Source organism: Xyrauchen texanus, chromosome 45 (genome assembly GCF_025860055.1).
Source record: "Xyrauchen texanus isolate HMW12.3.18 chromosome 45, RBS_HiC_50CHRs, whole genome shotgun sequence".
In the NCBI taxonomy this organism is placed as follows: Eukaryota; Metazoa; Chordata; class Actinopteri; order Cypriniformes; family Catostomidae; genus Xyrauchen; species Xyrauchen texanus.
The window spans coordinates 5,652,654-5,796,832 of record NC_068320.1 but is presented as its reverse complement, the minus strand read 5'-3'; the positions used below and the strand labels follow the sequence as shown (position 1 = coordinate 5,796,832).

General features: G+C 38.2%; 2 protein-coding genes and 1 long non-coding RNA gene across 5 annotated transcripts in view; 2 read left to right on the top strand and 1 right to left on the bottom strand.

Moving 5' to 3' along the window:
- LOC127637622 (scm-like with four MBT domains protein 2) overlaps positions 1-42,257 on the top strand; it is a 69,274-nt gene extending 27,017 nt beyond the window's left edge. For both annotated transcript variants that reach the window (XM_052118775.1, XM_052118774.1), the window contains 17 exons: positions 18,838-18,926; positions 19,609-19,852; positions 22,700-22,797; positions 22,925-23,026; positions 23,186-23,333; positions 24,794-24,876; positions 25,534-25,660; positions 25,797-25,910; positions 29,307-29,349; positions 29,922-29,986; positions 30,096-30,235; positions 30,492-30,601; positions 30,950-31,125; positions 31,312-31,475; positions 35,594-35,854; positions 38,610-38,741; positions 41,081-42,257. In XM_052118775.1, the coding sequence (XP_051974735.1) occupies positions 18,838-18,926; positions 19,609-19,852; positions 22,700-22,797; positions 22,925-23,026; positions 23,186-23,333; positions 24,794-24,876; positions 25,534-25,660; positions 25,797-25,910; positions 29,307-29,349; positions 29,922-29,986; positions 30,096-30,235; positions 30,492-30,601; positions 30,950-31,125; positions 31,312-31,475; positions 35,594-35,854; positions 38,610-38,741; positions 41,081-41,221 (2,237 nt within the window). In that variant the 3' untranslated portion in view covers positions 41,222-42,257. The remainder of the gene's footprint in view (positions 1-18,837; positions 18,927-19,608; positions 19,853-22,699; positions 22,798-22,924; positions 23,027-23,185; positions 23,334-24,793; positions 24,877-25,533; positions 25,661-25,796; positions 25,911-29,306; positions 29,350-29,921; positions 29,987-30,095; positions 30,236-30,491; positions 30,602-30,949; positions 31,126-31,311; positions 31,476-35,593; positions 35,855-38,609; positions 38,742-41,080) is intronic.
- A 43,373-nt stretch (positions 42,258-85,630) lies between these two features.
- LOC127637629 (protein kinase C theta type-like) lies at positions 85,631-123,632 on the top strand. 2 transcript variants are annotated; one of them, XM_052118787.1, is made up of 20 exons: positions 85,631-85,654; positions 85,837-85,984; positions 93,321-93,346; positions 94,360-94,827; positions 99,909-100,108; positions 100,265-100,325; positions 101,579-101,759; positions 103,566-103,597; positions 103,697-103,782; positions 104,487-104,616; positions 111,402-111,511; positions 111,879-112,014; positions 113,726-113,886; positions 114,479-114,652; positions 116,392-116,483; positions 116,605-116,667; positions 116,768-116,906; positions 119,245-119,433; positions 119,586-119,714; positions 119,820-123,632. In XM_052118787.1, exons 4-20 carry the CDS (start codon positions 94,710-94,712, stop codon positions 119,976-119,978), a joined length of 2,160 nt encoding a protein of 719 aa, XP_051974747.1. In that variant the 5' UTR covers positions 85,631-85,654; positions 85,837-85,984; positions 93,321-93,346; positions 94,360-94,709; the 3' UTR covers positions 119,979-123,632. The 2 variants fall into 2 exon arrangements, with proteins under 2 accessions (XP_051974747.1, XP_051974748.1); XM_052118788.1 differs by lacking the exons at positions 85,631-85,654; positions 93,321-93,346 and having other exon boundaries at positions 85,946-85,984.
- Positions 123,633-124,416: 784 nt separating this feature from the next.
- LOC127637197 (uncharacterized) lies at positions 124,417-125,962 on the bottom strand. Its single transcript, XR_007969684.1, has 6 exons — positions 125,860-125,962; positions 125,532-125,590; positions 125,383-125,445; positions 125,249-125,311; positions 125,003-125,156; positions 124,417-124,895 (listed from the first exon to the last, which is right to left on the bottom strand). It is a non-coding gene; the product is annotated as an uncharacterized LOC127637197 (long non-coding RNA).
- Positions 125,963-144,179: the final 18,217 nt, after the last annotated feature.

Sequence of the window (144,179 nt, the reverse complement as noted above, 5' to 3'; positions counted from 1 at the left end):
GAATATTATCTGCCCAGAACTTTTTAAGGTAAAATGATTGATACTAAATTATTATACCTTTTGAAAGTTCTTCTCAAATGGAATGAATATAATAATATAATATCCATATTAATAATATCCATGTTCTATATGAATTCATTCATTTGTTTCATACATTAATTCATGCAGGTTAAAGTCTAAAAAAGTTGCTAGACACACACCCATACAAACCTACACGAACAAGCCAAAAGGTTAATCGCATAAATATGTGTTGCATTTTATTTTCATGAGCTAATGTGATGAAACAGTCCCGTTCCTCTGAAGAGTGTCAAACACACGGCCTGAGCAGAGTGCTTAGACGCTGGGGGGTTGTTGGCATGACAACAGCCACACACTCCCGTTCTAGCGCTACTTAAGTGATTAGCGTACACACTCGTGCTACAGAGATTACACGCTGGGACACAGCGGCATTCTGCCATCAGCATTCATTCACACACAATCAAACGCTGCATTTTTATTATTGCTACTATTTAGGCTGAATTACATTAGTGTGGGTCACATACTGACCACGTTTGCTTATTTTACCTTGAATTTAAGCTCTACAGTGGTGCTTTACATTGTTTTATAATAATATCATGTATACTAAGAAAATATGATCTTATTGATTCATTATTGTGGTTAGACAGTTCGTGAATTTATGATGTGGTCAGTCTGATTTGATTGTCAAATCGGGTGCAAGGTCACTTTTTCCAAAGTCAAAATGTACTGGCTGCTTGTGTCTGTTTGAATGTACTGTAGCTGAAAGTGTCATTTTAGTTTTTCTTATTTTATTATATAGATTACATTATATAATTAAGAAATAGTTGATTAAGGGTTTTTTCACACTTGGGTCCTCTTAAAAAGAACCAAAAGGACCCATTTCTCTTTGCATTCACATTGTTTGTGACCTCTAAATGGGGCTCAGGTCTCTTTTTGGTACACTTGACACGTTACAGGGTCTCAGTCCATTTAGCATTCATACTGTTGTTTTTGTGGAACCCAGACCTCTTTTTAAAAGACAAAATTGATGATGATTATTATTATTATGGCTTTATGAAATTGAAGAGTGTAATTATCTCTACATATTAATTTATGAGATTATTAAACATGTTTAAAACCCTTCAAATGAATAATTATCTTTAGTACAGGTGTCTTCAATATTGTATTGGTCTTCTGTATCAAAAAGAACTGTATTACATAGTGTAAATATAACATCTTTTTTAAAATATAAATTAAGAGGGAAAGCAGTGCATTAAACTGAATGCTTTGTATTTTTATAGTAATAATACTGTATTTAAATAATGGATTATGGTATATTAGTTTTAAAGTAGATTGATAAAGGAGATTGATAAAAGTAGATAAAGGAGATTGATAAAATATTACTATTAATAGTAAGGTAATAGTATGGTAATCTCTTACCTGTCATGCGCCATTCCAATGTGGTAAAAGATTTTTGTGTTTGTTTATTGAGGTGTTTAAATAGTTTTTTATCAGCAACTTACATTGCCATCTCCAAAGAAACAGAATAAGCAGCTTGTTGCGTTTCTTCTCTGCACATCATTATCTGTCAATGTTAAACATATGATGCAAAAGGGAAAATCAAGTGAGCGTGGAGTGCTTTGTGTTCACAATGCATGTTAGAGCGAAGCGGGCTGCAAGCAAACCGTACTTAGACCACCTCCTGAAATGGTCTTGGTTTGGGTCGCTTTAAAAAGATCGTTTGGATTGTTGCAAAAAATCCGGCAAACCATGCTCAGACCCCTGAAATGGAAGTGTGAAAACACCCTAAAACCTAAATATAAGTAGTCTAAATCCAGTGTTTAAATATAATATTGCTTATTAAGTTCCTCAATTTCCAATTTGGGTCTTACATATTACTGTATACTTAAAGAACCTTTTCTCAGTAATCTTTGTTATATATTTATCCTACTCTGTAAAATACTTCATCTGGTTTCCTAAATATTGCGCTGCAATTTAATGACTGAATCAACCTGACTACATTAGGGTAGGTTTTAAGGATCAGATCAGGTAGAAATTGCTCCTTAAAGGTGTAAAAATACTTGTATTACAACTAAATATGTAGAGGCAACTATTTAGTAAGTCATTTTTGAATAGAGATCCATGGAAAGTGTAAAAACCTTGTCTAAGTTGTGCTATCAAAAATGTTTTTTTTGGATACTCGGATCAGCCTGACATTACAACACTGGCTCAAACATTAGAGCAAGTTTGGGGCAGGATTATCTGTTGTCCGACCAACAGTGTTGGGTAGATTACTTCTGAAATGTAATCCATTACTTATTACATGTCTGTAATCAGTAACATAATCTTTTAGGTTACACTTTTAGGTAATCTGAATACTTTTGGATTACTTATTGCATATTTTTAAATCATTAATGTTTAATGTATTAAGAACCAATTAACACTCTTTTCATTAAACAATAGTAAATATAAAATCAAACAGAAAATTGCAATGTGTAAATTACTGAGTAAAACAAAAGTGCTGAAATGGTCAGTAACAAAACAGCACCCAATATAGAAAACAATGAGAACATGCTTGGATTTTTAATTTAGGAGCATAATATGAAAATGTACACACTAGTTATTGTTGTTGGCTGATTGGTTATGTAATCAAGAATGTAATCATGTACTCCATCAAAAATAACTGTTATCTGAATACGCACATTTTAAAATGTAATGCAATCCAGTAACAAGCGCTTGAGTTTTGTAATCTGATTACATAATCAAGACTAAATGTACTCCATTACTACCCTGTACTGCTGACCACTGACAGATAGAGGGAGAGTTTATGGGAACCTGTTTGAAAACAGCATTTTTGCAATTCCGTTTGGTGACGACTTAAACCTTTTAACTACTAAATCATCTTTTTGTTTTATACTGTAGTTATCCTACTAAAAAGACAAACAAAAAAGTATTTCAGATTAAATGCCACTACTTTTCAATGGAAAATAAAGCCCATTTCTACTAAAAACTTACTTAGAATATTCTTGGTTCAATACAAGTTAAGTTGACATGACAGCATTTGTGGCATAATGTTCATAACCACAGAAATTAATTTTCACTCGTCCCTCGTTTTCTTCAAAAACAACAAAAATTGAGGTTGCAGTGAGGCACTTAATAAGGAAGCGAATGGGGTCATTTTTTAGAGGGTTTAAAGACAGAAATGTAATTTTTATTACATTAAATCTTCTGTCCCCATTGACTTTCATTGTAAGTACCTAACTGTAATATAGAGTTTAGCTTTTTTTTTTGAAGAAGAAGAAGAAAATGAGGGATGAGTCAAAACAAATTTTTGTGGTAATCAACATTATGCCACAAATGCTGTCGATTGAGCTTAACTTGTATTGAGCCCGGAATATTCCTTTAAGAAATTGTCACTTATGATATTCCTTTTGAGAGTTTAGAATCAGTCTGAAAACACAAACCGAAGTACAGACCTTATTCATGGCAGCGCCATCTTAGATTTTTTATTGGAATGACAACGAGGCTGAGAGGGACTTACACACTTCCAGTCTTTTCAATGGATTGTACAGCAGTTTAAAGTGTTTTTATGTTGTTCCACAGACAATTGAAAAACATCTTTTCAAAAACATTCAGTAGACAAAAAACATGAGTTGTGGAAAATCAGATTATATAGAGGAGCTTTTAACCGCTTTATACCCAGGGGTAGACTTAGGCTTGGGTGGCATGGGCAGCCACCCGGGGTGGCATCCTGCTGGGGGCAGCATTGTGCGCCCACACAAAGTCCACCAGCCATCTCATTTCCAACCACCCAATGGTTGGAAATGAGATGGCTGGTGTACTTTATGTGTGGAGGGGAGGGGGGAAGGGGGGTTTTCTGAATAGGGGTTTTGATCAGAGCGCCATACAGGCAAGAACCACCACTGTTTATACCATTCGTGCCATTGAAGAGATGTAAGTCTGTATCTCAAAGCCTCATTGTCATTCCCATTAAAAATCAAAGATGGCACTACCATTTCAAAATGGGATGGCCGTTTCCAAACTATCCAATGAAAGTAGGGAATCTCAATATAGTAGACAAATCATGTAAAGCGGTTGAGAAAACCCCATCCCGGATTGAAAAAACAAATGATTGGGGAAAACCCATTTTTGTTCTGCGGATACATAAGTCTTCACAAACCACGAAAATACCTTTAGCTAACTAGATTAAACAATTACTTTCTTGTTGTTAAAATAGTATCTTGAATTTACTAGTTGTTGGCAAGCAAACAGCAATTCACATTATCCTGATTTTTTTCTACTGTTCCAGAGGTTCTTGCAACACTGCTCTTCCCTTAAAATGCCATTTTGTTCCCCTTCCTCTCTTGAATAATTGCTTTGATTACATTAGAAAGAGAAGCCCTTTAAAATCTGGCCCCACTGTTTACACAAATTTTTGGAGGATTTGCAAGTCTGCTTTTGCATAATGAATATTTGCATAGAGACTCCCCAGTGCAGGAGGAAACACAGAGCGGCTGATGTGTCTCTTTGTGTATGTCTAAATTTGACGTTTATTTGATCAGAACAAGTTTGTGCAGGCAAAAGCAACAGCACAATGTATTTGTAGTTAACTAACTTCTCTCAAAAATGTCTCAAACTGTGCTCAGGTTTGCCAAGATACTGAAGTCTGCAATCAAATATACAGGTTTCAATATTGACTATGAATATTAACTTTCAAACTATATGATCCCCATTAATTGTATACCTTTATACTCTTTCTGTATGTCAACAATTGACACCTTTGTGTTTATTATATATTAGTTGAATTATCTGAGACAAAGTTGATACTGATATGAAACATAACTGAGAACTCCACTGACTCCTGAGCTATAGTTAAGAAAAAGTGCTCTAAGCAATACAATTGTATTATGGGTTGTTACAAAACTTTCATAACTTGGTATTACTGAACACTGTTGTTACTCTAGCTTCTTACTAGAGTGAGTTCCCTTATTAGTTTATTATCATGTACAGTAATAACGGTAGTTACTATGGTATTTTGGCAGAAGCTGTCAGAAATACCAATTTAAATTGTTGTAAGTGTTGTTATGGAGACTGCAATTGTTATTAATTTGACTCTTTTAGACAAACTTGAATTCCTTTCATTCAATTGTAAAAAAAACTAATTGAAAACAATAATAAAAGAGAAAGTAAAAGAGAAAGAGATGTAAGAGAGACAGAAAGTAAGAGATGTGACATGTTTAAATGGAGATTGTAAAGGGATTGGGGAAAGGAGGAGGCGAGAACCGGCTTGACGATATAAATAATATTGTAATGTAGAACAAAACCAAAAGGCACAAACACACACACACACACATGACGGACAGCAGCCCGTAAATCCCTCTCGGAGGCTTAATTAGCCTGATAAGGGGCCAGGTGTGTAGAATCACTACCTGGCCCCGTCTTGTCACAGAGATGCATCGAGAACTATCAGGGGACTGAACTTTTTATTGAAAAAAAGCATGATGATAAATTGAAACTGGATCTGTAAAAATAGTTGGTTTATTCCTGTCTGTAAAACATCAAGCTAAAAGACAAAGAACTCAATGAAAGAGCAGAAGAAAATGATACACTACAAAATAGTATTTTTATCTTATTAATGACTTAAATACCCTTAACTAAGTAAAAAACAAAAAACACTGATTAAAATTGTATTTTGTCTTGATCCATGGGCAGATTATTGCACTTGTTTTAAGCATAACCCCCCTAAATTTAACCATAAATAAGTAGTGTGGGGGTGAAATACACATCACAGTCATGGTACATCACATACAGTAAATGTGATATTTTTTTAAGAATTAATTTTTGTCTACAAAACTGAAACCAGAAAAGGAAATGATTCCAGGCATTTAAGCTTTAATATTGTGAGAAACATTTCAGTCAGCTGTGTCCAAAATGTGTGTGTATATTGATTTAGAAGAATGTTAGCCTTAGATAACTTTATAATCAATTAAGATTTATAAAAAATTATTATACACTGAAAACAATTACTAGTAAGATGTACTTAATTTGTATTTCACTGTTTTTCTAAGTAAATCTTAATGGTGTAAAACTAAGTAAAATCTACTTAACTTGAAGACATAACAATAATTAAAGTGAGTGAGTATATTCAGTAATACAAATATGAATATACATGGTGCCTAAATAACATAGTAAAACTTTATGAAACATTTTATTAGAACATGTCATGTTTGGAATTTTCCTTACAAACACGTTTAATCATGTACTAAATGACATACAGAAACCTCCCACAATGCATGCTATGAAGTGTATGTGACAACATCACGCTGCATTACTGGCAACAGAAACAAGATAACACTGTGTGCACAAAAACACCATGATGACAGTCAACAGATACTTTTATTGATCAGAAACTGGTCATTTTGAGTAGAAAATGAAATTAAGACTGCTCAAAACATGAAGTTACCAAATATAACAACATAATGTAAATAAACTTGCAAAGAGTTAAACCATTCAAGCTCATTTACTATTCAAGCCCAGTGCATGCTGGGAACACCAGCTTTGAACAAGTACAATTTACTTTACCAGCGCAACTTACTCATGAACAAATAAATATGACAAATACAATGAACAAATAAATATGACAAGGTTTTCTACTTTAGGATTAATACACAATGACACATTGTAAATATAACAAACAATCATGAATAATATTTACTTATAAGCTAGAGCTTTCTATTTTGTGTGTTCGAATGTAGAATTTACTTAATACTGTATTGTCATTCTTAAGTTCATGCTTAAACTAACTTATTCCATGTAGAAAATAACTTAATCTTATTGCTAACTTTACTTCACCACAAATAATTTGTTTCAGTGTATTCTGTTTACGGTTTTGGTTTTGTCGGACGTTTGGTCAAGGTACAATATATTTCTCGCTCTTGGGTATTGATATTTCAAAGGCATCATTACAGTAATTTGCTGAAAACTTACTATTTTGCTTTGTGTTAACATTAATGAAAATACAATCATCTGCTCTATCCCCAGTCTCTCTTTCTCTCTCTCTCTCTCTCTCTCTCTCTCTCTCTCTCTCTCTCTCTCTCTCTCTGTCTTTGTTTACTTGAATGTTCCGTCAGGGAGAGATCACGCCCTCGTGAGTGGTGTCATGTGTTATTGAGTAAACAGTCGTGACGTAACAGAGCAGAGACAGTATTTGGCTCTATGTGTTAAGTCAACAACTACAATTTAAAGGGATAGTTCACCCAAAAATAAAATACTTTCATTTCCTAACCTTCAAGTTTTTCCAAATGTATATGACTTTCTAACATGGGACAATAATGAGATGACTTTAAGAAAGTCTGCTGATGCTAATTTTGTGCTAACTATGCACAACCCGCCATGATTACTGTGTTTGGTTGCTCTGCTGTAACACATTTTGTAACTAACTAACTAAAAGTTTTCATGTACAATTACACTGAATGTATAGGAATATGCCTTCCCAAAGGAAAATTAAATTGGTCAGAGGTTGCTCTTTCAGAGCTCGTGACATCTCAAGAGATCTCAGATATGTTTCAGTATCATCTTTATTTCAGATACAGCATTTCTCTTAAAAATCAGTAGAACTGCTCAGATATTTTGGTCTTTTAAGAATTTGATTCTTGAGTTCACATTGAAATATTTTGTTTGAGACATTGTCATATGAGATATATGTGAGATTAATGGGGTGTTAAAGAGATATTTAATAGATATAATTTGTCATTTGGGAACACTTTACATTAATGTTCCCTTTGTTTAGGGTTTATTAAGGGATTCATTAAGGACAAATAATACATTTACAAATGCATAATACACTATTGATATGTGGTCATTATAATAAGGGTGATTTTCATGCAACACTTGCCAAATACTGAACCATTTTACCTTGCATGTTATAAATGCTTAATAACACTTATTCAACATTAGTAACCTATGAAAAGGTACCTTAATTTAAAGTGGACACCTGTGAAGCATGATTAAGGATTTGCCAAGAATTAAAGTTCAGCATGGTTTAATGCTCATTAGGTTTTAATATACAGTGGCTAGAAAAAGTATGTGAACCTTTTGAAATTAGCTGATTTTCTGCATTAATTGGTCAGAAATTGTGATCTCATCTTCATCAAAGTCAGAAATATAGACAAACACAATGTGCTGAAGTTAGCAACACACAAAAAATATATAATCTTTCATGTCTTTATCGAACTCATACTATTAAACATTTAGTGTGATGTGGAAAAATAAGTGAATCCTTGGATTTAATAACTGGTCGATTCTCCTTTGGCAGCAATGACCTAAACCAAGCATTTCTGGTAACTGCGGATTAGACCTGCACAATGTTCAGAAGGAATTTTGGATCATTCTTCCTTACAGATCTGCTTCAGCTCAGCCATCTTAGGATGTCTGGTGTGAACAACTCTCTTGAGGTCATTCTACAGCATCTGTATTGGGTTAAGGTCTGGGCAATTCAACATTAGTTTCATGAGTCCACAAAACATTTTCCCTGTAGCATTGTGGAGTGTCAAGGTGGTCTTTGGTCTATATTTTTTTCTGGAAAGCAGTGGCTTCCTTCATTGTGTCCTGCCATGAACACCAAACCTGTTTAATGTTTTTATACAAAAAACATTTTGTATAACATATTTGTATAGTAGATTCATGAACAGAGATGGTAACCAAGGCAAGTTTGGCAAGTCAAGTTTATTTATATAGCACATTTCATACACAGTGGCAATTCAAAGTGCTTTACATGTACATTTGAAAGAAAACACAACGAAAAAACAATTAAGAACATGAAGAATAAAAAGTAATAAATACATTTGAAAAAAATGTAAATGATTAAAATGAATCATTTTAAATTGTTAACACCATCCATAACTGTTTTAAATATGTTCTGATTAAACAGAGGTTTACCAAAAATTGTTAACACACACATAGAGAAAAAGTTATATAAAAATAAAAAGAATAAAATAGAATAATTAAAATGAAAGAAAGACAAAAGCAAAATGATTCAGTTAAATCAATAAGTGCAGCACAATGCTCTGTCAGTAAATGCACAGCTAAACAGAAGTGTTTGCAGTCTGGATTTAAATGTGACACATCTGACCTCTTCTGGAAGCTGGTTCCAGCTGCAGGCGTCATAATAGCTAAACGCTGTCTCACCTTGTTTTGAGTGAACCCTCTGTATGTCTATCTGACTTGATCCTAATGATCTGAGAGGTCTGTTATGTTTATATTCAACAAGCATATCTGAAATGTATTTAGGTCCTAGACTGTTGAGCAATTTATAAATGAATAATAGTACTTTCAAATAAATTCTATATGTAACTGGAAGCCATTGTAAAAACCAGTAATATACTCAGATTTTTTGGTTCAGCGTAGAATCCTGGCAGCGGCATTCTGAATGAGCTGCAGGCATCGAATGGACTTTTTGGGATGGCCAGGTAGGAGTCCATTGGAGTAGTCTGCGCTACTGGTGATGAATATATGAACAAGTTTCTCTAAGTCTTGACTGCATACAAAACACCTCAAAACAAGTCCAAGTACCCATTCCAGATTAAGAATTTGTTCAGCTGATTGAAAACAAACTTTTCAATGAATTTGCCTATGAAAAGAAGATTTGAAATTGGTCTGCAGTTGTTCAGTATTAAATTATCTAGATTGTTCTTTTTAAGAAGGGGCTTGACAACTGCCGATTTCAGGTACTTGTGATGCATTTACTATTTCTAACAGATTTTTTTCCAGACAGTTATACACATTTTTGAAAAATGTTGTGGGGAGTGTGTTAAGACAGCAGGTTAAAGTTTTAAGATGCTGTACTATTTCTTCCATGGATTTACCATCAATTTCCTCAAAATCAGACATAGTGACTAATTTCTGAAGTTTTTGTGGTGGGTGCTGTCTGACCTCTGCTGTCTGATGAGCTGATCATCATTCTAATATCATGTACTGCATCTTCTTCATGAAAAAAGAGCTTGTTGCATTTTCTGTCAGAGAGCATTTCACAGGCAACCCATGTTGTGGGCTTTCTAGTCTCTCTACAGTAGCAAAAAGAGTGTGGGGTGTTGTTTATATGGCTGTTAATAATGTTTGAGAAGATAATTCCAAATTGCATGCAAAAGCATGAAGGCTGTCTTAATAGATATTATTATGGACTTCAAGTTGTGTTTTCCACCACATTCGTTCTGCTTTCCTGCATTTTCTTTTCAATTTTTTTCACTGCTGTTGTGTTTCTCCAAGGTGCTTTACGCAATGCCATCAATAGCATTTTTAACTTTTGAGTTAAAGTTATCAAGGAGATCAGGGCTGGACTGGGAAGAGAAATCAGCCCGGGCTTTTACATAGCAACTGGCCCAAAAGTTGTGTGCGGATGGTGGTGGTGGTGGGGGGGTCGTTGGGGGTCTTCGCTGTCCTTTTCTGCATATCGTGGCGCTGTTTTGTGGTCTGTTCTGCATAATGTGGCAGCTCATTTTAGCTTATCGCGGCCCATTCGGCCCATTTTGGGACCCGACCCACTGGCACATTCGGTTCTCCCGACGGCCAGTCCACCCCTGATCGGCCCAAAAGTGCATCGGCCCACCGGGAAAATGCCCGGTATGCCAGATTACCAGTCGAGACCTGAAGGAGATCATCAACCCAGTCTGCGGATATTCTCGGTTTCAAAGATATAACCTTGATCACACACTAGCATTCTCATTTATGTACCTCTTTTTGACAGAGACAGATCTAACTCAGATAGCCCAACGTCCTTAATAAAAGTGGATGATATGTTCAGACCCTCGATAATGAGCAAATCAAGAGTGTGTTCGCGAGATTGTTTGTGGGTCCATCTACAGTCAGATTAAATGTTTTTAAAATTGTTCTTTGGCAGTGTTGTGTTCAATATGATCTATATGGATGTTGAAATCCCCAGCAATAAGAAAACAGTCAAATTCAGAGGACGTTGTTGATAACAGTAAAATCATCAACAAAGTCAGTAGAGTATTTTGGAGGCCTATAAATAATTATAAATAGAATGCTTGGAGCACCTTTTAGTACAATACTTAGATATTCTAGTCAAGTCAACTCAGTTTTTATTTTTATAGTGTCTTTCACAACACACATCATTTCAAAGCAGCTTCACAGAAGATCAACCATTAACAGACGATAAAACTGTAATGTCTATAATGTCAATGAATCATCATTGTGTAATTAGATAAAATACGATTGTTAATTGTGTTTAAAAATAAGTAATTAAATAATAAATGTATTAATAACCCCAGTGAGAAAGCTGAAGGTGACAAGGAACACAAAACTCCAGAAGATGTTGGTTAATGGAGAAAAATAACCTTGGGGGAAACCAGACTCACTGTGGGGGCCAGTTCCCCTCTGACTAACATCATGAATATAATGTAAATATTACTTATGTATAGTTCAAGTCATAGTTTAAAATGATTAAACTAAGTAAGTGTTAAGGGTCAGTGTTTAAACAAAGATTAATGACTAATGTCTTTGAAGTCCATTCTGGATTAACTGCAGAAGTTCACATAGATGTAATTGTCCTTGTTAATTGGCTGATGAAGGCTTTTGTTGGCAATTGTTAGTCTGTGCATTCCATTTCATGATCGTAGTCCATCAATAGACCGAGGTGATGCAGGCAGAGATCACGGATGTGAAACGCTGGCCGGACATTTTGGTGAGGTTAGGTGTGGTCCGTCCTACATCCAAGGTTCAGACAATGAGTTATGAAGTATCCCATGTCTTATGGTTGGAGTTGGCATCAGTTCATCCTCTGAAGTCCATCATAATAGACTGAAGTGATGTTTGGCTGGCACCGGCTGCATTTAGTCATCATCATTCAGTGACACGTAGTAGTGGAGTCCAACACAAAGCAGGAATGGAGCTGGATCCAGCGGGTTCTGGTGACCTCAGGATAGGAGTCCCGAGGTTGAGACAGGGAAACAAATAAAATAATATAAGCATAGATGCCATTCAATTCATTGCAGAGTTATAAATCATGATCAATGTTTCTGGTTTCTGGTTCCGGCAGACCTAACTAAAGCAGCCTAATTGTGGGTTGGAGGATAAATTAGGTGTATGCCTGGCTAAATAGATGAGTCTTTAGTCTAGACTTAAACTGAGAGAGTGTGTCTGCATCTCGAACATTGTTAGGGAGACTATTCCATAGTTTAGGAGCCAAATATGAAAAGGAGCTACCTCCTTTTGTGGATTTTGATATTCTAGGATCTATTAACAGGCCAGAATCTTGTGATTGTAATGAATGTGTTGGAATATAGCGTGGTAGAAGGTCAATTAAGTACTGCGGAGCTAGACCATTCAAAGCTTTGTATGTAGTTTACAGAATTTTTTAATTAATACTTAATTTAACAGGTAGCCAATGTAACGATTATAAAATGGGGCTAATATGATTATATTTCTTGGTTCTCATTAGCACTCTGGCTGCTGCATTTTGAACCAATTGAAGTTTATTTATTGATCTTGCTGGACATCCTCCCAGTAATACATTACAATAATCTAGTCTTGAGGTCATGAACGCATGAATTAGTTTTTCGGCATCAGCAACAGAGAGCATGTGACTTAATTTAGCAATATTTCTTAGGTGGAAGAATGCTGTTCTACAAACATTGGTAATTTGATTTTCAAAGGACAGATTGGTATCAAATATAACACCTTAGTTCTTCGCTGTTGAAGATGATGTAACAATACATCCATTGAGAGTCCAATTATATTGTAGTGGCTTATGTGGAGTTTTTTGGTCCAATAATTAGTACCTCTGTTTTGTCAGAATTGAGTAGAAGGAAATGTCTGGCCATCCAATATTTAATTTCATTGATAATCTCTGCGAGAATTGTGAAATGTCATCAGGTTTTGAAGAAATATAAAGTTGGGTATCGTCGGCATAGCAGTGGAAACTTATTCCACGATTCCTGATAATATCTCCCAGGGGAAGCATATACAAGGAGAAAAGCAGAGGCCCTAAAACTGATCCCTGTGTAATCACCAAGTGACCCTTGCTTGCAATGAAAGACATCTTAAATATTGCCGTTAATCCTTCACCTCTTCTATCAGCTCTGCAGACACCTAATTTTTACCTCATTGAGTATTCTGCCGTGTGCCCTTTCAGTCATCTTGGCTTGATGGCCACTTCTAGGGAGACTAAATTGTCTCCATTTATAGACAGTTTGTCTAACTGTGGACAGATGAACATCACTTCTCTTTGAGATGACTTTAAAACCCTTTCCTGCTTTATGCAAAGCAACAATTCTTGATTGTAGGACTTCTGAGATCTCTTTTTTGCGAGACATGTTCCACGTCAGCAGATGCTTCTTGTGAATAACAAACTGAAAATGTTTTAGTACTTTTTATCAAAGCCAAAATAGCTCTAACCCACACCTTCAATCTGGTTTCATTAATTGGATGCCAGGTTTGCCAACTCCTGACTCTAATTAGCTTTTGTTGATGTCATTAGCCTAGGGGTTCACATACTTTTTCCAACCCACAATAGGTACAATAATAAAGCTTCAAGAACAATACAATTGTTATGATCCCTTGTTGTCTGTCCCGTGTTTTCTGTTTCTCCCATCTCTGTTCACAGTCCATGTCACGTTTTCCTTGTTGTCCGCCCGTGTTTCACTGTCTTCGTGTTAGAACTACATTTCCCATGATCCCCAGCACTCATCACTGCCAGCCGTGTGTCATTGTGCTCACCTGATTGTAGTTTGTCATCATCTTGTATCCAGTGTATATATACCCTGTTTGTTCTCCATTCCCTTGTCTATCGTTGATGTTTGTGGACGCCTGTCTTCGTGCTCTTCCCCGTGTTCATCCTGCCGGTTCTGCCTTTCATGTTTTCCGTGTTTACGTTTTGTTTCCCCATCGCGGGTATTTCCTTTGTTTGTGTTTTTCCCGTGTAGTTTTCACTGTTGTTTAAATAAATCACTGCACTTTGATCCAACCCCTTGTCTGCCTCCTCCTGCATCATTACAGAACGATAGACCGTCTATGGATCTAGCAGCAGTTTTCCTTGAACTGGCCGAGGCAAATCTTCCCCTCGCGAGTACTCACGACTCTTCTCCACGATCGCCATCCACACCGGGTTCGACGACAACGCCCTGAGGACCATCTACTGGGTCGGGTTACCGTCATCCCGACGGAGAGAGGCGCCGAAACCCGGAGACCACCCGTGGAGGGAGTACGTGAGTCTCGTGCTGAGGAAACTCGCGCCCGAGGAACCTCCCCTCGTGATTCCGGCTGTCGAGCCAGAGTCCACGCCTGCCACGGTCAGCGAGCCAGGGCCCACGCCTGCCACGGTCAGCGAGCCAGGGCCCACGCCTGCCACGGTCAGCGAGCCAGAGCCCACGCCTGCCACGGTCAGCGAGCCAGAGCCCACGCCTGCCACGGTCAGCGGGCCAGTGCCTGTAGCCTCTACCGTCCCAGAGCCAGCGCCTGTAGCCTCTACCGTCCCAGAGCCAGCGCCTGTAGCCTCTACCGTCCCAGAGCCAGCGCCTGTGGCTTCTACCGTCCAAGACCCAACACTTCCCGAGCTTTCCAGAGCTCCGCCTCCCGAGCTTTCCAGAGCTCCGCCTCCCGAGCTTTCCAGAGCTCCATCTTCCGAGCCTCCCGAGCTTTCCAGAGCTCCGCCTCCCGAGCTTTCCAGAGCTCCGCCTCCCGAGCTTTCCAGAGCTCCGTCTTCCGAGCCTCCCGAGCTTTCCAGAGCTCCGCCTCCCGAGCTGTCTAGAGCTCCGCCGTCCGAGCCTCTCCAGCTTTCCAGAGCTCCGCCTCCCGAGCTTTCCAGAGCTCCGCCTCCCGAGCTTTCCAGAGCTCCGCCTTCAGAGCCTCTCGAGCCTTCCAGGGCTCCGCCTCTCAAGTCCCTCGAGTCTTCCAGGGCCCCGCCCCTCAAGTCACTCGAGTCTTCCAGGGCTCCGCCCCTCAATTCACTCGAGTCTTCCAGGGCTCCGCCCCTCAAGTCACTCGAGTCTTCCAGGACCCCGCCTCTCAAGTTTCTCGAGCCACTCAGGGCTCCTCCTCTCGAGTCTTCCAGGGCTCCGCCTCCAGAGCCTCCTACGGCTCTGCTCCCAGAGACTCCAGAACTTTCTAGGGCTCCGCCCCTCAAGCTTCCTGAGCCTTCCAGGGCTCCGCCCCTCAAGTCACTCGAGCCTCCTACGGCTCCGCCTCCCGAGCCTCCTGCGGCTCCGCCCCTAAAGGCCCCTACGGCGCCACCTTCCTCGGCTCCGCCCCTCAAGTCACTCGAGCCTCCTACGGCTCCGCCTCCCGAGCCTCCTGCGGCTCCGCCCCTAAAGGCCCCTACGGCGCCACCTTCCTCGGCTCCACCTCCTGGGCCTCCCTCGGCTCCACCTCCGGAGCCTTCCAAGCCTCCGCCTCTAGAGCCTCCTACGGCGCCACCTCTGGCGGCTCCGCCCTCGGAGCCTCCCGGGCCTCCTACGGCTCCGCCTCCCAGGCCTCCTGCGGCTCCGCCTCTCGAGCCACCCAAGCCTTCGACGGCTCTGCCCTCAGAGCCTCCCGAGCCTCCTACGGCTCCGCCTCCCAGGCCTCCTGCGGCTCCGCCTCTCGAGCCACCCAGGCCTTCGACGGCTCCGCCCTCAGAGCCTCCCGAGCCTCCTACGGCTCCGCTTCTCGAGCCTCCTACGGCTCCGCCTCCTGAGCCTCCTACGGCTCCGCCTCCTGAGCCTCCTACGGCTCTGCTCCCAGAGACTCCAGAGCCTTCTAGGGATCTGCCTCCAGAGCCTCCTACGGCTCTGCCTCCAGAGCCTCCTACGGCTCTTCTCCCTGAGCCTCCCAGAGTTTCGCCTCTGGAGCCTCCTGCGGTGCCACCGCCCTCAGCTCCACCTCCTGAGCCATCCTCGGCCCCGTCTCCTGGGCCTTCCTCAGCTCCGTCTCCTGAGCCTCCCTCAGCTCCGCCTCCAGAGCCTCCCTCAGCTCCGCCTCCTGAGCCTCCAGAGCCTCCCTCAGCTCCGCCTCCTGAGCCTCCAGAGCCTCCCTCAGCTCTGCCTCCTGAGCTCCCAGAGCCTCCCTCAGCTCTGCCCCCTGCTCCTCCAGAGCTTTCCATGGGTCTGCCTCTCTTGGCTCCGCCTCCTGGGCCTCCAGAACCTCCCACAGCTTCGTCTCCAGAGCCCCTCTCAGCTCTGCCTCCGGGACCTGGCCCTGTCCTGAGGCTGCCTCCCAGGCCTCCTGGGCCTGTCCCTGTCCGATGGCTACCTCCCAGGTCCCCTGAACCGGCCTTTGCCTTGTGGCCAGCTCCCGGGCCACCCAAACCTGTCCCCTTAGTGTGGCCTTCTCCCCGGACCCCTGACCTAGTCCCTGTCCTGTGGCCTCCTCCCAGGCCTCCTGACCCAGTCCCTGTCCTGTGGCCTCCTCCCGGGCCTCCTGACCCTGTTCCCGTCCTGTGGCCTCTTCCCAGACCTCTTGACCCAGTCCCTGTCCTGTGGGCTCTTCCCAGGCCCCCTGACCCAGTCCCTGTCCGGTGGCCTCCTCCCAGGCCCCCCAAACCTGTCCTTGCCCGGTGGCCAGCTCCCAGACCACCTGAACCTGTCCTTGCCCTTTGTGCCCCTCAGGACTTCCTGCCTGCCCTCTGTGCCCCCCTGGACCTCCTGCCTGCCCTCTGTGCCCCCCTGGACTTCCTACCTGCCCTTTGTACCCCATTGGACTTCCTGCTTGCCCTCTGTGCCCCCTTGGACTTCCTGCCTGCCCCTCGTTGCCCCTGGACTGTCTATCTGCCTCACGTTGCCCCCTTGGATTGCCTGTCTTGCCTCCCTTTGGTCTGTCTAATTGTCCCTTATATCTCCTTGGTCTGTCTCTGTGTCCCTTGTGCCCCCCTTCATCTGTCTGTTTTTCCCCCGGGTCTACCCCCTCACTCCTTGGTCCTTTTTTCTTGTTGTTGTTCTTGTGGGTCTTTTCCCCTCTAGGACCGTCTGGAATCCGGTCCTTTTGAGGGGGGGCTATGTTATGATCCCTTGTTGTCTGTCCCGTGTTTTCTGTTTCTCCCGTCTCTGTTCACAGTCCATGTCACGTTTTCCTTGTTGTCCGCCCTGTGTTTCACTGTCTTCGTGTTAGAACTACATTTCCCATGATCCCCAGCACTCATCACTGCCAGCCGTGTGTCATTGTGCTCACCTGATTGTAGTTTGTCATCATCTTGTATCCAGTGTATATATATACCCTGTTTGTTCTCCATTCCCTTGTCTATCGTTGATGTTTGTGGACGCCTGTCTTCGTGCTCTTCCCCGTGTTCATCCTGCCGGTTCTGCCTTTCATGTTTTCCGTGTTTACGTTTTGTTTCCCCATCGCGGGTATTTCCTTTGTTTGTGTTTTTCCTGTGTAGTTTTCACTGTTGTTTAAATAAATCACTGCACTTTGATCCAACCCCTTGTCTGCCTCCTGCATCGTTACAACAATAATTTTTGTGTTATTAATTAAAATAGATTGTGTGTGTTCATAAATAAATTGATGTAATTCCAAAGGGTTCACATAATTTATGATATATGTTGTGAATGAGCATGTGTTTTTGCAGAGGACTAGGTACATTTATTACAAAATTTTATAAAAAGTTATAAAAATGAAAAGTGACAACACAAGTGAGTCAAGACAATACAGTAATGAATACAAACACAAATCATACTGTAGCAAAATTCCATTTAAATATTACTATAATAATACTTTTTTGTTGTATTGTGACAGAATGCATTAATTGGGGCATATTTAGTTTTTTATTAAATATGAATAAGTGTATTTATTAAGCATTTATAACATGTAAGTTAAAATGCTCACTATTTGGCAAGTATTGCATGAAAGTCATCTTTTTAATTAATGTTGTTATAACTGAAATGATTTATTATGCATTTGTATGTGACTTATTACTCATTAATAAACCCCTGTATAAACCCTTAACAAAGGGAACATTATTGTTTATCATTATGATGTTTTAGTCACTGATATCCACAAAATGACTTGTTTGCTTCTCATAATATGCATTCATAATGCAAATATGAATGTGTAAACGGCTGAAACCATGGGACAGGATGCAGGAAGATGATTGAGAGAGGAAGTGCATTAAACAATGTATCAATCAAACTGTTAAAAGCAACAGATGTTAGAGTGTGTTCCGGTGTGCATTGATGTTTGTAATGTGCATATGCATGTAGAGTGGGGTCTAAAAGGCTGAGACCACAATGAATGTCAAGAAATTAAAAAAAAAAAAAAATTTGTATTGAAACTTTGATGTAAACAGAAAGTTTTAATATTTTTAAATCTAAAAAATCAAAGACATTTGTAGTACAATTTTTTTTAAGATTCTGTGCTATTTTTGGTCATTAATTTTTAAGTACATTAAATTTAAGTACAGTTTTAAAATGGACTATTTTAACTCTAATGAATGCTGTCATTAAAGCAGAAATGGGGACATACCAAATGCTAAGAAATCTCAAATTCATGTACATTTTTCAATACAGCTTTTTACTCAATTGTTATGCTGATAATAGTTATTTTTTATTAAATTAGAAAAAAATGCAAAGTAGATGTATTTTCATTAGTGGTCACAAACTGTTGGATCCCACTGTACAGCATATGTGTATGTTTGCGTGTGATGGTCTTTGGGAATTCCTGTCAAATCTGCATACTCAACATTTCTCAGCTGCATAAACATACCCCAAAACACTTGTCTTGTCAATTGCTTGCATGCTAGTTACTATCAGACAGCAAGCTAATACATTAGTTGCAGTCATAAGAGTGTGTATGTGCATTTGTATTTGAATTTATTTACTTTGAAATTCATTAGACCCTCTCTTTCTTGATTTGTTTCAGCTATAAAAGAAAAGTTCAGTGACTGGACTGAGTTTCTTATCAAAGAGCTCACAGGTTCACGAACGGCACCAGCAAACTTGCTTGAAGGGGTTAGTATGAGTTATGTATGTATTTTGTTGACACTTTTTCTGTCTTTAGACCATCGCTGAATTATAGTATTCTACTCAAGATGTTCGCTATATATTTACTATGTATAGCAGCCCTTACAAAATCAAGAGTTCTGGCAAACTTGCTGCAAATTCGCCACTCATTATTTTCACAAGCAAATAAGCTTTGCGGCAAACTCTTCATTGTCGCCAAAGGTTTGCTACAATTTCATCACTACTGGTGAAGAGCTGCAAATGTCTGGAATGCATTTGCAGTGAATCGCAAGCTCTTTAGCGCGTAAAAAAAATTAGTGGCAAATTTATATAATAAATTCAAAGTTTTGATATTATTAGCTATGTTGTGCTGTTAGATAAGTAGGATCTTTGATTAGGTTCCTAAATGAAAGAAGTGCATGATAATGCTAATGCTAATCTGTTAGCATGCCAAATAAAAACACAAATAGAAATGTTTATTTTGACCATTTCTTGCTTTGGTTATGTGATGTGGTATGCTATATACAGCTTACACAACAGTAACTGACAAATTTCACAAACTGGAAAGTAGGAACTTTTTAGGAGGACTTGAAGACAGGAATGGAATCAATCTTTCAGTGCGAACTTAATTGATAAACCTGAATTAAGAGTATTACATTTCTCTGTATTTCTCTTACTTTTTTGTTCTCAGCCATTACGAGGTAAAAACACAGTGGATCTGATCATAGTAGGTTGTGTTTTGGAGGTGCGTGATGCCTTGGAACCCAGCGTGTATTGGGCTGCTCGGGTCCAGCATAACGTCGGTGGACGCTTGTGCCTCAGCTATGTTGGACTAAATGACCCCGCCTACTACTTCTGGATGTTCTATCTAGACATGAGACTCCGCCCCCTGGGCTGGGCCAAGGAGAATAATTTATCAATGGAGCCACCCACAGGTGAAAAAATTTGCCCGTGTTCTCTATCAGTAACTATAAGGTCAGAATAAGGTGTTTGTTTGTAGCAAACTGACTTTTGAACTCAACTAAAGTCTAGAATATAGTCAAAAGGAGTTATTTTGGATAACATTCATGTTGCACTTTTCCATACATTAAAAGTCAATGGGCATTAGGTCTGTCAAGCTCCAAAAAAGTCTTAGCTCCACTGTAACTCTGAAATCTAATTTTTGTTTTCCTACATTCAAATACGGCATGTAAAAATGTGTGCATCAAGTTTTTTTACGCTAGTTATGATCAGTCACAAGATATGCGAAAACCAAAGACTTTTGATGTTAAACCTGGCTGTAAGACTTTTGCTTTAAGTAAATAACAGTTAGTCTCATTAGTGCCCCTCGCACGAAGTTTGGATGCGTGGCTTTCCCTTTTCACCCAATCCTTCGCGCTGGCTTGCCAGGACCATCCGACTCGGCTATGCGATTCAGTTCGCCTGACTCCCGCCTTGTTTCAGTGGTGTTCGCTCCACTTCCGTGCAGCGAGAAAGACAGTGCTTTACGAGCTGAGATCACGACCCTGCTCCTCAAGGATGCGATAGAGCCTGTCCCTCCAGCCAAGATGGAGAAGGGTTTCTACAGCCCTTACTTCATCATACCCAAAAAAAGTGGCAGGTTGCGACCAATCTTGGACCTGCAAGTTCTTAACCGGGCCTTACACAGACTCCCGTTCAAAATGCTCACGCAGAAACAGATTCTTACCTGCGTTCGACAGCTAGATTGGTTTGTGGCGGTAGACCTGAAGGACGTGTACTTCCACGTCTCCATTCTGCCTCGACACCGACCCTTCTTACGGTTCGCATTCGCATTCCAGGCATATCAGTACAAGGTCCTCCCCTTCGGCCTGTCCCTGTCTCCTCGCGTCTTCACGAAGAACGCAGAGGTAGCTCTTGCCCCGCTAAGGGAAGTGGGCATCCGTATACTCAACTACCTCGACGACTGGCTCATCCTGGCTCACTCTCGAGAGTTACTGTGCACTCACAGGGACCAGGTGCTCAGGCACCTAAGCCGTCTAGGGCTTCAGGTCAACTGGGAAAAGAGCAAGCTCGTCCTGGTTCAGAGCATCTCTTTTCTCGGCATGGAGTTAGACTCAATGACAGCGCGTCTCACCAACGAGCGCACTCAGTCAGTGCTCAGGTGCCTCGCTCTCTTCGAGCCCGGCAAAGCAGTTCCTCTAAAACAATTCCAGAGGCTCCTGGGGCAAATGGCATCCTCAGCCGTGGCCGCGCTGCTCGGGTTGATGCATATGAGACCGCTTCAGCACTGGCTACAGACTGGAGTCCCGAGATGGGCATGGCTCCACGGCACATACCGTGTGACAATCACCCCTTCTTCCCATCAGACTTTCAACCCTTGGACAGACCTCTGCTTTCTGAGGACCGGAGACCCCTGGCAGCAGGTGTCCAGACGTGTCGTAGTGACCACAGACACCTCTTGACAAAGTTGGGGTGCCGTGTGCAACGGGCACGCTGCCACTGGCTGCTAGACTGGGCAGGATGTGGCCTCCACAGGGTCTTTTCCCCCTGAAAGAATAGGACCGGGAAAGACCGCCTTCCCCGACGCATTTCATAGCGTTAAGATCCTATGTGAGAGACATAGTGAGAGAAAAGGCGCGGCTGCCGGGCTTGCTCTCATGCTAGTCATGTAGCGCCTGTTCCCCCCTCAGGGGTGTGGGGAACCTTACGTCTGTATGTGACACCTCTTTGGGGGCATTGGGGAGGGCTATGTGCAGCCGACACAGTTGCCTTTAGCACGCAGTAGCCTGCTTGCACCTGTCTCGGCAGTTCACGTAACAAGGTCAGTGCGTGGCTTTTTTATATGGGACCCCTTGTGTCACAACGTCGAGTGAGTGACAGAAGGGGAACGTCATGTTACTGTTGTAGAGGAAAGAGATTGTATCCCTCCTGCCACAGCACTAGAGGTACGTTTGGCATCCCAGGAAGACCCCTTGTGTCACTTCATTCGACACAACGTCTCGTTCCTTCCCTCGGGAACGGAGGTTACAACAGTAACCATGACGTTCTCTGTACAACCTGTCCGACTCCCACACCCTAATTGTCATGAATCTGAATCCACATACCTCTAAAGAAAAATCTGCAAATAAATTGCACAAACATACTCCAATCATTTCTCTATTCAAACCTGTGGATGCTTTTGTAATGTGATACATCATTTGCACAGGAATTCAAAATCAACTAATTAGCTTGATTTAGTTATGCTGACAGGGGTTTTTGTTTGTTTAGCATTAAATACATATTTTTGCATTACTTTGATCAAAAACCATCCTGACAAAGCTGAAGCTTGTGAACAGACAAGGCCATTTGTACATATATTAACAAGCCCTTTTTTATCTTACACAGAATATGTAGATAATATAATCACTGTGTGTGAATCTATATGTGTATAAACGGATGAGCAGATTCATAAATCAGACTAATCTCATTGTAAATCAGTGACAGAAAGTCAGATTTTTCTTTCTGCTAAAATCTGTGTCTTTTCGATTTCCTGAACTGCCACCCCAGTGTACACACATTATCCAAGCAAGTTTTGGGGCATGAATATTCAACGGCTTGGGGGCATTTGTGAAAAACTAAGCACAGCAGGGCTGATTTGGTGGCTTAAAAATTCAGAACCAACACTCAGATTTACTGCAAGATCATTTTTAAACAAATGAATGGATGTATGGATGGGTGGATGGATGGATGGATGGATGGATGGATGGATGGATGGATGGATGGATGGAGAAATGGATGAATAGATGGATGGATGTTTCTCATGTTTTTTCTTTATCTGTTAGATCTATGTATTTTGAGGAGCAGGTCAGAATGGACTGAAGCTTTAGATGAAGCCACTGCTAAAGCCCTTAACAGTCCACTTCCACTGGAGGTCTTCAAGGTGTGTGTTTGTGAAAGTTGGAGGAGTGGTGGAAGTCTAATATTAAACGAAGCTCTTGATAACACTCATAATTGATATCTGTGTGTGTGTGTGTGTGTGTGTGTGTGTGTGTTTGTGTGTATTTCAGGATCACACTGACTTGCGTACACACTCCTTCAGGACAGGAATGAAGCTTGAAATGGTGTCACCAAAAGAACCTTTCCACATCTGTCCTGTGTCTGTAACAAAAGTACGGCTCAGAGACTTTGTCTCCTTTACACATACCCACATCTTGTCGCACACTAGATGAAGGGTTATTATGCTAGAAGTTATAATTACTAGTCACATACCCTGCCATCAGGCTGTCTGTCTGTATTCTTGTCTCACACTGTTTTTCTCTGTTCTGTAGGTCTATAATGAATACTACTTTCAGATCACTGTGGATGACCTTACTCCTGAAGCCCCACCCACTTCTGTGGTGTGCCATGCTGATTCGCCAGGCATTCTGCCAGTCCAGTGGTGTCTAAAGAATGGTGTGGGACTGGAGAGGCCACGGGGTGAGTTTGACTGTGATGTCAGTGTGGACGTGTATGTGTTTGTGTTACCAAATAGTCTGCAGTGTTGCAGTAGACAATGTAAATAGTCATTAAAATAGTTAAATAGCACAAAAAAAAACCAACATGTTTAAAAAACATTTAAAACAAAATACAGTTGTTAAAAAATATATAAATTAATCAAATAAAATAATAAATACAATGATGATAATATAAGAAATAATATTAACAATAATAATAATAATAATAGTTCTTATTGTTGTTATATTATTAATAATAATAATACTAATAGGAATGTAGTCATAATAATAAAACATATAAACCATATACAGTAATAACTTACAAATAATATAAATACAATGATGGATAATATAATAATAATTATTATTATTATTAATAATACTACTTCTACTAATAATAATAATAAATAAATAAATAAAAAATACTGTTATTATTATTATTATCATCCATCAATGTGTTTGTTTTATTTTATGAATGTATATTTTGGATATTTTAATACTATTATTAATATGAATACAATAATATTAATAATAATAATTATTATAATTTATATTATTATTAATACTAATATAATTTAGTATTCGATACTCCATTATATTATCCATTTATTTATTTAAAAAATATATATAAAATAAAGTGAAGCAATACAAAAAAATACTTAGGAACAGTGTTGTTTTCGTTACTTAAAAATAATAGTCCACAACAAATGACAATCAAAAATCTAAAATTGTAATCAGATTACTTTAGTCATTACTTAAAAGGAAAAGTAATCAGATTACTAATGACTTTACACATTTTTTGACTAAAAAGTAATTATATTACAGTAACTAATTACTTTGTAATTGAATTACACACAACATTGCTTAGGAATGACAAAAATGTAAAGAAAATGTGAAAATGTGGTTCTTGCCTAATAAAAAACTTGCTTAATAAAAAAAAGGTGCAATTATGTACTAAGCTATTGTGGGTGGTTTTCAGGGCATTGCCATGCAGTTGCTAGGGCATTGCTAGGTAGTTGCTTACTGGCCTAAGTCAAAAGAGCTATGATATTCTAGTCTGTAGATATGGATCAGGTCTCTCCTTCAATGTACTTTAAGACTATGGCATTTTTCACTCATTGTATTGTCTGCCAGACGAAAGTCTGATTGCTTAGAAAAGTAATAGCACAGAAATATGGGGTTGTTCAAATCCCTAACAGTAAATATTAGCAATTGTAATGCTTTCCTTTACTGGCACCACTAAGTGCGCATCATACTACTATACAGAACTAAAGCACTATTTGTAATTCACATTATTGATAACAATGTTGTGAAATGCCTTAAAAGTAAATGTGTTTACTGGCATAATGCACATGGTGCATATGATACTATCTTTCTCACCTGCTCTTCCTTTCTTATCATTACTATCTCATTCTGTTTTCTCTCTTGCTCATCATCTGTTAGGTTTTGAGTCACAGGACTTTGACTGGGCAGATTACCTCAAACACACGGCCACTGAAGCTGCTTCAGATGTGTGTTTCCCAAACGTAAGATTCTTTCGCATGAGCTGCCCCATTTACAAATGACCATGTGTCTGTGTGTGTGGTTTGATGTTATCTAAAGGACGCATTGGGGATTTCATGATAATTTGATATATTATGACGACAGCGTGGCAACTGGGGGGTTTTCTCATTTAGATGTCGCTCACACTGACATGTTTTTTAAGAAATACCCATGCCCTCTTATTTTTTCTGTATAAAGTTGGTTATTTAAGAATAGTATTAGTAACTGTAATAAATTAATATTTATAAAAATATTAATTGATAGTAATATTGTGTATTTTAGCGTGGCAGGAATTTTGTATTAACCAATCGGCATCAGAAAGCGGAACTATCCGTATAAAAATCCTTCAAATTATTTAGAAATTCGGGAAGAAAGCATTCATAACACACAAGCATATATTTCTGTGTGTGAGTTTGTTTGTAATTATGACTAGATTTTGTTTGTTTCAACTAATTATCATATCGAAATGACGATCGGTTGTATTTATCTGTTCAACATTATTGTGGTGTATTCCTTAAAACCTTTGCCATTGCTAAAACAAATATCCGTATCTCCAAAATAAATCCATAAATCCATTGTTTTGTGTAATTAGACACATAGGGCTTTTCAAATGACCTATTTTCTGCTGTGTGTGTGTTCAGGCGTGTCAGAGCAGGGGCTTCTGTAAGGATATGTGGCTTGAAGCTGTCAACCCACTCCAGCCTTCCGAACTCTGTGTTGCTCGTATCACTCAGGTCAAAGGTCGACTACTCTGGCTGAGACTAGAAGGTAGGGATGAATATAGCATGTGTGTTATGCTTTTTGTCTTGTTTATTTCGTAGAAAACTTCACAGCTCATGACCTTGCGGTAAATATCGTATGATAGACATTTCTGGCTTTACTGACAACGTATTATTTTACACAGGCCTGACCAAGCCGTCAGCAGACTGTATAGTGGATGTGGAGAGTATGGATATATTCCCAGTGGGCTGGTGTGAAGCTAACGGCTATCCGTTATTGCCGTTACAGAAGACAGTCTGTGAGTGTCACTTACTGATTCATTTCTTTCAATATTCACTTACAATGGCAGGAAAAAGTATGTGGACCCTTTGGAATTACCTGCACTTATGTATGAATATGTCTTAAAATCTGGTTTGATCTTCATCTAAGTTGCAATAATGAACAAACCCAATCTGTTTTAAATAATAACACAAAAATTATTGTATTGTTCAATACCAGATTGGAGGTGCGGGTTACAGCTGCTTTGGTTTGATCAAAATCACTGAAATATTTTGAGTTTGTTATTCACAAGAAGCATCTGATGACGTTTACTATGCTATATTGGAATTCATTAACATCTCATCATGAGTCTATACGAAAAACATTTAACAGACATTATAGCAGGACACCTCGAAGGAAGACCACCTTGACACTCCACAACGCAACAGGGAAAAATGTTTGTGGACAGATGAAACTAGGAAATAAACTATGACAGGTGAAATTAATTGTTTGGGAAGAACACACAACACTACGTATTAATTAAAAAAGGCACCACTTGACAACATGAAAACATCATCCCAACGGTGAAGTACAGGTACATGATTTGGGGCTGCTGAAACGCAGTAGAAGCTGGGTGATGCAGCAGGAAAATTACCCTAAACATTGGCTTAAATAAAACAAATTCCACCTATTGGAGTGGCCTAGTCAGAGTCCATCCAGACCTTAACCCAATAGAGATGCTGTAGAATGACCTAAAGAGAGCTGTTTACACCAGACCGAGCTGTTTACATCAGACATCCTAAGAATATGGCTGAACTAAAGCAGTTCTGTAAGGAAGAATGGTCCAAAATTCCTTCTGAACGCTGTGCAGGTCTAATCTGCAGCTACCGGAAATGCTTGGTTATTGACGTTATTGCTGCCAAAGGAGGATCAACCAGTTATTTAATCCAAGGGTTCACTTACTATATCCACATCACTGTTAATGTTTAATGGGATGTGTTCAATATAGACATGAGAGTTTATAATTGTTTGTGTTTTTGTTAGCTTAACACACATTGTGTTTGTCTATACTTGTGACTTTGATGAAGATGAGATCACATGTAATGACCAATTAATGCAGAAAACCAGCTAATTCCAAAGGGATCACATACTTTTCACCACTGTATATAGAAATGTGCAGTTAAGTAAATGTACCGGAAACATTTAAAAGATGTAAAATTTCAAAAGAATTTGAATTCATAAAGACAACTTGTTTATGTAATAACTCCTAAAGATTAACACTTGTTCTCAATGAAACATTTTAGCCATGAGTGAGAATCTACAGTATATGGCTTTTTACACTACATGTAACCCTTGGTTAACATCTGTTTAAATCCTGGGTCAAAGGCACTTTTAACCTTGGGTTATAAAGCCCTGCTCCAGAAAAGCATTCATATCACAGTGCTAAAGTTATACAGTGTGAAACGATGCAGTGCTAGAATGTTAAAGTGAGCTGTTTAACAGCAGAAAACCAATCAAAAACTGCTTAATGTTTGACTCATTAAATAATATTGTTATTTGATATGTTTTGACTTAGCATCTGAGCTACAGTTCAAACTTAATTTTTTTATTTAAATATAGCAAAGCAGTATTTTTAAAATAATAAGCTTCAGAAGACTTCCACATGACTTCGGGGAGTCAACGTCCAGCTCAACCCTACCGTCTAGCGCCTTCACTCTTTGGAGGGGTGATTAGATGAGTTTACCAGGCAAGAAAGCAGGAGGTGTGTACAGTAAACAATGAAAACTTGTATTTGGAATTTGAAGAGAAAAAGGTCCTGGAAATTGCTTTGATTTCAGTAAATAATAAGAGGGCTTGTTTACTTTAAAGTCTTAGGATGTTCTTGGATCCATTGAATTAGTTAAAAGAACAGGTTTCTGGATGCTTGGAAACAGCAAGGTAGCTGTTTCCAAGACTAATAAGAAATGATACAACATTCGAGATCTCTTCATGAAGTTTGATAGTTTTAACATGTTTATTGTTGCTTTGCACCCTAAAAGATTCATTAGTGAGGTAAAAATGTATTGGACCTGTCAGTGCAAAGACTGACTTAGCGTATATGCTCATTTCCAGTAATTATTGGCTGACACTTAGAAAGGTCAGCAGCAACAGGGTCAAAGTTGAAATTGTTTGAATTTTGATGACAGCGTTACAAAACTTCAAAGTGGCACCGGGGTTAACGCTCATGCTTCACTCCATAGAGTTAACGTGATTCATGTGGGAGCCCCTTTACAAGCAACCAATGTTGATTAACTGCTACATTGTACACATATCTCTGCATGCTGCTAATCAGTCTTGTAAATATGCAAATAATAATGTTTACCCAGGGTTTACAAATGTACAGTGTCAAATCTAGAATTCTGCTTGCCCAGGATTAATTACTAACCCAAGGTAAAAAGTATGAATAGCTGGAAACATGGAACAAGACAACCCAACATTATGTTTAATGCCGCTGGGATAACAATTTCAATGGTGAAAAGCCAGTAAATTTCTTACATAAGTTTGCAACAAAACATTCAACCATTGTACATACAGTTTTTGAACAAACCATGATTTAAAAACGTTGTGGCTATGTAGAATTATAGGTTAGGCTTTCAAAGTTACCTGCAGTTGAAACTGCTTGTTGGTAAAACGATAATCTTGCATTTGGTGCTTTATACACGTTAAACATGCTTCTCATCTACAACGCATTATTTTCACGATGCGATTGAAGCCTGTTTTTGTCCAAGCCATCACTGAATTACTTGCTCCAATGATCTGACTGCTCTGCTCTAATCTACTGTATTTCTGGTGCACGTGAACCAGTCTTCCTTCGATATCGCAGCGCAGACCACACAACTGATGCGACCAATTTTAATTCTAGTGAGAATTTTCTAATTAAAAGTGCTATAGAGGAATTCAAACCCTTTCAAATGGCTAGACAGCTCCGGCAATTATCAACAACACTGATGGGTAATAAAAGAGCAACACAAAATAAAGTTTTTCAAATTACACAACGTCGCCCTACTAAAATGTATAATGATTTTAAAGTGGTAAGTCTGGACCTTCAAGACTTATGGACAAATTATGTACAAAGTTCTCCACCTGTGTTATATATATGTTATCTTTTACTTATCATTTGATTTGGGTTTATATGTTGATAATGTTTTTCGGTTTGTAAACCATAAAGTTGGATTTAGTACCAACACCCCATAAATAACAAATAAAAGATTCAAATAAAACTGACTTTTACGATACATTATGGCTTTGTATTTAAAAAAAAAAAAAAACATTTACAAGAAGTGCTACGAGTACCAACACCCCATCAAGTACAGATTGTACTATTGGAGAACAAAGCCTTTGTACTTGTTTTTTTTTTACTTTGTTAGTCACATGTTATGTTTGCATTGTGTTTCAGGTCCTCCTCAGAGAAAGATTGCTGTTGTACAGCCTGAGAAACAGTGAGTACACTGAAAACTCCTGCTGTTAAGATTTTACACACAAGAGCTCACAGGGCTACTAGAAATGTCTGGGACTTTAACCTAAACATATCTTCCATGTCACATGCTTCTGTTGTGATGTCATGCTTTCTTATGGGCAGTGCTTATGTTATCTTCAATAAATGACGTCAGTCTTTGAATATTGAAGGTTGTTCTTTTGTATTCAAGATTCAGCTTACTTTTGTTTTGTACCTGTATTTTAGTCTTCTAAATGTATTTTAATGCTCTCTTTTTATTGTCTTTGGGGCAGTGAAACTATAACATCATGCACAGAATTTCCATTGTAATTTCCTAGTTTTCTTTTCTTTCAACAAGCAAAAGCAGTTTTTTTCTACATAGGAAACATATATTTCATATAATTGCATGTTATACCCTACCATATAATGTCAGTGCCAATGTGGAATTTATCTTAATGCAGGTGTGAAATATTAGTCTTTTGATTTGTGGATGTAAATGCATCTTTAAGTGTTGAATAGGTGTATGAAGTGATTTGATTGTTTGATTGATTGATTGATTGATTGATTGATTTTCAGGTTGCCCCCCTCACAGCCTGCTGATGTTCCCCTTAACCTGTGCTCCTCCATCGCTATGGAAACAGGTTTTACATATTAAATACATATTTAAGCAATTTTTTTAATGGACGTCAAGAAATAATTGTTTTCACAAATTGACTTGGTGCTAATCTATGTGTATGTGTGATATGGCAGGTTTGGTGAATGGAAAATACTGCTGTTCTCAACTCTATGTGAATCATCACTGTTTCTCTGGTCCGTATCTCAACAAGGGCCGAATCGCTGAGTTACCGCAGGCCGTGGGGCCCGGCAAATGTGCTTTAGTCCTTAAAGAGGTATCATCATCTATATTTGTTTATATTGTGTGTGTGTGTGTGTGTGTGTGTGTGTGTGTGTGTGTGTGTGTGTGTGTGTGTGTGTGTGTGTGTGTGTGTGTGTGTGTGTGTGTGTGTACGTAAATGTAGCTAAACGTGTATGTGTTTGTGCATTGGTGTCTGTTTGCATTTGTTTGCATGAAAATGTAGGCGATTGTGTTAGTCACATGATTCATCAAAGTGGCTTATATTGATAGTGATGCTTTTTTTCTTGCAGATTCTGACAATGTTAATAAACTCAGCGTATAAACCCGGCCGTGTGCTCAGAGAGCTACAGATGGTAGAGGATCCACAATGGAACTGCATGGAGGAAACCCTGAAAGCCAAGTATTAACACATAAACACATGCTCATATTCATATTCATCTGCTTTCAAATACCAAGAGAGTTAAACATATATGTATATTTTGTATCATTGAAAAAAACATTGTGGTGTCATTTCCACCCCACCAAACAATTTTGCCCAAAATATTGTTTTTCAATTCTGTTCTGTTTAACACAAAACAACTCATTAAACATAAAAAAATATTAAACATATAACATACTTAAATCCATTGTTTATTACAACCTATAAATACTGTACTTGTATGTATAGTTGCCATGTGCATATGAGCTGAATATTTCATACTGTGAGATTTGTTGACAATAAAACAGATTTTTGCCATGTGCTTTATAGATATAAAGGGAAGAGCTACCGATCCACCATGAGGATCGTTCGAGTAGCAGAACAAGTGTCAGAGTTTTGTCGTCGAGTGTGCGAAAGACTACAGTGCTGTCCAAATCTTTTTGGCCCAACGCTCGTTACCGACAAGTGCCCTGAAAACTGCTCGAGCCAAACCAAGACCAAATACAGTGAGTCTGATTACTCGCCTCTGGTGATGAAAATTGTTCTAGCTTGGAATTAAAATGATATGGTTCACAAGAGCAAGGTATTATTTTCACCAAACACACAAACACATGGAGATACACTAACAGACACACATAGCTTTTGCTTACTGCCAGTAAACTTGTTGTTGTGTATATTTATGCCTTACATAGCATATTACAAGAAGAGGAAAGTCGGCCGGCCAAGTTTAGGGGAGAACACACAGGAAGGAGACATGACCAAACCAGCACGCCGCAGAAAGAAACGCAAGGCCATCTTTGTCCAGAAGAAACGACGCTCTTCTGTTTTAGGATATCACACCACAGAATCACCTCAGGTCTGTCAAACCACACAAAAACACACACAAAAAAACATTCATTAACTCTAAGGCCAGAAACATACTTTGCGTGAGTGCACAAATGCAGAAGTGAATGCTTGGCTAATGCATTACAAGTGCGTTCTTGCGTAACTGTAGCAGTAACAACCTCAGTACTCAAGGGGGCGACAGATTTACCTTCGAAATACGTACATTAAACCAGATGTGTTATTATTCAGGTTATTTGTTGATCGGCACATTATTTTGATGAATGTTTTAGGCATTTTTTACATGTATTAACATTAGCTTACATTTAAATCAGTAGCTTAATTTACGTGCTTTCAATTCACTGCCAGTTGCGTTACATTCAATGTAGTCTGATGTAATAGCTTTGGGAGACCACAAGGGGGCGACATAACATTTACTCAAGCCAGTCATAGCATTGATAAGGGACAGACCACACACACATTTCAAGCTGATGGCAGTCCAAAGTTACAGTGGTTTTTGTACTTCTTCAAGAATTTACAAAGTGACACTGATGAGTTGATGATGCAGATGCAGACTTTATTATGCAATTTCTCTGTATGTATCTTTGAATAGGTCTTTCTTTCAAGATGTCAAATCATAAAAAGACATACTATAAAAGATACTTAGCTACAAAATATCATCCAGCAATGACTAGAGTAAATAATCATTGTCCTTTGTTAATGATTTGGGTTGAATTTAATGGAAAACTAAGCGAGTTGAGCTCTGTGGCACTACAGAATTTGTATAGCCTCCGGAGACGGCCAGGCCACAGTGTGTGTATACGTACCTTCATAGAAAATAATTTTTTCAAATTTTAGAATGCGTTTGTTGTACGACCCACTTTACTGATCATTTTTATAATCAAAAATTCTAACTATTATTAGATTGATTAATCGACTATTTGGGTGATTACTGCAACGATTAATCAACAGCTCTCTACAGACAATTCAGTTTGTGCCTTGAGTTAAGAGGTTGTATTAAAATGTGCTTAATAACAGTAAAGAAATGAGGAAGAAATTATCTTTAAAAATGCCTTTAAAGGAGACCTATTATGTCCCTTTTTACAAGATGTAATATACTGTGAGGGAAAAAAGTATTTGATCCCCTGCTGATTTTGTAAGTTTGCCCACTGACAAAGAAATTATCAGTCTATAATTTTAATGGTAGGTTAATTTGAACAGTGAGAGACAGAATAATAGAATGTCAAAAAATGTATAAATTGAATTGCATTTTAATGAGGGAAATAAGTATTCGACCCCCTCTCAATCAGAGATTTCTGGATCTTTTATACAGGTAACACACTCTTAAAGGGAGTGCTCCTAATCTCAGCTTGTTACCTTTATAAAAGACACCTGTTCACAGAAGCAATCAATCAATCAGATTCCAAACTCTCCACCATGGCCAAGACCAAAGAGCTGTCCAAGGATGTCAGGGACAAGATTGTAGATCTACACAAGGCAGGAATGGGTTACAAGACTGTCGCCAAGCAGCTTGGTGAGAAGGTGACAACAGTTGGTGCGATTATTCGCAAATGGAAGAAACGCTAAAGAACTGTCAATCTCCCTCGGTCTGGGGCTCCATGCAAGATCTCACCACGTGAAGTTGCAATGATCATAAGAATGGTGAGGAATCAGCCCAGAACTAGACGGGAGGATCTTGACAATGATCTCAAGGCAGCTGGGACCATAGTCACCAAGAAAATAATTGGTAACACACTACACCGTGAAGGACTGAAATCCTGCAGCGCCCGCAAGGTCCCCCTGCTCAAGAAAGCACATGTACAGGCCCGTCTGAAGTTTGCCAATGAACATCTGAATGATTCAGAGGAGAATTGGGTGAAAGTGTTGTGGTCAGATGAGACCAGAATCTCTCTTTGGCATCAACTCAACTCACCGTGTTTGGAGGAGGAGGAATGCTGCCTATGACCCCAAGAACACCACCCCCTCCGTCAAACATGGAGGTGGAAACATTATGCTTTGGGGGTGTTTTTCTGCTAAGGGGACAGGACAACTTCACTGCATCAAAGGGACGATGGTTCGGGCCATGTACCATCAAATCTTGGGTGAGAACCTCAGGCAGGGCATTGAAAATGGGTCGTGGATGGGTATTCCAGCATGACAATGACCCAAAACACATGGCCAAGTCAACAAAGGAGTGGCTGAAGAAGAAGCACATTAAGGTCCTGGAGTAGCCTAGCCAGTCTCCAGACCTTAATCCCATCGAAAATCTGTGGAGGGAGCTGAAGGTTCGAGTTGCCAAATGTCAGCCTCGAAACCTTAATGACTTAGAGAAGATCTGCAAAGAGAAGTGGGACAAAATCCCTCCTGAGATGTGTGCAAACCTGGTGGCCAACTACAAGAAATGTCTGACCTCTGTGATTGCCAACAAGGGTTTTGCCACCAAGTACTAAGTCATGTTTTGCAGAGGGGTCGATTACTTATTTCCCTCATTAACCCTCTGGGGTCTGAGGGTGTTTTGGGCCCTGGAGAAGTTTTGACATGCCTTGACATTTGTGCTTTTTTCAGTTGCTTAAAAACACATTAATGGCTAAAGTCTGATAACACTGTATTCAGCACAAACTGGGCTAAAATAATATGTGAGCAACATGTGTTGTATATGTTTGTATTTTTGATAAAATAACGTTTATGCATGGTTTTTGAAAAAAAATTTATGTTTAAGTCATTGAAATTAGGCCATATAACATATACTAAACATTTGTCCACAAGCCTTTTGATAACTGGGTCTTGTAGCCTAAAGTTTTTACTACAAAATGATGTGAAAACCATCCTGATCACTCATTAATACAAAACAATATAGTAATTTCACTTTTGTAAGAAACTTTTAGTGTAAGAAAGGTCATATGCGAGGAGGCGTGAACTATCATGAATACTGATTGTAATTCACACCTGAGGAGACAAAAGACCCCTCCCCTGGGCCTATCAATGAGGAATGTGACAGAAAGAGAATGAATGTGAGGAGACTTAATGATCAAAATCAAGTTTTAAGTTAAAATAAGTAATATGACTATACATTTTCTTTACATAAAGACTTTACTTAATTTTAGACCCACACTACCGTTTAAAAGAAGTCTCTTCTGCTCACCAAGGCTGTAATTATTTGATCCAAAATTCAGTAAAAACAGTGATATTTTGAACAATTTTCACAATTTAAAAGAAAAGTGCATTTTACACAAAATGCAAGCTCAAGATTTGTTGATGATAATGAGGCAGCACAAACACTAGTTAAAATATAATCTAAACATTCATATTATTTTTATATCATATTACATATCATATTTATATCATACATCATACAATTTAAATACATGCTTTAGCCGAAACAGCATTAAAATGTAACTAAAACTTGCTTATTAGGACATATTTCAAATTTCAATACTCTGAATCCCGCTCTTCTTCTGAAGAAAATTGTAACTCTTCGTCACTATCCAGGAGTTTTCTCACTTGTTTATCGTGCTGTCTTTCAAATGTGCAGAAAAGTGAATGACTTTGTTTTTATGTTTGCGTTGTAGTGTGGACAGGGGGAACAGAGATATCTGAAAACGATGACGTATTTATTGCCATGGGGCGCAGTCATGTGATCAATTCAACATTTGGAAAATGCTTGAAAACGAGAGCGTTTTCGAAAACGAAAATGACATTTTGAAATGTATCCGGATTAATGTGGACACAGCCTTAATGTGATTAATTGTATAAAAAAATAACGAGATAAAAAATTTACACAATTAATCATGCACCCTGACCATATGATAATTATTTAATAATATGTTTTTGCGAGTCGCAGTCAGTCATTAACATGGTAGACATGATATTATTGATACTTTCACACATTACACCTGCAATAACATTTCAGCGACAAACAAATTGTCTGGACCTACAAATGTGATGCAACGTGACAGCCAATCAGAAAATATTTTCCTTTTAATACTCATGAACAGCAGGATTTTAGTCCAGTGAGTTTTTGTTGGTGGATGCTGCTGAAAAAGAAACCAATCATCTGTCAAAATGTCCTCTCATTTTCTCTCATTGCAAGTATTTATTTACACTTTGTGCCTGGTAAGGACACATTGTAATACTTGTCCTTTGTCTTTATAGGATAGCGATTTTTACTATGATGATGAGGAAGATTATTTTGAGGAGTCAGGCAGTGAGCAAAGTTCCAGCTCACCCCATGACCAGTCCCCTGCACACTCCTTCAAGGAAGCCCCTCGGAGAGGAAGACCTCCAAGACAAGCTGCTCTTCTGCGCAGGGCGACCCATCTTGGGCCAGAAACCTCAGACAGGTCATCTCCCAGGAGAACCACACGCTCGGTTTCTTACAACCAGAACAAGGCAGCCAAACACACACACACAAAGGTGAAACACACATACACACAGGCACAAAGAATATATATATGACCATATACAGAAAATGTATTTTATACAACACTGATATCTTGGTCCCGCTTTGTATTAAGTGTCTTTAACTACTATGTACTAACATTAAAATACATGCAATGCATAGTATTAATTGTGTAACTACATGTTGTTCTGCAAAATCCTTACAATTTTCACATTTTAGGAGTAGGGTTAGGTTTAGGGTAAGGGTTGGGGTAGGCTTAGGATTAGGGGCAGATGTGGGTAGTAACGTGTTACATTTACTCCATTACAGTTACTTGAGTAACTTTTAGAGTAGGTTTAAAAGTGGGTACTTTTTACTCTCAAGCAAATGTCTAATTTCAAATGTTTTTTTCTTTTACTTCGCTACAATGGGCGGCGTTCCTGTCATTACATAACTGGGTTAAATTTGAATTAATGTGTAATTTATTGAGAGATTATTGAATGGGACTTTTACAACAGAGGAAGTTCACACAGCGCGCGCTGTCACAGACTGTCAGTCAAGCCGAGAACATCACTGCTGCAGCATTGAGCTCTTCAATCAAAGTGACACTCTGACCCCAGCTTAGCTGGGATATGTGAAAAAAAATATTTCACTGTATATATGCAAAAAATAATAATTATGTATAATGTGTGACAATAGATCAATTATTATTATTACATGGTGATGGTCATTTTCAGGGTGATTCTGTAAATATGGGTTCTTATGACATCAGTTTTTAAGTGTACATTTTTTAATCTGCACCAATATATCAGTGCGCTTTGTCCCCCGTTCCGCATGTCATGAACAGTATTTACGCATTTACCCCGTACCCTTGCAGGGGTACTGGAAACTACCACAGCTACTTCGGGCTTATTAACTGTATAAATCCATTTAAACAACCACGTTAAGTGTAAATGCCTTTTGCTCTACCGAACGTGTAATTGGCAACTGGAGTGCAAACAGACAGCATTTCTGCACGTGGTGCCCTACGCAGGCTGCGCACTCTACGTTTAGGGAGCGGCGGCACTGCTGTACAGAAATAATTATCTAAATTCTTTCGACACTGAAAACTGTATTAAGAACTAAACTGAACTAAGAACTAAAAGCTATGAAATAGCTAAAGTAGGCATTAATAAAGCATGATCTTGCTTTGGATTATATTTCATCATTATATATAATGTTCCTATGGGACATTGTTCACATTTTCACCGTAATAATTACTAGATTTACTAATAATTACTAATAATTACTAGAAATGTCTATTCTGGTTTGACAAATTCATCCAGATCTGACAAGAACCCTTAAAGGGACAGAAAATGAGAAATTAAAATTCTCTCATCATTTACTCACCCATTCCAGACGTGTATGACTTTCTTTCATCTGCTGAACACAAATGAAGATTTTTAGGAGAATTTCTCAGCTCTTTTGCTCCATACAATGCAAGTGAATGGATACCAACATTTGCACAACATAACGCAAAAATAAAATTGCATAAAAGTAATCCATATGACGCCAGTGTTTAAATCAGTATCTTCAGAAGCGATGTGATAGGTGTGGATGAGAAACAGATCACTTTCACATTCTTCTTTTTGTGTTTTTGGTGATTCACATTCTTCTTTGCATATCACCCTCTGCTGGGCAGGGAGAAGAATTTCTAGCCACAAATGTGTTAACACCTAACATATCACTTCTGAAGATATGGATTTAACTACTGGAGTTGTATGGATTAATTTATGATTCCGTTATATACTTTTTTGAGGATCAAAATGTTGGCACCCATTCACTAGCATTGTACTGACCTACAGAAATGTTCTTCTTAAAATCTTAATTTGAGTTCTGCAGAAGAAAGGAAGTCATACACATCTGGGATGGTATGAGGGAGATTAAATGATGAGAGAATTTTCGTTTTTGGGTGAACTATTCCTTTAAAGTGATAGTTCAACCATAATTTGATATTCTGTCATAATTTCCCTACCCTCATGTTGTTCCAAACCTGTGTGACCTTCTGTATTCTTTGGAACGCTAAAGATGTTAGACAGAATGTTTGACAGTCTCAGTCACCATTCACTTTCAAAATATGGAGAAAAAAAACACATTCATTGAAAGTAAATAGTGACCAAGGCTAACATTTTGTCTAAAATCTCCTTATTGTGTTACATGGAAGAATGAAAGTCATATGGGTTCGGAACAATATGATGGTGACTGATGACAGAATTTCCATTAGTAATAATAATAATAATTCTGTAATACATTTTAAATATTTATTATTTAATGGAATATAGGGGAGTTAATGTCCATTATGTCATTTTTGAAAGTAACGAGTTACACGCTACTTGAGTACTCTTTTAATTGGATACTTTATTACTCCTACTCAAGTAATTAAGTAATTATTTATATTAGCACTTTTACTTCTACTTGAGTAGTAAGTAATTATACTTTTACTTGAGGACAGTTTTTGGCTACTCTACCCACCTCTGATTAGGGGTAAGTTTAACAGAGTAACTACAGATGTGATTAAATACAGGTACATTAAATATAAGTACATATAACAAAATATACTGTATGTAAATAATAGGAATATTGTAAAAAATGCTTGAGGACAGAGTAGTTTAATACACCTAATATAAAGTGTCCGATATCTTAACAATTTTCTTATGTAGGCTTGTAATTAAATCATATGAGCATTTGCTCTGTTTGTAAAGCATTTTGCTATAAACATTTCAGCTAAATTGTGTTTGTGTGCATGTGCAGGCAGAGAATGTTGAAGAGGAAGATGACCGGCTGGTTTTAGAGAGGAATCCTTTGGAATGGAGTGTATCTGATGTGGTTGACTTCATCACATCCACAGACTGTGCCTCCCTCGCCAAGATATTCCAAGATCAGGTACATAGACACATCATTTGCAATTATTTAATAGCTTTTAGGGCCTCCTTAACTTACAGCAGATAGCTCTGGATAAAACAAGCCCACACTCTACTTAATATGATATGTAGATCCTAAAATATTAGTCAAAGAGTGTCATAACAAACTATGGTGGCTAGTCAGGGCATGTCTCATTAGGCATTGATTTGTCATAGCCAGTTAGCTTGTAGTATGCTACCAACACAACAAAATTTAGAGGTGTTAATTTTATGATAGGTAACCATTTTAGTAGTTATTTTAAGTGATCAGTAGTTAGTTGGTAGCTCTTCAGTACGTAAAAAATATTCAGTAATAATTGATTATCTAATAGTCAACTACATCAATCATCAATTTGCCATTAATTAAGAACTAATTACTTACTATTCCATATTAGTTAGCAGTAGTGAATGAAGAGTTAATGCTGTACTCTTCATTTGTCCTGCATTAGTTCCTACATAGTTATGCATTAACTATTGAACATTATAAAAAGTGTTACCCAACATTTTCTGTGTTTTAGAGACTGTTGAGGATTTTCCGCTTTGTATAGGGCAGTGTTACAGCAATGACTTAATTACAGCCTAAGTATGTTATATTTTTCATCTTCATCATCGAAAACAGAAGGTTTTTTTGTTTGAACAAACTCTTTATTATTACTGAAACTTGAAACCATTTTTTTTAATGGAAGTATGTGTAAAACAAAGTCTCCCCTTTGAAAATAAATAGAATAAATAAGAAAGCTAACAGAATTATAATAAACAGAATTATAAACATGATAAAATAATAGCATGTAACTATAATATGTTATATAACTAAAGCATGTTAGTTTACATGTTAAATTAACTACTAAATAAAAAATAACATCAGCTGTGTGAGCATTTAAAGTAATGTCCTGTGATTATTAATAATTAACATATATTGCTCCTGTCTGTACCTTTAACTCAGAGGTTCTCATCTGGTTTTGCTTCAGGACAGATTTTACATTGGAAATCAAGTGGCGACCCACAATAGTAAAAACATAACCTGTATTTAATGTATCCTGGGTCGCATTTCCTTTTATATTGCATAGTTTTGTTCATGGTTTTCAAGTACAGGGACACGCATCAAGTGATATTATTTTTGTTGTGTGGAAGTTTTCTCTCCCCCTTTTAAAAATTGAAGAGCATATTTACTTATATGAGCCCATTATTATCCTAATAATGTTTCCTAATTTCAAAATAATTCAAACAGAACATACATATTAAACAGAAGGAAAGGCTCCTCATTACCATGTTGAGGTCAGTGTAGCTAGTCTTAAATAGTAATGAATAATAACAAATTATAGTATTTATGAAAAAAATAAGTACTAGCTGAAACATATCTTGAAACTTTAACTACAACTGACACTTTTGATATAAAATGAGGTCTAATAGATTATTTCATATGAAACTATAACATTTTGTCAAAATGTAAAAATATAATAGTTACTTTAATCATGAAACAATTTTGTAAAGGTGATGATAGATAATTAAAAAACCATTGTGCATAGCACAGTGTTGCTCTTTTCCTCCTCAGTGCTGTTTGGCATGTCAGGGCTGCTACTGTTTGATGGGTTTGACTTGACTTCCTCCATAACGCTTTAAACTAAAAAGTCTCACTAGAATTGAAATTGGTCACTTCAGTTTTGAGGTCTGCGCTCCGCAATATCGAGGTAAGCCCGGTTGTAGAGAAGAGCAGATCATGATAGGGAGCTTGTTCTGTTTCACTTGTGCGACAGTGCAGATGAGAAGCCTTTAGCTGATTGCGAGATTATCATTAAATCTGCCTCGGCAGTCCTAAATAAGCTATCACTTGGATGGCCGCCTAAATATCTTCAATGGTAGAACCATGGCATTGTTCTTTCCCTGCTGTCCACGACCCACTCCGAATAGACACGCGCCCCAGCAGTTGAGAAACACTGCTTTAACTCACACACACATTCACTTATATCAGACCCCCTCACCTCGCTTCTCTCTGACATTTTCTCCGCTGCATGTGTGTGTATTTTTCTCAATACCGTAGATAAGCAAATGTTGTGACAAACATGGTATGATAACCGTCAATTTTTATAACGTAGTATACTATGAAACCAGTATACTGCTGAAAACCTATTGCATAATTCCTAAATCTTGAATGTTGCAAAAACGTCTGGTCAGTGTTGTTCAATCGTTTAGCAAAGAACATCTAAAAATGTAAAATGCAAAATCTAAAAACTACCTTATTCAGTAAAAACACATCAAATTCATGTTGTGGATTTATACGTGTGCTATCAGGTTATGTTTGACTGAACTTTTTTCCTTTCCTAGGACATTGATGGACAAGCTTTGTTGCTATTGACTCTTCCTACAGTGCAGGAATGTATGGACCTGAAGCTCGGCCCAGCCATCAAACTATGTCATCAGATCGAGCGAGTCAAAGTGGCCTTTTACTCCCAGTACGCTAACTAAGCTAACTGTGCTAACACTGCTAGCATACCCAGAGGCCTTTGCTTTGGCAGACATAAAGAAACAGAAACCTGTGTATCGTCCTCAGGGGTGTAAAGTATCATTCCATCCATCACGAAACCTCGGGTTGGCTGCAGTACATAGCCTACTGATTTCAGAGGATTTTTAAACCAACTCAGCGATTGTATTATATTGACATCATTTTCCTTTGATACGGCATTTCATCCTGAACAATGTTATATTTTCTGCTTGGTGGACTGGATCGTTAAAGAAGACAAACCAAACAATCTAGAGGAAGCTTTGATTGTTTTCTGGTAGAGTTTCGAATGTGTAACGTTTTAAAGAGAGAGCATGAACATACGAATGAAGACAATTTTGAAGATCGCCATGCACAACTGCAAATTCAAAGGCAAACAATTGACAGCCAGTTTAAATGTGTAAAAACTTCCACTGATAAGACCAAATTATATTTATAACGGCAAAATATATATAAAGTATTGACTTAAGAAGTTGGCTAATATATTTGCATTATTTATTTTGCTCTGATAAACTATTTTTTTAATGTTCGTAATTTTAGGAAGTGTTCAACTCAGGCATTATTAATTCACTGGCTTAAATTATGGATTTTCATTATTATCAGGACTGAAATTTGATATGGCATGTTCTGTGATGGCTGTATGTTGTGTACTTTTGCATGCATCTGTACGCACACATGTATAACTTATTGTATTATATAAGAGCTCTACGCTTTCGTCAGATATTCAAGTACTTGCCTATTGTCTGTTTTCTAATCAACACTTTGCAAGTGATGATTCAGGCCAAATGAATTTTAAAGAGCTGCCTTTTGTCATGGCCTGTCTATATTTTATGTAAATGTGACTTTGATATATGCAAATGTTATATATATATATATTTAGTGTTTTAATGACTTTCCTTGTGGTATATTTTTTACTTTAACTCTGCTTTATGACACTTCTTTTGATCTTTACAAGATTGTATAAAAATTTTGTTAACGGCTAATGAAATACTGTCATCAATAATTGAAATATCACTATAATCGAAAATTTCCCATGTTTAAAATATCACAAAATTTCAACCCTAAGTATACCAATGATCATACATATGGCTAGGTATTGGCAGGGATGGATCATGGTCCTGCAAGGCCCCTCCCCCTCCACTGCCTCAACATATTCACCATGCTTGGGAAGGAATTATAAGCGAATCAAGAAATGCCATCAGGATTTCTTTATGAAAACGTATGCGCACAGGTTGTATGCACAAATTAGTGTGCACGCACGATTAAGGCTTAAACATAAGCTATGTAAATATGTGATTTTGATTGATTTTGTGCGTTGTTGTGTTCCAAAATACATCAGACCACAATGTGTAACAATGCAAATATGCACTCCATTCTCTAGGGGCACTATAGTGGACATTTGTGTGAACTGTCCTGAGAAATCTGAGAAAATTAACCATAGAAGACAATTCACACTAATGTCTGTTATATCGCACCCCTTTGTAATGTGTTATGAATTGCATGCTGAAACATTTTGGAAAGCAATGACGTTTGAAATCGAAGTTCATGTTTTGAGCTGACATGTGTTCTGCAATGAGTTCGCCAAACATTCGGCCTACGTTTGCACACTTGCACAGTTTTTCTGGTGTGGAGATGGAGTCAAATGTAAAAACTATTAAAGATTAGACCACTGATCTTTCAGATATATTTGAATCTGCAGTCTACCTTTTGAGCGATATTTGCATATTTTGATTCTTGTTTTACAGTCACTATGTCCTATAATACAAAATAGGTCAAGAAACACATTTGACTCTATCTATTATAAATAGTCACAGCTCATTATCAGAAATAATCTTTCCACAGTATGTGAGACATGTTAGGAACCCTCCATTCGAGCTATTTTCTTGCAAGCGAGAACACCATAATCATTCATCACACTTGTATAAATAATTTTTCTGTATTTCATGATGCATGATTTCATAACCATTAAGTGTTTTCTATTGGGTCCGACTGTGAAGCTATTTGTACAGCTGCCACTTCTCACAGTTGCCAGGCAACGTTATTTCAGAGGTATGCTGCACATGGCTTTACCTGTGATGTGTCAAACCATGATTGAGGCATGTTTCTGATGGTAGAGGAGCCCATATTAATTTTAGAGGACAAGTGAGAAATTTGTATAAGCATTGCAAAAAAATAATGGATCTATTTCATATCTCATTTGTTCTCCTAGACATGAAATTAGATGAAATGTAGAACAAATTGAGATTTTGTATTAAGTCTTCTGCTTCTCAGAGTTTACTCCTGAGAGAAAGATCCAGAGTAACCTCATGTGTGTCCTTTAGAAATCCAAACAATGTCTGAAACTATGCTCAGATTTGCCATGATACCAAACTTTGTTATCAAAAGTCAGAGATAACAATAACAAACATTTTCCATCAAATTCTTCCCAAACCAAATTATCTGAGCTATGCAATACATGTCATTTTTTATTTCTCTATAATCTTACTATATGTCAAAGTTGACCAGGGTAAGGGTTTCTAGGAGAAACATCAGAGAAAAAGTTGATGATAAAATGACATAACTTGAGAGAGTAACCTCTGAGCAATACAATTTCCAAACCCGATCTCATTGGAATTTGTAACAATAGTATAAGATGGCAAATATGTAATAAATCACCGATCACATATGCTTCCTTCGTGTCCTTGTAGACACCAATGTTTCGTTTCTTTCTTGTGAGAGAAGGTCTGTATCAACGCAAAGGTAAACCTAACAAAGACATTACCCAGACCCTAAACCCAACCATGATAGTAATGTAAAAAGCTGTTTTGTGTAGAATGGAAGACAGTGAAAGTTCCAGGATGAGAATGCACGTTCATGATATAGTTCTTCATTTTAACCCCTAACCCAAACAGCATACCTAGCATACCTAACCATAAATTGGAACAAGTGACCATTATTGTAATCAATGCAAGACTGCCAGTCCTACGATGAGATATTTGGGGGGAGGGGATTTTTGGACATTAGGGTGGGCGATAGATTTTCTAATTTCATTGTCCAACCAGGGAAGGGGTGGGGGCCTTGGTCGTTTCACCAGCAGACCGGGTGGAGGGTGTCAGAAGTTTCTATACCCCTCTTTTTAATGTGACAGACTTACGATTCCAATAAATGGATTCCCCTAGACTTCCAGTACACTGAAAATGGGTCCTTAGCCATATCTAGGGACCAGAATATCATACCCTAATAGCACACTTACATCACCCAGACTCATCTGCAATAAGTCTATAAGATCCTTTATTATCCTTTTAAATGTCAATAACACATTCAGCTTTTGAAAAAGCATCTTTTTCTCTATGTTTTGGCCTTCCGTCCATAATGAGATGGTGATTATGACAGCAAAAACTGTTTTTCAAAAACGATCCCCCAAGTGCATAGATTTGAATATTTTGTCTTTTCATTGTAGTGTGCACAGGGAAATGGAGATATCTGAAAATGATGTGGTATTTTTCATCATGTGATGCAGTCATGTGATCCTGTCAACCCAAAATAAAATGGTGGCCCATGTTGCAGCAGCATTATTGTGCCTGACTTCTAATATGATAGTGAAACCTATTTCTTCAAAGGTAATGGGAAGCTTACTCGAAATTGATGTCTGGCGATGGAACGGAGATTTTTTTGGCATGCACTGTAAGGGGATTTAAGAGTTTTTTTACTTTTCGGTGTGGACGAGAAACTTTTGGAAAAAGCACCAGCTGTGCGGACGGAGAGAGTTTCGAAAACGAAAACGTCATTTTCAAATGTATCCGGATTAATGTGGATGTATATATAGCCTGAGACGTCTATAATTTAGAATGTTTGTTCATCTTTTTTTAAGATGTTTAGCAAATGTTAATTAGATTGTTATGCTTTCCAGATGAAAAGATCTATAACAGACATCTCAGTGACGTACAGTATGTATGCTATCTGGGTAGAGACTTGACACCCTAGCAACTGCATAGCAACATGCTAAAAACACTTAGAACACCCCATACATTTTTTTTCCATATAAAGGAAAAATCTGTACTTGGATGTTTTTGAAGTTTTCAGTTATGTATTTATGAACCTTAAAGATGAAAGTTAAAGAACAGCTTTAGTAAACAAGAACTGTATATGAAAGAGATGTTTACCTTCATATACCTTCTGATCGCTGAACTGACTCTGTGCAATGCAGCAGGTGTGTTTACTGCCACATCAGATAAATCCTCCAGCTTTTCTGCAAGCTGTCCTCAAATGACAACTGTAACTATTACTGGTAAAATTAGTATGTGCACTAAATGGAATGGTCTACTAGCAGAGCTTTGTGGAAATTGGCAACAAAAATATTGCTGACTTGTCTATAATGTCAGACTTGTGCATTGATGTGTGTGTGTGCACTTCTAAGCATGTACCGTATGACTGTGTAGATAATATTATGGGGGCTGGCGGCATGTGGGATTGTGTGTCTGTGTTAAAAGAAGAAAGCTGCTTCCATGGGTTAACCACAAAGCTCATTCTCATACTAACACACACCTGAAACTGGGTCACGCAGGACCTGCGGGGGTAAAAGGGGCCAGTCTTGAGTGTTTTCTCCTTTCAAATAAGCTGCTTTTTACTTTTGCACATTTTGCAAGCGATCGGAAATCAAGATACAGTTCCAAGGACGACTCTCTTTCTCTCTGCGCTTGTTTTACCGCAGTTGAAATGTGCGACAAAACACAGTCACACACAGATCTACACACCTGCTTTGAAATTCGACACACTTCTACAGGAACAGTTTTCTTGTTGAACTGGACTGGAGGTACTGACAGAAACACACAGATGATGATTTCGTAATGAATTGTAATTGCAACATGGGCACACTATAGTAAAATTAACTAATTTCAGGAATTCATAAACAACATTAAACTCAATAATCCATTTTGAGATTGTGTTTTGGTTTTGTAGTAGGTTGGCCTAGCATCACATTTTTTGCATTGTGATGTCGTTTGAAAGTGATCCTTGACTTTGTTCTTCAATAATAACCTTCTCAGATGTGTATGTCTTGGAAAAACACTCAAGTATTCAAATAAGCACTGGCTCTTTGTATGAAAAGCTTTCAGGCTGTATGGGAGTACAATGCAAAGGCATCTTTGACACATTCTTTCAAATTGACTCATCATGGAAATCTTACACAAAGCTCGACTTTGGCACTCTGGCACTACTTTGAAACTGCATGTTTTAGCCAGTGGGTGTACATGCTTTAATGTTAATATGTGTTCATGTTTCAGTTACAAATAAATACACATCATGCCATCTCACTCTTTTCGTGGAGAGCAGAAAATCCTTTTTAGCACATAAATGTAATTTTTTTTGGCTCTCATTAAAACATGATCATGATGTCACAATTGCATGCAATTATGTTTTTGTTTATATCTGTTTGGAGTTGAATGGTGCATGAAGAACAGGTTTAGTTCTCTTAAAATAAGTGTTTAATTTTTATTGTCCAACCAAATGTAGAATATAAAATAGTCTAAGAATATTTTAGCCAATCTTGTCTGTCACAGGATTGATCAGAGACCCAATTTCGCCCAATTTACAGAGTTTTGTCTTTGTAAGCAGATCACCCGAGCATGACTGATGTGTGCATTTTTCATTTCCCTTTTTGATTTGTAACTAGTAGCACATAATAAATAAGCAAGATTTTTTATTTTGGTAACACTTTACGATAAGGTTGCATTTGTTAAGATTAGTTAATGTATTATATATGATGAACAGTGTTGGGTGTGATGCAGTAAATAATTAATTACTACAATTAAATGAAAAAAAAGAAAGTAAGGGATTACTCTTATTTTTTTCAGTAATTAATTACAGTTACTTCTGATGTAATTGTGTTCAATACTCTATAGACTATAGAACACTTCTATATAAAACAATAGTGAATAATGTAATGTCTTATGTTAAAATGTATATTTTCTAATTAAATGCAGCCCCCCTAAATTCTTTGGCTGGTTCATGAATAATTTCTTTGATTTTATATGATTTATTTGAAAGAATTCAAAGAACAATTTCATGTCTATGTACGGCACACTTCTGTATGATCGCTAATAGCACCAATTTGAGTGAAGTCAAGATGAATACCCAGTATCTCCAGTAGCTCCATCTTAGCGCTAAATTCTCAAAGGCTTTTAGTACTACTGAGCCCTCTGAGTTCCCAATTGCCTTGACCTGTACATCCCCAGCTGCCCTGACCTCTGAGTTTCCGCCCTATGATACATGACCTTCTCCCAAGACACCGCCTGTGGCTCTGCTCGCTCCACCCACTCTGCCTACTGCGGTCATGCCCACTCCATCTCCTGAGACTCCTGTGGCTCCACCCACTCTGCCTCCTGAGCATCATACTACTCCAACCCCTGTTTGCTCCACCTCCTGAGACTCCTGTGGCTCTGCCTCCTGTGGCTCTGCACCCTGAGCCTCATGATGCTCCGCCTCTTCCAATATCTCACTCTGCCTCATCGGGCCCTGCTCCACAGCCTACAAATTCCTTGTCGGGCCCTGCTCCACAATCGGAGCTGCCACCCAAACCACCGGACCCTGCTCCCTTCCTGGAGCTGCCACCCAAACCACGGACCCCACTCCCTTCCTGGAGCCACTTCCCTAGCCAGTCTAATATTCACCTGAAAAACATAGTCTGATTACAACACCATTTCACTCGCTTTTGGTGCCCCCACTGAACATTTCACTTGGAAACTGCAGCTAAATGTGTAACGAATCACGTAGTTTCGTTTGGCAAAAACTTTGCCATAATTACGTAATGTTCGTGAGATCAGGCTACATTAGACAGACGTCTTTGAGCTGTTATGCCTAGTCTTGCTGTTTTTGCAGTCTCTCTCACATGAGCATCGCAATTCTAGATGCCGTGTCAATAGAGTGCAACAGTACCCAACCACTTTTCAGGTATTTTTCCATAGGGATTTCATAAATCCTTTATTAAAAAGTTCTGAGCCATAAACCATACCATACCGCTCGGATGTGAATCACAAAATTACAAACTTTGACAATACAAAAGTATTTGAAAATTGGACAATAAAAACAAAGGTACTGTATAATTACTGTATTTAAAGGGAATGAACTACAATCACATGAAGTATTATGTATGAATGAATCATATTAAAAACTATGGAAATATTCAAAACTATTGATTTTAAGTTGTTGATGATAAGAATATAATCAATATATTTAAAATGAAAGGTGGAGCAAATCACACATTTTCAAGTCACAAGCAAGTCTCAAGTCTTAACCATCAAGTCGCAGTGCAGACAAATCAAGCACGTCAAGTCAAGTCAAGTCACAGTACCAAACAGAAATAAATAACATTTTAAATTTGGGCTACATATTTATTTTTACCCCAAAAAGATGAACTTATATAAATATCTTTACATAAATGTATATGAATTATATACATATCTGTGCTAAATTTTGATCTAAAAATAAAATAATATATAAATCTCACCATCTTTGTTCTTATATTGTTTATGAATGACTGCATTTTAGCCTGATCTCATGGTAATTCATATGTCTTTGAACGTAATGTTAAGACGTAGGCACATACATTTTCTTAAGCGATTACACTACGTATAACAAAAGACATTTGCAGTTTGCACGGTTAGATTTATGAAATTATCATAAAAGCTAAAGTATGAAATATCATCCTCAAGTGAAGCGCTGCTAATAAACAACACTGTGTCATTAAAACTGTGTTCATGTTGTTTTCCATCATTAAAATAAATGAGTAAAAAGGCAAATGTCAGCTAATTTCAAAACGTGTTATTAATCACGCTAAAAATACAAAACTTGAGATGAATCATGAATTACTATTTTCATTTACTGCTCTGCTTGGCTTTTATGAATAAAACTATGCTGCATGTTTTAAAATAGACTTTGGAGACAGGCTCGTTTTGTTTATGAGACTCTAATATATAAGATAATATACAGTTTTACAACATGAATGCTGCTCAGATTGCAGTTTGTTGAAGAAAAATGATGAAGGGTAATTCTTTCAGGCAAGATCTCAATATTTCTCATATTTATCACTTTTATGGACAAAAAGTGCTATTTGATGTTTTTCAATGAATGCTTGTCATGGACAATTGACCCAAGTGTGTTGACCTGGATTCATCTGGCGATTGCGTTTTCATAACACAGGTATGAAGTCCCGTTTTGATATTGCAGGTTTTCATTTGTACTCCTGGCACAAATAACTAAATTGCTGTTTCTGGAGCATTGCTATCATGAAACAGAGATCGGATATCAATGTTGAACCCTTAGACCTTTGAATAGATTTATAAATGTATAATAACATTCATTACATTTATAGACTGTAAATTATATATTAAATGTAAGCAGAGTGACGTCATTTGTGCTTCCATCAGCATTGTTTTTCTGAGCAAACACATGCTAGCTAGAGTCTCCGCTGTGTCATGCACAATGAGTCATGTGATAAGATGTCCCCGATTGTCGGCCTCAGAAGCGGAGGTAACTGAGACTTGTCCTCCACCACCCGGATTGAGGTGAGTAACCACGAGGACCTAATAAGTAGTGGGAATTGGGCATTCCAAATTGGGAGAAAAACAACACTGACTACTGACATTTAGGCTACACATTTCTTTTAAAAATGTTAATGATGAATTGCAAATATAATCTGAAGCGAAGACTTTCCTTTGTTCGTTGAAATGTTTTTGTATAACACATTAAAATAGCCTTTGTTGACTGTCATGCTTCTCTTTGTAATTTCAAAGAGTTGTTCTACACTTCAAGTCAAAGTCAAGTCTCAATTCATTTTCGTACTTTTATCAAGCAAGTTGCAAGTGCTGAAATTTGCGACTCGAGTCAGACTTGAGTCAAGTCATGTAACTCGAATCGCCCACCTCTGTTTAAAGTACACGGCCAAATATTTAGATAATACATATATATATATATATATATATATATATATATATATATATATATATATATAGTAATTTGAGAGTGTAGGGAGACCAACAGGATTGCATTATTCACAGTGGATTATGGAAGTGGGTGGTCACTGCAGAGCTCTTTTGGTGCGCTTTGTTTGCAGGGATTATTTGATTGATGGATATTACCCCTCAGGATTATGGGATGTGCAGTAAGTCCGCTATTAAACACGACTTTTAAAATATTCTGTAAAAATAACACAGACTGATGGCTACAACCTAAGCTTATACTATTGATTTACAACGCCGGCGCTCACGGTAGGTCTGTCTTTAAAGGTTTATACTGTAAGATGATGCTAATAATCAATTCCCCAATGGAAAAATAAAAATGGTGTTTTTACGTCCAGACTGTTGCACTCAATTTAAAATAATTTATAAACGCACTTTGAAACACCTGCGTTCTTTTGCATGCATTGTGCTGCACCTAGCTTTTTTTTAACCGCAAGAACGCATTCGGTTGAAACAACCCGTTACAGCACATTCTTTCTGTCCTTAAACTGATCTTAATTTAACATGTAAAGTCAAAGCAATATTCCTAAATATATATTTTTTTTTTTTTAAATCATAATCATAACAGCTATCGATTAGTTTCACAACCCACCAACTCATGAATCTTTGCAAATTCAATTTTAACCCTTACATATTGCAGGTCAATTTGACCCATTTACATTTTTATGTTGTCTAAAATACTGGTTAAGCTATGTAGTTCTCATTCAGGGTCATGAACACGCATGCAAAGTGTGGACACACTGATGAGTTGGGTAATGCATTTGTTTTTTTTTAAATGAATAATAAAATGAGGGCTAATGTTAGAGAAATACATTTATTTGCATATATTTGGTTGGTTGCATGGATGTGGGTGGCTATTGCATTCATATTTGAATGTCCTAAGTCTACCTTTGAATCAGTGACATTATCCTGGGTGTGTTTTTCCATACAATGGAATGTGAAAGGGGACAGGCACTGTCAAGCTCAAAAAAGGACAAAAGGCCTGTCTTACAGTAGCATGTGCGTGAGATACTGACTCATCTCCTTTTAATTTGCACTTAAACATATTCAAACTTGGTGTGCCATATTTAGTCATATTCAGAAGACTTAGGAAAATATTCTCATGTGTTTCTTGGAAGAAAAAAGTCATACAGAAGTGTTTGAATGTCTTTCATATGATCAAAAATGAATTTTTCATACATTACGGTATGTCTACAAATCTGATGATTTATCTCTGATGATTTATCTGCTTCTTTTTCCTTCTGTTTCTTCTATGTATTTATTGAATAAGACAAGACAAAACCCACTGGCTCTATCAGATTGCACTGAGTCAAATGCATCACTTTTGCATTCCCAATATGTAGGAGTGTTTTGGAAAACCGCCGAAACAGAGCAAGCAAATTCGTAGGCTGAGCATAAAGTCAGGCATGACATTTACAATAGCAGAAAGACAGAATTCAGAGGGCAGAGAGAAAACTGTGCACAAGTTGAGGAGTTTACTCAAATGACTGGTCAAAATCAATCATGACTCATTGCATTACTTGTGTGTGAACTGAAGTGCATGATTGAGATTGAGATGGTTAATTCTATACATCTCTATTTACGATTTATAATAGCAGTCAAAAGTTTGGACACATCTCATTCTTAATTGTATGTTCCCTTTGTCAAGAGTTTATAAATGGGCTCATTAATTGTCATTTACAAATGTATTGTAGATCACTGATATGCAGTTATAACAACATGAATAAAAAGGGTGACTTTCATACATATTTTAATTAAATATGATTAAATTCATGATTTATGCCACAGTGTAAATAAAAAGAATATTATAGTGCTGTCCCAAATTACCAAGTCCTAGTTACCTAAAGTCCTCTGCAAAAACAACTTTTCAGGTCTTCATACTCATTCACAGCATATTTCATATAATAAAGCTTGATGACCGTTAAACCATACTGAACTTTGCGTATATCGTATATATTAATAAAAGTTTCATATTTGTCCACTTTACATTGATAAATTTTTTAGTGGTTACTATTTTGTGTTATTAAGCATTTATAACGCACATGGTAAAATAGCTCACTAATCGTCAGGTATTGCAAAAAAGTCACCCTTTTTATTCATGTTGTTATAACTGCATATCAATGATTTATAATGCATTTGTAAATTAAGTATTAATCATTAATTAACCCCTTCATAAACCCTAACAAATGGAACAGTTTACTTGAAGATTCATTTTCATAGGTTACTTTGTTGAATAATTGTTATTAAGCATTTATAACATGTGAAGTAATACAGCTCACTAATTGTCGGGAATTGCATGAGTCACTTTTTTCATGTTGATATTGCTGCATATGAATGATTTATAATGCATTTGTAAATGAATTATTAGACATTAATGAACCCCTAACAAAGGAAACTTTTCATAGGTTACTTTGTTGAATAATTGTTATTAAGCATTTATAACAAGTGAGTTAAAATAGCTAAATAATTGGAAGGAATTGCATGAAAGTCACCTGTTTTATTCATGTTGTTATAACTGCATATCTATGATTTATAATGTATGTGTAATAGTCATTAATAAACCCTTTATGAACCCTAAGGAAACATGAATGTAAAGCGTTACAATTTTACTTTCTGCACAAACGGAAATATGAAAAGTAGGTAGAGACACACTTATTTTTCATTTTATTTAGCATTTCATGTTTCCTGAAAGCTGTTTGAGAGTATCATTGTGTCTTTGGACATGAACAGATGATGATTTTCCACTGAACCAGTAAACTTTTCCACGGTTTCTCTAACCAGAAAATTCAGTGTATGATATGGTCATGTGGATATTTAAGTGCATGGGGCATTCCAACGATCTCTCTCTCTCCCTCTCTGTGTATGTGTGTATATATGTGTGTGTGTGTGTGTGTGTGTGTGTGTGTGTGTGTGTGTGTGTGTGTGTGTGTGTGTGTGTGTGTGTGTGTGTGTGTGTGTGTGTGTGTGTGTTGTCATTTGTATTCACTGTGAATGACTCAGTTTGATCTCAGCGTGCTGGCTGGTTAAACATGACATGGTTTCGAGGAAACAGTTTCATGCTCATTCACATTTCCTATAAAATGAAATGTTATAAAACATTTTCATTTCTATAAAGTGTACTGGCCTGGACATGTTGCATTTTTTTCTGTATTTTCTACACATCATAAATGCACAGATATATATATTAATATGGTTGACAGTTGTAATCTTGCTTATACTTTCTAATATGGTTTAATTCTTTAAATCATTGCGGATAATGAGTTGAGACGATACACAAGCTGTACAAGTTAAGAACTTTTTGCCATAATGCAGATGACCTCTGATCTTTTGCAACAAATCTAATTCATTTTTCAAAAGCATAACACACTTTCCCTGAAATGAAGCTATATATTCTCAAAACTATAAAAACAAAACCACGCATGATAAGTGCAAACCACAAACATCCAAAAATATCACATACTAATTTACGCTTTGACACACACCAGCCACAATTCTCAGACAAATCTGAATACCCATTTATTGAAAACAATATGGTAATAACAAACTGAAATGAATCGGGGTCATACTTTTGGGATGTTTCGACTTTGTCACGACCAGCTCAGAGCCATGGCGAATTAAAGGAGGGCAGTGAAACGAAGGGTCAATTGAAATAAGTTTATTAAATCAAAATGTTTTATAATTTGTAAACTGTAAACAGTGAATTTATCTGTAATGTTTGCAAATGCTTGCATGCAAGTTTTGGGTGTACAACATTTAACCAAAGCAGTCCAAACCAAAGAACAGAAGGAAACATAAATCAAACAAAAATAACCATGAACTCAACCAAATAAGCACAAGCCACTGGCTTAGCACCCCACCACTCTTCTTCTTCTTCTTCTGGTGTTGTTTATTGGCAGTTGGCAAACCAACTATTGACGCATTACTGCCACCACCTGGACTGGAGCATGGAGCATCAATTGGGAGAAACAAAAAACCATTATAAACATATTTATGTTTCCATTAAACCATTCAGATCCTTAAATTCTCTTGTCCAACCATGATACTTTAAGATATTTAAAATCTTAAAAAAATAATGTTTTTAAAAATAAAACATTAACTGCATTCAACCGTTTCCTCCTGAATTTCCAAGCAGACTATGCAAATCAAATGAAGTTTTACCCATTTCTCTTAATCTTTTAACAAGCTCTATTCTTTCTATCCCATATTCAGTACACAGTAACGTTCTCAACTGTCTCTGCTTGATCTCAGTAATAATATTGTCTTCCTATATGTTCCATATTTTCCCATAATGTAAAGTGAGTGATTTAATCCAGAATTACCTATTTGAAGGCAAGTAATTATTGAATCTTCTTTCTTTTTATTATAATCCATTCTTCCAATCCTACTTGTTTATGATTGTTATAAAAATGTCTCCTCTTAATTTCACTATTCCTTGCCTCTTTCCATTTGTTGTTTATACTGTTTATGAATACATTTCCCCTTTGATCTCTGCCTTGCTTAGGGATATTTGTATGTCTATATCCATGTGTTTTAGGGCCTGTTTAGCCAGTTTCATTACCCTCCACTCCCACATGAGCGTGTACCCACAAAAACGATATTAGTTTCTGCATATTATGAATTCTTAATAGACTTGTAAAAATGTAATGAGTAATGTCTTGTCTTACTGAATATTGCCCACTCACAACCCTTGACAAAACTGCAAAAGAGTCTGTACATATTAAGGCACTTGGAGGCTGAACATCTTCTACCCACTGAAGGGCTAACAGAATGGCAATTCATTTAGTTGAGAACACAGATATATGAACAGATATTCTCTTTTAATACTATTATAGAATTTGAAAATATACATTGCTGCAGTTGTGCAACCAGAAGAGGGATCTTTAGATCCATCAGTACAAATATGTAGCATTGAAGAATACCCCAGATCTAGATTTTCATGGACAATAAACATCTTATGGACATATTTATCAATGTTAATATTGTTTTGCAGCTGAAGGTCAATTATAGGCATAGGATATAACCATGGAGGAACTATTGTAATACCACAGTAGGACTCACTGCATACTAATAGATCCATTACAGCTGAAGGTCAATTATAGGCATATGATATAACCATGGAGGAACTATTGTAATACCACAGTAGGACTCACTGCATACTCTGTCATACCATTAATTTAGCATCTCTGTTTGCAGACCATCCAAAACTTTAAATCTTTTCATTTCTGTGTTTCCAGCATTCCTCCAACACACTCTTTACTGGATGATTCTCATTATGTCCTTTTAGATTAATCCAATATGTCATTGTCAATTTATGTCTACGGAGATATAAAGGTACTTCTCCCATTTCCACCTGCAAGGCTGGAATTGGGGATGACTTAAAAGCACCACAGCATATTCTTTGGGCTTGAGCCTGCACTGATTCGATCTTTTGAATTAATGATGCTAATGCATACCCATAAATTATACTCCCATAGTCCAGTGATGATCCGATTACAGCACAGTATATTCTTCTTAATGCTGTCCTTTTAGCTCCCCAATCGACTCCTGCCAAACATCTTAAAATATTTATGCTTTTTTACACTTCTTTATTAGATTATTAGCATGTAATCCAAAAGTCAACCTAGATTCCTTCCACATACCCAAAATTGTTATTACTGGTACTTGTTCCAGTACCTGATAATATAATTTCAGTTTAAACTTTGGTACTCTTTTCTTTTTTGTGAAACACATCACTTGAGTTTTAGTCACTGACAAACAGAACTTCTTCACTTCAACAACTGCTGCCTGTAAGCTCCATCCACACAATATATTACACCCTCTTTTCCATATTGCCCCATCACCAGCATACAGTGATCTTCCTATGTCTACTTTTATATTATTAAAAACATAATTTATTAGTTTTATTAATGTCACGCTTGCAGAAGATGAGGCAAGAGACATGGATCTATATGCTAAGTATTTAATAAAAACTCACGATGTGCAAGGAAAACAAAGAAAACACAGGAGAGAGGAACCAAACAAAACAACCTTTAAACGGATAAGAACCTACCAGAAAAGAGGGAAACATGAGGGCTATATATACACAAGGGTAAATGCATAAACAAGAACCAGCTGGGAACAATCAGGAGGGAAACCAGGAAAACAGACATGACAAGGATTACAAAACGCTTTCAAAAAAAGAGTCCTTGAGGGAAAACATGACGTGACATTAGGGAGAGTGAGACAGGGCGTTTGCTCCAGGATGGGAGCGGGGTCCAGCTGCCTTGGTGGCTGTTCTGACTGTGGAGCATGGTCCGACAAGGCATTCGTGGGCTGTGTAGCAGGACCCGACAAGGCAGATATTGGAATCTCAGAGGGCAGAGCTGCAGGGATCTCAAGAGGTGGAGAAGCATGAGGCTCAGAGGATGGAGTAGCATGCAGCTCAATAAGCAGTGCCGCTGATGGCAGAGCCGCAGGAGGTGGAGCCACAGGAGTCTCAAGGGATGGAGTCTCAGGAGGCAGAGCTGCATTTGGCAGAGGTGTATGTAGCTCAGGAGGCATAGCGGGTGGAGCTGCAGGAGAAGGAGTGGCCAGAGCCATAAGAGTCTCAGGAGAAGAAGCAAGTGGAGCCACAGGAGGATTAGGGTGCTGAGCCGCAGTAGGCTGAGAACAAGAGGGTGGAGTTGCAGTAGGCTGAGGACCAGAGGGCAAGGCCACAGGAGGCCGAGGACCAGAGGGTGAAGTCGCAGGAGGCCAAGGACCAGAGGGTGAAGTCGCAGGAGGCTGAGGACCAGAGGGCGAGGCCGCAGGAGACCGAAACTCAGAGGTCAGGGCAGCTGAGGTCACAGAGGTCAAAGCAATAGGGAACTCATAAGGCTCAGGAGTAATAAAGGCCTTTGAGAATCTGGCACTAGATAATTCAAGGGACGGAGCAACTTGAGATACTGGGAACAATGCTACTAAAGACTCAGGGGTCAGAGCTACAGGAGACTCAGGAAATAGAGCTACAGGAGACTCAGGGAATAGAGATACTGGAAACTCAGGGAGAAGAGTTACTGGAAACTCAAGGAGCAAAGCTACTAGAGACATAATGGAAGAAGTTAGTGGGGATTTAGAAGAAGGGGTAGCTAAAGACTCTAGGGGCTGAGCCACAAGAGACTCTTGGGGCAGAGCTACAGAAAGCTTGGGGGATAGAGCCATGTAGAACGGAGCCATGGAAGACTCAGAGGGTGGAGCCATGGAAGACTCAAGGGGTGGAGCCATGGAAGACTGAAGGAGCGGAGTCCCAAAGTATGAGTAGAGTGTAGACACAAGTTTGTGGTCCATAATAGGCATGGATTCCTGGATAGTCGAATCTGGGACCACCAAAGTCGAGACCACAGATTCTGGGATAACCGAGGTTGGGACCACTGCCTCAGGTAGGAGGGTGCTGGGTGCCGCTGTGGGGTTACTCTCATACTCCACCGTGAGAGGGGATCCGGCGATCCTCAAAGGTAAACAATAAATTCTAGTAAGTGTTGAGCACATTTACCTCCAGGTAAAAAGGACTTAATTGGTTCATAAAGTCCAGTTCTTTAGAGGGCCTTCAGCTCCACACTGATTTGTAGAAATAATTCCATTCCTTTCAAGTACATTAAACTATATATAATCATTCTCCATCATTTTGCACAAACTAGCAGTTAATGCTATAGGTCTATAATCATTTGCATTGGATTTCCAGGTTTTCCAACAGGCAAAATAATTACATACTTCCATGAAGAGGGAAATTTACCTGCATTCCACACCTTATTATTGTGGCAGGGTGGAGGGCGGGGCCGGGTCATGATTCTACACACCCGGTCCCTTATCAGGCTAATCAAGCCTCCGAGAGGTATAAAGGAGAGAGAGATAGTTTACGCACATGTCCGTCATGTGTGTGTGTTTGTCTTTTGTTTAAGTTAATCATTAAAATATTATTTATATCGTCAAGCCGGTTCTCACCTCCTCCTTGCCCATCTAAATTGCTTTACACTGGTGCAGAAATCCGGAATGGAGGAGGGATATGCCGTGGTAGAGTTCTCGCCGCTACCGTCCACCCCAACGGAGCAGTCGCGGCCATCTGACGATCTGAGCGCGGCGGGGTGTTCCGTCCACCAGGGGCTGGAGGACTGCCTCCGATCCGCCCGGAGAGGCGCGGCTGTCGTCCGTTAGAGGGTGGAGGAGTGGCTGAGGAACAAGCTACGGCGTATCGGAGAACTGGCGAGTAAGTGTTTTTTTTTTCATCTCTCTCTCCTCTCTCTCTCTCACTGCTGCTCTGCATTGGCCTTTTCCCTCTCCTTAAAATTTTACAGTGTTTTTTTGGGTGGTAATACACTGTTACAGGAAGTAACCCCCCTCCCCCATTTGTATTGTTTCTGTTTCCCTCCCCTTGTCCTCTCCCTCATCCAGGTAGACGGGGATGACCTGCAGGCAGACAAGGCGAAAGGCACGCCCCTCCCCAGGGAAAGGGGGGGGGTGTACGTCATGCCGGGGGCTCCCCAGCCTGAGAGAACGAGGGAGGAATGTGGCAGGGCGGAGGGTCGGGCCGAGTCGTGATTCTACACACCCGGTCCCTTATCAGGCTAATCAAGCCTCCGAGAGGGATAAAGACCGACTGCGGAGGATGGTGTGGGAGAGAGAGATCGTTTACGGACATGTCCGACATGTGTGTGTGTTTGTCTTTTGTTTAAGTTAATCATTAAAATATGATTTATGTCGTCAAGCCAGTTCTCGCCTCCTCCTTGCCCATCTAAATCACTTAACAATTATATACACCTTATATTATACTTAGTGAACTATCTGATAATTTTTAAACATTGCATAACATATATAATCCTTACCAGGAGATGTTTGCCCTCCAAAAGCTCTTTTTAACTTATATATAACATCTGGGTTCTGCCTCATAATTAGTTCTCTATTCCTTTTCATATCTTCTGATATTTTATCATTGCTATGCACTCTTACAAATACAACTGCCAACATTTCTGCTTTTTCAATGTCTGTCACAGCTATTCTTCCTTAATTTCTTAAGACAGGCAAACTCTGATTTTTATAACTTCCTCCCATTTTCTGATCAAACCCCATACTTCATTGATGTTTATCCCCACCTATAGTGTGATACAGCAGTCTCTCATTTCCTTTTAGCTGCTCAAATTACTCTCTTACTTCTGCTTGTGCTTTCTTGTATGTAATAAATATTCAAATGAATGGTTCTTTGTAATCTTTCTAAATGCGTTGTTCTTGTATTGTACAGCATTACTGCAATGATCTGTCCACCATAGCACTGCTTTTTTCATTTCAGATTTTTTATTTTTACCTATAACATCTGCTGTTTAATATAAAATCCCACATATGGTTTCCTCTATTCCCTCTTCCAACTACAATTTTAATTACAGTAGTCCTACCTCCCAAAGAAATTATATGCTTCACAATTTGCCATTTTAAACCTCCATCTAGATACCATATATTTTTAACTCTCTGAAACATCCCAACTTATTTTGCAATGAATAACAAAATGATGCTACCTATACAAATATGCCATACACATATCTATGCCATACATTCAGATGCCAGCATCAAACCTATAGCTGAAATACTACCACTCACAATATCTATTCTGTATCTAGATATAGTACCTCATTATATTAATCCTTTATCATCTATTATCTCTTCTATAATATTACCATTACCATCATTACTTTTACATCTCCAGACTCTCCACACCTTTATATTTAATAATTTCCTGTCCCAGTAATAATTTGTAATTCTTCTTTGCTTATTCTGGGTTATAATAATTAATAGCTCTAATATTTTGTTTTCCTCTAAATATCTCAACCACCATTGATTCATATTCTTCGTTCTCATTTATAACCCTATACCCTAATTCATTTTTAATTCATGTGGCCACACCGCCTCCATTACCCGTATTTTTATCTTCCCTAATAACTGTGTATCCTGGCAACACAAAATCTAATTGAGGGTTTAATTGTGGTATTGGAGTGGTGGTGGCGTAGTGGGCTAAAGCACATAACTGTTAATCAGAAGGTCGCTGGTTCGATCCCCACGGCCACCACCATTGTGTCCTTTAGCAAGGCACTTAACTCCAGGTTGCTCAGGGGGATTGTCCCTTTAATAAGTGCACTGTAAGTCGCTTTGGACAAAAGCGTCAGCCAAATGCATAAATGTAAATGTAACCATGTGTATTGTGTACATATTGAATGTGGTTTCTGTTCTTTTACATCTATAACATTTTTAAACTCTTGCCCATTCACAAACAAACTTCTTGCATTCCATTGTATAATAATTAACTCCAAATACTTCCACATGGTGTCTTTGTGCTTGTTCATTGAACCTGAAGTTTTTTATTTATTATTTCCAATGTAACTACCTCCACATTCAGAGATCCCTCTGCGGCTTTGACTATGATTCTCTCAGTTCTGCTTTCTGTTTGAACAGTTAATTACTTCTGCCATACATTCAATTAATTACATTTTTCCAACAACCAAGTATTCTTCATTTCACTTTTCTTACAGCTTGAGCTTTTCCAGGTTGCTCCTTAGTATTTTCCTCACCTCCCTGCATTGTCCATTTAACTTTTTTTATTGCTTCAGCATCTGTCAGAATCTCAGATATTCTGATATTTTGCACTTTATGGAGTTTAATTTAACATTAACATTTACATTTATGCATTTGGCAGACGCTTTTATCCAAAGAGACTTACAGTGCACTTATTACAGGGACAGTCCCCCCGGAGCAACCTGGAGTTAAGTGCCTTGCTCAAGGACACAATGGTGGTGGCTGTGGGGATCGAATCGACAACCTTCTGCTTAACAGATTAGTGCTGTAGCCCACTACCACCACCACCAGTTTCATTTAAGAAGGTTCGGGAGAAGCAAGTAATTTTATACGATCAACCACACTGCTAGAGTAAGAGTATATAAACAGCTGCTTAGCTCTATGTGACAAGTCCGTGGGGAATTCGAGCTTGGGTCAAGTCTCGAGCCTCGAGCCCCTTTCACCCAGGACAGCGAGCCACACATTTACATGATTCACGTTATCCTCGTTATAGTGCAACTTCCATATTCAGTGCTGTGCTCATCCCCACAGTTACAGCATTTTAACTTTGTTCCTTGTTCACATTTACCATAACCGTGATTGCCACCACACCTTGCACACTGTTGTTTCCCTCTGCAGACTGTAGCGACATGTCCATATTTCTGGCATTTTAAACATCTAAGTGATGGATGAATGTAAGGTCTTATTAGCGCAACTTACGTATGTAAACTCTATCTGGCATTTTTTCCTCAACAAATTGCAACATTACCGATAAGCTATCCATTTTTTCTGTTTCTTACATACTGGAAACGCTTTGCTTCAATCACCTTATCACCTTCAATACAGCTTTTAATACATCAGTTGGTATTCCAGTGATTACACCTTTCCTATACAGTAAAGTGCATGAAACTGTTTGTCCTAGCATAGATTTTATGCCCAATGCAACATTTTGCTGTTATTCAACATTGCATAAGATTAGTACTCTCCATTACTCATTGTCCTTGCACTCTCTCTATCTCCCAGAGCTTTCTTCAGAGCTTTAGTTAGTTTGAAAGGGTTTATCATAATATCAGGGTCTGAAAATATTAGCAATACCTTAAAATATTCCTCACTTTTCCTGACAGAATGGTCTTCATTTCCACCATCGGTACACAATCCTTTACTGTATGTTTTCTTTCTTTTCCGATTAACTACTGTCGTGGAAATGTTCAGGACTGACCAAAAATAGAAGTAAATTCGCTAAACTACCTAACTAACCTGCTGGTTGCTTGTTTCCAGCTGCTGGTACCTGGTCATCAGCGTATTACAATTCAGCATCCGCTTGAGAGATTGGAAGAGTCCTGCCACGGACAATACTCACTCAGTACGAGATTGTTGTATTGTGTTACTACAACTCAATTATCTTAACCTATGCTGCAGCAAAATAACTCAACTGGACATTTTAATTGGACATAGTTAGGATAAGTTAATCTTTTTGGCAAGAGATCAACATTATGAAATATAATTATAAGTAAAGAGTGTGATGAAAATTCCAATCATCGTTTGTTGCACGTTCCAGTAAAAAATAGGGTTCAACAATGTCAGGTTCCCATTTTCCAGTTCCCCTTAAAAGATTCCACTTGCACTGAACCTTCTTTGCAAATTTGTAGCTATCTTTTATACGTAAATATCGACAATCTGGAGAACAGCGGACTGCGCAAAAATATTTGTATTGTCGGGTTACCAGAAGGGGTATGAATACTGTGAATTTTCTTCAAAAATTGATCCCTGAGTTCCTTCAGCTGGCAACCAAGGGAGGCCACATCAAGATCGAAATAGCACACCGTGTTCTAGCTCCCAAACGAGGTGTCAAGGTAATGCCCAGGCCACTGGTAGTGTGCCTGCATAAATTCGGAGATAGACAGAGGATACTTAATACAAGTATAAATATGTTTATGAATGGTAATCTGAGGTTTGACAACAGTAAGGTGTCTTTCTATCAAGATATCTCCACTTCAGTGCTTGGGAGGGGCAGGGAATTTGACCTGGTTAAAAACTGTCTGCAGGAGGTCAGAGCCTGTTATCTATGTTGTACCCTGCTAGGCTGCAAGTTACTACTAGAAACACTACCAAGATTTTTAACACACCGATAGTGGCTTCAGAGTTGATTGTGGGGGCTGATCAACATGCATGACCTGGGGCTCCGGCAGTTAACAGTTCACCTACGGACAGGCCTTTGATGGACAAATGAATCTAACGGTGCCTTAAACCAGTGAATCTCAAACACTGTGCCACGGCACAACAGAAAATGATAAAATTACACAAAATAAAAATAAGAAATCGGGGATTGGACTCCCGCTTGATTGGTTATAGTTACAGCCAATAGTGCGTTGCGTGCTCAGTGAATCTGTGTCTGACAGGAATGTAGCTTGAACTCGTAAAGGCACTTGTAAAACTTCTAATGTGTAAACAAGCTGAATGACCTGATACATGTACCGACCATCTGAATGAGAGGGGCGTGTTGTTTGTTCATTTCGGCATCTTTCTTCTTCTTTGTTCATCAAGGAGAGAAAATGGTGAAAGAGCTACAATAAATGTGTAAAAGTGAGTGATGTTTATACAATTTAAGGGACTTTCACACTGCTTGTGTCAACGCTGCTGAATACATTGAAGTCTATGAAGTGACGTGTCAGCGCAACCTTGGCTCCAGCTTCACACCAAAAATTGAGAGTGCAAAGCAACAAAAAATATTTAAACATTTGTGAAGAGACATAAAATGTCTCATAATTTGTTTTAATTAAACATTACGTTATCGTTTCAGCCTATCAGAAACCCCAGTTATTGAAATAATTTAAATTCACCAAGAAATGCTAAGAATTCAACATAAGCAAATCATTTTATTGTTTTCTGTGAACAAAGCAACTGCCATTTTTTTTCTCCCTTCCAAATACATGTTTTCAATGTTTATTGTGCACATTTCCTGCTTTCTTGCGTGGCAAACTCATAAAATCGCCTAACCGTGATGCTTTTTCTTGAACGGAGCATTGACGTCTCGACTCAGTGCGCTTTACAATGGCGAAAGAACATCAGAGAAACTCAAAATTATTACTATTAGGTTATCATTGCTGTCTTTTCAGATAAAAGTCATGCTCAGCAGTTTCATTCTGTAGAAAAATGATACAGTAGATGTGCTTTGTGGTTATAACTCTTAAACATTCTACTGAAGTCAGTAGATTTGTAGTCATGCAAGTTTTAATGAAGGAGAATGACGTTATTAAAACTCACTATTATTAGACTATTACCTTTTTGGATGAAAAATAATGCTCAAATTGAAGAAAAACTTTAGATCTGCTTTGTTCTTCAATTCTTAAATACTATAAAGTCTCTTGGCAGATTTCGATACATAACTTCTCAAAACGATTCAATGACTCACTTGTAGCACATAAGACGCTCATATGTCGACACCTAGTGACATCTCCAGAAGGGGGTCACTGAATTAATCAGTTAATAAAATTGAGCACATTTTTGACACAGAAGCAAGCCACACCAAAACACCCTCTATTTTTGCAACTAATTTGGCACATTTGTGCAGTTAATTTGCTGTACTTGAATCATTAAAATCACTGGAATTGGTGCTTTTAGCAAATTCTTGAATTTTTCTCCATTCTCATTTGGTAATTGGGAAGAGGGTTTCTCACTTTATACTTAAACAGAAGGAAAGTACCTTGTTGGAATTTGGTCCCTTTACGATAAGGGAAAATGCCTTATTTTCTTTTGTTTGTAATTTCTTTTTATTGTTTTGTTTCTTTTGGTTTTTGTGTTCTATTGTTTGTTCTATTGCCCGGGCACACTTGTACTTTCATTTTCATTTAGTTACAGCATTATTATTGTGTGTACATGAAAGCTCAATGTAAGAGACTGCATGAAGGGAAAGCTTTATTTAATATTTATCCTCTTATCTTTTCAGATCTTTTGATACATTAATATGTAAAATTATGTATAAATGGTCCTTAGTAATTTAAGAGTTTCAACATGGAATGTAAGGGGTTTGTACGGACAACTCAAAATTCTGAATGTTTTTGCCTGGCTGAGTAAAGAGCGTATTGATTTGGCCCTGCTTCAAGAAACCCATTTAAATGACAGGGAACACTCTAATCTTATGCATAAATGGATTGGTCAAATGTACTTCTCATCCTTTACAATGAGTATTAGGGGGTAGCCATCCTTGTCAACAAAACTGTACCTCTCAAGATATCTACAGGGTTAAGGACGAGCGTGGCAGTTACATTATAGTTAAAGGAACATTGCATGGGGAGAAGATAACTGTCACAGTCCGGTCACCTTGTCACTTTGGGACCATGGCAGTATTGGCCTGCCTTTGTTTTTTGTGTTCCCCCTTTGAGGTCCAGTTGTTTGGATCGTCATGCACTCTTCGGTGATGTCATGGTTCTGTCAACTGGTCAGGTTGGATTTTGTCTGACGAGGACTATGACATCATCGTCCCCTATCTGTCTTGTGTTTTGAGTTTTGTGTGGGCTATCGCTGTGTGCGATTTGCCAGTGTGTGCTGTGTTCTGACGGTGGGTTATCGCTGTGTGCGATTTGCCAGCATGTGCCCTCCGGTGATGTCACGGTCATGGAACCTTGCCAGGCTCGCGCTCCCCAACCCGCCGCTTTGGCTGATCAGGACCGTCCGACTTAGCTATTCAGTTTGCCAGGCGGCCGCCCAGGTTCAACGGCGTCCGCTCCACCACGGTGAGAGGCGAGAACGCCTCTGCCTTGCGTGCGGAAATCGACTCCCTTCTACAGAAGGGCGCGATAGAGCCTGTCCCTCCAGCCGAGATGAAGAAGGGGTTTTACAGCCCCTACTTCATCGTACCCAAAAAAGGCGGCGGGTTGCGGCCAATTCTCGACCTGCGAGTTCTGAACCGGGCTCTGCACAGACTCCCGTTCAAGATGCTCACACAGAAACGCATTCTAGCGAGCGTCCAGCATCCGGATTGGTTCGCGGCAGTAGACCTGAAGGACGCGTACTTTCATGTCTCGATCCTTCCTTGACACAGACCCTTTCTCCGGTTTGCCTTCGAGGGTCAGGCATATCAGTACAAAGTCCCCCCCTTCAGCCTGTCCCTGTCCCCTCGCACCTTCACGAAGGTCGCAGAGGCAGCTCTTTCCCACTGAGGGAAGCGGGCGTCTGCATCCTCAGCTATCTTGACGACTAGCTAATCTTAGCTCACTCGCAAGACATGTTGTGTGCTCAGGCACCTTAGCCGCTTGGGGCTTCAGGTCAACTGGGAAAAAAGCAAGCTTGTCCCGGTTCAGAGCATTTCTTTTCTCGGTATGGAGTTGGACTCGGTCTCGATGATGGCGTGTCTCACCAGCCAGCACACACAGTCAGTGCTGAGCTGTCTGCATATGTTCAGACTGAACACGTTGGTCCCACTGAAATCCTTTCAGAGGCTCCTGGGGCATATGGCATCCTGGTTGATGCATATGAGACCACTCCAGCACTGACTACAGACCCGAGTCGAGAGACGAGCATGGCGCCATGGCACACACCGCGTCCTCATCACGCAGGCTTGTTGTCGCTCTCTCAGCCCCTGGTCAGACCTAGCGTTCTTACGGGCAGGAGTTCCCCTATGCCAGGTCTCCAGGCAAGTCGTGGTTACGACAGATGCCTCCCAATGGGGCTGGGGTGCTGTATGCAGCGGACACTCAGTCGCCGGCCCTTGGACTGGCCCGCGACTGCGTTGGCACATCAACTGCCTCGAGTTGCTGACAATACTGCTTGCTATATCGGCACATCACTATGCAGTGGATGGTAAGTATTTAGGGAAGCACGATTTGGTCATCAGGTTCCTGAGAGGTGTGAGGAGGTTAAACCCCCCCCCAGGCAGCGCCTCGTTCCCTCGTGGGACCTCTCCGTGGTCCTTTGGGGCCTACAGGGAGCTCCCTTCGAGCTCCTTGAGTCAGCAGAGCTAAAGGCGCTCTCTCTGAAGACTGCCCTCCTGACGGCGCTCACCTCAATCAAGAGGGTATGGGACCTGCAGGTGTCCGGCTTACTCTCATGTCATCCTGAGGCTTTTTCTCAAGATCAGAGATGTCTGGGCTCCGCAGGAGCGACCCCTAGTGTCAACTCATCGACACAACATCTCGTTCCCTCCATTAGGGAACGGAGGTTAGGTCAGTAACCGAGACAATAACAAGACAAAGACCATGAACCAATGAAATAACTAGAACTGATAATAACATAATGAGACAATAAACCAATGAAAACAAGACACATATACATGGAGGGAAACATGAAATCACATTAGAGAAAACTAGATTTTCACAATAAAAGACAGGAACCAACAGAATAAACATGACATATCCCCTCCTCTAAGGGGCGGCTCCCGACCGCCCAACACATGAACACAAACACATAAAACATGACATAAGTACAGAGTTCTGTAAGGAGCTGGGGGGGGGGGTGTCTTGAGGTGTGGCGAGATAGGGCATGGGGCAGGGTCCAGGGAGGAGCCCATGGGGGTGGAGCCATGAGAGTCTCAATGGGCGAAGCCATGGAAGGTTGAGCCGTGGGAGCCTCGAGGGGTAAAGCTGTGGAGAACTGGAAACCCATAGAGTAGCTGAAGACACGAAGGGCCAGGGTGGAGTCGATGGCAGGGAGGGCCAAGTCGGCACTGAAGGCTGACCTGGAACGTGGAGCGGTGGCGGGCCTGGACCGTGGAGCAGAGGCTTGCTTATGAGGGCTTGGCAATGACATGACATGGAGCAGACTGAGGTTCAGCTGTGACATGGCATGGAGAAGTCTGGGCTTGGCTGTGACATGGCATGGAGAAGTCTGTGGCTTGGCTGTGAAATGGCATGTAGTGACCTGAGGTTCGTCTGTGACATGGCATGGAGCAGTCTGAGATTCGGCTGTGACATGGCATGGAGAAGTCTGGGGCTTGGCTGTGACATGGCATGGAGAAGTCTGGGGCTTGGCTGTGACATGGCATGGAGCAGGCTGAGGCTTGGCTTTGACATGGCATTGAGCAGGCTTAGGCATCCTGTGACATAACATGGAGCAGGGTGAGGCATGGCTGTGACGTGGCATGGAGCAGTCTGAGGTTCAGCTGTGACATGGCATGGAGCAGGCTGAGGCTTGGCTTTGACATGGCATGGAGCAGGCTGAGGCATCCTGTGACATGGGAGGTGGCAGGCTGAGGCATAGCTGTGACATGGCATGGAGCAGGCTGAGGCGTGGCTGTGACATGGCATGGAGCAGGCTGATGCGTGGCTGTGACATGGCATGGAGTAGGCTGAAGCATGGCTGACATGACTTGGGGCAAATTTGTGGAAGGCAGAGCCATGGGAGTCTCTAAACTAAGAGTCTTGGATGACTGGGAAAAGACCTCAGTGGTCGCGAACATAAACAGAGTCTCGGGAGCGACATCTGTGGTCACTGGCATAAACTGAGTCTGGGGAACAAATGTCTTTCTCCTCCTCCTTCTTCGGGAGGCCGAAGTTGGCAGCGCAGGCTCTAGGATGGACGAGGCTGGCAACACTGTCTCTGGGACTGATGAGGCTGGCCAAGCTGTCTCTGGGACGGACGAACCTGGCAACACTGGTTCTGTGAAAGACAAGGCTGGGAACGCTGGTTCTGGGATGGACGAGGCTTCCAGCTCGTTGTCCATGGTAGGTGTGGCCGTTGGCTCATCGGCCATGGCAGTTGAGTCCGTGGGAAGGCGGAGCTAAGAGTCCTGGATGACTGGGAAAAGACAGTAGTGTTGTCAAAGTGGTCGTGAACATGAGCAGAGTCTTGGTAGCGACCTCTGTGGTCATGGGCATGGACTGAGTCACAGGAATGACCTCATGGGTCAAGGACGTGGACTGAGTCACAGGAATAACCTCTGGGGTCAAGGGTGTAGACAGAGACTCAGGAATGACATCTGGGGTCGTGGACGTAGACAGAGACTCTTGAATGACCTCTGGGGTCGTGGGCATAGACAGAGACTTGTAAACGACCTCTGTGGTTGTGAACATGGGCAGAGACTTGTAAACGACCTCCATGGTCTTGAACATGGGCAGAGGCTTGTAAACGACCTCCGTGGTCGTGAACATGTGTAGAGACTTGTAAATGGCCACCGTGGTCGTGAACATGGGCAGAGACTTGGAAATGACCTCCGTGGTTATGAACATGGACAGAGACTTGGAAACAACATCCATGGTTGTGATCATGGGCAGAGACTTGGAAAAAACAGCCATTCTCCTCCTCCTCCTCCGGGAGGCCGAAGTTGGCAGTGCAGGCTCTGGGATGGACGAGGCTGGCAATGCTGGCTCTGGGTCGGACGAGGTTGGCAGCTTGTTGGCCGTGGAAGGCGTGGGCGTTGGCTCGTTGGCCGTGGCAGGCGTGGGTGTTGGCTCATTGGCCGTGTCAGGCGTGGGCGTTGGCTTGTCGACTATGACATAGGATGCTAGCTTGTCAGTTTGCACCAGTATATCAGATCCGGGATTTAAAATCTGGCATACTCATGGGATATGTACATTTTGTGATCTGTTTAATGAAGATTTGATTATAAAATATAATTTACCTAGATCCATTATTTATTTATTTTTATCCAAGTTAGGGATTATGTTTTTTAAGTACCACTCCTGTCACTAACTCTTCAATATCAGTTATAGTGAAGATTTTGTTATATCCTCCACAATATTAGAAGATCACTTGTCTCTATAACGCTTTAAGAAAAGGATTGGATATTTCATACATTTTTGTGAACACCAGTTTAAAGTGGCTAAACAATTCTCCAGGGTCTGCAGTACCATGTTCTTAGGAAAATTATCATATAGTGCTCTTTTTATTGTTTTATGTTACCTTTAAAATAGAGTTGGGGTACTTGAGCTTAGACTTGGACTCAAGTCCAGGACTTAAGTCCAATTTTAACAGACATGGACTTGTCATGGACTCGGATGCATTTTTACTCTGACTTGACTCTGAATCGAGCCTTAGGGACTTGGGAAGTCCAGCCGAGTCCATGACATTTGGGATGCAATATATAAAGAATTATAAATAAATAACAAAACAGAAATTAACAAAAACATTTCTGTCTGCATGCAGCTGTATTAGCCCCTGAAGTTGTAGACATAGCCAGAGTTCACTGTGTTTAAGTAAACACACACACATAAACACATGCACAGGCACACTCATCAGTCAACCAATACGCTTTAATGTTACTACAGAGAATACTGTATACTACCGAGGTGGCTGGCATGATGAAAACATGTTGCATTTGTAGTCAAATCGTGAGATGTAACTTCTTAGCGAGTGCTAATTACTTCTGTGTTGACTCATTTGTATGTATTGTATTTTCCCAAATTAGTTGGCAGATAGAGAAAAAAGATTCAGAAAGAAATCTCAGTATATTAGTAATAAGAATAGTATTATTTCTTTAGACAGGGATTATTTTAAATACATTTAAATTCAATTGTATTGAAAAATTGAAAATGAAATAAAAACTAAATTAAAATGTGAAATATAATAATCTTGGTTGTAATGACTAATGCAGCTTTAACTTAATTAAGTCTATGTTTGAATGGAGGGGGAAAATAACAAATAATTTAAATGTCAACAGAACACAATAAGAAGTGTGTTTAAGGAACGTTTTGTCATCATACACCTAAAGCATATGCTTTCATTCTGAAACCAATTTGAAGTTTGTTCAGCAGGATACTAATCATAAAATATGTATATGAACTATGACTTGACTCGGACTCTGCCTGTTATGAACTCTATCTTGAATCTGACTCGGCACCTTTGGACACGGACTCAACTGGGACTCGATTGTTAAAGACTTGGACTTGATTCGGACTCAACTAAGGTGGACTCGAACCCAACGCTACTGTAAAATAATGTTCATTGTTTACTGCCTGCTCATCAAAATTGTCAATTTCCTGTTTAAAAGAGAACAAAGGCTTAACATCTATGTGACGATGAGGAGGGTGGTGCCGGGCTGTGAGCAGTTGAGGACTCTCTCTCTGTTGCTCCACCTCTCTCTTTCCCTCTCATCTTTCCCTCCACCCTTCCAGGGCTCCAGAAAGTTGGGGCTGACCTGCCGGCAGGCACACAGGCAGTCTGACTCAGTAAACACAAAAACAATTCATTAACACATTAGATGAGAGCTCTACCACATGGCAGTATGAAACCAAAATTACTTAAAAGTAAATAAAAAAAACATGGTAGGCTCAGAATTGAGTCCATCCCTGTGGTATCATATTCACATTTTACCTAAGAAAATTGAATTAAAAACAGAATTGTTATCTTGTGAGGATAGGGATGGAGAAAAACTAAAATATTCAGGAAAATTATTGTAAAGATATTCAGTTACATGTAATATATCCATGTAGCCACAAGGCGGCGCTGGAACAATTTACTGTGTTAACTCAGAGAGAGGAACTTACTTTTATGTTATCACGGGAACAGGAGGTTAAAAAATAAATGACTAGCACAAGCTAGCTGTTCATCACAACAATATGTCATCATTGAAAATGGAATGAACATTACATGGTACCAGGAGTGGTTACTGAAGTTAATGACGTTACGCCGAGGACAATTGTGAAACGCAATGGAGTCGCTGAGGCCACCTGAGTGTTTGAAGCTCACGGGAAATGTTGACTGCAATTGGCGGACATTTAAGCAGCAATTTGCGCTGTGCATCTCGGCGACCGGGTTGGAGATTAAACCAGACGAACGGAAGATAGCATTACTGCTGACCATTGCAGGCCCACATGCGATTGAAATGTTCAACACGTTCGTGTTTGATCAACCTGATGATGACAAGAAACTGGAGGAAGTTATAAAGAAATTTGATGCTCATTGTTCTCCGAAGAAAAACGAAACTTATGAGAGGTATGTGTTTCGTTCACGGACGCAGCAGCAACATGAAACATTTGATAGCTTTCTCACAGATCTGAAATTAAAGGCACAGACATGTAATTTTTCGGATTTGAAATCGTCCATGATATGTGATCAGATTGTCTTTGGAATATATGACAAAAAGGTCAGAGAACGTCTTTTGAGAGAAACTGAACTAAAACTGGAGGATGCTGTAAAAATTTGCCATGCCAGTGAATTGGCTCAAAAGCATGCTAAGACATTCAGTGACATAAATAATAATGCAACTGCAACTGATGACAGTGCAGCAATTGGTGCTGTATCCTTCAAGGGGAAGAAGCATGTACAGTACAAGAATGCAAAAAAGTCGCAGGACGGGGCATTCAGTTGCAAACGGTGTGGTTACCAGCATCAACCAAGGCAATGCCCAGCGTTTGGTAAAATGTGCACAAAATGTAATGGTAAGAATCACTTTGCCAAGCAGTGTTTTTCAAAAAGAAAAACGTGTAAAGGACAATGTTGTTGAGGACACTGATTTAAGTGAGACATTCTTTGTAGGAATGGTGTTATGTGACTATACATCAGAGAAAGCCACAGAAAATGTGCAGCCCACAGTAAAGAGCGATGCTGGCCATAAAGTGAATGCAGTACAAGAGGATAAATGGATTGTGCCGCTGCAAATAAATGGAGCATTTGTTTCACTGAAAATTGACACTGGGGCAAAAGCAAACTTAATAAGTATAAGTGATATTAAAGCCATGAAAGAAAAACCCAGCATGCAGAAAAAGACAATACCATTGAGGGACTACAATGGTGTGTGCAGACTAAAAGTAATGTCCAGGAACAGAGTGCACCATCTACTGTTTTCTGTAGTTGCTGAAGGACATGATTCACTGTTAGGTGACAGAGCTTTTGAGGATTTGGGACTGGTTAAAAGACTCTATCTTGTGACAGTGTAGCTAAGAACACACCACACGATTCAGTAGACTTGATTGTACAAAGCTTCCCAGACATCTTCAAAGGATTTGTTGTCTTGCCGTTTACTTACAAGATCCAGCTTAAGGATGACGCTCAGCCTGTGGTACATGCTCCACGGAGAGATCCTGCACCCCTGCGTGGTCGTCTAAAAAACGAGCTGGACAGGATGACCACGCTTGGAGTAATCAGAAAGGTTGAAGAGCCAACAGACTGGGTCAACTCAATGGTGTGTGTTAAGAAAAAGAATAATGATCTACGAGTATGCATGGATCCAAAGGATTTGAATGAAAACATAAAGCATGAACACTACCAGATCCCCAAGCGAGAGGAAATCACAAGTGAAATGTCAGGTGCAAAGTATTTCACAAAGCTGGATGCGTCTCAAGGTTTTTGGCAGCTCAAGCTAGAAGAAGAGAGCACAAAATACTGTACCTTCAACACACCATTTAGCCGATACTGTTTCCTCAGGATGCCCTTTGGTATCATATCTGCATCTGAAATCTTTCATAGAGCAATGGAACACATAATAGAAGGTCTAGAAGGAGTCCGGGTCTACGTGGATGACATCATCTGCTGGGGCTCTACTCTGCAGGAACACAATGAGAGACTGACCAAATTGCTGCAGAGTGTCCAGAAGAATGGACTGAAACTCAACAAAGCTAAGTGTCAGTTTGGCGTCCAGGAAATCACATTCCTATGAGATAAGCTGTCTGCTCAAGGTATAGAGCCAGATGAAGACAAAATAAAAGCCATACTGGAGATGCCCCGGCCCACAGACAAGAAAGGAGTTCTACGGGTCATGGGAATGATCAACTTTATTGGTAAGTTCATTCCTAACTTGTCAGCCGAGACTGCCTGCCTGCGAGACCTCCTACATAAGGAAAATGAGTTTGCATGGACAGCAAAGCATGAACAAGAGTGGGCAAAACTCAAAACAACACTGACTACTATTCTTGTACTCACCTTCTTTGACCCTACCAGGAGAATCAAGGTGTCCACAGATGCATCGAAAGATGGCCTTGGCGCGGTTTTACTGCAAGCAGAGGGAGAGGATTGGAAGCCTGTTTCCTATGCCTCCAGGTCTATGACTGAGTCTGAGTGTCGGTACGCTCAGATAGAAAAGGAATGTCTAGGCTTGGTGGTTGGACTGGAAAAGTTTCATGGGTATATCTATGGCCTCCCCACCTTTACAGTTGAGACAGACCATCGACCACTGGTTGCTATCATAAAGAAGAATTTAAATGAGATGTCTCCGAGGATTCAGCGTCTCATGATGAAGCTACAAAGATACGACTTTGATCTAATCTACACACCAGGCAAACACATAGTGTTTGCAGATGCACTATTCCGAGCACTATTCTGAGCTATACTGGAGACGACGTTGAGGCTCATGTGAGTATGATCACTGCTACCCTGCCTGTTTCAGACACAAAATCAAGACAAATAGCAAAAGACACAGAGTTACAAACTGTTGTACAGAACATTCATACTGGTTGGCCAAAAGGTTCCTGTGCAAAATATTACCACATCAGGTCAGAGTTGAGTGTTGCAAATGACTGCTAAGACTGAGCAGAATAGTGATTCCGCAAACTCTGCGTCAGGAAATGCTCACAAGGATTCATGAGGGACACCTCGGAATTGAAAAATGCAAAAGGAGAGCAAGAGACACTGTGTATTGGCCTGGCATCAATCAGGACATTGAGAAGATGATAAGCAACTGTGAGACCTGCCAGAAATACCACAATAAACAAGCAAAAGAGCCTATGAAGGTGGCTGATCTGCCAACAGCACCATGGCAAAAGGTTGGTATTGATCGCTTTCATTTGAATGGTAAAGACTATTTAATAGTGATTGACTACTATTCCAACTTTCCTGAGATGGCACTTCTCACCAGCATCACAGCAAGCAGTGTCATAATACATGTCAAATCTATATTCGCCAGACATGGAATTCCATGGATTGTCGTCAGTGACAATGGGCCATGCTTTAACTGCAAGGAAGGGCAACAGTTTGCAGGGCACTATGACTTTCAACATGTCACATCAAGTCCCTTGTATGCTCAGTCAAATGGCAAGGCTGAGAAAGGTGTCCACATTCTCAAGCAACTGCTGAAGAAAGCTACAGACAGCAAGTCTGATCCATATCTTGCTCTGTTAAGCTATCGAGCATCGCCTCTGGACTGTGGTTCATCGCCTGCTGAACTGTTAATGGGTCGTAAGTTACGCACCACACTTCCCTGCTGGGTAAAATAAAAACAGAACAGACAACTGAGACTAAGACTCCAGTTGTTAAAGCAGAAACAGAAATCACATTATGACAAGTCAACCAGAAGTCTCAAGCCACTATCAAAGGATGATGTTGTCAGGATTGAGGATAAAAATGCTTGGAACAAGAAAGCCACTGTTCTTCAGGAAGTAGGACCACGGTCTTACACTGTCAGGACTGAGGAAGGACAGATACTCAGGAGGAATCGCCGTTCCCTGCTAAAAACACAAGAGGCATTCCAGGAGCACACCAATGACACACTTGAGTCTACCAATGACACACCTGAGTCTTCACACTTACCACCAGAAGACTCAAATGACACACCTCATCATTCAGAGATAAACACACCAAACTCACCTGTGTTGAGGAGATCCACACGTGTAGTAAAAAAGCCTGAGAGACTAGATCTTAAAAAAAAAAAAAAACCTAAATGGAATGTTCATGTTGTTATTGACACTAATGCAAACGCATTCATATGTTTGATAGAGAACTAAGTTGTGTTACTGATGCTATCTTTATTATTTCTTAGAAAATGTTGATTACTGTTTAAGCCTCTAAGGTGAGGGGATGTAAAGATATTCAGTTACATGTAATATATCCATGTAGCCACAAGGCGGCGCTGGAACAATTTACTGTGTTAACTCAGAGAGAGGAACTTACTTTTATGTTATCACGGGAACAGGAGGTTAAAAAATAAATGACTAGCACAAGCTAGCTGTTCATCACAACAATGTGTCATCATTGAAAATGGAATGAACATTACAATTATCACAGAAAAAATTCATTTGGAAGACGGCTGTATGGTTGGCAGATTTTAGGTGACCGCAATTCTGATGCATTCGAGCAATTTAATTTGGTCCTCAGGTGGCATTATTACACTGTCCCCAACTCGGTTTCATTTTTGATCGACAGCCTTGTCAAACTGCCTGCACACTACCGTACTCTGAAAGAAAGGATGGGTTTTTAGTCAATCTTTTAAAAAATTCTTAAATATTATAGTGAAACTTTTCTGATAATCAAACTCATTTTCCTATCTTCTACTAACTCCTTATGGTTTTACCTAGTAATACATTTGGGTATTTCACCTCTTATAAATATAGTTCAGCATGAATTTCAGTTATTTTGAAAACAATGTCCATTTGTCCTGTTTGGTTGAGGAGTTAGCAATTGGGAGTGTAGGGTAGGATCATTGGTGACTGTTGGGATGGCCACAATGGGTGTTGCGGTGGTGGAAGGGAGAGTTCATGGCACCTTGGTTGCTTATGGGGCTTTTCCACTGCATGGTACAACTCAACTCGACTCTGCTTTTTTGGGGTTTTCCACTGTGGATAGTACCTGGTACCTGATACTTTTTTAGTACCACCTCAGTCGAGGTTCCAAGTGAGCCGAGCCGATACTAAATCTTGCAGATCACTGATTGGTTAGGGAGAATACCAGCGCCACTGGATTTCCGACACGCAACATCAACCCGCTAGTTTTAAAGTTAGCAACAGCAATTGTTGTATCATTTGTTCTCGCAACTTTCGAATTGTAAAAAAGAAATGGCTGTGCGCAAAACCACGCTGTGGTCAATAAAAGAGGTGCAGACGGTCCACTCATTAGCGATGAGCGAAACAAAAAGTCTCTCAGGAAGTGTATCAGCTGTTGGCCGAACACAGATACCACCGGACCTAACAAAAGTTAAAAACATTTAAAAGTGACTACAGAACCATCAAGGAAAAGTGGTTTGACCTATCTAAAACAGTGAGCAATAGGAGGGAGAGTGCCCTGGACTGGCGTTGATCCACGATGGAGGATGGTAGGTTTGTTATGTTAACTCTATACTCTGCTTGAAAGCTTCACTTTATTTAGTTGACCAGCTACTGGAAGCTTGCTTCTAAAACAACCAGGCCAATTTAACTGTTACACTTGTGTAAAATCACCATGCAACAACTGCTTTATGCAGCACAATGAGCTAGTAGCTAACAGCTAGCGGTCTTGTTATTGTTTTGGTCTGTTTGTGTCGTGTTTAAGATGATGTCACGGCAGTAGAGGCGGTGCAACTATGATGATCAGCCTATAATCCCACCCACGTTGAGGTGGCACTAAACTGCAGTGGAAATGCAAGCTCAGAAAAGTAAAGCGAGTAGAGTTGAGGCATGTCGAACCGTAACTTGCAGTGGAAATGCAAGCTCGGAAAAGTAAAGTGAGTAGAGTTGAGGCAAGTCGAACCTTAACGTGCAGTGGAAATGCAAGCTCAGAAAAGTAAAGTGAGTAGAGTTGAGGCATGTCGAACCGTAACTTGCAGTGGAAATGCAAGCTCAGAAAAGTAAAGTGAGTAGAGTTGAGGCAAGTCGAACCGTAACGTGCATTGGAAATGCAAGCTCAGAAAAGTAAAGCGAGTAGAGTTGAGGCAAGTCGAACCGTAACGTGCAGTGGAAATGCAAGCTCAGAAAAGTAAAGCGAGTAGAGTTGAGGCAAGTCGAACCGTAACGTGCAGTGGAAATGCAAGCTCGGAAAAGTAAAGCGAGTAGAGTTGAGGCGAATCAAACCGTAACTTGCAGTGGAAATGCAAGCTCGGAAAAGTAAAGTGAGTAGAGTTGAGGCAAGTCGAAACGTAATGTGCAGTGGAAATGCAAGCTCGGAAAAGTAAAGTGAGTAGAGTTGAGGCAAGTCGAACCGTAACTTGCAGTGGAAATGCAAGCTCGGAAAAGTAAAGTGAGTAGAGTTGAGGCATGTCGAACCGTAACTTGCAGTGGAAATGCAAGCTCGGAAAAGTAAAGTGAGTAGAGTTGAGGCAAGTCGAACCGTAACGTGCAGTGGAAATGCAAGCTCGGAAAAGTAAAGTGAGTAGAGTTGAGGCATGTCGAACCGTAACTTGCAGTGGAAATGCAAGCTCGGAAAAGTAAAGTGAGTAGAGTTGAGGCAAGTCGAAACGTAATGTGCAGTGGAAATGCAAGCTCGGAAAAGTAAAGTGAGTAGAGTTGAGGCAAGTCGAACCGTAACTTGCAGTGGAAATGCAAGCTCAGAAAAGTAAAGTGAGTAGAGTTGAGGCATGTCGAACCGTAACTTGCAGTGGAAATGCAAGCTCGGAAAAGTAAAGTGAGTAGAGTTGAGGCAAGTCGAACCGTAACGTGCAGTGGAAATGCAAGCTCAGAAAAGTAAAGTGAGTAGAGTTGAGGCATGTCGAACCGTAACTTGCAGTGGAAATGCAAGCTCAGAAAAGTAAAGTGAGTAGAGTTGAGGCAAGTCGAACCGTAACGTGCATTGGAAATGCAAGCTCAGAAAAGTAAAGCGAGTAGAGTTGAGACAAGTCGAACCGTAATGTGCAGTGGAAAAGTGCCATAAAAGTCCCTTACCAAGAGGATGGTTTTCTGGTCAGCTTGCCACACCCTCCACATCTCTGCTTCCCCTTCTGATCTCAGGTTTGGGCCTTCTGTTGAAGGAACATAAATTGTGCCTCACCTGTGTAGGCTGTAGCGTTAACATTATTTTATCTAGGAAGAAATCAAGAGCATTGGAGAATTTGTCTACCGCAACAATTCTCCGATTATACGTTCACATTTGTAAATACATATATATATATATATATATATATATATATATATATATATATATGTATATATATATTAAGAATTTACAATGATTCAGAATTCAGTATTTTAAAATGATGTATTCTTTTATACTTGTCAACATCAAAATGTTTACATAGAAAACTCTTTTTCTTTTGCTTGTTCAACAGCTTCCCAAATTCCTCAACCTTTTTAGTTTGTATCTCTTTTATTTCTATGACCAGTCTTATTTTAAGTATAATTTACATTCATTTGCATTTTTTATAGGTATGAATATGGTGCAAAAAACTATTTAAGATTCTCAGATACTTTACAGATTCTTTACAGAGTTGAAAAATGAAATATATTTTCATACCTTATCTTTTCTTCTCCCAATATATCTCTGTGCACACACACACACACAAAGACAAAAAAAAATGTTTATTTAAGTAATTGACTTATTATATGCCTGTTATCATCTTCTTGTTTAATATTCTCTTTAAGTATTCATATCCCTTTTCACCCTAAAAGAGGAAAAGAAAGTCAGTTTCAATAATAACATCATTCTGCATGTACAAAGCTTTTGCTGTAGACACAGAACCACAAAAAGCTGAACCTTCTTGAGGCTCTGAAGCTTGAGCCCTCAACAAAAACATCAGATCTGAAATGTCGAGAGGCTTATCAGGTGAACCTGTCCTCTTGTCTAATTATTGCCATTATCCTATGAATGGTGACTGAGGCTATATTTGCCTACAACATCCACAGAGGAAAGATTAAGTCATATGGGTTTGGAACATGAGGGTGAGTAAATGATTACAGAATTGTCATTTTTGGATAAATTATCCCTTTTCACATTTGCTCCTGAGAAAAAATGTGTAGGTGATTAAGTAACAAAATTTGTAATGTATATATGTATCATGTTTAAATATTGATCTAATATATACAATATAAGACAAAATGTCTTTGTCATATGGTATGTGATCTTAGCAATCAAAATGTCATTCATCTAAATCATTATCCAAAGAATCTTTAACTGTGACATTAAACATTCAGTATTTCATCCTGTCATGATGTGTGCAAATCATTACTACAATCACATTAGATAAAATTAAGAGATGAGTTATTCTCCCTTGAGCTTTTATTAATTAGCTACACACTGAGATTAAGTGGGGATTTTGGCAAATCTGTGGGATTTTATCATAAATCTAAATTAGATACACAACGATTGCTTCATTCCAAAAGCTCTGGATTCCATTCAAATAATTAAAATGAAATGTATTCAGACATACCCACATAACTACACAGGATTTGTGTGTGTGTGTGTGTGTGTGTGTGTGTGTGTGTGTGTGTGTGTGTGTGTGTGTGTGTAAGGGTGAGGACTTTCGCTGGGGGTCTCCCAGACATAAGCCAGCTTGCTCACTGGTTTCCATGGCAACTGAAAAATAGAGTGAAGGCACGTTGCCTGATGCAATGCCACATTTATAATTCTCTTACTCATCATCCCTCCCCACCCCATCCATGTTTCATATCTTTCTCCTTTATTTTCACCTTCTAAAAAAAAACTAAAGTTAAATAAATTCCTCAAAAAAACTCACTGCTGCACTGGGACAAACCATGCTGCAAAAGTGTAGAAATACAAGTTTATGTACTAAGGAATTAAAGGCAGAAGCCATTTTGTATTATTTATTTATTTATTTATTATTTCTTGTGTTGCTAGCTATTAACAGGACCAACTTTAAATGAGGGGAATTATCTTAAAATCCCCAACCAATTTTATTTTATTTAAAAAAAAAATTGTTTACAATTTAGATCGATTTTATTTATCATGGTTGGGACTGAAAATATAAGTACAATTACCAAGAATTATTAAAAAAACATATATGTGTATATATACAGGTATATATATATATATATATATATATATATATATATATATATATATATATATATATATATATATATATATATATATAAATCTCACAAGATTCTGTTTGGCCTTTTTGAACCAACAGCAGGTGAAATTTGGAAAGAAGACCTTCAAGATGAATACTTGGATATTGCCTGATTTTATGCACTCAGTAATTGTTTCCTCATTAGAAATGTTGAACTGTCATATCAGTAACATTATATAAGCTGTTTTATTCTACATGGAGAGGGTCCACACATGTTAGAATCACATGACCAGCCGAATACTACTCGCCATCCTGCTATTTGACACTTTCAGTCATTGATTAAAATAAGCATGACTGACTGTGAATACTACATATCTAATATGGCATCTGAAACTGAAAACTATTGATTTTAAATTATGCTGCATCCAAGCCGCTATGTGTCAGTGTAAGTCCAAGATGACACAAACACAAAAGTTACTGAGTGCGCCTTTAAGTTCAATAGACCTTATTTAATTAGACCCGCCCCAACAATGTTACTCAACCAATGGAGCGAGTTGGGGGTGGGACCATCACTTTGTTTGACCAATGGTAGACGGGGCGTATTCATAAAGCTGTTCTGGAAACAACGTTCGTTTTCGCAATTCCGTTTGGTGGCGCTGGTAGCGCAGAAATGACATACTTCAACTTAAGATCATCTCTATTTTCAGAACTAAGGCAGGTTAAGTTGTGGTCAATTGCTAAAGAACTCACTGGTAACTTGTAGATAACGTTACATATTAGGTCAATATGCTCACTTTATTACATGTTTTATAGCTACTTTATAAGCAACACACTGCATACACACCACAGTGTGATACTGGTAAATCAAATTTTAGGATTTGTAGAAGTTTTCAGGAATATTTTGGTAAATTAATTTTGAACTGGTTAAGATGTATCATTAAAAATGATCTTATATTTCTTCTAATTAGGATAACTACGTACATTTATCTGTCTGCTTGAGGACATCAGTGTATCTTCGGCCCTCTTTTTGTGATTTGGCGCCGCCTGCTGGAAGAATCCTTCGACTGCTAGGTGTGGATGGGAAGTCATGTTCAGACAGTACGTTTCAAAGTGCAAAAATGATTTACCTCAGAAGTCAGAAAGAAGTCATTAAAGGGTAACTAAACCCTAAACCAACTTTTTTTAGTTAATGATCTGTAAGAATGGGGCTTTATTAGTACTGGTCATTGATTCAAGTAATTTTTTTGACATTTGTGTATAAAGTGTTTTAATTCTACAATATATGGTGTAAAAACGTCTGAGTGCTGCCCTCTTCAGGTTGAACGGTGGCTACTGCAGTTGAATTTTCCTATTGGCTGTTTGCGGTACTTCGTGAAGTAAGTGGTGACAGCTGACATAAGCAGGTTCCAGCTCACCACGCCCTTGGTACGAGCTACCACGCCCATGGCAGTATAAAAACCATCTGGTTTCGTCAAAACCACTGTAGCGAGTCAGGAGCTGGAATTGCGAGTATTGAAAACGATCAGGATAGAGTATTTTAGCATCTATTTAGCATAGCATTTATATAGTTATTTAGATTATTTCATGTAGCTTAAGTAGTTAATTAGCATATTTGTTAGTGTAGTATTGTTAGAAGCATAGTTAGTTAGTAGCATAATATTGTGTCAGTTAGGATAGCTTCAAGTTAGCGTAGATTATCTGTATTTAGTACAGTGGTCACGATGGTACGTAGGTGTAATGTTGCTGGTTGCAACAGCACTGCTGGACTGTATTGCTTTCCATATAGACTTGGAAATTAGGCGCCAGGGGTTGCACGTCCTTGTTCTGGAAGACCGCGAGTTCCCGCCTAGAGCTGTAGGAGTGTGCAAACTGCATTTTATGCGGGATTGCTTCTCCAACGCAATGGAGGTGGAAATGGGCTTCTCCAAACAGCTCGCCACCTCTTGAGGTGAGTGATCATATATATTTGAATCACAATTTATGGTTAGGCTAAAGTTAATCCTCTGGGGCCGACAAACGCGCGTTCGCGATGCGGGAGCGTTAAACGTATTGCACCCTTATACATTGTATTACGGTATTGATTACCTGTATAGTTTTATTTGGAGGTATATGGTTTTGTACATGATGACGTTACGCTTTACGTCACATTCTTCTAAGTTGAGAGAACAGCTAACTGATGTTATGTTCAAGTGAAGCTTGCTAAATAAAAATCCTGCTAAATGATAAACATCACTGAACAGCGTTTCGTTTGTTTTTCCTGCACGCGAGTGAAGGTGAATGCGCACTCGGATGCTCAGCAGGGAGTTAAAACCGCAGTTTGAGCCAGCGGCTCGAATTGATATGGCTCCGGCCCTGTGTCCACAGACAATTCACCCTCCTCCACTTCAGGTGAAGGTGGGGGAGAAAGGTCCTCGACTTCAAAAGACTGCTCCATGGCAAAGCTACTTGCGTCACTCTCCATTTAAGAGTCTGACAGCAGCTGTCAATTAATCTGTCACTACGGGTCTCAGGTGCACGCCCCCCCGCTCATCCCCACCCTCGGTTCGTCCCCTCTATCCCCACTGGGGTCTGCCCACTTTTCGAGCATTTTTCAAATATTGCTAGTGGGTGGAGTCAGACTCTGAGCAGGGGTTTAGTTACCCTTTAAACACTCAGAAGTCGTGTTAGTTAAATGTGTATTATTATTTGTTTTGGCACATTATAGGGTATAGTCGGAAAAGATACATATTCGGACGCAGATAATGTTAACAGTATTGATTTTTAAATAAAAAAAAACATTAAATGACTTGACATGTGTTATATTTTTTTCCCTGTGTTGAAGTATTTGTATTTCCTTTTGAAACAGGAAGTTGGAATCCTCTGAGTGCATGATGTTGTCCACAATGTTTTGGTCCGTTTTTCTGAAGGACAAAAAATTAAATGGATATTTGAAAGTTTGAGGAGCACTTGCAAATCAATGTTAGTCTAAAAGCTACCAGCCATGAAATAAAAGGCACAAATCTTAAATCTTTAACATTATTTAATGGGCTTTTTCTTTAGGTTTCAAAAGCAAGAATAATGTAGACCGCAGAAGGATGGGTCTGGGGGTCAATATCAAAAGTAACAGTCAGTATCTGGAGTGGCCACCAGCTGCATTAAGTACTGCAGTGCATCTCTTCCTCATGGACTGCACCAGATTTGCCACTTGCTGTGAGATGTTACCCCAATATTCCACCAAGGCACTTGCAAGTTCCTGGACATTTCTGGGGAGAATGGCCCTAGCCCTCACCCTCTGTTCCAACAGATCCCAAATGTACTCAATGGGTTTGAGATCCGGGCTCTTCGCTGGCCATGGCAGAACACTGACATTCCTGTCTTGCTAGAGATAATGCATAGAACGAGCAGTCCTGTCTGGTCCAGCGAAAGTGGATTTGTGCCCATAGGCGACATTGTTGACGGTGATGTCTGGTAAGGACCTGCCTTACAACAGGCCTACAAGCCCTCACTCCAGCCTCTCTCAGCCTATTGCGGACAGTCTGAGCACTGATGGAGGGATTGTGTCTTCCTGTTGTAACTCAGGCAGTTGTTGTTGCCATCCTGTACCTGTCACGCAGGTGTGATATTCGGATGTACTGATCCTGTGCAGGTGTTGTTACACGTGGTCTGCCCATGCAAGGACGATCAGCTGTCCTTCCTGTCTCCCTGTAGCGCTGTCTTAGGTGTCTCACAGTACGGACATTGCAATTTATTGCCCTGGCCACATCTGCAGTCCTCATGCCTCCATGCAGCATGTCTAATGCCGAGTTTACACTATGCGATTTTAAGTTCGATTTACACTCGCCAACAGTTTTGTGGCGACCGCTGGCAAAAGCCGGAAATTGTAGGCAAATCGGAGCTTGCTCCCGTGAGCGAAGATCACAATGTATGAATTATAATAGACATGATTTGAGAGAAGCGCCGACGCGTTGCCGATGTCAGCAAGATATCTAGGATGTTAAATATCTGGACGTGTCTGCGATTCCAAATCACGCAATGTGAAATATGTTTTGACTAAATACAACTGCAGCGTTGACCTACAGCCAATGAGAGAGCAAGAAACAGGGCACGGGAAGTTTCAGTTGGAGGAGTCCTGATGTCTGCAACAGAACATCAACTAGCATGGCTGCAGTATCAAGAAAGACTCATTGGACAGAAGAAATGGAGGAAAAATGAGTGGAACATTGGCAAGAGCATCAGTGCCTATATGATGTTTCCACTGAATTGTACCACAACCGGAGAAACTATATAGTGGACAAAGAGAAGAGTTGGAGAGAAATTGTGAATTCTATTGGACTGTCAGGTAAGAAAATTGGTAGATTTTTCAGTAGGAGGTAATTTGTCATATTGTAACCAATAAAATATATGATGCCTTTAGGTGATTAAAAACATACACATCATATTCCGAGATGCATAAAATATGATCATGCATTTATTTTCGAATTTTGTATCACTTCTAGCATGTACTCTGTTGTGAAGCGTAAGTTGGAGTCTAGGCAGAGTCGTCTAGGATTCGTCAAAAGTGAAAGGTTTGGTTAAGTGTTCACCCCTGTCCCCGATTCCTCGTGTAATTTGAAAACACTACAACTTCAGTGACAAGACAGACAGTTTTGTAATATGAACGGTAACACGATCCTTTGTCTTTGAAAGTCATGTAGTGTGTAGGAGGCATTAGGCAGATGAGCAGGGAACCTGGGCATTTTTCTTTTGGTGTTTTTGGTGTTTTTTGGTGTCAGAGTCAGTAGAAAGTTCTCTTTAGTGTCCTAAATTATTTTAACTGTGACCTTAATTGCCTACTGTCTGTAAGCTGTTACGACCGTTCCACAGGTGCATGTTCATTAAATGTTTATGGTTCACTGAACAAGCATGGAAAGCATTGTTTAAACTCTTTCCAATCAAGATATGTAGAGTTTATATATATTTTACTAAATTAACTTTAAAATAGTGTCCTGAAAAAGGGACCTTTTTTGTGCTGAGTTTAGATGCACTCAGTAAAATTTGTGTTTATGTTCGCTGCCACCTAGCTTATACATCCAGCATCACATAAAAACAGAAGTTCTCAGCTTCTAATGTCATTGTAAAAATGCACTTTTTGTAGTTTCTATCACCCAAAACTGGATTGGATATTTCAGAAGACATGGATTTAATCACTGGAAACCAATGGATTTAATGTATGCAGAGTTTATCTACTTTATGGAGCTTCAAAGTGTTGGTCACTATTCACTTGCATTGTATGGACCTACAAAGCTGAGATTTTCTTCTAAAAATCTTCGTTTGTGTTCAGCACAGGAAAGAAATTCATACACATCAGGGATGGCATGAGGGTGAGTAAATGATAAGAGACTTTTCATAGTTGAACGAACTATCCCTTTAATGTCATAAATGCATCCAGTCAACACTGCATTCCAAAAAAAAGCAGAGCATGAACTATACTTGTGCAGATAGCAGGTTGCCTGAAATTTTGCAGTTCTGCAAACCGCAGAGCACTTGTTTTTGCTTCCTTTAGTATGTGATGGAGAAGGGGCGGCAGTGGGCAGAACTGTGACCGTGAAACACACACACATACACGCACCCACGCGTGACGTGAACACTCTATCTTCTAGAGAAGTTCTAAATACAGACAGACTTTCCAAATCTGATGTAAACTGCTTTGGGTAAGTGCTGTTTTTATATCCTCTACTGTATTTATAAGCCTTCAGGTTATGTTCAAGTTTAATTTATATATAGGCTAACTTCTCTTTAATAAGTGATTAGATCTGATAGAACTGAATAGATATGGATGATGGATAGACAGACTCTATGCGCTGCAGATGTGTCTGTTGAGTCCCCAGCATTTCAGTTATTAGAGGTTAGAATTTAAAAAATACATCTTACAACCTTTTCTACTTGGTGGTTCAGCAGTTGCAGGAAACCACACAAACTTTGAAAAAAAAAGAAAAAAACAGTGTTCAACTTTACCTTGCATTTAAAAACTTGCTCTTCTAAAAACATAATGTGATCTTTAAAGAAAATGTGTAGGATGTATCAAGAAGAGATTTGTTTTATTTAAGAAAAGAACATGTTTTATCCACAGTGTAACTGCTGTGGATCACAAGCTTTTGTAGCATTTCGAAACATGGATTTGAAGTTTTACTATAGGGATTTGGTGAAGTTGTATCCCTTAATTGAGCACTCTTTGCTACAGTTGGTGAATTTTATGTCAGTTATGACCAGCTAAACTCTTCTGTCTTTGTGATAATTCTACCTAGAGAAGAACAAACTGTCCCTTTGTGTGTTATTGGATATTTACCTGTTAAAACAAGCTTCTTTAAATGAGTGTTTCAAGTGATTCAACCATATTTGAACTGGATTTCTTTATCCATTCAAAAACAAAAAACATCCAGTGATTGGCAGTTCTGAGGACTGAAACGCCTTGTTGATGAGAGAGGTCAATGGAGAATGGCCAGACTGGTTGGCGCTACAGTAACTCAGATAACCACTCTGTACAATTGTAGTGAGCAGAATATAATCTCAGAATGCACAGCATGTTAAAACATGATGTGGATTGTCTACAACAGCAGAAGATCTTGTCGGACACTTTATTAAGTCTATAGTGTTCCTAATAAATGCTAAGTGAGAGTAGTGTGATGTATGTGGACAACTTTGTTTGTAACTAGCAATACAACCTTTGTATAATAGTCAAATTAAGACAATATCGCTTGATTAAACATTTTGTTACAGAAAAGTGTGGCATCCTATTATCCCAGAAGATCGAAACGTTCAAATAACATGAAAAGATGTGTGCTTCAGTCTGTCGCCTTAAGTGAGAAATGATAGGTGTGTAATAGAGGAACTTTAAATGTCGAGCACTGGAACATCTTACGTCAGACTGCAGTTTCCAACCACATATCATTTTCTTTTTGTGTGGTATGGTATGGTATGGTACACTATTTCATTTAAAGGATGCCACTGAAAGTCACTGTTCCTAATGCTTGAGTATCTGTACTCAGTACATTTGTTACAATCCTATAATACAAGTTTTGTATATGTATCTACACATGCACTTTATCTTAAATAGAAAATAGCCTTAATACCTTAATTAAATCTAACCATCAAAGTACAAGGTTTGTCATCAAAACTTATGTTGATTGAAGATTATGAACACCAAATTCAAACTTCTCTGTTGTAATATGTTGACTCTAGGACGGTTGGCAAGAAGTGAACCTCAAACACAGATGCTTAACACAGTGCAATAATGGTTTGTGGCTTATACAGTATGTGACAGAAAACCATACATTTCGAGAATGGATTTAGTGCTTACTCTGTGAGGTTGATATTATGACTATTGTTTTGAGTTTAAGATTGTGATTGTGGAAACATTTTTGTAAATTATATTAAGTTGTTTCTTTAAACGTATCACGAAAGTTCTGAGGTGAAATGTCCACTGTGTGGTGCTAAAAACAAGTTAAATGTTCTCCCAAACGGATTAGTCTTTTATGGTTAATGAGTTTTAAATCAACAAAACCAACCTTCCTACCCATAACCTAAACCTAACCAATAGTGTCATGAAAAGCACATGTGAAAAGCAGATGAAAAAATGTATTTGCTAAATCAACCGAACCTTTTTGTGGTGCTTTTCGGCTCACATGGCGACTAAAGTGCTCTTCAGGACTCTTCCCCTGATCCTCTGCATCGCAAATCTGCTCTATCAGTTGTGCTACCACGCAATTTAATTTAACTTCTATAAGGTTGTAAATGTAGTTGGTTACATGGGTGACACTTTGTTTTAAAAAGTAGTGGAGACTGTCTCTAAACTGCCCTAATAAACCGTTTTATTTGAATAAACGAAGCGTGCATATGTGCATCATGAGCGAGGACACATCTGTTTACATTTTGCTTTGCGATTTAAAATTAACACGATCTGTGCAACAGCGGAGTGAGTACCGATGCATGCATCTGGATGCATGAGATAACATCATTGTCCGCTTTCACTTAATGCCACTTGTAACAGCACTCAATATGACATTAAAAATAACAAACTCCAGTGCTGGATCGCAACTTATTATAATACACATGAACGAAATGGACACTCTTGCTCAAGAACTAGTGATGATTCTTCTGCATTAGACACTTACCTGACAAAGCTATTTTAAAAAGCTATTTACAAAATCGGCAAAGGCAAAAAGTGGTATTGACATATCCCACCTATCCAACCTGCAAATGACACCTTTGGTTTGTTATGTAATGCAAACATTAAAGTGTATTGCCTTACAAGTTATACGCAATAGTTAAAGTGTTTTGATGTCATAGGTAGCATTGTGTGAGGATCAGTGTGTAAAGTAAGTGTTTATGAACTGATTTCTCTTCCATTTTACTTGTGATTTGTGTAAAAGGATATAAAATGAATTGTTGTTGTTGCGCCACTAGAGTTAATTTCACCAGGAAACTGCCATAATTTTGCAGAAATGTAGGTATAGTAACATGGTTCTATGAGATCAGGTTGGTCATTTTTGCAGTTGGTACTGTATATATTTGGAGGTTTAAAAGACATTAAGACATACATTCATACGAATTCACATGAAATTTCTACTCTATATATGTTTTATATGTTATATATGTATGAACATTTTGAAAGAACAACCAAATCAGGTGCATGTGAGATATTACATAGATCATCTTTTTAGTGCACTCTCACTTAGTCTACATGTATGTATAGACACCATAAAGGTGACTGATCTGAACACTTAATGTAAAAAAAAAAAACTTCCTCTCTTAGTTTACACAAACTCATCCATTTATACCTTTACCTCTCATATACGTAATACTATGGTTCCGTTGTAATTACATGGATCTCTGGATTACTTGATTCTGATGGCTCTAATGACTGCTAAACTGTGTAGTTGACCTTTGTTACAAACAACCAATTTCCTACATAGGTGTGCTGAAATCTGTGCTGCCATCTTGAACCCATGCCCCCACTAGGGTTGCCACTTTTGATGTTGTAAAATACAAGATATTCTTTTAGAGTTGTTGACCAGTGGGGTTTCTGGCTGACATTTTCAGATGGTCCCTTACCACACCCTCATCTGTTTTAGCATATTTATTTTAGATGATCCCTTGCCCACCATAGATAAATCCAAACGAAAATCAAGGTTAAATAAACATTCGTGAATGATTTCGCTGTGATGCCATCAGAACTGCTTAAATATTCGACGAATCTTGTCCCATATTCATTTGATACGGGACGTATCAGTGGTGGTGGCGTAGTGGGCTAAAGCACAGAACTGTTAATCAGAAGGTCACTTGTTCGATCCCCACAGCCACCACCATTGTGTCTTTGAGCAAGGCACTTAACTCCGGGTTGCTCCGGGGGGATTGTCCCTGTAATAAGTGCTTTGGATAAAAGCATCTCCCAAATGCATAAATGTAAATGTATCATTTCATCTTAAAATATGGGAAGATCCAATTATTACAGGATTGGTGGCAATCCTAGCCCCCAGTCGCTGAAACAAAGTGTTGTAGAGCTTACAGGCACGCGTTAGCTTCAGTTTCCGAGTGAAATGTCCACAGGGTGGCGCCAAAAGGGAGCTGTATTTTTAGTTTTAAAAGATGTAATACAGTTATCAGGAATGCATATTTTATAAACTGTATCCCCAAACCCAACCCTAAACCAAATCATCAGTTGAGGAAAAATGCAATTTTAGAATAAAATTTCAACCTCAGTTGAAATAGTTTATGTGACCATAATTACTTCCTGGTTCCCATGGGACCAGAACGTGTTATCAGTGGCACAAGAGGGGAAAAGAAATCGCATTGGAATTGATGCAAAAATGTCTCATGGGAGATGGCGCTTAGTAATTTGCCAGTATGGGCTTGATTTCAGGGAACATGAACTTTCAGAAGCAACATGTCATGTTCCTATGTGATCAAGTTGGATGGTGATAGTCAATGTCATTTGTTTACATGAATCACTTGCTGATCATTTTTACATTATGTGCACATATGAACCCACACAAGCCTTATGAATCGAACCACCTAAAGGCATGTGAAAGGTCAAATGTATTTGTAGATAAAGTCCAGTGTGCGTCCATGTGTGTAGTTCAATGGAAGAGTTTGTTGTTTGATCCCACACACTTGCCACCCATGCCGCTCTCAAATACTGGGACAGTTCAGCTGACCATAGAGTCAGTATTGATCTGTTTTATAGACCTGGTGTGCTGTTTGATGAAATGTTAAATAATAAATTCAGAGTCAAAGTTATGACATTAAAGTGTCTGTTTGTGTCCTGCTGTGTACTTTCTATCTGTTTACCACTGTTTTGTCTTTCTACTGTCTATCCTTGTAGCAGAAATAGGTAAGAGCAGCGACTCGCTATCTGTGCTGCATTGCTTCCATGGTGCAGGAAGTGTGGTTTGAGCTGTCACTCAAAAGACAGGAAGTGCTTGGCAGTCATGCAGACCCATTAACAATGCAAAAAAAGCTAGTTTAAGGCACACAAACAGCCAACGTGATTAATGAGATATTTTATCTTAAATGAACAGCTACATTTGAAAGACAGAGGCAATTTATTTTAATTATTTTATTTTATACTGTATACCTTCTCCAATTTTCAATAAAACAATTAGTTTGAGTACAGTGTGTCTAAATGAATGTGTTAATACAATACAAGTAAAAAGTTTAGACAAAGTTGACTGAATTTATAGTATGTTTCTTTAGATCTTTTTATCTTAGGCTCAAGCTTAAATGCTTAAAATTAGATTTGTAGACAAAATATAAATTCTGCCAATGTATTGGACTGGTATTTAGGATTGCCAACTGTCCCATTATAGCCGGGACATCCTATTTTGGCCGAAAGGGGCCGCCTATTGCCCCGATCCCCTCCGATCAGATGATGAAGCATCCCATATTGAAGGCTTTATGTCCCATATTAAAACATAAAATTGCATAGTGTCAACGTAAATGTGAAATGCCTGAAGGGGACCCTCTTCCAATATTGAGGGGCTCAAAATACTCAAAGTCCCATATTCATGTTAAAAAAAAATTGCCAACCCTACTGGTATAACTCGCGATAGTATTTTTCATCATGTTGGATCGGGACAAGTTGTAAAATTAATTTTGGAGCAAGGTCACATGTGTTTTTAATATTATAATACCCTTTAAGCTCTTTTTAAAGATTTCCTGTTTCAATGGCATACCCCAAATTAAAGTCTAATAAGTATACAGAATTATTGTTATTTTCTTAAAATAAGAAAATACTGAAAATAAAATAATTTATCCTGGTGTCCATAAACATCTCCAAGTGTCCAAAAGCATCTCCAAACAAATAAAATGGATAAAATGGATCGTTCCGGTCCTGGATGCTGATTGGTCAACGGCCGTGCTTTATTCGTGATAACCTCTTCAAGGAACTTCTATTTGTATCACTGTGCAGCACCCATAACTGACGGTTATATTTACAATATAGCATGGCCTCTCATGCCTTATTGCTTAAATAATTGTACATAATAATTAATTATACATGCAAACCCATAAAAAAGCAGCATAGCATGCAGACATGATTTTAGTTATGAGATTTCACAGAATGAGTTTCATTCTGTGCCATTTGAGTCATCCATGAGACTATATCATGTACTTGGCGCCATCTCCTGGTGGCCATATGTAATTAGAGTGATGAATCTCTGCCCAAATATGGCGAACTATAACCACAGGTTGGAGCAATCTGAACCGAATCCGATTGGTTTAGCAATCCATTAGTTGCGGTAGCTTACAAATTTTGTAGTATTTCCAAAACAAATTCCCCATAAACCGTCAAACTGAGGTACTCTAAATGCTTTTCTCCATATTGACCACAGAAAAATAAGTGCTTAAAAACCTTTAAGCATTTGAGACATATCCAACAGCTGCCATTCATTGTCACTGCGTGTTATTCTAGCTGTATTTGTCATTAAACAAATGTTAAAGTTTAACTGGAACGTTTTGTGTTCACTGTTGAAAGCCTTGACTTTCAAATGGCGCGTTCTATTGGCATTTGGGTTTTTAGGTTGCCATTTTAATGTAGGTCTACTATTTTAACCTTATGAAAATGTACTTGCAATGTCTGAGGCATACAATTTTAATAAAAAATAATGAAGGTTCTTCCATTGAACTCATATTAGCCATATCACGGTTTTACATCTTAAACTTTAAGTCGTTGCACACTAAAATATTTATAGGCAGTTGACCTTATACTGTAATGTAACTGACACAAATTATACAAGTATACTTCGATTATTTGTGAGTTTTCACAGCAAAATAACACTAAAAAAACGGCACAAGTGGGATTGCAAATTTTGAGCAAAGCCACAGCAAAGTAAGTCATTTTGGGCTGAAATTACCAGGAGAAAGTAGTACATACTGTATATTGTGTATATATATATAATTCGTGTGACCATATTTCAGGAACAATTACCTCATACAATGTGACAACATGCCCCCATATAGTGTCAATCTGGGAAAGCCTTTATGTGCCCACACAAGAACTGACCCAAATCTGTGCGTAAGTGTGTGTGTGTGTGTGTGTGTGTGTGTGTGTGTGTGTGTGTGCGTGTTTTTGTGATTTACGAGGACAATTTTGTAAGTTACAAACTGGTAATTACAAGGTTATTATGCTATAAATGTGATTTATGAGGACATTTATAGTGTCCCCATAATTCAAATCGCTTAAAAATCATACTAAACAATGTTTTATTGAAAATGTAAAAATGCAGAAGGTTTTCTGTGAGGGTTAGGTTTAGGGGTTGTGTTAGGGTTAGAGGATAGAATCTATAGTTTGTACAGTATAAAAGTCATTATGTTTATGGAAAGTCCTCATAATGATAGGTAGACCAACATGTGTGTGTGTGTGTGTGTGTGTGTGTGCATGTGCGTGTGTGTGTGACTCAGGAGAGAAGTCTATCCTGGTAGGCTGTTTGGTTGGGAGTTTTATATTACACATCTATTAATAGTTCTCTTTCTCTCTCATTCCCATCATAGAGTAGTTTCTTCACAGTTCATAACTGGTAAGAACAAAAACCTTCTCTCTCTCTAAGTGTTTCCTATGCTAATTTATTGTCATGTAAACTGTTTAACTGACTGTTTAACAGTTTTCCACAGTCGTTTTCTGCTTAGTTCTGTGTGTTACAACTGTATGTTATTGGTTGAGACATTAGGAGGTGGTTATAAATTGGTGTCATGGTAATTTAAAGGGCATGTGTAGTATGGAAAGAAGGTAACATATGCCTTCAGCTGTTTTGATCTGGTTACAAAGCATATCATAATGATTTTGTATACTGTCAATCATTAAAGTCATGTTCCCTGTTCAAGATTCATTTTAACAGGCTAATTTATTAATTGAAATGAAGTTATAATCCCCATAACTTCATTTATACTTTATGTAATGCTTAACAGATCAGTAAATGAACATTCAAATACTTGAAAATATATGCCATTAGTTGAAAGTATTAAAGACATTAAGTTCATGGGGTCAGCATATTAACTTGATCAAGACCAATTTTACTTTACCTTAATTAAAAATTAATACTGCATATTGAATCTGCCAAGAAGTGAACTTGCCAATTTATTGTTATACTTTAATTAATTATTTATTGACTTTTAGTCTCTATTATTATTTCTTATACCCAAATGTATAAATAATTTGATATATATGAAATTCTGTTAATAATTAATTTACTAAAATGACCACTTATACTATCATTATATTATTTATTTTACCATTTACTATTAATTTATAATTTATTGACTTTTTAATATTGATATACTATTATACTTTTATTTATTATTATTTCTTATACTGAAATGCATAGTGAATTTCCTTTTTATGATATACTATTGATTATTCATTTACTATCATACTTTTTTCTATTATTACTACTTATAACAATATTGTTATAATATTTATCATACAGTGCTTTTTACTATTAATTGACTATGTATTATCAACTTTTAATTATTCATTTATTAATATATACTATTAATTTATTATTCTTTTTTCTATATTTTTGTGGTCTTTTAGTGTTTCAGGGATTGATCACCATCAAATTTGAATCCCACCAACATCCCTTCTAAAACAACGTTGAAAAACAGGATTGGTGAGATAAACACTTCATCTGAGGAGATACTTGTGGGGGACCAGTTGGACAAAGAACAACTTTTCAACACTAAAAGGGACACATTTCCACATTTCCAAACTTGTCCTTACCTTGTCCACTACTGGAAGCAGTTGCAGTTCAAGGACTCATATAATGGACATCATAAATGTCCAATTAAGCTGTAAATAAGAGTACATCATTGTACAGAAGAGACCCACAGTGAAATTAAACACCATATAGAGGCTATTACCACTGGATCTGATCGTTTAGAGCCATGTCTCCGTTCTTGAGAATTGGCTTTTCCAGCTTTGAGATGGACCCTGGACTAGCCTACCATGAGGAAGTACTGAATCCATACTGCGCTGTTTACATGAAAGAGGCAGTGGAGACGGGTAAGACACTTTAGCTACACTTTAGCCCCCCTAAAGTATGTGGAAACACTTTAAAATGTCTAAATGACATTGCATTAGATAACAAAATATGAAACCCAGTGACTTTTAGCAAGTGTGCCTGAACTATGCCTGAACACAATTACAACCTGCCAATGTTCAAGGTTGTGCATGCCCCGTGTGTGTGTGTGTGTGTGTGTGTGTGTGTGTGTGTGTGTGTGTGTGTGTGTGTGTGTGTGTTTGTGTGTATATTTGTCTTTGTCTTAAGGGAAGTGTGTGTCATTTTCAGTAAAGAGCAGGAATCTGTTTCTTTCCAATCAAAGTCACCTTTTGTGATTCATACAGCACACTTCTCTTGTTTATCACATGCACATTCCACTATTTCAAAGAGGAAAGGGTACTTATTAGTCATAAGATAACTGCCATTCAGCAGTAGAATGTCACTTTATGATTGAAGAAAAAGTGCGATCAGTTATCAAAGTATGAATGAATTTCTCTATTTCTCAAATTTCAAAATGTTCATATAATTTGCATCCTGTCTGATTGTATTTGGCAACTAAAATATGCAGTACATTTGGATTTCGTCAATTTAGATGTTTGTATGGGACTACAGTGGCCCCCAAAAAATGTTATTATTAGTATTAGTTTAGATGTAGATTTTGATACTTAAGACACACTTGCAAATGTCTGAATGTAATTGCATTAGATTACTTGCAAAATATCAAAGCAAGTTCCATTAGCAAACAAATGATGCTAGAGATTTTCTCATAATTAACTTAGCTTTAAGTAGCCATTTTTACAAATACTAAATCAACTGGTGTCAAGGTGATTTTAGTGGATGTATGAAGTCAGTTCCCCTTATGTTCACACAAGTTAACACTATATTTATATCAGTACCATCGCTCCCTATACGCAGACTATGCAGTCTGCATAGGGCACCAACTCCCTAGGGGGGCACCATCTCCACCAGAAGGTCCACCGGCTGCCCTTACTCGCACGTTAAATGTTACTCAAGGAACCGAAAGCAGTAGCGGAACACAGATGATCACTTCACGCATATGTAGAACTGGATTGATCATGACATCATATCAGTGAAGCCACTGTGCCACCATATTGCTATGCCCAAACATTCCAATGTCCCTGTTGACTAAATAGGAAATCATCTAATTTCAGCAAGTAAACATTAATCATTCACTCACTTATTTTATATCTGAAATCTGCATGTACATCCCTACAACCACAAACTTCTTTCCAGTGTTGGGTTCGAGTCCACCTTAGTGAAGTCCGTGTCTTTAAACAATCGAGTCCGAGTTGAGTCTGAGTCCAAACGAGGCCGAGTCGGACTCAAGATCGAGTTCATAACAGTCCGAGTCAAATGCGAGTCCGAATTAATCTGTTCATGAATTCTGAATTAAAATTGTAACTGTAAACCCAACATCTAAAGAAATTATAGTCTACACTGAGATTTCTTTCTGAATCTTTTTTCTCTATCTGCCGAATGATTTGGGAAAATACAGTACATACAATTGAGTCAACACAGAAGTAATTAGCACTCGCTGAAATGTTACGTCTCACAATTTGACTGCAAATGCTACATCCAAAAACACTCAAAAAGCCCTCTGTTAATATTAGCGCATGTCGTCACCGATATGATTTTCTAGTAAATTTGCGGGAAACTGCACAATGCAGGGCAGTTCTGCGTGCTGTTCGTGTACATAAATCCCTGATGCGTCCATCTGCGTCTCGCAGCAGCTGCCACAGAAGATTAAAAACAATTATTAGAATTGATATTTTCTTGAGCGGCAACTGCGTTGGTCTGCAATCAGTCTGAAATCTTTACATACCAACTAAAGAACATTTAATTGAGCTCTTCTTTAACCACAAAAACATGGAGAATAATAATTTTGAGTCATAAATTTAACAGAATTGTCCTTCAAAATTGTCAGAGATATAGGCTAAAAAAAGACATGCATAAGTTACACAGTTAATTCGTCAATCTATTATGGACCAGTTCAAGCTGACAACATTGCACTGCACAAGAGACTACAGAAGCCTACATGTGTAGATACATTACACCTACAAAGACTTAATATCCAATATTAATACTATTTTTATGCATTTTTATGTCAATATACTGTTTTTAGTAAACTGTGAGAGACATGATGTGGGTGACTTGACTCAGTGATGTTCTTGATTTTAAGTTATTAAACTTACCAAACTTACCGAGCACCATCTTGGCTGAACAAATGCTATACGCAATTTTACCAGTTGTCACGTCCCGTGTCATGTGAAACTGCCTTGTTTAGTTTCTATTACATTGGATACATACCCGACTTTATGTTTTCATCGTACCAACCACCGCTGTAGTCGATATTATACATCAAAAAGTGTATTTTTCTCACGGTCAATTGAATAAGAGCGTGCGCTCTCTCTCCCTAAGCACAGAGCCTGAAGGAGACATGTAAAGCAAAGCTGGTTCAAATTAAACTGATACACTAGGTTTAAATAGCAAAGAACATGTAATTTATGACATGTATCCATTTATTACAACAGTGAGCTCTTCAATATGAAAACAGGCAAATCATGGGAGGCACGGTGGCTCAGTGGTTAGCACTGTCACCTCACAGCTCAAAGGACCTTGGTTCGAGTCCCAGCTCAACTAGGGTCTTTCTGTGTTTCCTCCGGGTGCTCCGGTTTCCCGACAAGTCCAAAAACATGCAGGTTAAGTGAATTGGAGACTCTAAATTGCCTGTATGTATGAGAGTTCCCCAGCTACTAGGGGTTGCGTCAGGAAGGGCATCTGGCATTAAACTTGTGCCGAATCAAATATATATACTCACGAAGAGGCACCTTTGTGGGACAAACGCTAGGAAAGAGTCAATGATGATCTATGAGAGTCTGGGCATACCAAGATAGCCGCTTGAACACTTCCGCTGGATTCATCTCCTGTAGGCAGTTTACCATTGCATCAGTGATCCAGTTCAAAAGTGGATGTAACCAGACTGTTACGCCCACTAAAAGTGTGTATTTATAGTATTAAGATATTATTTTCACTCAAATGTACCTATTATTATTAATTGTGCATAGATTGTATTAGCTTTTTAAATTCATTAATTCATTATATATTTATTTTTTTATTAATTTTATCATTATTTTTCATTCAATTTTGTTTTAGCATTTAGATTGTAAATGTGACATTATTTTCATGAAAATGTATCTATTATTATTAATTAATTGTTTTATTTTTAATATTTTCTATTATTTATTTTGATTGATTCTATTAATTCTGTAAATATTTTAATACTTTTTATTAATTTTATTATAATTTTATTTCATTTTCCATCCATCTTCTGTTAAGTACTTCAATTTGATTTATTTATTTTTGTTTTAAGATTTTGATAATTAATTTTGCATTGTGACATTATATCCATGATAACTAATCTATTATCATGAATTCTAATGTTATTTTTATTAATTAAATAATTTATTTTACTTTGTTTTATTTTGGGGTGAAATAAGACCCGATTTATGTATATTTTTTGCTAAATGTTTTGCAATAGATAAATAATAGTAGAATAGACATAGTAAAAATGTTATCAAGCTTAAACATTTATTGCGACACTATTACATATCTCGGTCACCCATTATATATAATGACCCATTATACTTTTGGTAATATATATATATATATTTTTTTTTGTACATTTTGGCATTTTTATTACACTATTCATAAGAGAAATATTAAGGAATACTAAAGAGGGGGATGCATAACTCCAAATAATGGATGATGTAGATGGGGTGAAATGAGGTCCTGGGTCACTAAAGTCCTAAGGTATGCATTTAAGGGTTCAAATAAATGCCACTTGGTTTGATATTTTGTTATCTAATGCAGTTATATTTATACATTGTTTAGTGTGGCTTAAATGTCTATATGTGGGGCCACTGTAATTCTGAGAACAGTTAAATTTCACTTATTTTGCACATTTTATTTGCTTGGAATAACCTGAAGTTCTATTAAGTTGTGGGAGTAAATAGGAAGAGCTGATTATGATTAGATGAAATGATACCATTTTCACACACTTGTACACTCATAGACATGACAACTGAAGAGTTTTGCTAACAAGGATTTCCCAGCAAAAACTTGGTTTCATTCTGTATAACAAACCACAACCACACGTAACTGTCAAAATATAAAGAGCCAAGTCAGTCTCAAACCTCTTGCATGTTTACATCTTTGCTGTCAAATAGCCCACACACCAAATTTTGAATGCAAAATCACATAGTAAAGTCAACAAAAAATCCATTTGACATAATTAATGAGAAAAAAACTGTAGGCTGGGACTTGATTTAATGCAATGAGAGCTGATTGGATCGTGTAAAGTGGACATTCCAAACCAGAAAGGAGCAAGGTGGTTTGATAGGAGGGGGTATAAAATAAGAGGGACTGGTGATGTCATCTGAAAAAGAAAGTCGTTTCAGAGGCGGAAAATAAACCATAATAGCTACATTTGAAAAGTTAGTCAGATGGATGAATGGATGGATGTCATGGTTAGGTTGAATGGTCTGTGGATGTTGCTTGAAAGCTCTAGGACGAGTTACAGCCAGAAAGTTTGGTTTTGGGATCTTGAAAAATTCATCATGCCATTTGTTGAGCCAGTGTTGGTGTGTCAGGATGCTTAAACAATAAGTATTCGAAAATATTAGAATATTCAAAAGTGCCACAGAGCTACAGTGTTTACCCAGGAGACTCAACCAGCAAGTGACTTACAGTTGTCTCTGCATAATAAGCTGGGATAGGAGAAAGTATTTAACATCAAAACCTTTAGGGGAAAGTGTTTTATAAACAAATGCTCCACTTTTGAGTTTCTGTATGTATTTCCCTGCATGAAAAAGCTATCGGATTACTATCAAACACTACCTGCATTGTGTCATTAAAGCAGTATTAGTTTCCAAGGCTGTAAATCCAGTTAGAATGCAATAAAACACATTGTGAATTGTTTTACTCATGCTGTTATTTAATCAGTCAGGTTCTTAGTGCTGTGCAACTAATTTGGTGGTTTATTTTTGTGTGTGTGGATCCATAGAAAAGGGTCAGGTGTATAAGCAGAAGCGGCCCACCATGTATCCCCCCTGGAGCAGCACGTTTGACGCTCACGTCCACAGGGGAAGAGTGATGCATGTGGTGGTCAAGGACAAGACGGCAGAACTGAAGACGGAGGCCACAGTCCAGCTCGACACCCTAGCCTCACGCTGCAAGAAAGAGAACGGCAAACTGGAGATCTGGGTGAGCAAGTGTGTGTGTTTGCGTGGAACCTATGGCAATATATCTGTGTAAACTACTTTTTGGGTTTGCTTAAATTTGGATTCAAAATATAAACTATTGATTGTAAGTTATTGTATGTTATAATTTGATAACTTCAGATGTTTTTGTGAATTATAGTTGGAGCTGAAGCCACAGGGTCGGTTACTGATGGAAGCACGCTATTTTCTAGAAAGAAATGGTGAGTGTCTCCTTATTTCAGACACACACATCATTTCAAACACATTTCAGTCAATTTCACGATAACTGTCAAGAAATTATCAGGTCATATTTCACCCCAAAATAAAATAAAATAAATGGTACAATTAATAAAACAATAAAAATAGAAATTATAACATCAAATTAAATTAAAAATGTAATTATAAAAAATACAAATTGAATTCATAATAATTAAATAATTATCATGAATACAATGCCACAATGAAAAATGTAGGATCAAAATATAAAAAAAATTTTTTTTATTAAATTAAATAATAGAATAAGCTGTGATAGAAGATGAAATAAAATAAAATAAAATGACTTATACAATTAATACAAAATATTAAAACTAAAATAGAATAGAATAAATAATAATAGATACATTTTCATGAAAATAATGCAATATAAAATATAAAAATCCTTAAACAATATTAAATACTACTACTATTATTAATAATAATAATAAGAAATAAAATTAAAAAGAAATAACAATATAATTAATAAAGATGATAAGATTATTACAAAATTATTAATAATAGGTTAATTTTCATGAAAATAATGTCACAACACAAAATTAATGATCAAAATCTTAATACAAAAAAATTATAAATAAAATTAATAAAAACTTACAATAGAATTAATACAAAAATGTATAATAAAATTATTAAACAATTATTAATAATAGGTTCATTTGAATGAAAATAATGTCACAATGCAACATTAATTATCAAAATATTAATACAAATAAAATACAATTTAAAATAAGGTATTAAAATTAACAATAGAATAAATAATAATAGATAAATTATTATAACAAAAAATTAATAAAAACATTTTTATAATACAATTATTTAAAAAATATTAATAATGGGTTCATTTGAATGCAAATAATGTCACAATGAAATATTAATTATCAAAATATTAAAACAAAAATTCAAAATAATTCTTATGGTCTAAATAATATGCATAATTTTCTTTTTGCATAATAACATATTTGGGGTGAAATCTGACTGGACATTTTTTTCATGCGATTCATCCATTTGCACTTTAACATTATTGAAAGTTCATATAGATTTATCAATGTATTTTTATTAGCATTGCATTTGCAAAATAATTTATTAATTTATAAATTAAATAATTTATTATACTCTCCATACACATGTACAGAATTTCTGTATAGACTGCATAAATGCCGAGCTCAAATGTAATTCTTGCACTTACACTCACGCTTCATAGATGCTGCAGGTCATGGTGAAGATGATGGAGAGAGTGAACAGGAAAAAGACGGGATGTTTGCACTACATCACAGACGAGGAGCCATCAAACAGGCCAAAGTTCATGTGGTCAAATGTCACGAGTTCACTGCCACCTTTTTCCCTCAGCCTACGTTCTGTTCAGTCTGCAAGGAGTTTGTCTGGTACTGACCACATTTTCAATCAAATTTAAAATAATTTCTACACGGTCTTCTAGACAAAAGGCCCTATTGTAAGAGCACCATTCCTTAAGCACAGCACTATGAGATATGTAATACGCAAGTCAATGGGCATGGCCATGAAGTTTGGTTCACTTTGGATACATGTTTGTTAGCGAAATTGCATGTGCAAAGTGCAAATGGGCAGGGTCAAGTGCAATTTAATTCGGAGGTTCTTCTCTGGCTATTGCACCATCTGTGTCCTATTATATATTTAATTTACTGTCAAACGGCGTCAAAAAAAATGAAGACAGGCCATTCATAAAATTTTGGTGATGTAAATGGTCTGTATGCAATGCATTCTGTGGGACTTTCTGGGACTGTTGGCTGTCGTCCTGCTCGCCAGTTTGCTTGAAAAATTATTTTCTTTTCTCCTATTGGCCATTGTTTTGTAATATCTATTTGTTATATGTTTCTCTGTTTAATGTTTTATGTTTATTTCTGTATAGCGTTCTTAAGCTTTGGAAAGGCACTATAGGCCTACTAAATAAATCCAATATTATTAATAATAATCATTGAAAACTACTGCCACACAAATTATAGCTAGTGATTGATAGCTCTTTGATGTCATCTGCTGCTTGAATCCCCGAGCTGCAAATGCTGGAACCGAGTTTAGACTTTGGTTCTCAGACATCTCAGTGCGATGACCTGTCTCTCAGAAAAACAGCAAATTGCGCTTTGTACCTCTTTATTATGATACAGTACACCCACAGTTTGCGTGCATACACCCGAGGTAGCGCAAGCACTCCCACCCACGCCAACTTGCGCTTTGCACTGGTGCGAAAATTGCGCTTGGAATTAGCGCTTTCACAAAAATGGATAAGTTAAACTGGAGTTGAGCAGAACTAAATATTTATTTATATACTAACATACACCGATCAGCCACAACATTAAAATCACCTACTTAATATTGTGTAGTTCCCCCTCGGGCCGCCAAAACAGCACCAAACCTCATCTCAGAATAGCTTCCTGAGATACTAGTATTATTATCTGAGTTACTATAGACTTTGTCAGCTCAAACCAGTCTGGCCATTCTGTTGACCTCTCTCATCAACAAGGAGTTCCCAACTGCAGAACTGCCACTCACTGGATGTTTTTTGGTTTTTGGCACCATTCTGAGTAAATTCTAGTTTTGTGTGAAAATCCCAAGAAATCAGCAGTTACAGAAATACTCAAACCAGCCCGTCCGGTACTAACAATCATGCCACGGTCCAAATAACTGAGATACCATTTTTCCCCTTTCTGATGGTTGATGTGAACATTAACTAAAGCTCCTGACCCATAGCTGCATGATTTTATGCACTGCACTGCTGCCACACAATTGGCTGATTAGATAATCGCATGGATGATTGTTGGTGCCAGACGGGCTGGTTTGAGTATTTCTGTAACTGTTGATCTCCTGGGACTTTCACACTCAACAGTCTCTAGAATTTACTCAGGATGGTGCCAAAAACAAAAAACATCCAGTGAGCAGCAGTTCTGCAGATGGAAACACCTTGTTGATGAGGTCAACAGACAAAGTCTACGGTAACTCAGATAACCACTCTGTACAATTGTGTTGAGAAGAATAACATCTCAGAATGCTATTCTGAGATGGGGGTTGGTGCTGTTTTGGTGGCACGAGGGGGACCTACACAATATTAGGCAGGTAGTTTTAATGTAGTGGCTGACTGGTGTACAGTAACATCATGAAACATATAGGTGAATATTTTAGCCATTTAACATGTGTCATGGTTTTTTCTCCTGCTCCAGGGGCCTGAATAAACAGGGATATCAGTGTCGACGTAAGTCATTTTTTTACATCCTCATGGTTGTTGTGGTTCCTTGAAAGTTTCTTAATGAGTTTCCATTAAACCAGTGTCAGAACTTTCTTTTTTTTTCAGAATGCAATGCTGCCATCCATAAAAAGTGTATCGACAAAGTAATTGCCAAATGCACAGGCTCAGCAATAAATAGTAAAGAAACCATGGTAACTATATTTACTGTAATACTTTCAACTATTTCTGTGCATTTTGTTTGTACATTTGGGTGAATCTCACAAAACCTGTCAAACATTTCCAAATTTCACTTCAAAATCAAAAGATACAAATAAGATTTTATTTTTATTTTTTTACTTAAAGAAAATTCAAAAATGGGAATGACTGATTATGCATAACAGTAATGAGAATTAGGGGAAATTGTGTGTGTCACAAAAAATCTTAATAGTTCTTAACATACTTTATTTTCTAGTGTTGTTATTGTTAGTTTTGAATTTTTATATCAATGTAAAATATTTTTATATTTTCTCATATATAATGTTATTTTGTTATTTACATATAGCAAAATACATATGTATATACAAGTATTTTTAGTTTTTCATTTTATTTTTATATTTTTTATAGTTTAAGTATTCAGTAGTCAGTAAGGGACCTTTGGACCACTTGTCCAACTGTAATAGAATTATGGCTCCAGCTAAGCTGTTGTAGGCGTCAGAAGAAAGTATTTAAGAAAAAACTAAAGAAAATTAATCATCTTTCTCAGCTTCCTTCCTCTTTTTGTAGGTGTCAGAAGACAATTTTGCGACATAACTGCTTCTTAATGACAATTATAAATGACATATTGAAACCCTCCATGTGATAGTGTGTGTGTTTCCTAATGACGTCAACACTAAATCTGTTTATGTATGTGTTTCAGATCCACAAAGAGCGCTTTAAGATTGACATGCCTCACAGATTTAAGGTGTATAACTACAAGAGCCCGACGTTCTGCGAGCACTGTGGGACTTTGTTGTGGGGTATCGCTCGCCAGGGCCTTAAATGTGAAGGTGATGCATTATAAGACTACATGTGAACTATGCCAACTATGAATGTCAGATATGAGTATCTTTGACATGCTGTTGATTACCACAAAAAATTATTTCGACTCTTCCCTCAATTTGTAAAATAAAAGTTGTTTACATAAAAATTCACTTTTGAGGTCTATGCGGAATGGCATTGCCCTGGGATAAACGATAAAATACACACGTTTCATGCATTAATTTAGTGTGATAAAATCACACATCTTGTTCATCCACCTAGAAATGTAGTCCCACCTCTAAAAGACAGTTTAGACAACTTTACAGCTCAAAACATAGCTCCTAGCAGTACGCCAAGCCAAGACAAGCAAGTTTTCACTAAGCCATCGCAAAGAGTTCAAGTAATACAGAAGTACAAATTTAAGACTAGGCTGGGTGTAGTTCACAACTATGAATATATACCAAAATGGAAGTCTGTTTCCTGCTAAGATACAGTAGCATAACCTACAGTAAGCATGCTAACCAATTAGCATGTTAAACTCGCATATTCTACTTGGAGATACTGAAAACTGAAGACATAATAAATGTCTATCATACAGAAATATTAAATTATATTTGTCGACTTCGCCAGCTTTGTTGAGAATAAAACCAGATTCAACTGCGGCTCCACTAGGGCTAGGCGATAAACCAATATTGATATTTACCAGGAAAAAAAATCAGTATCGATGATAAACGTTTTAGTTTTTTTTTTATGTTATTTATCTAAATGATCGGATCAGGTATGTGTCACTAAAAACGCAAGCAGTCTGGCAAAGTTAGACATACAACTAGATAACTGAATCACAGTCATAAAATCAGCCTGTTAGAAAGTATGTATGGAATGATATTAATCTCATTATTATTAATGAATGCACACACAATTATTCATGTACTAGATACATTTTGTGAATGTATTTTACTAACCACAAACAAATGCCATTTGATTTGAATCTGTGGAATTCGGGATTGAATGATTGTGCGGCGATTTGTACAAATACAGACATGTTTGCAAATAAACATGTTCTGTTCTACATTAATAAATCAAAAATTGCTCATGCAAAAATTAATCCGTGCATTTGTGGATCAGAACACGCACGTGCATTTATTGACATCTTGTTCGAATCGATCGTGTTCGGTTCATTTGGATTTTGAGACTTCCTTTTCGCAGTTTACAGCATTCCACCCACACGTACACACACACAACTAACGAACAAGCCAGTGCTATTCATTAACGTGAACACGATTCGTAAATGTGTGTCACTATACAATGAAACAAATGCTTTTCAACCGGTGTCTGTAGAATTAAGAATTACATAAATGTGCAGCAATTTGTACAAATAAAGTCATGTTTGTGAGTATAAATGTTCTGCTTTGCATTAAAGTGTGACAATTTCCGCGTGCAAAAAGGAATCCGTGCATTTCTGGATCAGGCGACACGCGTGCATTTATTGATTCCTTGTTCGAGTCGATCCTGTTCGGTTCATTTGGATTTTGAGACTTGTTTTCCGCACTTTCAGCATTGAGGATCCACACGCAACTGAAAAGCAAGGCAGGCAGCTACCACTAGATGGCAGTCGCAGAGAATTACCGAGTTGGCCTGCCCTGGTTTGAGAACAGGTGATAATGGACATTTTGGCATTCTCCCGAAGAACCTTTAAAACATGGATAATACCATTTTAAACCAACAAGCTGGTTGGGTAAGTAACACTAATCTTTTTTTCTTTTTTTTCTTTTATTGCATACTGAAAAGAAGAAAAAAAAAGTAACTTCCCATAGACTAGCAAGTTAAAAACAATGTACATTTGATATATTTGACATATTAATTACATTTTATAAATATTCATTTGATGAGATATTAACAAAAAATGTTGGCTCTTCATTATGTATGTTATATTATTGTTTAGAGTGCGAGCTGATCAGGGAGGAGAGAATGCTGGCGTGGCTCGTCTGATGTTTTCTGTACGTGGAGAAACTGCAAGAAAAACAAAACTAAGGACACTTGTGACAAATGTCAAAAGGTAGTGTGTGGGATCTACACATGGAAGGTAGAGAGTACAAGTGTTGAGTAATTGATCCACAAGCGTCAGTGAATGATGTGCGGGGTTTGCCCCCAAAACAGCCAGATGCCTTGTTCAAGTGAGCCCACTTTTAGGAGAATTTGTTCATAATGATTTTACAGCATACTATTTTCATAATAGTTTTACAGCATGATATGTTTGCTCACAGTAAAACAAATATTGCTTTCTAAATCAGTTCGTTTTCCCCCAGTTTAGCGAATGTTCATATTCTTTATTAACTGTTTTGGCCATTTTGGGTTTGGCCTATATGTGTTTCATACATGTCTAAGGTTTTTACTATGCATTGAAATACACATTGGTGATGTTTTTATAAGCTATTGTATAGATTTTACAAAGAAAATAATTTAATATAAATAATCAAAGTTGCATCTGTAATCAGCTACAATAGCAAGTTCTGTGATTTTCGATGAACTAATACATTTTCACATTCATTAGAATTTAAATTTCGTGTCCTGGTGTTTATTATTAATATAACAGATTAATTTATTCATGGATTTCGATTCCAGTGGTGGCTGCATAGGATTGTTTCCAATTCGTGTTGTCCAAATATTTCCAATAACTCCAGAGCGTTGTAAAGTCCAAAAATCAACATGTTTTGATAAAATATAGATTTAATCATTTCCCAAATTCACAACATGTTTTTATCTAACGAAATATTCCGCCTCAATCCATGTTTGTTGGCGTTTAGACTTTCAAAAACATCTTCACTGTGGTGAAAAAACTTGATGGACACAAAGCGAGGCACGCACCTTCCGGGGCAGTCTAGCAGCTAATATATATATATATTTTGTATAGTCTAGCACTATTATATATTACAAAAAAAGATTGTATTATATTGGACTATCTACGTTCGCTTGGCGCTCCGTGCTCCATTTAATCCATATTATTCTATTTTATTCTAATTGAGGATTTTGTTCGAGGATTTTGACATTTTTTAGGGTGATGACGTCATAAAATATGACGACAGACATTAGAAGCTTCATTCTAAAACCTCAATAGAAGTGTCGAATATAAATATGACATGACATTTGGTACAGTCTAGTATGAACGGTCAGAATGACCACTATGGCCATTCTAGTAGTTATAGAATTCCGGTAGTTCTAGTGTTAAATGCAAGTACAAGTCTATTGCTTGATTAGTGTCCTTTGGAAGATCAAAGAGTGTCTCAGCCATGACAGTATTACAAATGTCATAGACAGTAATGTCTTTGAAGGCCAAGTTTAAAATATATCTCTATAGATTCATGCGCATCCATGCTCTCAGTATCTTTGAGTAAATGAATGATGGCAATGACGCAATCGGAAAAGAGCTATACACACACCAGAAACTGTAACGCGTGCGCACGCGAAAGTCTCTTAGATTTATTTTTTTTTTGCACAGGTCACTTCGGGGGCTCCGACCATTAGGAAGATGCTCGTGGAAATTCTATAACTAGCCTACTAGAATGGCCATAGTGGTCATTCTGACCGTTCATACTAGACTGTACCAAATGTCATGTGATATTTACATTCGACACTTCTATTGAGGTTTTAGAATGAAGCTTCTAATGTCTGTCGTCATATTTTATGACGTCATCACCCTAAAAAATGTCAAAATCCTCGAACAAAATCCTCAATTAGAATAAAATAGAATAATATGGATTAAATGGAGCACGGAGCATAGCTGAACGTAGATAGTCCAATATAATACAATCTTTTTTTGTAATATATAATAGTGCTAGACTATACAAAATATATATATATATATTAGCTGCTAGACTGCCCCGGAAGGTGCGTGCCTCGCTTTGTGTCCATCAAGTTTTTTCACCACAGTGAAGATGTTTTTGAAAGTCTAAACGCCAACAAACATGGATTGAGGCGGAATATTTCGTTAGATAAAAACATGTTGTGAATTTGGGAAATGATTAAATCTATATTTTTTCAAAACATGTTGATTTTTGGACTTTACAACGCTCTGGAGTTATTGGAAATGTTTGGACAACACGAATTGGAAACAATCCTATGCAGCCACCACTGGAATCGAAATCCGTGAATAAATTAATCTGTTATATTAATAATAAACACCAGGACACGAAATTTAAATTCTAATGAATGTGAAAATGTATTAGTTCATCGAAAATCACAGAACTTGCTATTGTAGCTGATTACAGATGCAACTTTGATTATTTATATTAAATTATTTTCTTTGTAAAATCTATACAATAGCTTATAAAAACATCACCAATGTGTATTTCAATGCATAGTAAAAACCTTAGACATGTATGAAACACATATAGGCCAAACCCAAAATGGCCAAAACAGTTAATAAAGAATATGAACATTCAGCTAAACTGTGGGAAAACGAACTGATTTAGAAAGCAATATTTGTTTTACTGTGAGCAAACATATCATGCTGTAAAACTATTATGAAAATAGTATGCTGTAAAATCATTATGAACAAATTCTCCTAAAAGTGGGCTCACTTGAACAAGGCATCTGGCTGTTTTGGGGGCAAACCCCGCACATCATTCACTGACGCTTGTGGATCAATTACTCAACACATGTACTCTCTACCTTCCATGTGTAGATCCCACACACTACCTTTTGACATTTGTCACAAGTGTCCTTAGTTTTGTTTTTCTTGCAGTTTCTCCACGTACAGAAAACATCAGACGAGCCACGCCAACATTCTCTCCTCCCTGATCAGCTCGCACTCTAAACAATAATCTAACATACATAATGAAGAGCCAACATTTTTTTGTTAATATCTCATCAAATGAATATTTATAAAATGTAATTAATATGTCAAATATATCAAATGTACATTGTTTTTAACTTGCTAGTCTATAGGAAGTTACTTTTTTTCTTCTTTTCAGTATGCAATAAAAGAAAAAAAAGAAAAAAAGATTAGTGTTACTTACCCAACCAGCTTGTTGGTTTAAAATGGTATTATCCATGTTTTAAAGGTTCTTCGGAGAATGCCAAAATGTCCATTATCACCTGTTCTCAAACCAGGGCAGGCCAACTCGGTAATTCTCTGCGACTGCCATCTAGTGGTAGCTGCCTGCCTTGCCTTTCAGTTGCGTGTGGATCCTCAATGCTGAAAGTGCGGAAAACAAGTCTCAAAATCCAAATGAACCGAACAGGATCGACTCGAACAAGGAATCAATAAATGCATGCGTGTCTTCTGATCCAGAAATGCACGGATTCCTTTTTGCACGCGGAAATTGTCACACTTTAATGCAAAGCAGAACATTTATACTCACAAACATGACTTTATTTGTACAAATTGCTGCACATTTATGTAATTCTTAATTCTACAGACACCGGTTGAAAAGCATTTGTTTCATTGTATAGTGACACACATTTACGAATCGTGTTCACGTTAATGAATAGCACTGGCTTGTTCGTTAGTTGTGTGTGTGTACGTGTGGGTGGAATGCTGTAAACTGCGAAAAGGAAGTCTCAAAATCCAAATGAACCGAACACGATCGATTCGAACAAGATGTCAATAAATGCACGCGTGTCTTCTGATCCACAAATGCACGGATTAATTTTTGCGTGAGCAATTTTTGATTTATTAATGTAGAACAGAACATGTTTATTTGCAAACATGTCTGTATTTGTACAAATCGCTGCACAATCATTCAATCCCGAATTCCACAGATTCAAATCAAATGGCATTTGTTTGTGGTTAGTAAAATACATTCACAAAATGTAACTAGAACATGAATAATTGTGTGTGCATTCATTAATAATAATGAGATTAATATCATTCCATACGTATGCCTGTTAGCATGCAGCTCTGCTCTGTAGCCACTAGCTATCCAGCTAATGCTATTTTGTTGTGTACCAAACAAGACAGCACTGACAATGAAATACAGCTATCGATTGAACACAACAACAACTCCGACATCAACACCGTTGCTGTTTAGTTATCTACTATTTAAAGTTTTTTACTAGTTAAAAGTTTTTTCATGATCCATAGCGATGTCACAAGCAAGAAAGTATTTCTTCTTTTTCTTGTATAGTGTTTATTGGCAGTTGGCAATCCAGTTTATGGTGCATTACTGCCACCTACTGAGCTGTACTGTGGAGTCAAACGTCAGCTGAAAATGATGAAATTGGCTCAGTTTTATCGAAAGGAGGTCACACGCACCTTATGTAAGAAAAAATCCTAAACTAAGTGTACATTACAAGGTAGCTTACCCTCTGAAGTTTAATTCATTCTTGAGGTCCAAAAAATTTGTGGAATGCAGTTCCGCCCCATTAATCATATGAAATGTATATCGTGATAAATATTGATATCGAACGATATGAAAACAAAATAGTGATAATTTTTTTGGCCCTATCGCCCAGCCCTAGGCTCCGCCCCATCAGAGCGTGGCCCTTATTAACACACATTTGTATATGGAAGAAATAATAAGAATAAAAGGACTTGTTTTATATAAGAATAAAAGGACTTGTTTAAGAATAAAAAAAAAAATGTTTACATTTCCCATTAGTAATTGATAAGCGCATTACTATAAACATGTTGCTTTACCTACTGTAAATTTTTGTTTGTTTTTACTAACTGAGATTAAAAAAAAAGAAAAAAAATTCTGTGGTAATCAACACAGATGCTGTCAGTAGATGTTATTTTAATTTAGAAATATTTCCTTTGTTTTATAGCCTTCTTACTTTAATTTAATATTGTGTTTTGAATGTGTTTCCATTGCAGAGTGTGGCATGAATGTTCACCATAAATGTCAGAAGAAAGTAGCTAACCTTTGTGGTATCAACCAGAAGCTAATGGCAGAGGCTCTGGCTATGATTGAGAGCACTCAACAGGTCAGAAGACTCACACTCCTGCTAAACCACAGATGTTATGCAGCTAGACATGTCATGGTAGAAATGCAACACCATTTACCACAGCATACCACAAATTTGCATTTATTTACAACTAGCCTGTGCTTAATAGTAAGACAGTACAAATGAATGCTACATAAGACCTGAAACATGCAAGTACTGTTTGTGAATGCAAATGCTTCTAGTTATGCCAAAATTTTACAAATCATTGTGTTCTAAAATGTGTTAGAAAGCAATCCATATTGCAACACAAGTAAGTGTGTTGCAATATGGCAACAAAGCAGCCTAAATATGATTTGCATACATTATGTGGTACAGATAAATATGTGTGTGTTTCTGTCAATCACAGGCTCGGAGCTCCAGGGATCCTGAGATCATTGGTCGTGAGGGGCCAGTGGGCGAAGGTCAGGCTGGGGTCACCCGAGAGCCCTCAGGCCACTTACCAATTTCTCCCCTCACATCTGCGCCAGCATTACCACGCAAAGGTATGTGTTTGAGACTTTGTGCCGTATTAGAGCATGACCAAACTGTGCAGTAGTTCAACTGATAGAGCATTGCACTTACAATGCGAATGACTGGGATACAAGTCATGAAGAGCACGCAAGTAAGTCAAATGTGTCATAGAATCCCCACAAAATGAAGTGGTTGCTTTAGCCATTACGCTTTCCATCTCACATTTGCTTTTTATGGCACTATCGGTTAGGTATATGTTTAGGTTTGAGGTTTAGGTTAGGGAGGTTGGTTTTGTTTATTTAAAACTCCATAAAGCATTAACCTTAAAATTCTCATCTGTTTGGGAGAAAATGTAACTCACTTTTAGGGCTTTATAGTGGACTTTTCACTTCAGAACTGCCATGATATAAGCAAGAAAGCAAGTAATATAATTCTACAAAAATATCAACACATTCACACATTTTTCATAAGATCAGTTTTGACGGATTCCAACTAACTAAAGATGGTGATGCTTTCAAATCATATCAGATACTACCTGATGTTATCATGTCGCTAAGCTAAGAACTTGATACTCTATTTTTCCAATATTTTGGAATAATGTACAGATTTTGCTCTTATGCAAATTGGTACTTTTATTCACCAAAGTGGCATTCAACTGATCACAATGTATAGTCAGGACATTAATACAATGAAAAATTACTATTACAATTTGAAAACAAATTTCAGAACTTCTTATACTACTTCAAAGCAATGACAGCTTTGCAAATCCTTGGCATTCTAGCTGTCAGTTTGTCCAGATACTCAAGTGACATTTCATCCCACAATTCCTGTAGCACTTGCCATAGATGTGGCTGTCTTGTCATGCACCTTACAGACTAGCTAATCCCACAAAACTCAATTGAGTTAAGATCCATAACACTCTTTTCCAATTATCTGTCCAATGTCTGTTTCTTTGCCCTCTCTAATCCTTTCTTTTTGTTTTTCTGTTTCAAAAGTTGCTTTTTCTTTGCAATTCTTCCCATAAGGCTGCACCCCTGAGTCTTCTCTTTACTGTTGTACATGAAACTGGTGTTGAGCGGGTAGAATTCAATGAAGCTGTCAGCTGAGGGCATGTGAGGTGTCTACTTCTCAAACTAGAGACTCTGATGTACTTATCTTCTTGTTTAGTTGTACATCTGGCCTTCCACATTTCTTTCTGTCCTTGTGGTGTACACCTTTGTATGCAATTTCTAGCATTGTATAGCCTTCATTCCTCAAAATAATGATTGACTGACGAGTTTCTAGAGAAAGTTGTTACTTTTTTTGCCATTTTTGAACTAATATTGACCTTAAGACATGCCAGTCTATTGCATACTGTGGCAAATCTATATATTTTATGTATATGGATATATATATATGGGGTCTGCCTAGACTTGATCAAAAAATACTTTTTTCAAATAGTGATGGTGCTGTTTTTTACATCAGTAATGTCCTGACTATACTTTGTGATCAGTTGAATGCCACTTTGGTGAGTTAAAGTACCAATTTCCTTCTGAAACTGCAAAATCTGTACATTATTCCAAACCTTTGGTCGCCAGTGTATATTTCCTTCATATGTTTGCTTCCTACTGTATGGACTAGTCTTTGCATCTGTAGTCTGTTGCCGAGGTGGGCTGCTCACAAGGTTTTGGAACAGAGTTATTGATTCAGTATTAATGCAATCCTGTTATCCAGTGTCCAAAGATTTTCTATTCCTCCCTAAAGAGCAGCAGACTATAGCATGGGATGCCCCGACTGAGTGCGGCAAGCCAAGCCTAACTGAAGAACCTGAGCCATTGTATGCCACTCCACGCAAAGAGCACCGCAAATTTGTCCTAGACAACTTCACTCTGCACAAGATGCTGGGCAAGGGAAGTTTTGGAAAGGTAAGAGAAGCACTCTAGACACATCTTAGCAGCATATTGACATATTTAATTGAATAAATTGTATGTCAAAGTGACAGTGGACTTTACAAGTTCTGTTAATAGGGGCCATTTTGTAGGCCAAACCCAATGACCAAGGATTCCCTGTGGAATTTCTACATTTTAGATTTTTGGTTTTCCTTTAACACATAAAATATGGTCTTAGGTTTACATTATTTGAAGATACTTTTCTGTTTTATCTTCTACAATACATACCTAAAACACAGATACTTACTTCTGGAACCAGACTGGTACACTCTATTCATCAAGCACTTCAACTCACATCCTTGTTGTAGTTATTAGGTTCCCTTTCAAAGCGATTGCCATATAAAGTCAGGTTATTTATTATTTATTTCATTATAACCTGGTTTATCCACTGTAAGATGCTTTGGCCAAATGTGTCTGGCAAATTACTGGATCAGTCAGTTTATCAGAGCTAGTACAGGACACAACACAGATTACATCTGGGACTTAACCCCACATCCATGTGAAGGCATGGATTCTCTGCAAATCTTGGAGTGCATATGTGTGCGAGTGTGTGTATGTGTGTTTGTAGGTGTTCCTGGCCGAGTTGAAGGGAACAGGGCAGTTCTTTGCGGTAAAGGCACTAAAGAAAGATGTAGTTCTGATGGATGATGATGTTGAATGCACTATGGTGGAGAAGAGAGTTCTTTCTTTGGCCTGGGAACACCCCTTCCTCACACACCTCTACTGCACCTTCCAGACCAAGGTAACACATATTGACATTCTCAGTATACATTGGCTTTTTCGCACTCCCCAAAAATTATATTTCTTTTTTAAATCCAATCTTTTTAGGACTGACTGTTTGCCCAGTCATTTAGCAAGTGATGAAATCTGATCCATTTGTTCAGACAGAGTAGTCAATAGCATTGTTGATCACAATAGTAATGATGTAAGTTTGACACTCCTGTTCTACCCGCACCGTTCGGGACTCGAACCGGCATCTCGGGTTCGCTAACAAGGAGGCTAAAGGCTACAGCCTCTAGCATCAGTCGATAGTGCACCTCTTGAGGTAAGGAGAGTGAGGTTTATACACATTGCACAGCTATATATCAGATGGTTCCCGTTACACTCACCCCTCTAAACCTCACTCCCATCCGGATCACGGCACCATTGTGACGCTCCTGTTCTACCAGCACCGTATGGGACTTGAACCGGCGTCTCCGGCATGGGAGGCGGGTGCGTAAACAAGGAGGCTAAAGGCTATAGCCGAAAGCATAAGACGCACCTCTTGAGGTCAGGAGAGTGAGGTTTATACTAGGGCTGTCAATCGATTAAAAATGTTTATCTAATTAATTACATGGTGTCCCGATTAATTAATCGCATTTAATCGCACAAATATTTGCTGAGAAAGCCCCCATATAACAATAACTCAATATATAATGATTATACATATTTATATCAATATATAATTATACATAGTTATCTTTAAATATTAAAAATTATATATATATATATGGATATATATATATATATATATATATATATATATATATATATATATATATATATATATATATATATATATATATATATATATATATATATCAAAAATATTAAGATAATCAAAATGCATACATTCCTGTAGCAGAAGAGTTAATCATTGGTAAGGCCATACACAAAGCGGCTTTAGAATACAATGTATTGTTCACTACCATATTATTGATCATATGTCAATCATTGGCATACAGTTCAGAGCAATCCATTTCAAGTGAATTTGTAAATCAGTTGGAGATTTATTATGAGGGCTTGTTTAAGGCCCGTCAATTTACACCTACGTCAGACTTTCGGGTGTTTTGTGTCATAAGCATAAAATGTTTAGGTCACTGTGTCAAGTTAAATATAGTTTAATACTCAATCTTTAAACACATCTTGAGATCCCTTAGATCGCATTTGCGCTCCTTCGAGTGTTTTGAATGCAAGAACATAACCCGTGTTTGTGTTGTGCTGCTACTGAAATGTTTTCTTCACTGTATAAACTTTGCGTTGCTCATACAGTTGAAATTTCACTTACTGCCCTCTGGAGTAAACAGGTGGCATTTCTCAGGAATCTTCCTTATTATGGTCCGGGGGGCATGCGATTTAAATGGGTTAATTTTTTTAACGCATAATTTTTTGTCAAATAAATCGCACTGAATTAACTCATTAAATCGACAGCCCTAGTTTATACACATTGCACAGCTATCTATCAGCTTGTTGCATCCCAAATGCTAATTGCTAACTGCTTGAAATCCAATATGGCCGTTCAGACTGACATATATTCCAAAAATCACATTTAAATTGGATTTCAAATCACAGGTCAGAAATGCTGATTTTTTTTCTACTCTTCTGAACATTTGTTGCTGCATTTCTAAATATTCTGACAGCCGTTGAGTCACTCCAAGATTTTGAAGTCATGTACTTTTGTTTAACTGGTCCATACTGATCTGTTTATCCTGGTCTCTGTAGGAAAATCTATTCTTTGTGATGGAGTACTTAAACGGAGGCGACCTAATGTTTCACATCCAGACCTGCCACCGATTTGACCTCCCGCGATCCACGTGAGACAGACATGCAGCCCCCACAAACAAATTCTTAAAGCTGAGGCTCTGCCCACTCTTATTTTTCTATGTTTTTCAATGTCTTCCACCTCCTCTCTTCTCTCCTACTCTCTGCTAATAGGTTCTATGCTGCCGAGATCATCTGTGGGCTGCAGTTTCTACATTCTAAAGGCATTGTTTACAGGTATGCATAAGTGTGCAAACAAACGATACACCACAAATTATGAGCAATTACTTTTTTAATAATTAGTTATAACCCCTAAGTGTATGTTGTCCCTCTCCAGAGATCTTAAGCTGGATAACATTTTGCTGGACATAGATGGCCACATCAAGATCGCAGATTTTGGCATGTGTAAAGAGAACATGGTTGGAGAAGCTAGAACATGCACCTTCTGTGGAACTCCAGACTACATTGCCCCTGAGGTGATCAATTTTACATATCTTAATTACTGTAGGCTACCATTGGCCACCAGGTATAATTAGGTCCATCATTTGGTTTCCATTTCTGTGATGTTGGGGGCCCAGCCACCCTGTCTACCCACCCTGTCCACCTATAGTGAAATCACATTATTTAAACCTGCTTCAAATAGCTGTATTTTAAACATCAATTACATCATGTAGCATTTTTCGCCTTCAGTGTGAACAGAAAAAGTACCTGTCTATGGAAACCTGTCACATTGTGCCTGGTTAGGAAACAGTGTAACCAACATTTATTAGTTAGTTAAAAATATGTAGGACTGGGTAAAAATATAGATTTTCTGATTAATCTTGATCCGTGATCTTCATTTAAATGATCCCAATATTGTTTCTTTAAATCCCAAGATCGATATTTTACTCTATGCCCTCTACAATGCATATAAATCAATCACACATGCGACCAAATTTAACGCAATGCGACTAAAAATGTCTGTGATAGGCCACTGGTTAGAGATCCTTTCACTTTGTGTTGAGAGTAAGGTTTGCTTTGAATCATTCTGTGTAATGTGTGTCCAAAGTCCATTTGTGATTGAATAATGTCTTTTTAGTATACTTTTTGTTCTTTACAGTCAGTTGTTGATCAAAACCAACAAAATAGAAACATTTAATTCTAATAACACATAGCACTGATGTGCTAAATAAGCTATTTTAATCCACTCTTGTTAATATGCCCTCAAGCAAAACACTTCTGTAAGATGCTGGCTGAAATGCCACTATTCTTAAAGAGACAGTACTGTTTTAGTGTATGTAAACAATAAACATGTAACAATATAATGTATAAAATCTCAATATTTATTGATGGAATACATGGAATTTGTAAATTTTTAAAAGGCTAAAATGTGACCAAAATAAAGAAAATCGAATGATAAAATTAAAATATATATATATTTTTGTAAGGCACCTAATTAGAAGGTCCCCTCTATAATCACAGCAGTGCTGATTTAGGGCCATATAGCACGTTTGCGAGTGTGATATTGCTTATATACAACAGTTCAATGAGCAAGTAATTAAAAAAAAAATTGGGAAAAACTGAGTACGGTCATAAAAACTTATTTGTGTATGGAACTACATTCTTACGCGATGGATCAGAATCTGCCATTGCTGGTTCAAAACAAATGATGCATCCAAGCCTCCATTAGTAATTCAAAAATGTCACTTCAGAAATAGTATCACGACTTGTGCTGTTTCTAACAAGTTATTGGATAAACAAGTATGATGTGTGTGTGTGTGTGTGTGTGTGTGTGTGTGTGTGTGTGTGTGTGTGTGTGTGTGTGTGTGAGTGAGAGAGGGAAAGAGAGAGAGAGAGAAAGAGAGAGAGATGGAGTGTGTGCGATCACCTGTTGCCACTCCCAAGCAGAGATGCTGTCAGCTTTCTGAAGGTCAGCTTTCTCAGTAGAAAAATCTACCTATTTCACAGTAGCCAGTGTGCAAGAGTTGATCACTATAGAAACCGCAATGTCCTCAGCCATTTTAAACAGCACCCATTCTGTAATTAATTAGTCTGTTGTGTCTCTCATCTGTGATGAGCCGTAATGCTGAAGTTGTTCATTTAAAGCCGTTTAAAGCTATTTCCTAGCTTTAGAAGTAAAGCAAACGATCATGAAGAGCTGTTTTATGTAAGCACATACTGCTGGCTAATATATGTAATGTAAAATAAAAAACAGAATAAAAGACAATCCATAGCTCTTAACAGATCTACACTGCTCTTACACTTTAATTTAGAAAAGCACGAACACAAGCAGAGTGATACACACAGTGAAGAGTCGGAGTGCTGATGGTGTGAGACCATCAGTGCTCATGGAACGTTTTTCGTCCAATCAGATTCACGGACTGGAACTAACTGTTGTATATTCTATAATACAAAGTATAATGTTATACATTTACACTAAATAATAAAAAAATTGCAAATATAAAAATGGTTTCTAGATTTACGCTGCTAAATAAGGTGAAAAAAAATCACTGTCTATGAAAAGGTTCCATTAGTTTAAACTATTTATGGCAATCAGGTTAATACATTTACATGACACTTACTATACATAATAGAAAATTACCAAATTCTGATTAATAACAGATAATTCTTGTGTATGTATAGTAAGTGTCATGTAAATGTATTAACCTGATTGCCATAAATAGTTTAAACTAATGGAACCTTTTCATAGACAGTGATTTTTTTTTTCACCTTATTTAGCAGCGTAAATCTAGAAACCATTTTTATAGTCATAGTTGCATATTGTAGAAATGACCTGAAAAAAAAAATTTTATAAACTGTTATGTTTTTCCAAAGATTTTGCTTGGGCAGAAATATGGGACCTCTGTAGATTGGTGGTCATTTGGTGTCCTTCTTTATGAGATGTTGACCGGCCAGTCACCGTTCCATGGACAGGACGAGGAAGAGCTGTTTCAGTCGATTCGCACAGATGACCCATGCTACCCGCGCTGGCTAACTAGAGATGCAAGGGATATTCTTGTTAAGGTGCAACCTAAAATAAACAGTATTTATCTGTAGAGACATTGCCAGTTTGTCTTTTTAAATACCAACTTAAGCTAATTTTAAAGAAAGACATGTGTGCCCTATTATCTGTGGGTCTATTATAAACACTATCTGGGTTTTGTGTCTGGCTACAGTTATTTGTGAGGGAACCAGAGCGGAGGCTGGGTATGAAAGGAAATATACGGCAGCATGCATTCTTCAAAGATATAGACTGGATCGCACTAGAGAAACGGCAGGTGGAGCCGCCCTTCAAACCAACTGTGGTAAGATCATTACAGCTGTATGTCAATGGCATTTATCTCTAGACTATAGTACTGTCTGACACGCAGTAAGAAGTACTGACTTGTTGAGTATTTCTCTATTCACAGAAATCAGACAGTGACTGTAGTAACTTCGACAAAGAGTTCATAAATGAGAAGCCTCGACTTTCCATCGCAGATCGCACCCTTATTAACAGCATGGACCAGAGCATGTTCAACAACTTCTCCTTCTTCAACCCTGTTATGGCCCGCCTCAATAACCCCTGACCCAGAAACCTGCATTTATCAAAGACATTCATACAAACATACTGTGAACAGGTCATTACCAAAAGGCAAACACTTACCTGTATATTATAACAGCCTCAAGTCAAGCTCATTTCATGCCATGGACAGTGAATAACTTGCAGAAGAATCCAAGGAGAGGAAAAGCACAGTAGAGCACACCAGCTAGCTGTAGAAAGTAATCTACAGAATGTAAAACATTTACATACTTTCAGCATCAGTCTTCACAAGACTTTTTACCATTACATTTAATCAGTTGAGAGTTTGAGCTAAGATTATAAAATGTAGATGTACTCAAGCATTTAGCTTTGTTACCAGTTATTGTAAGATGATCAAGCAAATAGTTTTCTTTGATTTGTGGGAATAATAAGGCTAAGTCCACACTAATATATTTATATGTTTTAGACTTCCGGCCACACTGAGACACTGTTTTTGACAGCGAAAAATGAGATTTGTGAAAACGCTTTACCAAGTGGACACATTTGAAAACATCATCTTCGCATTGTAGTATGGACAGGGGAAATGGAGATATCTGAACGTGTTGTATTTTTTGTCATGTGACGCAGTCATGTGATCTACTCAACCTAAAACAATTAAGATGGCGGCCCATGTTGTGGTGGCATTGTTGTGCCTGCTTTTCACTTTAAAAGCATTGTTAAAGATAAATGTTACTTTGTTCAACATTCACATTGCATTCCTCCAAAGGTTAAAGGGAAGTTTACTTAGAATTACTGTCTGGCGACAGAACACGAGGACAATTGCGTTTCAGACTGTACATGGAACAGAGATTTTTTTTGCATGCGCAGTAAGGGGATTTAATGGGATATAGTTCACAGAGCATTTTTAATTCTCTCATCACTTACTTACTTTCATGCCATCCCAGATGTGTATGACTTTCTTTCTTCTGCTGAACACAAACAACGTTTTTTTTTAAGAATATTTCAGTTCTGTAGGTCCTTTCAATGCAAGTGAATGGTGATCAAACTTTTCAAATTTGGTTTGAAAACGAAAACACCATTTTCAAATGTATTCGGATTAATGTGGCCTTAATTAATTTAAGCCTTAAGGCCAAAGTATACAGTAGACCACGCTGCGGATCCCTCCATGCACAGTGTGACACAAATCATCAGCATTAACCATCTTCAGCATCAGCATTACCATTGACCGCGCACCGCCTAGATTTTCTTGACTCGCACACGCAGTCCTCGTCATTGACTGTATTAAAGAAGTGTCACAAAGCAGTCATAGTAAGCATAGTGTCGCACAATTTCCTATTCGTTCGCGGTCAGAAAATTATACTCAGAAAGGCAACGTGGCCGGTCGAGCGTGATCTGATCTGGAACGCGCATAAACGAAGTATACCCGGGGCGTTAGTCTATCAATAACTACAAACCAGCCTTTGGTGCTAAACTAACTATCTCCTACTGAGTGAATGAGTTTCATTTGGGCTAATTCTGGAACCCTGTTATACACTCTGGCATATTATAACCGTTAAATGTTATTTTTGTTGCTAGAAAATTACAAAATCACAATTTAGAGTTTTAAACTGTATCGTTTGTCCACCAGACATGAAAAAGAACAATACATGTACTTTATTGTCGATGCCTATTTCACACTCTATTAAGTGGCAGTGGAAGGTGGGCCCTGAGTAGCTCAGCGAGTAAAGATGCTGACTACCACACCTGGAGTCATAAGTTCAAATCTAGGGTGTGCTGTGTGACTCCAGTCAGGCTTCCTAAGCAACCAATTGGCCCGGTTGCTAGGGTGGGTAGAGTCATATTGGGTTAACTTCCTCATTGTCGTTATAATGTGGTTCTTGCTCCCGGTGTGGTGAGTTGTGCATGGATGCTGCAGAGAATAGCGTGGGCCTCCACATGCACAACGTCTCCGTGGTAAAGCGCACAAAAAGCCACGTGATAAAATGCACGGATTGATGGTCTCATACACGGAGGCAACTGAGATTCATCCTCCGCCGTCCGGATTGAGGTGAGTCACTTACCCACCACAAGGACTTAGAGCACATTGGGAATTCCAAATTGGGGTGAAAAGGGGAAAGAAAAAGTGACGGAACTTAAGAAATGTAAGAACGGAAACAGCATTTGTTTAAAGCATCGTTTGTACGTGTGTGAAAAGTATTTAACTTTAGATCAAAATACTTGTGCCCAGTTGTACATCCATTTATAATCAGTCATTGTATTGTATCAGAATGAATGTGGTAGTGTCTGTGTATGTTTATTTTAGGATTATTTGGAATAAGAGAAAGTTTGTGTCAGCCAGCCAAAGAGCTTCTCTGTGACTGAACAGAACTCGATGATGGAAATACCTTTAGAAATAACCAGTTTTGTTATGTGTTCAATTATACTGTATTGAAAAGGCTTTTTATAGAAACATGTATAGTTAGAACAGACTATATATATATAGTATATCCAAATGTGTTACATTATGTTTAAAATAAATCTGTAGTTTACTGTGAAGTTCTGTTACTGTATGTTTATGGAATCCTTGAAAATTAATGTGTATTGTTTATAAAACACTGAACATTAGAAAGAAAGATACTTCTAATTCCAAATTCATGTTGATTAGTTTAGAACAGTGTTTCCCAACCAATGTGCTGTGAAAGATTGTCAGGTGTGCTGAGGAAAATTATGAAATTCCACAAAATAAATAAATGCATGAAAACAAAAATTATAATACTTTCAGGGATCCAAATTCTTCACCTTTCTGAGAAATTCGCCATTTTGAAACCATAATCGGTGACTTTTGTGATTGTGAAGAGCAATGATTAATACGTAAAAGTGAGTGATATTTGTACATTAAGGGTAGTCACATGACTCACTTCAGCTCAGCAAAATACATTGAAGTCTGAAGTGACTTTACACAAAAGTGTTTTTCACACTTTTTTTTGCCTCACCAACAATGTATTTGAGAGTACTACGCAACAAGATAGGCTATATATAAAAACTGTCCAAATTTGTGAAGAGATATTGAATGTCTCATAATTTCTTTTAATTAGCCTAAATATTAGCCTATATCGTTTTCGAATATCAGAGACCCCAGTAATTGAACTAATTTAAATTCACCAAGAAAACACTTAACGAGTCATTTTATAACTCTTCAAAGCAACGGCAAGCTTTTTTTCTCTCTTCCAGATACATGTTTTCAATGTTTATTGTGCACACCTCCCGCTTTTTACGTGGCAAACTCGTAAAATCGCGCCTCTGTGACGCTTTCTGCAACTCTTGTCATGTGGAGGGCAATGCGGCGCTTGACTCTGGGTTCAGCCTCCAAAACCAAATTAAAACTGCCATGAGAAGTCGTCTGTCCGAGGCAAAGACGCAAAATCTAATGACAATTACCTCAGCATCAGTCTCCCTTGATCCGTTTGAGTACGCACAGGCGAGCACATAAAGCAAAGTCGATGCGGACCAGGCGGAAGATTTGAGTTGTCGATTGAGTTATGTTCAGTTCATTACGTGTTTTGTTAATATTTTTAATCGTATTTGTTTATTGTAAATGTTGCGTTGTTCATATTTTAGTGACCTCCGCTGTCACTGCAGGGGGAAAAACATTCATCTGCTTCGTGTGTTGTCTCTGTTGTTCATCTGTTCTCTTCATAAATAAATATGCATAATCTGCTATATGCTCGTCATGTAAATTCATGATTAAAATAGATAAAAATTGATTTTGACGGAATTTTTACGACACTGTCCTTCTAAATGACGGACACTGAGAACGTTTAACAAGCATGTGACTATTTTTATTTTGTTTTCATAGCCGAATTTCAAACATTAACCTACAAATTCTTTGTATTGCTCTGCGCTTTTTTGCTACGGGGAGTTTTCTCTACAATGTGGGCGATGCAGAGCATGTGGGGAAAGGCAACAGTGTAGAGCCGTTCGTACAGTATGGCACTGAAACGGTTTCTACACACTTTTGTACAGTTCCCTGGCCATAAACCTGTGCGCTTTATTAAAGAAGAATTATACAGGGTGGCAGGTTTGCTCTCAGAAATTCTGTCATCTACTTCAATTAAATGACATTTCTTAATAGGTTTATTTTGACTGCACAGACTTCTTAAACTTACTCAACCTTAATTTCAGGGTTCCCAAACGTGATCATTGATGGCACCCACATTCCTATTAAAGCTCCATCTATCAATGAGGGAGACTATGTTAATAGGAAGTCTGTGCATAGCATCAATGTGAAGATAATAGCTATATTTTGGCTCCTTAATATTGGTGTTATAAATAATAAACGTACTGTTCTCCACAGGTAATATGTGATGCAACCCACCTCATCACTAATGTTGAGGCAAAATGGCCTGGGTCTGTACATGATGCCAGAATATTTAGAGAGTCATCTCTGTGCAACAAATTTCAACAGGGTACGTCTTGTTAGACAAATGCTTGTAGTCTTTATTACATTTACAAAACACCTCAAACAATACAGGACACTTCTATGGTTACTTGCTGGAGGACAGAGGATGCCCTTGCCTCCCCTATATGATGACACCCTACCCTGATCCTGAGCCCGGACCACAGATACGCTTGGTAGGGTGTCATCATATAGGGGAGGCAAGGGTATCCTCTGTCCCCCAGCAAGTAACAACCTGTCTCACAGCAGAACATGGGCCACGGTGGAGATGACAATAGGCATTCTGAAGGCGAGGTTTCAGTGTCTGCGTGGGCTCGGGGTCACTCCAAATAGGGCATGTGACATCACAGTTGCTTGTGTGGTACTTCACAACATTGCCACAATAAGAGGAGAGAGGCATCCCACTGTCCTGATGAAGATGACCTAGAACAACACCCATTGAATCTAGCAGGCCACAGAGATGGCAGAATGCTTAGAGACATGATTTGTCAAAATCACTTTATTTAATCTGTTCTATTTCTTCAGATCCTGAAATAAAAGAGACATGACAGATTTGTATTTATTGCTTTATACACACACACACACACAAATACAAAAAAAATAACAGATTCATGTTCACATAGGATTCTTCTCACCTTAAGGCGATGCTCCAGTAGTTCTATTTCAAGTCTGGCCTTTTTAATGGCCAGCCTTTTCTCCTCTAGCTGAAGCTGTATAAGGTCCATGTCCTTGTCCGTTTTTTTTAATTTGCCTTAATAGATAGACCTTATACACCTCCTTTGCAGACAACTAGGAAGGCAAAGTAAATAAGATGGTTAAAGAAGAAAATCTGCCACATAGTAACATTATGTAAATAAGGACAACCAGGGACAAGTTCTTACACTGCTAAGATTATGTGTAGAGGTAGATGGACCCTCATCTGCATGTACATCCCCAGCTAGATTCTGTCACAGGACAAATTACACATTTTTCACTCCATCTAAAAAACTATGATTGTCCAGTATATGCATCATACCTCTGTGGGTCTCCCAGCACTTTCTAATTCAGTCACAGCAGATGTGGTCTCTTCATCATCATTCTAGAGTGGAAATATGCAAGGTTACTTTGTCTGGCAGACAAAGTGAAAGATCTAAAAGCAACTGGTTCTTAAAATGCACCACTAACAATTGCAACAGACTGTGTGGTTTCAGTTGGATCCAATAATACAATGTGTCCATCAGCAACTGCAAGAAAAAAAAGATACTCAATGTGTAAATTACTAAAGTATGACAGACACTGAATAAAGGCATTAGGAACATGCAAGAATAATAAAAAAACAGATTACTGTATACAGCATATGCTGTAAAATAGAATATGTATGCATAATGCACAAGTGAAACAATGACTGCATTTGGGAAGCATTTAGCCTTCTTCCTAATGACAAGAGTTAATGATCGTTTTGTCCAAACGTATGACTAAATAATCATAAGTACTAATATGGTATACCATGTACCAAGTCACTTGAGTTGTTGTGGGAGGTAGCAAAGTCTGACGAAGTGCCCTCTGGAATACCATCGACCACAGGGCGACCTTTATTAAGTGAAAGAGCCAACTCCTCAGATGGAGGTGGACCCCCGCCAGTGAGACGGGCCTCAGCCTTCTTTCTATTAGCTATATAGGAAGAATACTGTAAAAGTAACTTAAGACATTGATCTTACAACAGTTAAAATAAAATTTTACTTTTTTGGAGAATGTTTTTGTGTTTCATTTTGACTTGGGAAAGAGTTATTTTGGCTCCAGAAGGATTAAACCTTATAAAACAAGAGGCCTAAATATTTCTTGTCAATATAGCCTACATTGCACTGTATTCTTAAGAAACTGAGGTAGAGAAAAGTAAATGCTTGTCAAGTCATGCCACATGCTCAAAAAGACAATTGTTCAACTTTGCAAATTAACAAAAGAAAGGCAAGCATATTTAAAATGTAATAAAAAAGAAAACGTACGCATTTACTCTGTTAGTTATTTTTTGCCAAGCCAATTGTCTTTCCCTCGCATATGCAGCTGTATTGCTTTTTTTTTTCATTATAATGGGCTTCAACTCCTCATAAGCCAACATTAAAACTTCTAACTCCGCTTCGGAGAAGTACGCGGCACGTAACTTTTCACCCTTAGTTTCCATGGTGACTCCTGAATTCGGCGTTCCATTGAAAATGCCTTTATATGTTCGCCGTGCGCGCGCATTAACTCGAGGTTATTAGCAGTAGGTTGATTAAACTAACTCCTCACAGGTGTTTTGGAACCGACATACCTAGAGTAAGCAAGTTTGGGGTTAATCAACCAAGAGTTTAAGGTTTATCTGACGGTAAGTTAACCTTGCTTTCTGGAATACACCCCTGGGGGCTGTTCCATAAACCAAGATTAGAGTATAAGCCAGGCTTATTTCGGTTAGTCAGGCTTATTTTTGGTAGATTCGGTTTCATAAATCAAACTTAAAAAAGTTCAAACTCATTTACCCCGGCAACTTATGCTGGCAAATTAACCTGGTCCGGGGCAGGCTAACTGTCAGGCTAAGTCTGAGTTCAGGCTTAACGAGCATACCATTTATACTCACCTGCTGGTATTTCGATGTCATTTTATTTTACTTAACCACTATTAATAATTTTTTTTTTTAAAATAAATAAATAAGGAAATGTACTTTACTAATAAATGTAAGAAATTATAAGGTATAAATACACTAAGAAATGTTCAAAACTTGTGTGTTTAATTGGTGAATTTGGTTAATGAGTTTGGTAATTAATTAATTAAAAGTATATAAATAGGGAGCTGAACTCATTTCCAAACTTAACCATGGTGTGTCCTTTCATAGATGAGGTGGTGGATGAGGGAGCTATAGTCTTGCGGAGGGCATTTCAAAGAGAGAGAACTTTCAGAGACAGGTCAGACCCATTGGCTTTTAATGACAGCTACCTGTATGAGCGATATAGGTTCTCAAGAGATGGGATTGCATATATTTGTAGATTACTAAGCCCACACATTGCAAATAATACACGCCGCAACAGAGCGCTCACATTCCCACAGATGGTGTGCATTGCACTTCGCTTTTTTGCCAGTGGAACATTTTTGTACACAGTTGGAGATGCAGAGAATATCAGCAAAGCATCAGTTTGCCACTCTGTACGAACTGTGTACCTTTCTTTAAAAAGACTACTCAATGTGTTCATCACATTCCCTGGCCACAAAGCTATTCGTACCATTAAACATGCCTTTTATGGAATAGCTGGTAAGTTCAAATAACTATAAAACATGGAAATATTTCTTGACTGTTGATTTTACATGGGACATATTTAAAACAAACAAATAATTTTCCTAGGTTTCCCAAATGTTATCGGTGCATTGGACTGCACCCATGTGCGTATTAAGTGTCCGTCTGGTCCACATGAAGCGGACTTTGTGAATAGGAAATCAGTACACAGCATCAATGTACAGGTACGTTCCCACTGAGTGTTCTGTACTAAGCTGGGCACCAGTGTTTAGTTCATTGCAATTAAAATGTAGTGACCTACAGGTTTAATTTATTTTAGATGATTAGTGATGCAGATTGCATCATCACAAATGTAGAGGCCAAATGGCCAGGCTCTTTGCATGACTCAGAATCTTTAGAGCCTCATCTCTCTACCAGCAACTAGTAAGAGGTATGCTAGTAATCACTTAAATCGCAAAAAGTCTTAATAAAAAAAAAGAAGAAAAAAAAAAACTACATTATATATCTATATTCATTCTGTCTATGCAGGAGAATTCTCAGGAGTTTTGCTGGGAGACAAGGGATACCCATGCCTGCCTTACCTCTTGACTCCCTATCAGGACCCCCAGACAGAGGCACAACACCGCTACAACCTTGCCCATGCACGCACAAGAGGTCGTATAGAGATGGCATTTGGGCTGATAAAGTCAAGGTTTCAGTGCCTGAAGCACCTCAGAGTGACTCCACCTAGGGCATGTGACATTGTAGTTGCTTGTGTAGTGCTCCATAACATTGCTTGTCTGAGGAGAGAGAGGCAACCAAGGATTGTTGAAGAGGAAGACTGGGGCAATGAAGCAGTATTGGAAGAAAACGAAACAGGCAGACTTATACGAGACACATATGCAAATAATTATTTTGCTTACTATGGTCTAAACCATGTGTAGCCTTTAAAATTTTCCACTGGCCCCTCAACTTTCTCCTTAGTTGAACAAACACACATAAGTCAAAGTATTTAATGTGATTTGTCTTTATTCAGAGTGAATCTGCCTGTTAGGGGTGAAAACGCACAAATAAATGTTGTGGAAAGTGATCAAAAAGGTAATGGTTTTTTTTTCTTTTCCTTTTTTAAAAATGGTAGTTCTACTTGCATTTTTCTGTAGCTGTTGAATTTCCAGCTCCAACTTCCTCATCTTCAGTTTTTTTATACTGGATGTCGATATCAATCGCTTCCATTTGTTTAAGGAGGTAGCGTTTATACACTCCTTTTATGTTTTCTGGGTTCTGTAGCAACATAGATTTAAGTTATTTCATTGAATACTCTTGTCACATTGTTTTCATTTCTTAATACTCACTTTGTCACATGTGGTCCCAGACTGAGAGGGCTCTAGAACAGTGTCAGCATCCTGAAAACACATTATGATCATTTTATCACACAAGTACACTTTTTAATATTCAATACAGTATAGCATGGAACCTGTGAGTACCTCAGGCCTCCTTGAACATACAGACACAGTCTCCTCATCCTCCTCAACTGATGGGCCTTCTCCCTGTGACCACTGATTAAACTCAGTTAAACTCATTAGCTTACATGACTGATTTAAAAGGTCTCATACTCACAGGCAACATGATGTCTGGTGGATCCATAATGCATACAGAATCTTGATAGAAAAAATATATTTTTTTTACCAAAATGCACCATTACAGTAGCACAAGTACCTCTACGTGACACTACTGCTTTAATAAGGAATAATGATAAGAAGGAATAATGATAATAAAACACACACACACACACACCTTTTATATACTCACTCCTTATACCACGTGATATCATTTTAGATGATGTCCCCCCCTCTATTCCCTCAAGGACGGGCCTCCCTTTATTAATTTCCAAAGCCAGCTCCTCTGCAGGAGTGAAGCTGGCTGGTGGTGGCCCTCCCCCAGTGCCAGCAACCTCAGTCTTCTTTTTGGTCGCTGCAATATAAAAATAAAAAAAAAACCTGAATAGTTGTAACTTCAAGCTGGCATTGATTACATATGTACATACCATTAGATTTACTTACCATTCTGAACTATATTTTTATATTTTATTTTCACCTGCTGCCAGGTTCTTTTTCCTTCACTTAAGTTGCTGCTGCGTGAAAGCAATTTTACCAACGTTACTGTTATTCACACACAAACTTTGCAATGTATTGTGACACACATTCAATGTTGATTAAGTATTTTAAATAGTTTACACCGCTACTTACGCATTGAGACGATCAGCAATTTCCTGCCAACCTTTCTCTCTTGCTTTATTTATTGCCGCTGTATTGCCTTTTTTGGTGATGACATCTTTAAATTCTTCATATGTTTCCAATAGCAAACGCTGTTCTGTTGCCGTGAACATCGCTGTTCTATCTTTTCCTTTTGTTGCCATGGTAGCCCACAGTAAATCGATTGACCCATGCTCGACTTTTCAGGACTTTTAAACAATGGCGTGCACGCGCAATTATCTAGACTATTTAAACCTGACTCAAATTAGTAAGATCACATGATCCTCAACTTACTGTTATGGAACCAATTTAAGCGCGGATGTTTAGCTCGGCTCATTCAAGTCAGGTTTTGGACTTTAATCCCCGCTTTTCTAAGCGGCTTTTATGGAACAGCCCCCAGGTAAATTAACTACTTACTACTTTTTCTGACCAGGTAAAATTGTTATCACATTGCTTCATTTTGCATGGCCATTCAAAATAATAGTAGGCTAATAGTAAATGAAGGTACACTAATGGCATCAAATATTTTATTTTAGTACATAAATATTTATTTATGTACATGTTACATGTTATGTTATGCTAATAGAGTGTCTCTTTCACTGTATTAAAGTTTGCATTCATTGTAATGAATATAATCACATAATCAGTGAATTTGAGTTTAATGGGTTTCTCAGTAATGAAGTGTGAACACCACCAAATCCACTCAAAGCAATATTTAACTAATTTAAAAGCACCAACAATATATTACACCTTAGAAAATAATTACATTTAAAGAACTTAATTAAATGTAAATCAACCACATTATCAGTTGGAATGTACATTTTGAAAATACTAATGGCTCTCCTTTAATTCTGGCCTGCACATTTTTAAATTACTTTCTGGTTAAAGTCAGTCATCTCAGTCCCTTTTCCACTGACAGTATGGCCATACAGCCTCTCCTGGTTCATGTTGATTCTCAGAAAATCCTAATACCTCTCAGCATTCCGCTGTAGTCATGGATGTGGTGATGAGAGTGATAATCTCTGAAAAGACTTCTTCAAATTTGTTCACCATAAACAGCTGGAGTAGGTTCACAGCACCACAACAGACTCAGAACTCTTCTTTGCTGTAGATGAGATCCAAATGTTATGAGAAATATTTTTATTCACCATCTTCACACCTACAAAATGCAGTGCAACCAGAATAATAAAAATACCTTGGCCGAAGAACAGATGAAGCTATCAATGCTACATCAAAAAGACAATAAATTGTGGGAAAAAATTTAAACTGCATTGTGCTGTTTTACCTTCTTTGGGCATTTGTACATTTCTCTCCCACAGACAACACTGCTCAAGAACTACATGAAACGAATGGTTTGTAGTCCAGCCATTTCTTCTGTAAAGTACCTACGTCACTATGTAACACATTTGCATAATGCCCGCCTAAGTTCTACTTTGGCCCGCCCTCAAACAAACTTAGATATAGCAGAGGCCAGTATAAGTTGGGTTAGTGTTGTCGCCATGTCGAGAAGATGCTGTTTTCATCAATGCGAAAGCATAACCTCTCTTTGGACTTCCAAAGGCAGACGAATTGAAGAATCAGGGGTTCAAATATATCTGAATTATTTAGCAGTACAACCACAACCAATGCCGGATTTTTGAGACGGTTACTCCTGAAAGATGGTGCTATTCCGACTTTGTTGGGACAATCTGGCGTATCAGGATCACAACCTGTAAGTATGTTTGATTATTTGTGGATTTAGCTGATATTAAGAGTTCAAATGCATAGTATTGTGTTGTAGCTACGGTGTACACCCAGTTTACAGCTGTAGGCCACTGCTAACCTGCTAGCTAATGTTATTGTGTTAAAATAGTTTTGCTAATCAGCTGCGGGCCCACTTTTACCTACAATTGTGTAGAATTACACTGATTGTTTGTCATTGTTACTATCATGAATAGTGATCAAGTGTGGAGATGGATTTATTTTTACAAACGGTAATTTTATATCTGCAATCCATGCTAGTATTCGGCTAACTTGCTGTAATGTTATTGTTTTGGTAAGGGTTTACTATTCAGCTGTGGGCCGACTTTTACCTAAAACTGTGTAAAATTATTGATTTTAAGAGTCTTATATAATTACAAGCTGTAATATTTTGGCCACTATCAGTAGTCCACGGCTAACTTGCTCACTAACTCTCTAAAACACCTGGTAATGTTCAACCGGGGGAGTAAGCCCAATTCTCCGTTCATATCTCTGGCGAAAAAAGTTTGGCCACACCCATTCCAGCAAAAGATGTCTAACATAGATGCACTATGTGTCTTTTACTTTAAGCTTTGTTAGGTTCAGAATAATCAACAGTATACTTTTAAGAAAGCTACAAAATTCAAACTTACCACTGTGAAATGTCCTGCTCAGGTCGTGCTTGCCAAAGTGGTTCAGGTCAATAAACTTGTTCTTCCAAACTTTCAAACTGGTACTGCAAAAGTCGATGCCATTGTTACCATAGTTACAATAGTGTTTATAGCTGTTAAGGAAGCCTGAAACTCTGTTATAGTAAGGGGCGTTCAATTTCAGACACACGCTCTACGCAGTTGACCAATCACAACAGACTAGGCCAGCTGACCAATCAGAGCATACTGGGCTTTTCAGGGCTTTAAAGAGACAGGAGCCAAATCAGAGAGTTTCAGCCAGAGGATGAACAGAGCGGAGCACCGATGTACATGCAGTATAAGAAAGAATTATGTGCTTTTTGAACATTAAAGACTGTAAACCGATTCTAGTAGACCCCCAAAATAAAATTATGAACCTGTAAAATGTATATATGAATATATGTGTGTAAACTCATCCTAGTTCACTTGACTGCTGCTGAATTGGTAAATTAGGTCGATCCAGTCCAAGTTCCTTTGTCCTTTTTTTGCTTCAGGTGAACACCTTCTGAAAGGGTATTTTTTCTTTCTTTTTTTTTTTAATATAAAACATTAATTTGGATGAAATGCTGAGCCAGCCTGAAAATTGACGGTTCAACTTCAACAGGATTAATCTGTAGCAACCAATTATAGAGCAGCCTCAGGTCACCTGCTTGCCAGAATTTAAGGACCTACATACACACTCATTTGGCCGGCGCCCTGCACACAGAGTATAGCTTATGTATTCACACAGAAATTAACCAAATATTTTTTTTTAGAAATGCTAACATGACCACCAGGCACATAGTATGACTAAATAATTGTATTTCATAATTATTTTGAAGTATATAATTAACTTATTTTTAACATGTTTAAGTAGGCTTCTTCTATGGATAACTCGAAGGGGGTGGCATCCCAGTGCCCCCGACCAACCACCACTGCTTTGAGGTGCTTTTATTGTGTTTTTGTTATTGACAGAAATGCCACTGCATGGAAAAGGGCTCTGTAAAGATTCTTCAAAATGTCCTCTTTTATGTTCCACGAAAATAAAATAACAGCATATGCTTTTGAATCAACAACAGGGGTGAGTAAAATAATGACATATCTGCATTCAAAACTTTGTACTTTTTGTGTATTAGTAGAGACGCTTATGCACTAATAAGTAATAATAATTGACATCTATAATCCCAAAGATTTGTACCTGACCTACAAAAGTAAATTCGCCGCAGAAATGTATGAATAAATACATAAATTAAAAAAGTCCGATTTTTACACAAAAACGACGTTTGGTACATCCTGTCCAGCATTGAGAAAAGTGACCACCAAGGTACCAATTGACCACACCAGCTATATGCGTTAACATCTAAATAATGTACCCACCATACCCGATCATTAAAGGAATAGTTCATCCAAAATGAAAATTCTCTCATGGTTGACTCACCATTAAGCCATCCCAGATGTGTATGTCTTTCCTTCTTCAGCAGAACCAAAGTTAGGATTTTTATAAGCACATTTCAGTTCTGTATGTCCATACAATGCAAGTGAAAAATCAGTCATGAAAGAATCATGATTTCAAGGAAATTACATTCAAAATTTAGAAAAAAATATTGTATATTACATGAAGAAAACTTACATTATCCATTATTTGCATACTCAGGTAAAAAATGGGCAACTTCACTATTTGTCCGCTAGAGGTCAGTATTTCCTTCCGAATCCTCTCAGGGCGACAGGAAACACAATGACAAAGCTTTAGTGCACATGACTGCTGACTGAGTCATCAAAGACAGGAAAAGGAGCAGTGCCCCACATTAATGTGATATAACTACACTAGACCATGTGATTTGCTGTTCATCTTGCACAAGAACAAAGAAGTCTTTGACTTCTTCAACTGACAAGTGGTCTTTCAGAGTTTGTGAAGTAGGCCTATTTGTGTGGTCTTGCATAGCTAAAGCCTAAATAGACGGGCATATTCAGCATGAGCCTGGCTCAGTGAGATATTATTGTCTGAACCGTCTCAGCAAATGCCCTGACCAGACAGACCACATTATCTTTCACCTTCAGATGACATATTTCATCACCTTGAGTTTATATACTTGGGTGCACTGTATATTAGCACACTTCCGTTTGACACGTCCCCTACATCTCACACTTTGCACAACACACAGTCATTTTTATGATAATGATGGCTATATGGTTATACAGGTTTAAGACCTTAAATGGTTGTTATTCACTGCAAATATCTCTTCTGTGCTCTCAGTCTGCAGTTTTGCAATGATACATGCTTGTATGTGGTTAACATTTGCTAGCCTATGTACCTCAACAAATATTTGTGGGCCTCATTTTCCTCTCTACTTAACTACATGCATGCACACAACTGTAAAGCTTTATCTACAGTAGGTATAGTTTAGTGGACTCGTTATTTAGTAGTCTGCATTGAAAATTCAGGGTTCAAAACTAATTTACACCTGAAAATAAATGAAAGTTTTGGGACTGTGACATTTTGAAATAGAAACATTATGATATGAAAAAAATAAGAAAAAATATATATTGTGTGTATATATATATTTATAAAGTTGCATTTGTGTTATTTAATCTCACAATTACGACTATTTCATATGATTGCGAGTTTTTGTCACTCAATTGCAAGTTCATATTATGTAAATTCAAGTTTATATTATGCAGTTGTGACTATTTCTTGCAGTTGTGAGAAATAGTCAAAATTGTGAGAAATAAAGTCATAAATACGTGATATATTTCAATTGCAACTATTTCTCGTGATTGTGAGTTTGTCACTCAATTGTGAGTTCATAATACACAAATGCGAGTCATAAATATATAAATAGTTACAACAGTTAATTAGCCTAATATGGGACTGGGTGTGTAGGATCACGACCCGGCTCCGCCCTCCGCCCTGCCACAGAGTCATAACTATATAAATAGTCACAACTGCGTGATTTAAACTTGCATTTGCATAATAGTAAAACTTTGTGTAGTGACAAACTCGCAATCGCAAGAAATAGTCACAATTGTGAGTTTGTCACTCAGTTGCGAGTTCATATAATGCAAATGCGAGTTTATGTCACGCATTTGTGACTTTATTTCTTGCAATTGTGAGAAATAAAATTCCAATTGTGTGATAAATATTTTGTCACTCAATTGCAGGTTCATTTTTTGCAAATGCGAGTTTATACAGGTAGTTGTGAAATAATTTCTTGTGAGAAATGGTAGAAATTATGAGAAATAAAGTTACAATTGTATTATAAAAGCTTGTAATTGCGAGTATTTTTCACAACCGCATGATACAGTATAAACTTTACAAGTTTATATCACACAATAGTTATACTATTATATACAAATTGTAATGACAAAAAACATATTAAATGCAACAGCATTCATGCATACTCTCTTTGCCTCCTAGGCAATTGTGCAGCTTGAATATTCAAAGTAAGATATACACGTGCAAACAAAAGTTATTTTGGTCAAAGGTTAAGTAACCATCTCACCATACAGTACTTGAAGTATTTTGAGTACTTTGACATTCAACTGCTCTAGATACATATCTCAGATTTATTTCTGATTCTAAATATTCAGCCTACAGATAGATATTCAAAGAGTCCAAAAACATAGACACATGCACACAGGAGCTTCTTTGGTCAAAGATAAAGAAACAAACCATGTCACCACAATATATTAATCATTATGGCAATTACTCATGTCTCGGTTATTACAAAGTAATTACCTTTTAGATAATGGTGTTTGTTGTGAACTTTAAATTCCAATCAAAGTCTCAACTTTCTAATTATATAATTATTATGTTGGATAAGTTATAATAATTTATATGTAGGAAGAGACTTTACTTTTTACTTTAGATCTAAAAATGCTGGGGCAGCCTGCAGGTCACATATAAATTGTATTTTCAATGACTCTAAAACATGTACACATGCACATAGGAGTTACTTTAGTCAAGGATATAAAGATATATGGGCAGCAATCATTTGGATTGCTAAATTTGCAAATAATTTGGATTGATAAAATGTTGCTTGATTCAGTGCATGTAAGTTGGCATCTTTTAGTGTGTTCGTGAATATGTCACATACACAATTCACATGTGTAGTTTAACGTAGGCTTATGGTCAACGTGCCTGTCTGACAGTGCAGTGTTGAGCGTTAGTTAATCTGGATGGGGGTCAGGGTCGCTGTGCAAAGTAATGGGATCTAAAGGGAACAGGGTTCAAGAGCAGGAGACAATCACACACATCCAGCCTACAGATATTCTAGATTAGTCTTGCTACGTGTTAAACACTAAGATGTCATTGAAGAGTCCAGTAGAATTACCTTAGTGATTCGCTGTCCTAATTAGTCTGTCATGCTTTCTTACACTTGGATAAGCGGCCCCGGATGACGTATGACTGACAGCCTAAATTGACCTGACAGTGGGCTTTGGAGGTATGCCTAAGCCACATTTTCTTTATCTAACATTGCAATTTTTAAGGTGACTTTTTTGTGCATGTGTGTGTAATTTATTCAGCATTAGTTGCACCAAATGGAAAATAAGTATATTTAAAAATGTTTTAAATGTGGTGCTTGGCCGTGCAAAACTCACAGCCAGGATGCTATGGTGTTCTAAGTGGTTGCCTGGGCATTTACTGTGCAATCAGAAAGTATTCAGACCCCTTATGTTGCAGCCATATGCTGAAATGCTTTAAATTATTGTATTTCTTTCAACATCAATCTACACTCCACACATAATAACAAAGCAAAAAACAGATTTTTGATAACTTTGTAATTTATTAAAAATTTACAAAAGATTGACAGAAGAATTCAGACCCCTTGCTATGACTCTGGATCATCTTTGAGATGTTTCAACACTTCGACTGGAGTTCACCTGTGGCAAATTCAATTGATTGGACATTTTTTGGAAAGGGACACACTTGTCTATATAAGGTCTCACAGCTGAAAATGCATATCAGAGCAAAAACCAAACCATGAGGTCAAAAGAATTGCCTGCAGAGCTCAGAGACAGGATTATGTCAAGGCACAGATCTGGGGAAGACTACAAAAAACAAAATCTGATGCATTGTAGGTTCCCAAGAGCACTGTGGCCTCCATAATTCTTAAATGTAAGAAGTTTGGAACAACCAGGACTCTTTCTAGAGCTGGCCGACCAGCCAAACTGAGCAATCAGGGGAGAAGGGCCTTGGTAAGAGAGGTGACCAAGAATCCAATGGTCACTCTGGTTGAGCTCCAGAGATCATGTGTGGAGATGGGAGAAACTTGCAGAAGGACAACCATCACTGCAAAACTCCACCGGATCAATGCATTATGGCAAAGTGGCTTGATGGAAGCCTCTCCTCAGTTCAAGACACATGTCCATGAGTGGCCCAGCCAGAGCCTGGACTTGAACCCAATCGAACATATCTGGAGAGACCTGAAAATGGCTGCCCACCGATGGTCCCCATCCAGCCTGACAGAGCTTGAGAGTATCTGCAAGGAAGAATGGCAGAAAACCTCCAAATCCAGGTATGCAAAGTTTGTCGCATCATGCCCAACAAGACTTGAGGCTGTAATAGATGCCAAAAGTGCTTCAAATAAGTTCTAAAAAATAAAACAAATTGCCATGTCATTATGGGATATGGCAGGGTTGAGGAACCCTGCTCCTGAAGGGCCACTGTCCAGCAGAGTTTAGCTCCAACCCTAATCAAACAAACCTGAGAAAACTATCAAGATCTCCAGGATTACTTGAAAAAAATGAAGGGCAGGTGTGTTTGATTAGGATTGGAGCTAAACTCTGCAGGAGAGTGGCCCAGGAGTGTAGATTGATGTGGAAAATTATAATTTAAAGCATTGTAGCATAAGGCTGCAACAGAACAAAATATGAAAAAAATAAGGGGTCTGAATACTTTCTGAATGCACTGTATATGTGGTTGCTAAGATGTTCTGATTGGTTGTTAGCATGTTTCTATGTAGTTACTAGTGTGTTCTGGGTGGTTTCTTACTGGTTAAAATACCCACACCTAAAGCCAAAGTAAACTTCGATCAGACGTGATCAGTATGTATCTGCATACAGGACACATGATGCAAATTTTGGCATCAGCTGACTCCTCGAGCACTAAACCTGAGCGGCCTAATGTTTTAACCAGGCATACTCTGAATGTGCAGTATGTGCATGTGCCTGGAATTATTTGCACTAATTAGTGTCCACAAGGTTGCAACACTCACATTTGAGCCGTTGCTGTCAACGAAGAAGCACTAGATGAAGACGTATCCATTGCTAAACATCAGGAGATGAATGTAGAAACAACAACAATGGGTGTGCATGTCAAGAGCTCGTGTGTGAGGAGGTCAGGAGACTTCTGCACTAGTATTACTCAATTCTGAAAGATAATGACAAATTTATGGGTCTAGAGTCTAGACTATTTAAGATTAATAGTCCTGTCTCTCATAGCAGTCATAGCATGCATGTGCAGACTGCCTATGTATGCATGCACAATCAAATTAAGTATACTTCAAAAGGCTAGTGTTTGACCGCTAAGTGTTCGCATCATCGAATCTATGATTTTCTGTTCTCTAGATATGGCTTTTGTCCATACTTTAATGGAAGTTTATGGGATTTTATTATATTGTGCACCAGGCAAAATTCGACCATTTAGAAAAGTAACATTACAAAATATACCAGTAACCTACAGTCAGTACATTAATGGGATTAAACATTTAGAAATTACACAGATAGAAAATACATTTAGATTATGGGGTCTTTGTTGTTAGGCTGAAACACTGGTCAACAGCCAACTGCATGACATGACATATATAGGAAGTGATCCATTACTCTTTTGATCCAATAATGGGTTTGGGGTTAAGGTTGAGTTGGCATGATGCAAGGTTAACAGGGAGGATAACTGTGTGTCAGCAGGATATGGGCTGGCCTAAAGCATCAGCACCTCATAGCATACTGGTTCTTTACTTGGGCGGCTGAGATCCACACAACATGATCACATGAAAAATCGACATTTTGCTTTAATGTTCCAGTACCTTGACATCAGTCCCATTCTGTCAAATCACTGACAAGCGCCATCTCCCATCAGATATTTTTATATCAATTAAGGAATTTTTAGCTTGTGGTACTACTGAAAGCCAGGGGTCAAACTGGGGAGGAACATCCTGCGACTGCATTTTGGCACTTTGGCATGGCTTTCCGGCACATCAGTAAACAATTTAACTTTATAGCATGTTGTGTGAGCAACCTCAAGCCCTTTTCCACCGAAATTGCGCTGGTTCTCGTACCGAACCTGTGCTCAGCTGGTTCATAACCAGGGCAATCCTAGCGCAAATTCGCCGTGCATTTCCACTGACTTGAAACCCAAATGATGATGTAATGGGTAATGTGGCTACATGGTAGTTTTATGTGACTACCTCACCTACCTAAAAACGAACATGGCACGTGTATGTGAACAACCTTTACTTCTGTTTTTGAGAACATATTTAAACATACAGAGAAATGCAATCCACGTTATTACATCGTTCGTCGAAATTGCCAGAGATGACATTTACGCTTGGGACGACAGGTAATGAAAATACATGATTTTGTTATTAACATTTTGCTATGTTCTATAAACTGTTACGATGGTTATATTCAGATTTTTACTATAGCATATATTACATTTATGTCTTGATTGAGAATTTCACCAGTTTACTTAACAGATAACAGCAGTCTTCCTAACTTAGTGATTAGCTGGTCTAAAATCCTCTTACTGAACAAAACAATGCACAAAATAAGATGAGAAGAGTGTAAGGAAAGCTAACAAAGTTGGCAAATCTAATAACTTAATGAGATAAGCTGCAGAGGACACCACGCTTGTTGTATCTCCTCATAGGGTCTTTTTATTCTTTGAATCGCTCTGTTTATCTCAGATCTCTATATAAGACCATTTCACAAGAAGAGTGCTCATTTTGCCCATGTTTCTTCAACGCATTTTGGTGGGTATTTTATTGTTGTTATAAATTGATATTAAATGCACAGAACCGTTTAAGAATTTGCACCAGCCCAGGAACGCGCCCCTGAACCATGTCAGAGGAAAAGGGCTTTCAAAGACAATGATTCTGGTGCTGTGGAAACCAGTAACTAATTGCTTCCATATAAACAGTGTTGAGAATGATTTGGATGTTGTATTGTATTTTTAAAATTACATTTTAGGTTAGGTTAAACAGTATGGTTTAGGACATGGGTTTGGGTTAGGACGTATGTTAAAATATGTATTCCTTTTCACGTTATACATCATTTACAACTAAAAACAACTTGTTTTACAACCTGCTTTTGGTGCCACTCAGTAAACATTTCACTTGGAAACTAGAGCTCACAAGTGTCCATATGGTCAAAAACACTTCCAGCTTCAGCCACTGGGGGTGGTGGTTTGAATTTTGGTAAGCACAGTCCAATTTTAGCTGAAGAATTTTCATCCGTCTGTCACCGAATTCACTTTGATATTTTAGTAAAGTTCCAAAATGTCTTAATTCATTTTAAATTAATTATATTAAATTAACAATTAAAATGCTAAAATATAGTAGTACAACATGAAAAACAGAGCTCTTACTCACCTCAACAATTGTCAGTAAATCTAAAACATTTTAAATATAATTTTTTTTCCACTCCTCAGAGATATTGACTAACGTTTTGACCCCTTTGAGCCAAGTGAGTAATGACTATTTTAATTAACGAAGAGTGTCTGCAGTTACAAATTCTGACTTACAAGTTATGTGCTATTAAGGAAACAGCTTTGATACATATTTGTGCTATAATTCCTTTTTGTTTTTCTTTAAAAAAAAGGAACTAGTGTTCAGAAAAACTATTTGCATCGATTCTGATTCATTTGGGTACATTTCAGTATTATGTCCATTTTGCTTACATATGAAAGAAATTCTCTCTAGACTAAAACTGTGCTGTAAATTATACAGGGAAACTTCTAACTTGGTACATGATGGAAATATTAAGGGGTCCCAAACTTTGCAGTTCAATTACTATTTATTTAACAGATATAATAATCAACACAACCAAAACTGAAGTAAACTTTAAAGTAAAAGATTGATCTTGGGATTTAAAGAATCTATATCGGGGTTGTTCACATGACTATCGCAATATTTCAAGAAAATCTATATTTTTCCCTAGCCCTACTTAACACCCTTACATTGACAGAAGGCCATTTAGGGTCACTGTTAAAACTCTCAATGTTAATTCAAGGTTCAAAAGGAAGTGTGAGAAATGTGACGCCCTGAGAAAGTGAGAAAAGTAGAACAGGAAGTTTAGATGGTTGTTCCCACACACAATGTGCTTTCAACTTGTTGTAACAGTTAGTTCATGGGATGTATACGAAACAGTCAAACATGTGCTTAAAGTTTGTCAGTGTGGCAACTCTGGACAAACAGACACCAATAACAGCAGCTTTAAGAGTCAGTATTCAGGAACATCATTTTAACCCAGGACTGAAACTGGAATTTCTTACAGTGCTTTTGTAATATTGAAAAAGGTCCTGCTAAACTCATGATGTGACCTTTTAACTTTCAGTTATCTCTTGCTTTATATCTGCTTTGTCTAGAAAGTACCGCAAACATTTTATTTGTTTACTTGATTACAAAGCAAATGTACTGTTAAGGCAAGCAACACTATTACTATTGCTCGTACTTAAGGTGAGGGATTGGAACAGACCCCAACCCTAAGTTATAAATCTTGCTGCATAACTTGTCCAGCATCATTTGACATGAATGATACTATTTCTAATCAATCATACTATTTTCGCCTGGCAAAAAAATAAAACAATAATCTCACATACACTTACATCAAAGGAGTTTTAACATTTTAAAATGAACAAATGTTCAAAGCTGAATGTCTACTTACTTTCTATACATACTTAAAGTAATTTCTGTCATTTCTGATATTTTTTATTGCAAACTCCAGTGTATTATGAAATATATTGTTACAAATACTGCCACACCTTATCTGGCACAACAATGCCTGTAAGCTTGTGATTGTGATATAATAGTTTGGAAGCTGCAGCGTTTGTTTATTTCCCTCTTCTCTGCATGCCAATGTAAGTGCAGCGTAGTTCTAGCAGGAAGACTAGCAGCTGTATATCATCGCACCATTAACTGGGTAATTCCTAGCCAAATCACATGTAAGCCATTGCTTTATAAGTCTGCTCACAATCTATCACATTGCTGTTTCAGTGTGCTAACACCACCCCACCACCACCAGTTAAGTCCCATCCTGCACTGGGGTAGGTTTATGTTACGTATAGTAGTCAAAGAAAGGAAAGGCTCCATCGCCATCATTTACAGCAGGGTTGCTCACACTTCAATTAAATGAGATCTACATTTTCATAATGTTATTGCAGCAAGATCTATCATGTACAATAAAGGCTATACATTATCACAATTCCAAAATTTCAGTAGTCGGTAGTGAAATTTGACGATTCTCAATACCAACTTCAAAACCACAACAAATAATAACACTAACTAATATGTTAATTATGGAAGAATAGTTTCAAGTAGAGTTGGGTTCAAGTTTGAGTCAAGTCCGAGTCTTTAAACAATTGACACCCCCCATAGCATAAGCATAAGTATATATATATGGCCAATGGATAGCAAGAACTCTAAGCAGAGAGGACTTGTGAAAAGAGAGACATACACTCACCTAAAGGATTATTAGGAACACCTGTTCAATTTCTCATTAATGTAATTATCGAATCAACCAATCACATGGCAGTTGCTTCAATGCATTTAGGGGTGTGGTCCTGGTCAAGACAATCTCCTGAACTCCAAACTGAATGTCAGAATGGGAAAGAAAGGTGATTTAAGCAATTTTGAGCGTGGCATGGTTGTTGGGGCCAGACGGGCTGGTCTGAGTATTTCACAATCTGCTCAGTTACTGGGATTTTCACGCACAAACATTTCTAGGGTTTACAAAGAATGGTGTGAAAAGGGAAAAACATCCAGTATGCGGCAGTCCTGTGGGCGAAAATGCCTTGTTGATGCTAGAGGTCAGAGGAGAATGGGCCGACTGATTCAAGCTGATAGAAGAGCAACTTTGCCTGAAATAACCACTCGTTACAACCGAGGTATGCAGCAAAGCATTTGTGAAGCCACAACACGCACAACCTTGAGGCGGATGGGCTACAACAGCAGAAGACCCCACCGGGTACCACTCATCTCCTCTACAAATAGGAAAAAGAGGCTACAATTTGCAAGAGCTCACCAAAATTGGACAGTTGAAGACTGGAAAAATGTTGCCTGGTCTGATGAGTCTTGATTTCTGTTGAGACATTCAGATGGTAGAGTCAGAATTTGGCATAAACAGAATGAGAACATGGATCCATCATGCCTTGTTACCACTGTGCAGGCTGGTGGTGGTGGTGTAATGGTGTGGGGGATGTTTTCTTGGCACACTTTAGGCCCCTTAGTGCCAATTGGGCATCGTTTAAATGGCACGGCCTACCTGAGCATTGTTTCTGACCATGTCATCCCTTTATGGCCACCATGTACCCATCCTCTGATGGCTACTTCCAGCAGGATAATGCACCATGTCACAAAGCTCGAATCATTTCAAATTGGTTTCTTGAACATGACAATGAGTTCACTGTACTAAAATGTCTCCCACAGTCACCAGATCTCAACCCAATAGAGCATCTTTGGGATGTGGTGGAACGGGAGCTTCGTGCCCTGGATGTGCATCCCACAAATCTCCATCAACTGCAAGATGCTATCCTATCAATATGGGCCAACATTTCTAAAGAATGCTTTCAGCACCTTGTTGAATCAATGCCACGTAGAATTAAAGCAGTTCTGAAGGCGAAAGGGGGTCAAACACAGTATAGTATGGTGTTCCTAATAATCCTTTAGGTGAGTGTACGTCTACATTTTAAACCTTGTGAATGTGTTTTGAGAGGAGCATCCTGCTGCAAAACATATGT

Excerpts from the sequence above, each read along its gene's own strand:
- LOC127637629 (XM_052118787.1), top strand. The coding sequence starts at position 94,710 with ATGTCTCCGTTCTTGAGAATTGGCTTTTCCAGCTTTGAGATGGACCCT. Across the intron at positions 116,907-119,244 it reads CAGACTACATTGCCCCTGAG|ATTTTGCTTGGGCAGAAATA; the intron begins GTGATCAATTTT and ends GTTTTTCCAAAG. Across the intron at positions 119,434-119,585 it reads CAAGGGATATTCTTGTTAAG|TTATTTGTGAGGGAACCAGA; the intron begins GTGCAACCTAAA and ends GTCTGGCTACAG.